General features: G+C 37.6%; 1 protein-coding gene across 1 annotated transcript; it reads right to left on the bottom strand.

Annotated features, from left to right (window-relative positions):
* Nucleotides 1-37179: 37179 nt before the first annotated feature.
* On the bottom strand, nt 37180-120750 carry COL21A1 (collagen type XXI alpha 1 chain). Its single transcript, XM_053460592.1, has 30 exons — nt 120627-120750; nt 97390-97498; nt 94115-94666; nt 90647-90815; nt 89531-89747; nt 87439-87612; nt 84272-84349; nt 83522-83530; nt 82061-82144; nt 80430-80492; nt 77958-78011; nt 76306-76359; nt 74969-75022; nt 70682-70735; nt 70044-70097; nt 68848-68901; nt 55043-55096; nt 54408-54452; nt 53489-53542; nt 48959-49012; nt 47981-48034; nt 47605-47676; nt 46333-46368; nt 45158-45202; nt 44591-44623; nt 40543-40689; nt 40389-40443; nt 39457-39657; nt 38492-38569; nt 37180-37886 (listed from the first exon to the last, which is right to left on the bottom strand). The coding sequence occupies exons 2-30, from the start codon at nt 97475-97477 to the stop codon at nt 37699-37701; spliced, it is 2874 nt and encodes a 957-aa protein (XP_053316567.1). The 5' UTR covers nt 97478-97498; nt 120627-120750; the 3' UTR covers nt 37180-37698.
* Between the last annotated feature and the right edge of the window lie 1610 nt (nt 120751-122360).

Genomic DNA, 122360 nt, shown 5'->3' with positions numbered 1-122360 from the left:
GCAACTGGATGAATACTGGATAAAACATAATATTCAGGGATAAACTTTTTAAATTATGGGGAAACAGCTTCTGGATCCAAGGAGAGATCTGATTGCCATTCTGGGGTATAGACAGATCCCCCCCCCAGGTTGTTGCAAAATTGGATAGAGCCATAACTGGCTTTTTTGCCTTCTTTTGGATCAACAGCAAGCAATTAACAGATATGGGAAAGGCTGAACTTGATGGACCAATGTCTTTTTTTTTAGCCTATATAACTATGTTACTAACTAAGTAACTAAGTAGTTATATTCTAAGAAAACATATATCATCTTTTCATTATTTTAATTACTCCACCAATCTTTAAAGAGTTTATAAATATAACTTCATAGAGTATCTATCTGACACTGTCTGGGTTTTATTTACTTCAAGTTTCCTGGTAAGTGTATATGTCTTTTACTACTATAGATTAGAATTTTACTAACTCATACATTCAATCCTATATTACGTCTTATCTTATTTAATTTGTATTTAAATATATTGATTATGTATGTATTCAAATGATGAACATTCTAGAAATATAACGGTTGTTTGTATTTTCCATCACTTGTTCAAGGCAACATTACTCAGAATATTATTCTTACAATTAAGTCTCTGTTTTCCAGGCTAGGCATGATAATTACTCAGCAACACTCCCAATTCTGCTAAAAAGGTAATTATTTATCAAAATAATCATTGTATCATTATATATGTTAAAGTGTCCCTAAGTGGTCAAGTGTTACTACTTCATTCATACCTTGGTATACCATTAGGTTTTACTGGATATCCATTATTTGGGCATAGTATAATTAGCATTGGCCTTAAGACCCTCACATTTAAGATAAATTTAAGGTAAGTAATAGAGATTGGAGTGAGATTCCTAGCATAATGTTCTATTATAGTCTGTGATGACTTGGCTGGGATTGCGAGAGAAGTTTGTTGTCCTACTGGGTCTAAATTTCCATCTACTCTGACTTCCAGAAGTCTACCTTGGAAATTAGGCGATAATTTGTTTTGGGGTTTTCTGAACCGGGCAGGGGCATACTATAGGTTCTGCATATTTGCTTGCTTGTTAGTGATTGCCGTAGAGGGATAAATTACATAATAATATTGGCCATATTGTACATTATTTAGCCGGATCCTAACTCAGATGATAAAGTAACCAAAGGCATTATTCAGTATAAACTCTCTTATTGAGATAAATAAATGCATAATTAAAATAAAGTTAATATTCAGATTAATTCCCATATTTAAATTCTCAGTGTGTACATTGTGTTTGTCATAGCAGTGTGTTTGCATTCTTTTGACTATTCATTTTAGCTTCCTTAATCAGTATCTATATTGCATGGTGATTTAATCATTTCATAAAAAATCATATTTTATTGTCAAAGGATGTGATTAATACAAATTTGATTATTTCTTGGTTACTTCTTTGATCATACAACTTATTATTGTCATTCATTTAGATTATTTTGATGGTTTTACAGTTTGCTTATCCAGATTTCTGTTGCTATTCTGTGTATTAGTAATCATTACAGCCTTGCGCGTAGCTAAAATATGCACAGATATGATCCCAATTAGGATTTAAATACTTCTCAGAAGAAAAGACAGATGTGACAACACTGCTTTGGAAGAAATATTAATTGAAATAGACTGTATGTAGCACGGAACTTGGTTGCTCTGATCCACACGTGACACATTTTGTACATGCACGCTATATTAAACAACCTCCAGAAAATATGGTTTCAAAAATAATTTTAAATGGATATATTAGCATGATTTATAAAAATATTGTTAACCCAGGTGCACCAGAATAAGTAATTACAAAATCATTTGAAGCAACAAATGTTATTGTCGTAGAACATTTTTAAATTCTTAAAACTATGGCCAGTTTCTACCAAACCCTGGAACGTTGGCAATATGAAACTAAAGTGTAGATTTAATATAACGGTACTTTTTTAATGCGGCCACCCTTTTATATTTTACGTCATTGGTAAAATTATTTATTTGATACTGTAGCATAAAAATGTTTATTGAAGATAAATACTAAAAATACCATCTCCCTTTGATGCAAACCATGCTTCAAGTTTCAAAAGTAAAACTTACATCATGGTAGAGGAAGAACAAGGTGAACTCATGCCAGCAACAGAAGCTCCTGCACTTTTGATAAGTGCTTTCTGCTGTTAAGGTAATTGCTACCACTCACAAATTCTGATGTACAATATACCTATTCTGCCTTCTGTTAGTATTTTAAAAATGTGCAAACATTACTGTACTGAAAAAAGGTCTGTAAATGTTTTGGAAGCAAATTTAGGCGAATGGGAATATAGTTAGCAAATTTAATGATTTGTCTTAAAAGGTCCCAACAGATGCAACATAAGATGCTCAGTTCTATTAACTATTGGTAAGCATTTACCCCTGTCACATTCAGGGAGTGTTATCTTTCCAATTTTAGCTGGGAATTCTATTTCTGACACCACATAAATCACATTTGAATGTAATGGCTTTGTCAGGTGATTAGACCCTAAGAGTGTTACAGCGCCAATGGCTATAATGTGTATAGGAACACCTTTGATCTATTGAGATCAAAGGGTATTTTATAAAACAAGCACTGTTGTCATGGTCATAGAAGAAAATCTAAGTTAGAACGTTACACTTCTATGTACCTATCCGTCTAGCCTCTTTAATACATTCCCGTGTGTTCTCATCATCAGCTCATGGAATGGGGCTGCCTTTTTTCAAACTAAAGAAAAAAGTGCCCAACTGGCAAAAATGATCACATAAAAAATAACTTAGTGCCACATTCCAGAGTAGCAGATAATAATGAGGCCGCTTGCACAGTGTGTAAGGTAAAGGTGGAAGTGAAAGGTGTGAGTGGTGATAGATGTGAGGGAGTGAGGTGTGACGGCAGTGAGGGAGTGATGTGTGATAGGTGTGATGGAGTGATGTGCGATAGGTGTGAGGGAGTGAGATGTTATGTGTGATGGAAGTGAGGTGTGATTGCAATGAAGTGTAATGCCGTCTGACAGTGGTGAGGATAAAGTGAGGATGTTTTAGTGTGAGTGTGTTAGTGTGAATGTGAGTGTCTGTTATAGTGAATCAGTGTGTAAGTGTGAAATAGTATACGCATATATTAGTTACCAAGGGTGGGGGCAAGGGGCCAGGGGGGCGTCCAGTTTAATCTGCCTTCCAGGACAGAAAATGCCAGCCCTTTCCTGGTTGCGTAAATTACAAAATGGCAACTAGTTGCGCAGGAGTGCTTACTTATAGTCCTGTGTAACCAGTGCCATCTAGTGACTGAAAATCAAAAGAGACATTTAATTATTATTTTTTTTTACTTTTTAACTTCTCTTTCTTAAGATAAAACTGTAATATTAACAACTTAAATAAGGAACAATAACAACATCCAAAAAGATGCACAGAGCGAACATCACCTCTTCTAAGCTCTCTGTTTCTCTTCTCTTGCAAAGAATTTCTAACCAACCTGTTTTGTCAAATAATACATTATTTTATAGTATTTCTACTTTGTTCTTTTGTTTTAATATTTACAGAGAGATGTTCTAGAAGTGGCCCTAATAGCAAGGTTTAAAAAAATGGCATATTCTGCACACTTATGCAAATTCCTCAATATAAGTGTAACAGCAATTGGATCATTGTGAACAGAGGTCTAAGCAACTCAATAACACTCATTGATGTTGAGCAGAAACCTGGATGCCCTGACACAGAAGCTCTGCCAGATATGACCCACAGCCTAAAATAAAGGCTCAATCAATTATGATTCTCCTAGGGTCATGAGTACAACATACTTTATTTTATTTGCTCTTCCACTTTAAATACATATCATTTTTAGAACCAGGTAATAAGGTTTTCAACCTTTCAGTTGAGTTTTCCAGTCTAGAAAAAAAACTACAACAAAGCTATTATGTACATTAGAAATCAAGAGTCTAACAGTAAATGCTCACATAAAAATATGCTAATGACATGACTCATCTCAAATTATGCTTCTAGACCCAAAAAAATCCTGTCTGACTATATTTTCCATAATGCATTTTAACCCAATTGCACATATACATTTACGCACTGATAACATTCATTTATGAATGTTAATACTACACTACTTCCTTTTTGTGTGTAGTAAAAAGCAGATGAAATGAGCAAATTGTCATTGCAAAAGACGAGGAGCTGTATAGAGATGCCTATGACAAACATCAGATACCGCACAGCTGACAGTTGTGCAATAAACATGTATCCTAATCACACTAAAGAAATGGAACAAGATAAAGATTAAACAGTTACAGGAACTGGATAGTCTCTCATCACTATGTGTGGTCTCATTAGCCCATTTTTAAGACATGTCAGGGTCAGAGTGGAAATGTGTTATTCTGACACAATTCAGACTAGTTCCAAAGTAGAATTACATTACAATATAAAATATAATTCTGATACGCACACAATAAAATTGGAAAAGGTTTTTATGTGATATAGCCAATAACATATTTTAGTTTCCAAATGAAATTCATAGAAACAAATAACTTGACAGCAGATAAGAAACATTCAGCCTTCCAAGTCTGCCTATATTTCCTGATGCAAAGATTCAGACCTTAATCACTCCTTGGTCTCATTTTAGATTAACGATCGCGTTACGGCAATCCCATGCAAGTTTAAATTCCCTCCGTGTTTTAGGCTCTACCACTTTTGCTGGGATGCCATTCCACTTATCTACCAAACTTACTTACATTGCATCTGAACCTCTGGGCCTCTACTTTTAGATCATGACCGCTTGCTCTAACATTTCTCCTCATTTGGAGTAAACTTACCTCCTGTACTTTGTTAATGAATTTAAATGAGTCCATCAAATCGCCTCTCTCCGTCTTCTTCAATCTTTGCCGCTGGTAAAAGTTGCAGTTGAACGTTATCACTGGCTTTCACTAACACTAATCTCCAGATTGCCAGGTGCTGAACTGCTGATCGGCATGGATGACACCTCACTGTTAGGTCACAGAGATCACCAACCTCTTTATGAATACTTGTAATCCATACCAATTAAAATGTGAAGTTTTCTAAAGCCTGCCATTGAAGGTCAGTTTATTTGAGAGACAAATATATAAAACTGAGAATAAAGCCACACAAACAAGTAATGTGATTTTAACCCCTTAATGACAAAGCACGTACATGTACAGGCTCAAAATGCATTGTTTTCAATGGGTTTAGGGACCACCCATTGTCCTTAAGGGGTTAAAAGGCCTTCTCTCCCTTGGGCTTTAGCAAAGAAACAAGACCATCAGTTTCAAGTTTCACGTATTACTATTTGTTATATCATACAAACCAATAGATGTAAAGAACCATTTCACTCTAAATGCTAGGAGCAAGGTGTGTCTCATCTCCTAGTATGTTCCCTAAGCTAAAAAAATCTTATTGGGGCATAGCCAGCGGAATTTGACCTTTAATTCATTTACCCAAATTGTATATTCTATGGAGAATTTTACTGCTTAAAAAAAGAGTTTCTTCTTGCATTAAGGTATTATTGCAGACAAGGGAGGAAGATTTAAGTAACAACATGAACGCTCAAAAATTATGAGGTCATAAAATGATGATTATCTGCAGTGCCTAAACATATACAGGAAGCTCATTCTTGGCAGGTTTATTGAGTTTAACTGGAAACCACCTTACATGGACACGGCGTGTGAGCTTCTCAGGTGCCCTGAACAGCAGGAATCAGGACATTTTCAAGACTCTACAAAAATAATTATTATTGTATTGGATTTATCATTACTCAAAGATTTAGCCTCACTCTGCTTTTTCACATAGGGCAATTATTTGGCAGAAGGAATGCTGATGAATTGGCTAGAATGTAAGACTATAGGTCAATGTAATTATACATTAAGAATGAGAGAGTGAGAGAGAAATATGTCTGCTGTTCTTTATATATATATATATATATATATATATATATATATATATATACTAGGCTAGCACATGCTTTCTTTATTAGTATTTGGTACATAGTGACATAAATTATTATACAGGTAAAAGTTTGCATTCCTTAAAAAAAAGATTTCATTTAGACATCCCATATATAACTCTAACCGTTATTATTTATCATTTATAAACGTACAAAGTGCTAATACATTCAAGAGCTCTGTACAATGGGCGAGTGGTACATAACAAGTAGTATATCACATAAAATTTGATTTTACAGAAACAGAAGTTAGGGCATAAATTAATTTACTGTGTGTCTGATAATTTCCTAGTATCTTCATACATGTGTAAAATGGGAGCACATTTGTATGTGCTGGAAAGGCACCCTTTTCTAGTATGAACTCAGGCATCCCATCTACCTAATAGATACATGTTACAGGGCCGACATCAGCAAAGGGAAGAGTTCACTTTACACTTTAGTTACAATATTTTATAGCATCTGTATGGAAAGAAACATAGGATTTGACAGCAGATAACCATTTTTCATGCTGTAAGAATCAGTCTTTGGTCTTGCCTTAGATTCTGGCCGTGAACTTATCCTATACTGTGTTAGATATTTACTATAAAATACAAATGTTTGTATCAGAACTTTGTATTAAATAACCTCTGCCTTTCTGAAACACTAAGTGTATACTGTATCAATATGTATCAAAAGTTAACTAGATGCTTTTTTATCAATTCAATGTGCAGCAAAAACACTGCTCTTTCTCTTCAAAAGACAACAAAAAAAACCATAAAAGTCAGTGAAAAAAAGGGTCGGCTCATCTAGTCTGCCCAATTTCTGAATACTTACCCAAGTCACTGGGCTTATCTTACTGTATTTACTAGCATTTCCTGCTGCCCTATTGCATTGTCTACCTACCCTTTAGTCCTTGGAAATAATTACCCCTAAATCCCTCAGATGTTGATGTTAGGACTGTATCAAATATTCTCAAAAAACCACTGGAGAGCCAGTAACCACCACCACCTCCATTGTGAAGATATCAGGATACCAGGCAAGGTCTGAAGGTGTCTAGGCTCTGCACAGTGAGAGCTGCTGTAATGATTGTTGGAAATGGAGAATCATGGTAAATTATCTGCAATATAGCTGCAGGTAATAAGCGCCAAACTTTTATTTTATGTTTGTCAGTCTTACAGTTCAGAACAAAATAGCACAGAGGAAACACACACTTTTAATAAGTTACACACAGAAAATACATTCAGAACATTTATTTATTTATGTTATGTTGCTTACTTATTTAAATGTGTGTCCTGGGGAGCATTTCTAATTACAACATAGCTACAAGATTACACATGTAAAACAAATATATACATATATATCACATTCTAAAAACATATATATGAAGTTGGCTGCCCATTTGCAGCTATAACAGCTTACACTATTCTAGGAGGGCTTTCCACGAGATTTTGGAGTGTATCTGTGAGAAATTTTGCCCATTCATCCAGTAGAACATTAGTGAGATCAGTCACTGATTTCGGACGAGAAGGCCTGGCTCGCAATCTCCGTTCCAGTTCCCCCCATTCCCAAAAGTATCAGAAGGCGTTGAGGTCAGGGTTCTGTGCAGGCCAGTCAAGTTCTTCCTCAACAAATTCATTCAACCATGTCATTATGGACCTTGCTTTTAGAATGCAATGTCAACAAAGTCCCAGTTGGTGTAATAGTCCCAATATTTTTGTTCATTTAGTGCATGAATATTAATTATTACAGTAGAATTTTGATGTTATATACAGAAAGGCAGACATTTTCAGATGCTTCACGGATTTTTAGTGGCCTTAAATGGGCAACCCCCCATATACTCTCGCAGTTATTTGCTATGCAGGAGATATGTCCAGTCAAACATGACAATATACTTGTAAGAAGTTGGGCCAATTTATAATTTGATTTTGCTGAGGGGTAGGTAACTTTGCCTTGTTTAAAAAATCATTGAGACTGTTTAATGAATATTTAAAAAAAAATTTTCCTAGCAATCCATCTTTCTGCTTTTATAGAGTAGAATATGGTGCCATCCGCATATACACAGGTTAGCCATCTAATATTGTGTAGGTCCCCCTTTTGCCACCAAAACAGCCCTGAACAATTGAGGCATGGACTCAACTAGAGCTCTGAAGGGATGCTGTGATATCTGGCACCAAAATATCCTTTAAGTCCTGTAAGTAGTGAGGTGGGGCCTCCATGGATGCATCCTAGTGCCATGTCTTCCCCAGCTAAGCAACGCACACGCACCTGGCGATGTAAAAGAAAATGTGATTCATCAGACCAGGCCACCTCTTCCATTGCTGCATAGTCCAGTTCTTATGCTCTCGTGCCCATTTTAAGCGCTTTCGGCAGTGGACAAGAGTTGGCATGGGCACCCATGACCAGTCTGCGGCAACGCAGCCCCAGACGCAATAGACTGCAATGCACTGTTTGTTCTGACACCTTTCTACCAGCATTAACTTTTTTCAGCAATTTGAGCTACAGTAGTTTATTGGATTTCGACCACACGTGCCAGCTATCACTCCCCACATGCATCAATGAGCCTTGACCGCTCATGACCCTGTTGCTGGTTGACTGCTTTTCCTTCCTTGGACCACTTTTGTTAGGTACTGACCACTGCAGAACAGGAACACACAGGAACTGTAGTTTTGGAGATGCATTTTCTCCAAAAAACTGGTCATTCTGCCTCCGTATTCTAAAGGGCCACATTTGGTTGGTGCATATATATATATATATATTTTTGACATCTGTCAGCCTACACACATGTCCTATTTGGGACATCTTTGATGCCAACTAATTCAATTTACCCCATCTAAGCATACATTTTAGAAAACTAGACACCCCAGGGTAGTTCAGATGCTGGTATTTTAACATATGCACACATTTTACCACCAGATTTCGTTTGCAGTAGCTTTCTTCACACATATTCTACTTTAGGTATGAATTTACAGCACCTGGTATGTGTCACTGTCAAACAACACTCCAATATGTGTTCAGCAACATCTGTTGAGTACAATGTCACTTATACATAGGTTTGTCAGGTTGCTTCAGGGATAACCGGCCACATTTGGAAGTTGCACATTTTTCAAATTTCCATATTTTTTTTTAACATGTGGTCATCCTGCACAATACGTGTTATTTGGGATATCCTTGAAAAAACCCATAGGTTTTTCAAATGCCAGTAATTTAACTCTTAAATATTTAATATGCCGCACGTTGTCACTCTGGGGGCCTCTGCTGCAGTTTTCGTTGTTGCTAAATGCCTCGCTATCGTGAGTGGTAGTTGAAGTAGTGCTTGGAAAGAGATAAAATACTAACACTACCCTGGGGTGTCTAGTTTTAAAACATATATGGTTTGATGAGGGTAAATTCAACTGACCTGCTTCAAATATGTTCCCCATAGCACACAAGGGCAGTAAACCCCCCCAAAACATGAAAACATTGGGTATTTCTAGACTCAGGACACATATTAGAGCCAATGTAGCAGGTTTTTCATTAGCTTTTGCAGATGAGTAAAATATTTTTCTAATAAAAGTCAGAAAAAGTCCTTTAAAAAACATTACCATATTTTATATTTATTTATATATGATTAAAATAATGGTATCTACAGAAAGCCCTTCTTCTCCTGAAAAAAAAACCCCCAATATACAATAATGCATTGTGTGAGTACAGTAAATGAGAAAATTACAGCTAAACATGAACACTGCAGGAATGTTGAAACAGCCATTGTCACGATGGGTACAAAACATAAAAAACAGCTCCATCCTTAAGGGATTAACCTTGAATAATTTTAACATTTCTATCACATCCACATTCTCTTATCTCCTCCAAGCTATACATATTGAGGTGTATTTTCTAATAATTGTTATCATGTAACCTATTCACAACTAGATGAATTAGGACCTGTCCAGGGGGACAGCCTGCCCATAAACATTAGCCTGTATGCCTCTCTCTTTCAGACTTAGAATTACTAGTTGTGCCACACCTTTAATTAACTCATACAATGTAAACTATTTTTATTACAATGACTTATTGTCAATAAATGCGAATAAATGTGATTTGTATGCATAATTAAACTTTATTCTTTTTTATGACATATTTAATAGTGCTTAAACTCATTCACATTCCTTAGTTTATAAGGTCATATTAATTTAATGGCTTAGTATTCCTTTAAGTCTCATAAAGAATGTATTTACAAGTAAATCAATGCTTTAATGCTTCCTTAGTATAGTACCGTGATTGAAAAACTAGTGCTAGAATAGTACCTTGATTTGGCATTTCGCTGTTTTCATGTAATATCACATAAATGCGAAATGTTCTCTTTCAGTGAAAATATAATTTTCTTAAGATCTAAAGGGAATACTTTGGGAATAAGTATTGTAAAATGGACAACCTTATTACTTCACAGATGTCATTTTAAAAAGTATACGTTATTCTCATCAAAAAGTACCTAAAGGTGTTACTCACCTGTCCCTGGTTCCTATGCTGCCGCATAGGAGAGGGAGACCCCCCTCCTCCGCATGGCCACCTCCGCAGAAGCCGCCACAAAGGAGAGGGAGACCCCCCTCCACCGCACGGCCACCTCCGCAACAGCAGCCAGGAAGGAGAGGGAGTACCCCCCTCCACCGCACGGTCACCTCCGCAGCAGCCGCCACGAAGGAGAGGGAGACCCCCCTCCACCGCACGGTCACTTCTGCTACCGTCTTCTGAAGAGCCGCGCTGGAGAGGCAGACCTCCAGCTGCACGGGGTTCTCCTTTAGTGGCGAACTCCCTAACTGCAGGTCTTAATGAAGGGAGATTACGCCACACTCAAAATGGTCGCGATTCCCGGACACCGGAAGTGACGTCATGATGGTTTGATGGGAAATTCGTACTTCCTCTGCAGTTCCCTATTTAAGCTCCTCAGACCAGCTATACCTTGCCTTCTGATGGTTGTCTATGCCTTGTGCTAGTGCCCAGATAGCGTTTTACATTCCTGTTTACCCGTGTTTTGACCTTGGCTTGCCTGACTACGTTGATCTCCTGAATCCTGACCTCGGCTACGTTTATTGTTTTATCCTGATCCTGAAAAAAAGTAAGCGAACCTCTTGGAATTACCTGGTTTTCTGCATTAATTGTTCACAAAATGTGATCTGATCTACATCAAAGTCACGCGTATAGACAAACACAATGTGCTTAAGCTAATAACACACTAACAATGATAATATTTCATGTCTATATTGAACACACCCATTAAACATTTACAGGGCGGTGTAAGTGAACCCTGGAATTTAGTAACTGATCGAACCGCCTTTGGCAGCAATATTTTTCTATAAGTAAGTAACCTTACCTATACTATAATGGCAACTTCAATCACAGTGGAGTTAGCGTAATCTGTGTGACCAGATTTGACAACAGCGGAGAGGAGAGTGGGGAGAGAGACAAGATTTTTTGTCATGCCATTTTAAGATGTAGATAAAAGTTTTATACTTCTATATACTGTGCATAATAAGCTTTGCACAGCTTGATTTATGCTAACAAAAAAAATGCATGGTTGATTTTAAATTGTCATCAGTAAACTATATAGGATTTTTATTTTCAATATTTATTCCCAGACCAATTAATATTATATGAAAGCAGTAATATTACTGATTGAAGTATATTCCTTACTGGACAAAATGAGGATCAAGAATTGTGATGAATGGACTGATGAGACAAGGTCCATAATGATGATCTACAACAATGAGATGAAGTTGATAATTGTAAAGAATTACTAAAATCATACTCTGATTACTAAAATCATAAATCTAAATCTACGAAAATTACCGATTTTGAAAATAATTTTAAAATAGTTTAAGTGTCCAAAATATAAAAAAATACGGTATAACAGGATTAAAAAAAATAATTTAGAACAGATGTTCTCTTTCCATGAGAAAACATTTGAAGAGGGTCAGGTTTAAAATTGTTCAGAAACAATAGAAGAATAAAATAATGTAATGACTCACCTACTAGTTGGTGACTATTATATTTATGAATTAAAAGGCATTTTCCACATTATTAGCAGGTGTGTCTAATTGATGCACACAACCTTTAATGCTCAGGAATGATTATGTTATTAGTGACAGGTGTGGAAATATGTTTCTTTGTATAAGGGATAAGGCATAATATTTTGCACAAACTGGCCCAGTCATTAAGATCTAATATGGAAATATATCAGGTAGGTTAGTTTTTTTAAGCACAAGTTAGATGGTTTTCCATAATTCAGACTTTAGTTCCAAAATATATTTGCACTGCACAATATAAATTTGAATAATCCTAATTGTGGTCATTGCGGTAAAATTTGATGCATCAACATTAATAAAACGTAATTATGAAAAAATATTAACATTCGTTTTAGAAATATAAAATGTAATTTTTATTGTGTCATTTCAACCATTAATCAATGTATGTAAAGTTTGATTTTGACATGTTTATTGCATCCGTCCTACTTTTGGGGTATTCAAATTTAATTGGATGTATGTAGTTTTTATTTTATAATTTTTTTCATTTATACAACTCCAATAGTATCTTAGTCCTGTTGTTGATCCAAAACCCCTATGGACTTTCTTGTACTTGGACAGCACTGAGTTAACATGTCATGTTAATAATGTATTTAATATATTGCAACGCATAGTTGAAATATTACAATATTCCCCTGTCTGCAACAGCTAATATAAAGTTTAATCAAGATAAGCCAAGTATATTTTTCTATGATTTAAAATTTCAAATATAACAACTCATCTGATTGGATATATCTCCCTCAGTCTATAGTTTCTATACTTAAGTGTACTTTGATAACTTAAACAAAAAACGTTCTACTAGTATAATTGTTGCCATGTGTTCTATTTAAATGCAAAACATTATTTAAGTCATGGTAACAAGTTAGAAAAACAAACTTGATGAGATGTATTCACTATGGTTACATATAAAACAGATTATTTTTCAGCCCATGAAGTTACTGTCCTCTGAGGGATGTTAAAACACTTGATTTATTTTTTACTTCATATTTTTGCAAAATAACCAACATATTCATTAGATATAAATGTATTATTTTAAGATTTGAGATTATTTAATCTTATACATGACAGCTCTTTCTCAGGGGTTCACCCAAACCTTTTAGAATTTTCTTGAACATGTTGGCATATGAAGCATATTGAGTTTTATTTCCATGTGAGTTATTTGAAATCTACACCAGCTATCATCAAATTGCCTTATTGAAACTATTTATATTAAATAAGGGTGGATAAAACAATAACACATTCAGAACCCACCCAAATCCTTGGAAGAAAAAATACATGGACACAAACCAATTAGCTTTAAGATGTAATGCCGAGAGAACATAGAATGCATTAGTTGTAATTAAGCTTTAATATAGTGGAGTTCCAAGAAAGCAGGTATCAAAAGCCATGTATATTGCTGTGCTAAGCTAATATCTTAGCTTCACAAGTCTGCAGTTTGTGAATCAAAATTAAGCAGAGCAATTCTTCTTCTAAAGAACAACTTGAGAAAGCACTACATTATGCACTACCTATTATAGTAGGGAAAACAGTAAATATAGTTGCACTTGCGGTTGTGATTGTGTATTATATAGAATTATTGATGTATGATAGAGAAATATTGCTAATCAGGATATACACGTAAAAACAAAAAACAGTTTTTAAATTATGGCTTCCTTTAACTGGGGAGAGGATTTGCACGGAAGCTCAGCTATTTTGCTGATGTTCACCTGTTGTCATATCCTGTTGTCCACATAGAAGCGGGTGAAGAACGAACACTTTTGGAGCAGCTGTTAAACAAAGACAGAAGAAATAAGACAGAAAACACAAAGATGAAAGATAGGAAGCAGAGCTGCATGGCACATAGACAGGGACGTGGAAGCAGTCGACAGAGAATGTAGGGGGACATTCAGAGAGAGTGTGAGAGATTGTGAATGGGAGCACAAGAGAATGTGAATGAAAGTGTGAGTGAGTGTGAAAAAGCATCAAAGAGTGAATGTGGGTAAGTGACAACAAATTTCAAGCTGGATTTAAAATGGCTGACGTACGCTGAGTTGATCAGGGCTGGATTAAGAGCATCACGGGCCTGGTGCTGAGGATTCTGGTGGCCATTTTATGGAATTAAAAAAAATAGAATCTTAACTCCTCAGCATCGATGTATTCTGCATAAAGATGACATCAGTGCTCGGCAGATAATATAACATAGAATCTTATGTGATAGGATTGGGAGTACATCAGTACACTAAAAACAAGTCATCATACACAGGATGCCTGAAGTCACAATTTACTGCCACTAATCCTTTTAAATAACATGCAGATTGAAACAGAGTAAATGACACAAAACCTTTACTTTTTTCTGAAGTGACTACAAATTCAGGAGGACGTTTTATCTCCCTATAAGTAAAAATTAAATAGTTCAATTTATTCATGCAGTAAGTAAAGTGTGAGGAAACAGACAACCAAGTACACACCAGGACAGGCTCTGACACACCAACACTCAAACACACACACACCAGGACAGGCTCTGCCACACTGACACCCAGACACACCCACCAGGACAGGTTCTGCCCCACCAACACCCTTCTTTGCAGGAAGATTTAGACGGAGTTGGGAACTGGGCGTGCAAGTGGCAGATGATGTTCAACATAGAGAAATGCAAAGTTATGCATTATGGTAAAAATAATAAAAATGAAACCTATTCTATAAATGGAATATCCTTGGGGAAAACTACCAATGAGAAGGACTTTTTGGCATGCATAAAAAGAGGTATTGATTCACGGGAGGAGGATATCATCTTGCCTCTTTACCGGTCAATGGTAAAACCTCACCTTGAATATGTGGTACAATTCTGGGCACCGGTCCTTAAAAAGGACATTATGGAAAAGGAAGGGCTACAAAATGAATAAGGGGATTGGGAGATACTAGTTATGAAGAGAGACTAAAACTATATACACTAGAAAAACGGGGTCTTATAGGGGATATGATAACATTATATAAATATATGCAGGGCCAATATAAAGAGCTCTTCAGTGACCTGTTCATTAACAGAAATGTACAAAGAACAAGAGGTCCCCCTCTGAGACTGGAAGAGCAGAGATTTCATAGATGGCAAAGAAAGGGGTTCTTTACAGTAAGGACAATAAAGGTATGGAATTCACATTAGATGCCTTCAAAAGGGGTCTGGATATTTTTTTAGAAAGGCATGACATACGAGGCTATAAATAGAATTAATATTTTAGAGCTTCTTGATCCAAGGAGAGATCCGGTTGCCTCTTGGAGTCAAGAAGGAATTTTTTTCCCCTGATGGCAGAATTCAAAGTGGCTAAATTGGTGGGGGTTGCCTTCTTTTGGATCAAGAATAGAAAGGTTAGGTAGAAGGGTTGAACTTTATCGACTTAGGTCTTTTTTCAACCTTATGTACTATGTAACTAAGTACATACCAGGATGGGCTCTGCCACACCGACACCCAGACACACACACCAGGACAGGCTTTGCCACACTGAAGCATAAAAAAATTATTTTCTACACTGCTTTTTCATTAACTGCCCCTTTTGTATTTTTGCCAATTGTGTATTAATGCCCCAGCCAGGCCCCCTTTACTATTGATTAATGCCCCCCCTCACAACCTTGTGTATTGCCCCCCTTTGTGGTTTGATGCCCTCACAACCTTGTGTATTGATTTATGTGATGCAGAACACACTGCTGAGGGAAAGGTAGGACGATGAAAACAGGAGACAGGAGATATGGACTGAGATCAAAAACTCTGTCAATAACAATGCCAGAATCAGAAATCACACAGCTTTCAGTACAGGCGATAGCACATAAAGTTGAGTCACAAACAAAACAAGGGACAGGACATTGCACTCTTACTAGCAGAAGTATTAGTAGGTAACACACAAAGCTGGGTGAGAGATGTAACCAAGGTTGAATCCAGACAAATGAAGTGCCACAGGTAAAATAGGAGTCAGTTAGGATTGGGTGAGCCAACAGAAATAGGTAGTGGGCTGTAAAACGAGCTGCAGCTAGCATAATGAAACAAATAACTGAGCGATTAGGCATGCTCATATCTCACTCCAGGGTTCATGATGGTCTGAAAATCCCTTGCATGTCATAAGCAGCAGAACTGCCAGGGACCCATTAAAGTAAGATTAAAAAAATGTAAATATGAAAATAGATAAAACAGGAGCCAATTTATTAAATAGATTGAAATGTTGCAAAGGACAACCATCTGTTCCAGTATGCCTTAACATGTGTTACTGTTATTGTCCTTTTTGTATATTGTCAATTTTAATGTTGTTCTTAGCCTTTACTTAACGTTTGAATTAACTCCACAGAACCTGCTGACATTTTATTAATTAAAAGTTAATGTAATAATTTAACTATAAATCGGTGAGGAACATGAAAAAACAACAACAACAATGTTTTGCATTATGCAGTAACATAACATTTACTATAATGCTTGCATGTTTATGTTGCTACTTTTTTAAACGTGTTATAAAAAATAATTGATACATCAAATAAACTGATAAAAAGTGATATTTAATGGTATTTGGCAATTTCATTTTGATATTTTGAAAAAATATATAAAATAAGTGAAATTTTCCTTTTTTTCCAAAGTATTTTCAATTATTACAAAAACATGTAGACAAAAAAGGGGGACAAATCTTAAAAATAAGCATTTCTGTTAACTGAACTGTGGTGATAGGAATTTATTATTGTATGAAAACCTTTCCCAACTAAGTTTATTATTGTTAAATCAATCACCCACCACATTTACAATTTTCACACTAGTCAAAAGCACTAAGGTACAGACAAAAGCAAAGTCAATTTGAATCCAGATGTTGTTAGTGCATACTGATATATTCACTTAGACATCAAAATGTCTAACACTTTAACCGTGAATTTAAAAGTCGGGTTCAGCTATATTTTGTCAAGATAATTATTTGGGAATGTTTTTTTTTTTGTCAGCAATAATGGTTTGAAAAACACAAAGGATGTATTTTGAACGATACAGGGAAAAAAAACATTGTGCCGAATACTCACAGTAATATGGGCTATTTTACACGCTCATTGCCACAGAAAGTTCAGCTTATTTTTGCACATATGTATTCAATCATTTTGATATAAGTTCACATATATAGCTTTAATTATTTAATCTAAACTTGTAAATGGTAGTCTACAACCCTGTTTAATTTACCTGTGAATTTGCAATTCATACCGAATCCCCATGCACAAGTCTAGAAAATAACACTTGCAATATTGAGTTAAAAGTATATTTTTTAAAAAATTTAATTGAGCCCAGTATTTTCTAATATAAGAAATTGTGTTTCTACTAGAAACCTATGACTCAGCAGTAAAATTATTTACAATGCACTGTAAAACATTGCTTATTTTGCAGCAGTTTATTGTTCAGTGAACTTAAAGTGACTTCTTAAAAAAACTACTTAGCAGTCTGCTTCATAAAAATAAAGTTGTGGGAAGGTACTTGTCAAATTTTGTAGGCCGTAAAACGTGAATAAACATATTTGAATTCAGAAAACTACAAGAATATGATATCATTTCGGAAATGCTAGCTGCAACAAGGTTGAGGCTGCATATGATATAATTTGAGCACAAACATAAAATAACCCTTAAAACCCGTAATTTCACAAAAATAAGAAATGATTCGAATCACCCAGTCAATACATCATGCTCAAGAAGACATATAACAAGACTGAAGACAAACTAGATACCTGGATATAAATGCTACCAGAATATTACTTGCTACTTTAATAACTATGTAAACTAGTCACCTTTTTGCATTTTTAATCATCAACATACAGACTTGCAAGAATGAGGTTGAACAGCACTGGAAATACTCTCAGCTTCCACATAATATGTATTCATACAAGTCACCATGAACCAAGGATTTAGAGACTGAACATTTCTTATGGGTTTCATCTTATTGACTGTAGGAGACAGCTGAGAGAGGAGATACCAGTAATCTCAAATATTAATTGCATCCTATTAATTAAATTAGCATCTTTTTACCTTCAGTCTTAAACAAGATAAGTAGTGTGAAACCAAGATGCAAAATTTAATCCATACATTATGATTCTTCTGTGCAACAAAAGTTATGCATACTTTTCAACTATGCAGTACCAAAACAGGAGTAAATTCAATTGAATCACAACTGTGTAGCTAAGTGAATTGGACTATTATTTCCTTGTGTACTTCTCCTGCCATCTAGTGGATGCCTTTTGTATTGATTCTTTTTTACTTTTTTTTACTAATTTTTCATTCTTCTATTTTCATTTACCGTATTTGCTCGATTATAAGACGAGGTTTTTTCCAGAGCAAATGCTCTGAAAAATACCCCTCGTCTTATAATCGGGGTCGTCTTCTCAGACCCCCCAAAAAATGTCTGCTGGGGCCATGCTGCTTACCGGTCGCGAGCAGCGTCTCTTCTGTTAGAAGCAGGAGGACAGGAAGCTTGCAGCGTCCTCACAGAGCTCTATCTCCCCCTCCCTCCTCTGGGGGCGGGGCCAGAGAAGTTGCTCTACAGCCGGTCCCCTGCAGAAGTCTTCGAGTGAGAGATCTGCAGTTCAGGTAAGGGGGTGGGGGAGGGTTTTTGGGTAAGTATGTGTGATTAATGTGTGTTTAATGTGTGAAGTATGTGTGATTAATGGAATGAATGAGTATTTAAATGTGTTTGTGTGTGATAGCATGGATGTGTAAGGGGGGTGGGGGTTGTAGCATGGCATAGGGAGGCTGTAATCCCACTACTATCATCCCCAGGTTCCAGCATGTACTGGCTGCCTTGGCTTGATAGGAGTGTGATTGCTGTTAGCAGTTTGATATAGATATATATATATATATATATATATATCTATATCAAACTGCTAACAGCAATCACACTCCTATCAAGCCAAGGCAGCCAGTACATGCTGGGTTAAAAGGCATATCATGGGGCTGAGTGGCATATAGGAGGTTAAAATGCATTTCTGGACCTCCAGAAATGCATTTTAACCCCCTATATGCCACTCAGCCCCATGATATGCCTATATACCTCCAGAAATGCATTTTAACCCCCTATATGCCACTCAGCCCCATGATATGCCTTTTAACCCCCTATATGCCAGAGTGGCATATAGGGGTATAAGGCATATCATGGGGCAGAGTGGCAAATAGGGGGGTATAAAGCATTTCTGGGGGCAGAGTGGCATAACTGGGGGGAGGCAGGTTGGCAAATAAAAGGAAATTTAAAAAATATATTTTTCTCAATCATAGCTTTTATTAAACATGAAAAAATAATTTACATGAATTAATATTTACTGGTAAAACTTTTTTCCTATAGGGTCATCTTATATTCAGGCTTTTTGTTTTTTTCCTAAATTAATATTTTGATTTTGGGGGGTCGTCTTATAATCGGGGTCGTCTTATAATCGAGCAAATACGGTGAGTGCCAGTAGTAATTTTAAATAGTATTGTCAAGAAGCGGGCTTGTACTATTTGGATTATATTTCAGATGACTGATTTGTGGAATTACTTCACAGCACTGCATGTTTTGTGGCAGCAGTTTATTTACTTATGATAATCCATCATATACAAAATGTTTGCATAAACATGTATTTTTTTTTTAAATATTTATGTGGGGCAACACTGAAAGCATAACAATAAATATATTGACTTTTAACAGGTAATGCTTAATAACATGCACTATGGCACTATGGTAAGTCCATAATTACTAGTGCAATTACAGAGTAAAATCTCCATCGGCAATACATACACTATATGGACAAAAATATTGAGGCACATTATCTTTATACCAACAGAGAATTTAATGAGGTCACATATTAAATACAAAGACATTAAAGTGTAGTTGATTGCCCCTTTGCAGCTATAACAACTGAATGGGGACATATCAATATATTTTGGACAATGCCATGCGTCCAACGCTCTCTGGAGCGGTCACAGAGCGCCCTAGGCATTTCAGCAACATTTTTTAAGCTTAGAAGGCAATCGTTGCTTGCCTCCTGAGCTCTTTTAAATCAGGCGTCATCCGCCCTATTATATATGATAGATGTTTACATCTGAAGAGGCTCTGCTGCAGATCTCGGTGCTAAGGTTAAACATGTACTCAAATATAGCCCCAGAAGACCTTCAGGCCTCAGACAGCTTCACCTATGGACTCTCCCCCTGTTTCCCAAGGGTAGGGGGCTTCTTGGTGCCAGGAGGGGGCAACGAGGAGCCAGAGAGTAGTCTGGATGCTGCATAAGCCTTGATACACCGTTCGCCAGAAAAAGCCCCACTTGTATTGGATTTTCTGATTCCCCAGGATCTGTGTAACCGGGCATAATGCTTTCCATTTGTTCAATGTAAATGCTGATAGATCTCAGAAGATGGATAAGTGTGCAAAATCCTTCAAGGTGGGTTGTTGTGCTCTGGCCCTTTAACAATGGCCTCTTTAACATGGTAAAAAAAAAGGGCCCTTTACGATCATGTCTCTGGTGGTTGAGATGGGTAGAGACTGTGGTTTACGAATTCGGTACACTCTGTCGGTGAGAAAATCCTGCTTTGCATAGGCTGGTAACAAAGCTGAGTAATCAGTAACAAAGTAGGGCAGTAAGTGTGATTGTATGTGTGACAGAATGACCTGTCATACAGGGCCCCAAGGTACTCAAAGATGGCTCCAGCCTGGCTGCCAAACAGGCAGGAACTCCATTGTGTAAACTAATCCCATTAACAGGATTGCTGCCAGAGGGGGATTCACTAGCTAAAGGGGATTAAAGGTTGGGTTGTCTACATGTACCTGTTTATCAATGTTGATTTATGTTAATAAAGTTCTGTGGATATATGAGTCTATGTTTTACAACAATAAACTTTTCATTCCTGCTGTACTCAGTTCAAGGTAGTTGTGTCTACTTATTGGGTACACATAGCAGGGTTCCAAGGTGTGCATGCTGGCTGGTGCTGGAAGTGATTCCGGGGACAACAGGAGGATACTGGGTGATCTCTGGGAGTTACTACAACTCTCTTGGTGAACCCGTTATAGTATGTTTTCCAGAATACAGTCCCCCAGATCTGACATTTTTAGCAAGGCAAAGTAAAATTATATGTCTGATGTTCTCTCCCCAATGTATGAAACTTCTTTATGGAGATCCACAATGAAAGTTTTCATATCAGCAAGAATGGTGGTGTGTTCCCCTTAATGGGGCAGGTGCAGATCCCCTCTGGATTCATACCTTGTGGCAAAATAGGCCTATGATCCTGCTCATCTGGCCCAGTAAGCCCTGCTCTGGTGGCATGTTCCACTCTGTTAAGTTCCCCTCTCCCCCAGCGTGTACTCGTCCATAGGCCGCTCGTTCCTTTCCTGAATCCGGTGAGGCACTTGCCTCCATCTTGTAGGTGGCCACGAGGACATCACTGTAGCTGTGGTTGGTAGGATCGTTGTCCCTTTTGATGCTTATTTCAGATCCTAAATCCAGAGTAGATGGGACAATATAGAACGGAAAAGGAACACCTTCACGAGTGGGTAGGTCTTAGAAAATGAAAAATAATTTACAGTACCCTACAAGTCTTGCTGCTCCCGCAGATCAACACTCCTCATAAGTGTTGTGACAAACGGTATATAAACAATGGTCGGGGCGCATAGATATGTGGGAAAAAAAGTAAAACAAAATATAGTGTAATAAGTTCGTACAAAAAATTAAAAATTTAGAGTATTGGTTGCACTCACAAGTGTATTAGAAAATGAAAGCTCGTCAGAAGTCCACGCTCTCTTTCGTCTTTGGAACTTCTGTATAAACAATAGAAAACGAAATAGTGCGATAAAACTAGATATGGTTTAATAAATATAGATTAAAAACTTACAAACGAGTAGGCATAACAACTGGGTTATGCGTAAAAGCAATGTCCTTCATAAAGGTAAATGGACGATCAGCAAGTCCTTGTAAAAGTCCAGGTTTCTCAAATAGTCTCAACGCGTTTCACCTTTAAAAAACCATGAAAACACAGACAGGACACAGATTGATTTTTGATTTTCTCCTGAGGAAGCCGAAAACAAAATCGGCGAAACGCGTTGAGACTATTTGAGAATTTTACAACTATCGAAACTATCGAAAAGGTGTATAAAATATACCTAATATATAGATATATTATAAATATATAAAAAATGAATTTATCCAATAGATATGGTTTGATCTGTAGAAAACATGCGCCTAGGAAAGGAACAAAGGGACAACTTGCCCCAACTGCTCTTATGTTTAAAGTCAGCCCTCATCAGGAGGCATTCTGAACTGGGAATGAATTTACATGAGAATATACTTATTCACACTTACATGTTAATTTTATAAAATGTGCCTTAGAGAATCTGGCAGGAGAATTCAACCTCTGTTGCTTTTTTGTGCTAGAACATTCTGAGTCTGCTTGTAATTGTTGTTATTTTTTTCTTTAGGCAATTACTGAAATAATCACTGACCTTATATGGAACATAATTTCTATATCTAGAGTAAGTAATATAAACTGTACTAGAATAATAACAATGTGTACTGCTGCACGAACAACTTGATAGCATACTAATAAAAATAATAATAGCATAAATTATGCTTATGTTTTCTAGGGATCAGTGAAACCATTTTTCATCCTACAGTATTCTTATACAAAGCTCATTTATTACAGACTTAACACAGAGACAATTTAATGTCATTAATAATTGTAGTATTATACTCTCTCAAGATGACTGTTTTATAGGAGTTTGGCTTTGTGATGTTATAGTATGAATAGTTGTGGATTATTCATATCCAGAAGACAGAGAATTCTAGTCTGTTTGAGGCGGCAGAGGAACTCTATATAATTCGGAAGACTGACAGGAAAATTGCTAGAGTTGTACAATGTGTTGTCTCCTGTGTGCTTGTTTTGGCACCCTGACAATCTGGTGGGCAGATTATTGGAAATTTGGAAGAGAATGACTCAGTGGCTTCTCTATAGTACTAAATAAACAGTGGGAAAGTACATAGATTTTGACTATTAAAATTACTTTTTAAACAGTATTTTGTAATAATTTCCTTCCAAAGGAAACTCCAGTGGAAACAATTATTTACATAGTCATTTGCATCACAAGAATCATGACATGCATGTCACATGACCACTCGTATCATTACAATGTACACAATGTTTTATGAAATGCTAATGTATGCTGGTTTAATCTGTCAGTTGGAAAAGACCAGTGTTTTTCTCCAAGTTTCACACTTGTTGATGTCCCCCGAAAAGCTACTGTAAACAATGAGGCTACAAAGTACTGCATACGTTACCCTTATATATTTATGCAATTAAATTGACAATAAAATAATCATATAAAATCACTGTGGGAGGGTTTGCAGTTGGCATTAAAGGGAATATCCAAATAATAGACTGGAATAACCAAGATATTAATCAGGGACTTCACCAGAGCATTAAATCACAGTATATCTCTACTTTATATAATACATTAAATATAGAAATAGGAATGGCTCCATACTAAGTTGAAAACGAATAATTTAATAAAAATATCACAGTTATGCAGCAGGCAGCAACTTCAATTCACACACACAGATGAAGTCCATTGGACACTGCCACAGATACTACTACACGTTATTGAAGGCACCTAATAGACTAAGCTTGCAGTCACAAGACATCACATGATGGCATTGCAGACAGAGGCAGATTCAGAGCCTCACCTGGGAAGGGGCACTCACACTAAAATATACACCCAAACACTCATACTCCCACGCACCTAAATACAATTACTATCACACAACCATGCATTCAGACTAACACACACCAAGACATTGACACACACTCACACAGAAAACCGCACTTACACAACCAAATACACTAACATACCCACACACAATAACATACCCATACAGACCTTAACATGCCCCCCCCCACTATATACCCACATAGTGGGCCCCACACACACTAAAATACCCAAACACATGTCCTCACTAACATACCAAAACACATGTTCAAGCCAACATACCCAGTCACACAAACATTCACGTACCTAGTCACATCCACGATAACATACACTGACACACACATGCCACTTACTTACCCTGTCTCAGCCTATTCTTCAATGTAGCCGTGCCACAACTGTGGGGTCAAGCAAAGTTACGTGATCTTGGTCAACCATGCCTAATTGTGGATTCAAGTTTGTTTTAGTAGCCTGCATTTTAGTGGCATCCAGGGCTGGTTTCAGACCTAGTGCCCCCCCCACCCCCTGGCAAGAATTTTGTCTTGCACCCCTATATTCTTTTACATATTTGTTATGCAGAGGCAGCTGACACAGGGACACAGGCTACATCATAGAGCAAGGCACAGGACATAAGGTTATGCTGACACACACAGTCTAATATTGTACACTGTCAAATACTGTACACAGCTTAACATGTACACTGTCACCCCCGCACACACGTATTCTAAATTTGTATATTGACACATGCACACACACATTAACCCTGTACACTGACACATACAATCCTTAACCAAGACATGGTTCATGGTGGACATTTTCACTGTTGCTGGACTCAGAGAAGGACACTATCTCTTTTATTAAAAACAATGCTAAATAGGTCCCCTGGGCTAAACATGTGCTAGAGTGATATTGCGATAAGAATACAGCGCTTAAGTTGTGAATAAAACACCCATCAAAAGTCTATTAATATATGTGAAAAATATTTTCAATCATAGTTACCAACCATATACAGGACAGGAATAGGGACTTTTAAAGATGGGTAACAACAAGTATGAAACAAAGCAGCTAATCCTGAATATAAGAGACTCCCTAAGGAATAGGGAGAATTTATAAAAGCAAAAACACACTCAAGAGACAGCGCTTGGACACATATAAAAATAAATATTTTAATAAATATATAAAAAAGACATACACAACACAATAATAATAATTACAAAGAAAAAATATTATAGACAGATTTTATACACAAAAAATTTATAATAAATCATCAGTACAAATATATAACAAAATACATATTCAAATATATATTCGGCTGGTGATGAGCTAGTGATGATTTGATGAATTTTGATTTTGATTTGGTGGAACTTTTCTATTTTGAGCATTCTACATTCATATGTTTACATTGATTAAAGATGTTCCCCTTTGATTCACATGTTGTACATGAGTGCTGTTGGGTGCACTTTACCAGCCAACATATGCATCTCTTTTTAAGGATCCTGATAGATGAAGACCTTATGTAAATTGATGATATATTAGTGTCAGGTAGAGCCCTGCGCGGGACTGCTTTTTGAAACCCGCTCCCGCTGTTTTGAATCCCGCTCCCGCCCGCTCCCACAATGTGGGTGTTCCTCTCCCACCACATTTGTGGCCAATCCCTCCTGCTCCCGCCACATTTGTGGCCAATCACGCACGCCTCCCTACCTGATTTCCCGCGGAGTCCCGCAAGGCTGCCCTCGAGTTGTTCCCTCACAGCGTCTCTTCTCTTGCTCCGCCCAGGAATACGGCAGAGTCACGGGAAGTGATGTCACATCACGTGACTCCGCCTTGTTCATGGGCGGTGCAAGATAGGAGACTGTAATGGAGCAGTGAGAAGGCATCCTTGCGGCACTGCGCGGGATTACCGGGACCCGCAGGTACAGTGCCTGACCGCCCGCTCCCGTCCGCAGCCCCAGAAAGACTGCCCACGGCCGCCAGTTTTTTGGCGGGTCCCGCGGGACCCTCGGGACACGCCTCCCAATGCAGTCCTCTAGTGTCAGGACCCGGGCAAGCAGATTGGGTAGGAGCCCAGGTACAGGGGATACTAGGGGTTCTGTCTGTACCCCTTGATGCATCCTGATGGGTAGGTAGGAACAGACAGACACACAACAGACAGAATAGCAGGACTGCAAACAGAATATAAGGGAGCTGTAGCGAGGACAAGGTAGCTGTAGCGAGGAGACACGGTTTTTAAGTCCCCAAGCAGATTGGACGGCAGGAAGCCCGCTGGCAGGGCAGACAGCAGGAAGCCCACTGGCAGGGCAGATGGCAGGAAGCCCACTGGCAGGGCAGACGGCAGGGCTGAACTGGTGGGGGCCCATTCTGTGTAGCTGAACTTAGAAATGCCAGTAACGGTAGGCAGAAGAGAGGCCGGGTCAGGAGCTAAAGGTCAGGAACAGGATACCAGGAACAATCCAGGACCCGGTGCAGAGCCACACCAACAAGCTGCTCACGCTGCAATGCAAAGGCCCTGTCTGAGGCGCAGAGCAGGTATGTAAAGGCAGGGCTCAACCCAGGAACAAGGTCTGGGTGTGAGAAGGGTTGCAGAGGAAGGTAAAACCTGAATACTTATGTTGTGGTCCAGGCTGAGTACGGTGGACCCTGACAATTAGACATGTGCAAATGGGCCAAAAATGATTCAGACCAAATTTTTGGTTTGTTTTTGGCACATTTGTTTTCAGGCCGAAAAGTTCCAGGCCAAGGTGAGAAGGAGTGGAAGAGGACGTCACCTCCAGGTCGCCATATTGCCCTCAGTTGGCAGCGCCACCATTTTGGTAGAAGTGGCTGGCTTGTGTCCAGAGATGCGGGTGAAAAAAGTAGATACCAGATTAATGGTGAAGATTGAAGAGAAGGGAGAAGATAGAAGATGAAGGCGAAGAAGATGCATAAGAAGACGTGAAAGAAGATGCGGAAATGGTCGTCAGAGAAGTAAGGGAGACATTTAGAGAGCGTGAAAGACAGAGTGAATGAGAGTGTGAGAAAGTGAGAGTGTGTGAGTGTGTATATATATCTAAGACGTGTTTAGCATTTCAATTGATTGTCACAACTTCATTCATACTATACTTTAGGGGTATGTTATTTATAAAATAATAGGTGTGATTTCCAAGTGTGTTAGACAATGTGCTATGGCTGGTTAATAAGATGGCTAGGGATACAACATTTTCGTTTGTTTTTTGTATAAAAGAAATGCTGTAATACAGAAGAGTGTATGGTGTAGTAATGCATGGCATACACAAGATGGCACCATGTACACAGTATTGATTTCAGGCCATTTTAAAACCTCAAACACCAAATTAGTATCGAACTCTTACAATATACACCCAACTATAAAGACACAATTACTGATTAAGATCTTACTAAATAGTTTTGCAAAATACTCTGACTATACAGCACTGACCACATAGTGAAGGACAACTGCCCTGCATGCTAGTCCAAATTCTTCAAGCATGGTAGTCTTACTTGGGAGTGGAGTGTGGTCAATTAACATCCCATTAAGTGACCACTCCATAAAAGTCAAGTAGCTTGCATCACATCTGTGGGGCATAAGACAGGCTTCAGGAAAGTGTCTGATGCCAGAGGAGGCCCCTGCCGGTGACCAACAGAGTCTCTCGTACAGACCTTTAACTCCTGGAGCCTCCCCAGGCCAAGTTTCGATGTAAGGAGTTAAAGGTGTCTATTGGTCGCCGGCAGAGAGCTTCTCTGGCATCAACTAATGATTGATTGCAGAGGAGGCCCCTGCGGGCAACCAACAAAGTTGCTCGTACAGACCATAAACTTCTGGAGCCCGGAGGCAAATGGTCTCCCCAGGTCAAGTTGCTCCGTGGTGTACCTTGCCTTGCCCTTTGCCACGGAGACTGAAATCCCCGTTCCTCCCAAGCCAAGTTGCTCAGAGCGGTTGTCTAAGTCTTAACAAATGGAGATTTTAGTCCCCCTAAGCGCAGAGCAAGGGGAGACTAATGGCTTTGTGCCAGTAGTTAAATGCCCAAAAGAGTGACTCTATTGGTCGCCAGCAGAGGGCTCGTCTGGCATAAATCAATGAAGAGCAGCTGCCCTTCATTGGTTGATGGCAGAGACGCCAATAGAGTTGCTCTTGCGGACCTTTCAAATCCTGGCGCCAAAGCTGCTGCGTATTGTTACCGTGTTAAAAAACGAAGAAAAAAAACAAACACGAAGAACGCCCGAAAAGAACACGGGAATGGGCGAATATTCATGGAATACAAAGGTTTTTTTTTCCATGAAGACGAACATGAAGACTTGGCCGGCGCCCAAGTTTACCCCAATCCTTGGTCCTGTCCCAACTTTATCATGTGTATGTTTCAATTCCCTCATTGTATTAGTCATCACCAGCTATGCTGGTATTGTTAAATGCATAAGCTATCAAAAAAGTACACAGTATGAGTGTGTATATATATCTATATATATATATATACACACATTTTACCCATACTTACTATAAAGAGGTATCTTGGTTGGGTGTTGCCCTAGCCATGATCCAGGCAGCTCCCCAACCACATAATACCACTTGAATCCATCGTGGTTGTCTACCATGCAATGCCCCTTAAGCTTTCTCAGATCAATATGTGGACATCCAGCCTTTTACATCTTGTTTCATGTCAAGCCTGCGGGACCTGAGCTGTCATGCTTCCAAATGCATGGAGAAGGATGAAACTTTGCTCAGCCAGTGACAAGCCTACTGGGAACCTTTGATCTGTACTGATTTACTTTTTTAATCTAGTTTCCGTCTTTAATATTGATTTGCTTGGGGGCTCCATGCGCCCCCTAGCAGCATGGATGGATTCACCAGGCTTGCTTGCTTGCTGGTGGTGGGTGACTGGTCAGCCAAGTGTTTGCCACTTGCCCAACCACATTTCTCAAGGCAAGTACACAATACAGACAAAAGTATTGGGACACCTGCCCATTACACCAACAGGGACTTTGATGACAAAGCATTCTAAATATATAGACATGGTTGGATGAGTTTGGTGTGGAAAAACTTGACAGTCTCGAAAAGAGCTCTGACCTCAACCCCATCGAGCACCTTTGGGATTACCTGGAACAAAAATTGTGAGCCAGGCCTTCTCATCCAACATCAGTGCCTGACCTCACATGAGGGAGCAGTGAAACATAGATCTCTATGAACTGACCTCACATTCCCTTTATTTTGGGCCGGTTAGAGGCCCTGCTCCTCCAACAGCAGGCAGTCTGGTAGGAGGGAGCTGGCATTGTGGCAGACACCACAAATTGTGGTAGCAGCCACCAAATTGGCCTCTTGTGTCTCGCAGCTCCACTTCTGGGTCTCGCATATCTGCTTCTGTGTCTCGCATCTTCTTGTTTTTGTCTTCATATTTTTGTTCTTTTTTTCATCCGCATCTCCGGTGACTACCTCCCAGGGATTTGAGAATCGGGGAGAGGTATATTCAGTTGATTACAATCTTTACTTAACAGTGACTCATTTTATGTCTGTATGCTTGGTAGGATCCTTATGCTACAAAGTATACTTTGACCAGAGCCTTTTTTTACAGCTGCACAGCTGTGCTAGCACCAACTGCTTTTTATGACCTCACTGCATCCCATCTCAAAGAATTTTGGTAATTGCCTCCTGCCAGCTGGGTCAGACCACCACCGACCAACTATTAGATTATTTTTTCAATATGGCTGTAAGGTGCTGCACCATGGCACCACTAGTAGCAAGTACTGTTTCGGTTGTCAGACAACACACATTGCATCCTCCATAGACTTGAATGGGTCCGAAAAACAATGAACCGGACACAAGACCTTGTACCAGGCACAAGACCTACTATGTTGAAATCACTTCATGACTCATATTAGTTTCACTGTGAAACTGAAGTTAGATGGCACCAATCTCTTGGGTAACAATACTGGAGCCCAGTGTGAGGTGAGATTATTCCCTTTTACATCTATCTGGGAACATATCTATTATATGGCAGTGCTTTTCTGTAGTTTTATTTTGTTACTGGGCTCTAAACCCTTTGGTATGTTCAATTGGTGTTGACCGTGCTCTATACACCTGTAGTGATAATCATTTTGTTCCTTGATGTAACCTGTTAAGTATATATAGGACTAACAAGAGGGACAATTCTAGGCTAATAAAAAAATCATGGCCTAGAGTGAGCGCTAAGAGAACATTAACCATTAACACTTACCATACAGTTCCCTATCTAAACAGCCTATGCCCACACCAAATATCCTGTACACAGGATAACTCGTTTTATATATACAGATACCCTTCATAGCAAGACCATCTGCAGCTAATTAAACTGTTTGTCCCTGTAAAACTCAGGTTTTAATACCTCCCAATAACTGATCTCCTTGACTCAAGGATTTTTTTTTTTTTTTTTAAAAAAGCTCATGGATCCAGTCTGTAACAGCAAGACTGGCAAAAGTGTTGAAAACTGGCAAGAATTTCAACTGATGTGAATTATCACCAATAATACTGCTGATAATGTTGTTGTTGATACTCTGTTTTTTATACACACCATATGGAGGTTACTAATTCTGTAAACATTAAAGAACATCTGGGATTTTGCATTCCATAGATTCATGGATCATGTGCTCCTATTCAAAATGATTCACAAATAAGAGTGCGTGTTAATGTATTGTTGGGTTTAATACGAATGCCAACCACATGATTTCCATCTCTGTCAGTTTGTATAACTCTGTACCAAAATGTTTTGTAAAATAAGGATCTTTTTGAAGTACAATTGAATATATGCCCATTGCAGTCTGTAGAAGAGATTTGACAATAAATACAATCTGTTGTAACCTGTCAGCAAATAGAGCAGGGTCTTGTAAAGTCTTTTATATTAATTATTGATACTCTATGTACCTTTCTAAAGGATCAGTAATACCTTAATTTAATCAGATATTCAAAACATCATATGGAACTTTAGTGCATATGAGGACTGAGTTTCCGTTGTTAATTATTGCTTTCTTCACCTTACACATACATGGAGCTATGCCCCTATGTGTTTACCTCAAACTCCACAAACTCCTAGGCCTATACTCCCCAGTTACCATTTTACAATTTAAAGTATTCACTTTAATATTTTAATCAATTCCAATTCGATTTCTATTATTTGAAGGTCATGTTATAAATGTTCTTTACTATTTTAAAATATTTACCGTATTGGCTCGAATATAGGCCGCACTTTTTTCCCCCACTTTAAGTCTTTAAGTGCGGCCTATATTCGGGGTCTAGCGCCGGGCAGGCAGCGGGGTTAGGATACAGATCCCCCGCAGCGGTGCAGGGGACCTGCATCCTACTCCCAGATACGCTCAGACAGCCTCCCCTGCCAGCACTTCCCACGGGGGACGGTCCGCACGATGCGTTTTACCTCTGCCCCCCCCGGACTTACCGGAGCAGACTCCCGGGTGTCTTGCGGGGCCGGCGGGGGACATTTACGCAATACGCGTATACAACTTCCGGTGCCGGCACATCCAGTGCCGGCACCGGAAGTTGTATTGCGTAGATGTCCCCCGCCGGCCCCGCAAGACACCCGGGAGTCTGCTCCGGTAAGTCGGGGGGGGCAGAGGAGGACAGTGGTAGCATATCTCGGGGAGGGAGGACAGTGGTAGCATATCTCGGGGAGGGAGGACAGTGGTAGCATATCTCGGGGAGGGAGGACAGTGGTAGCATATCTCGGGGAGGGAGGACAGTGGCAGCATATCTCGGGGGGGCACAGAGTGGCAGCATGTTTTTTTGGTGCTTTTTTAAAGAAAAAAACTTTTTCTTTAAAAAAGCACCAAACTTTTAGGGTGCGGCCTATATACGGGGGCGGCCTATATCCGAGCCAATACGGTATTTACAATTTCTGTTGATATCACTAAGTGCCCTTATGCTTTGTGGTATCAAGCTGACCAGAACTGTCCCTATTTTTTAACCAAAGGTAGCAATCCTAGTTGCTGGTCAGGAGCCCTGATAATTGCAAATAAGAATGCAATGTTGATTTGTCCCATGAATATCGGGTGATGAATTTCTGCCACTAGAATGAGATGTCCGTCGTTAATCGAGTTAGAGAGTCAAACAAAAAGGGTCTAATCTTTTTGTACTAAGATTATATGGAACTGAATTTATTTTTTAAAGTCCAACTTCTTTTGTTTGAAAATTCATTCAAGTATTTGTGCCGGGTTATTTTATGTGGCCATTGGAATTACAAGAAAATGCTAATAATACAATTCAAAACAAAACCTAACATATGAGGAAGGGCTTGGCTATTTTATTAAAATAAAAAAATATATATAAAATAATATAAAATTATTTTAGCAGTTTGTTGAACTCCCATGATTCACATCTATGCCTATTCACACCTTTTTTTAAGATGCTATATAAATTTTACATTAGGAGAAACTGGATCTGTGAAAGGTGGTTGACTCACAAGCTTCACTGGATAGTATAAAGGAAAATCTGGCTGATATTTTTTTACCCACTTTGTTGCATCTGTTTTATCATGATCATTTAACTACTAAACATTTTGCTGTGGTAAACAGTGATTACAAAAACTGCTTTTTAGCATGCATTATCACCAAATACAATGGATTCTTATCCCATACATTTTAAGGTTTGTTTAATTTGAAATCCAACAAATGTTTTTTTTCCTATTTAAACATATTTTGTTACAAGTGTTTAGTCCAAAATAAATAATGAAAGAGTACCGTACGAGAAAAAGAAGAAAATTACATCTAAAGTTTGAGTATCCTGTAATTTAAGAATTTACATGCTAATAATATTTTTATCAAGGCATATAATTAAATAATTTACTTTTTTAATCATACCCATCATGTCTGTCTAAAACTGCTGATATGCTTACATTTCCGTAGTTCAGAGATCCCACAACAAACTCGTAAAAAAAAAAAATCTGTAATTCAAAGAATATGTTCTGACAATGTCACCCAGATTAGAAGAAAAAATACTACACATGTTTCTAATACTCATTGCATATGTGGAAATTATATGTTTTGTCCATAAGAGGTCTGAACAGAAGCCAACTGAAATAATCAAGTAAACAGATTGTCAAAAGAAGGTTTTTCTGAGTCATTTCAAGGAGGGGTATCCCAGGTTCAGCAAAAAAATAATTATTTTACAAGATTTGTAACACTACTACAATAAATCAGGTTTTACAGAGTTCCAAAATTAGATTGAGAAGAACAGGCCAGGTCCATTGAAGCTGATTTTTAAAAGAAAAAGTTTGCTGATCTTAACCTGGAATCAGGTTCTGTAAATTACATTTTCCGTTTTGCCAAAAATATGATATACCGTATTTGCTCGATTATAAGACAAAGTTTTTTCCAGAGCACATGCTCTGAAAGATACCCCTCGTCTTATAATCGGGGTTGTCTTATAATCAGACCTCAACTAGGTCTGACTATGAGACTAAGATCCAGATCCCCCGCAGCGATGCAGGGGACCTGGATCCTCCTATCCCCCCCCCACCAACTTACCGTGCTTCTGAGTCCCCGGTGCTTAGTCCGGGCAGCGTGTAGAGCTCTACGCTATTCGCATAGAGGCATATCATGGGGCATATCATGGGGCAAAGTGGCAATAAGGCATTTCTGGGACACAGTGGCAAGCCAGGGGGCAGATGTGCATAACTGGGGGGGAGGGCAGGTTGAAAAAAGGAAATAAAAACAAAATATTTTTCTCAATCATAGCTTTTATTAAAAAAATTGTTCACATAGTTTACATGAATTAACATTTACTGGTAAAACTTTTTTCCTATAGGGTCGTCTTAGATTCAGGCTTTTTCTTTTTTTCCTAAATTACTATTCAGATTTTGGGGGGTCGTCATATAATCAGGGTCGTTTTATAATCGAGCAAATGCGGTAGTTTGTTGCACACCTGAATACTTTCTACAGAAATCAAGAGACAAAAAAGAACACTAGCCTAACTAGACTAACCTACTTTGTTTTTATATCTACCTATCACAATCTAGAATAATTATAATTAATACAGATTAAATGGGAGTTTTGGAGATCAATAATGGATAATTCAATTACATCCAGTTATTATAAAATACCTAATCTGAATCAATAGATGGTTAAACACCGCATTCCAATAGGGCCACGGCATAACATATGTAAAGCTGTATCAGTGTTTGATTGATATATATATATATATATATATATATGAAAAAGTTATATCATATTCCCATTGCAAGACTAGAGTGGTAGTGCCTGCATTCAGCATTGCTAGGCAGAAAATACAACAGTCATAAATAATATGTTAATAATTACTTTTAATAATATTTATATATTATGGCTTAGTGAAAACAATTGTAAATGTTTGGCACGTTGGCAATGCTTGTGGACAAAGCTGAACGTTATTTATCCAAAACAATATTTTAATTTATGGGGCCTCTCCAGAAAATACACAATCCATTACGCAATTACAAGTAATTCATTCGTTTCGGTCAATGGCATATTTACCTCTACTGATTGGACCCCTACTCTTGAGTCTTGAGAGAAAGGAGCAAAAGAGATATTAAAACATTTGAAATATATATAATTAAGTTGTTGTGCAGTTAGGATTTTACAAACTAAACAGACAATTTCTATTATAAAGTATAAAAGCCAAATGATTATAAGATAAATGTCAGTCAGCAATTCCAGGCTTCTGTGCTGTTTTATAAACAAACGTTTCTGCTCTACACACACACACACAATATTAATTTCCTGTTTTTCTTTTCATGGAATATATTTCTGATTTCTACTAAATTTCAAGAATTTAAAAAAAAAATTGTAACCTACTTTTGTGAGATTTGTTTTTGATGTATTGTAAACAATTCTATAATCCATAACCCAACATTGGATCTACTTTACAGAACTCCGTGTGTGCATTTTGTCGTATGTTGTATATCTTCTTTTTAAGCAGACAATGTAGTAGGTAATATTAATATGTATTCAAACCAATAAGAAATTGAGTTACTAAATCATTTTGCTTAAGTGCAAAGTGTTCTCAAAGCTAGAAAACTATTTAAATATTTAGTTACATTTACATTTCATACAAAGTAAACCAGAAAGTATTAATAGTTTGTCCATCTGGCTAAAGGTTATTTTTATGTGGCACGGAGGTGCATGCAAATATAATATTGCTTTATTATAAATCTGCAGGTAAAATTAAACAGATTATGGTCCTTTAGGGCTGATTATGATGAACCAGATTGTACACATTGATCAGGTACAGTTTAGGATGTAAAATGGACCATGGAACCTTAAGTTGATATCTACAAATACAATGTATACAAATTACACAATCAGTAGGTAACAGGTGTTATTGTGCCATGGCTGACTAGTACCTAGAATATTGACACCCCGTAATGCAAAGTCAATGATTAAAAGCTAGTGATTCCAAGTGCACCGTATATATTATTTCGATGGAAGGCAAAAACTGTATGGTTAAATGATTCCTTATTTTGATAATTACCTGTAGACTCTCAGGATGCAGAACCCTCTTCTTCTTAGGTACCAATATGATGTGTTTTCATGTTGATAATTCTGTATATTGTAAACTTTAATGCTTTTGATGTTTATGTATTCTCTCTGTTCACTAAAATAGTGCTACAGAATCTATTGGCGCTCTATAAATAAAATATGGTTTTCCAATCAGTAAACATTCCATACGTGTTCATTTACTGCTAAACAACTTACACATTAAATAATAAAGAAATATATTATTCTGCATGGATCAAAGCCCTTCAATAAAATAAATGCACATCTAAAAACTCATACTTTATTTTTAAATCTAAGATTTTACCATTCATATACAGATGTCTGGCATTTACAAGTTGGAACGGGGAAAGCACAGGAAATGCTCATAGACGTCAAACTTATTCTTCATGCGCCGCTGGATATTTCAGAAAACACGGAGCATCTTCTAAAATACATACCTTGTTTTCCACAGCAACATGGGCTAATGCACACCTTTCTTCGAAGTCCAAGCTGTTTAATCAAATGCATTGCGAAAATAATAGTGGCTTCTTTAAAGGAACACAAAGTTATATCTAAAGTTTAGTTTGGTAGGTTTAAGTGTCAGAAAATATAATGTTAAACCACATATAATTAACACGAGATTCCAAATCCCACACGTTTAAGGTATTTCAGGGTACAATTCATCCAAATGAAGGTATCTTACTTTACAACACCAGGATTGCATTACACTTTCTATGGGACAGGCTAGAGTTTTGATGGACCTGCCAGTGGTATTAAAAAATGCACAATTTAAGATTAGGGAAGATTATCTTCTGTATGCATTTTCCCTATTGTAACATAATAATTGGGAAGTCCTGTTGGTATGATGTTCTTTTACTTCTAACTAAAATTAGCGAATGATTTTTGTATAAATGCCTCACATTTTTTTTTAATATTTTTATACTTTGATTCCTGGTAGTTAAATATATAAAAAAAAAAACAAGAAGCAAATATTGCACATGAGAAAACCATCTGTGTCACATCTGGTGACTTACTCAGGGATACAAAACACATAATGCCACGGAGACCTTATTCCAGGTCTCTGGCAATGAAAAGACAGGTTCAGGGAAGTGTGTAGACAAGATTTCAAGGAAATGTAGTGACATAGTTCTACTTTCTTAAAGGTTGTTAAAAATTGCAAAATTTTCAGTAAAATGAAAATCACTACCGGGCAAGTTGCAGTACATTTAGTCCCGACAAAGAAATTCATCACCACACTGAAGTACGTTAATACATAATCAACATTGATTTTAATACAATATGATGACATTGATCACAATTTGTTATAGGGAAAATGAAGAACACTAAGCATATGAAAAGCAAAAAAAATGAGAATATACTGTCAGGACAATATCAATCATAACAATAATAACAAAACAAATGGGCAGTAGAGTACTTCAGGCAAAGCCATGCCCGACTTTGTAGATGCTTGGGGTCCATTCCACAGCAAAACCAAAAGTGCACCTGTGAAACTCCGGAGCTTTACATTTTGTCAAGACACTGGTGAGTACTACCAATCAGTGGGACATAGATTAGAACGGTCCCGAACAAGTTGTGCCAACTGGCTTGTAAACAAAACTTCAATTTTCCTTAGGAAAAAAAAGATACATGGCTGCCAGCCACTGTGAGCCGTACTGCAAATACAGATACATTTTAGGTTTTTGTTCCAATACAAAACTGTCTGAGCATAGAATTTATTTGCTGTATCTGTTCACACGTCTTAAGGAATTGTGTGATGCACCCTCCACATTCGGCTCTGGACAGATCCTTGAATAGAAACCCCACTTTCTGGAAGTATGGGCCCCCATTTGTGATGGACATGACAAATAACTGCTTTGATTTTCCCAGTGGCAAACTATTTTTTATTTGGTAGTACCATATGTATATCTATAAATCATTCTTCCATAAATATATCATTGCTTGCACGAGAGTCAAATAAAAAATCTAAATCACACAATTTGTCAGTAAAAAATATGTTTTAATTCTTTTCCAAAATATGATTGTTGTCTTTCATGTAAAATACATTCTTCAGGTTTGAAATCAATTGCAAAAAAATAGCTTAAATTTGTATCCCTGGAATGATATATTCTAGTAAAACACAATAGTTGTTGAAAACTGTATCAGCTATTCTTGTTTTATGAAATATGGATGCATGGCACATGCCTGCTCTCAAAGTCTCATTGAATCTGAGCTACAAGGTTTATGTGAAACCATTTCACAGTTATTTATATCTGTATAATTTACACATAGATGACAGATCAATAGTAGGACCTAATAACGTCAATAGCAGTTTATAAGACAACAATTCTTTAAACTTCTAATGGCTGTCAATGTTTGAACTAAAGCCAAAAATAATTAACTTAAAAATAAAAAGAGGTACTTGTGTTCCTAATAAGTTGACAAAAAGTAATCTTCCTGAGGCATGAAAGACGAGAACAGGTAAAAACCTTACCAATGCTTCTCCTATAATCCAATGCTAATAGTTAGGTCCTTTTCTAAATGGGTCTCTTCCAACAATTGCACTAAAACATAAAGATGGATCACAAATCCCTGGCTCTCCAGGTGGTCCCCGTGCACCAGGAGAGCCACGTTCGCCATCTCTACCCGGAGGCCCTGGTTGCCCAGTCCGTCCTTCCTTGCTTAATCCAGGTGGACCCATAGGTCCTAAAGTTGTGAAAAAAGAAGAGCATTAGTAGGATTCTACAGTCTAATTTGATTTGTTTATGTTTACTGTAAAGTGTAGGCCATAATTGAATACACAATCAGAAAATATGTCAAGCCAGATAACAGGGATCTGAAGTGGCTGATACAACCCCCTGCTACTTTAATGATCACATCAAGCATCTATGTGTGCTGGAGTTGAGGGGAGAAGGCTGACTGAAGGCAGCCTAGATACCCTTCTGTAAACTGGAGCTGGCATTGCAGGCTCCACACTGACAGATACATTATAACAGCCAGTATAACAGGAGGGATCGAGTAGAGTCCTCTAAGCAGGTCTCCCTTCCTTTCTTCACTTATAGTGTTATATAAAAAGTTGCTTACTGATTATTGTGTTTATTAAAACAATAATAATAATAATAATAATAATAATGTATTTAATAGTGAATACAACATAATAGTAATTAAAATGGATAAATAGTTAATGGGGACATTATTTGTTAGTACTAATATCAACAACCTATGGTTTACTATTTGCATTTTTGATCATGTTGCACAAAGGGCTCTCAATCTTTACTTGATACCCCAATGTCAGAAACATGAAGTCCTACCTGGGATTCCTGGTGGGCCTTGAAATCCAAGCTCTCTATCTCCTTTATCGCCTTTTACGCCAGGCCTCCCAGGAGGTCCTATTTAGATTGGAAATAAATATCTTAAGAGTTATTATAGTAACAATATTTTGCAGAATAAATAGTAACAATATTTTGCAGAATAAATAGTAACAATATTTTGCAGAATAAATGTAGCAATAAATTGTCTATGCGATTCATGAGTGAGCAATTTTACAATTCACTGCCATTAGGCGCCAATGAACTACAATTATTAATTTTGTTTGTATTTTCCTTTTGTGTTGGGCATATATATATATATATATTGGTTGACCCCTTTTCTTTGGCTCAAAATGAGAGCTAACACTCTCACACAGCATGCGGGAGGGAGTATGAATGAGTCTGTGTGATGAGAATGTATTTATGTTTGTATGTCTAAATGTGTGATAGCATGGATGTGAATGTGTAAATGGGGGCGAAGATGGCACAGAAAGGCTGTTTTGTGGCAAATATTTTGGCAGATGGCTATTTGTGTACAAGCTGTGTGCTGGGCAGGTCTGTGGATGTAATCTGGGCACTGGGGAAAATCCTATGTGTACAATCTGGGTGAGGGGGCCCCACAGGAGTGGAACACCTAATGCAGGCCATGATCACGACTCACACAACCGTTTGTGGGCACTCGCCGGACCCACATGGCTCATTTTCTTTGCGGTCGGCATAGTACTGTGCTCCTTCCTTGCCCTGTGTATGTGGTGTGAGGGCATCTTGTGCGGAGTCACCATAGGGTTAAAAGGAGGGAAGACCGCACTGACTCTGACAGTCTCCTTCTAATCTGCAAAGTCAGCGAGGAAAGTACTAAGGGTTTTTTTTGTTTTTTTGGTTGTTGGAGTGGAGGGTGTCCGATCCATACGAGAAAGAAAGAAAGACACACATATAGATATTGACTCATTCATGTTTTCTACACATACCTTTAGGACCAGGGACACCCGGGCTTCCTGGATGTCCCACAAGCCCAGGGAAACCATTTCTTCCTGGCGGCCCTGGTTGACCAGATGGACCTTCAGGACCTATTGGCCCAGGAGGTCCTGGTAGTCCAGGAGACCCCTTCTGAGCTTTACACTGATCACAATGCTGTAGTCTTTCACTATGCAGCAGAGATGGTAAGTGGGCTGAAGTAAGAAGCACAATAGAACCATTCATTAATATTTGTTTCCTACAACAGCACATAAGAGATATATGGCACTTTGTTGGTGGCATGTTATAAAAACACCAGTGTTGAGGTACATCAGTAATCAGAAACCTCTTTACATGCAAAGTAAATTCAGTAATGTTGCATTTGTTACATTTATATTGTTTCATCTGTGCTCACTTAAGATGCTAAAACATGACTGTTGCAAAACATCACAACAATGTCCATGATAATTATCATTAGTTATTAATTATATAGTATAGTCTGCAGCTCTGAACTATGGACACAGAGGACATAATAAGTAGTGCATCACATAACAATTTGGACTTAAATTGTTTACCGCTCAAATGAGTTTACAATCTAGGTTATCTAAAAATATTATATTATATAATATTATTAATGTGATATTATTAAACATATTAAATTTAATATCATGAAAATCTTATTCTGTGGGTATCTTCTTTTGGACATTAATACAACCTCTATGGTGATCTAGATGTCTATGTTATGTCTGTGTTATAGTGCCTATGTAAATTTTAGCCAATGTTTTGCCTTACTTAGACAAGTTGTTAGCCCTATAACAATGGAGAATACTGTAATCTGTTTTAAGTATTCCTTGAAGTCCCTGAGTGAGAATTTGGGGCTGTGTCTGATGAAAGGCTCCAGTCATAATTGGAGTTACACGAAAAATGAATATTTTTGTGTTCATACCTTTTACAACATCGAGGCAAATTTGTCGTACAAATTCCTCAGAGTGTTCTCTACCCTGTAACAAAATAATGTTAAAAACTTTTTTGTTATTATTTTAATTTTGCTATTGAGGTGAAATGGTAATAAAGTTATGCTTATCACAAAAGGTACACACAGGCCGTCCTTCAGGTCCTGGTGATCCAGGTGGTCCTCTTTCACCACTAATGCCTCTTGGGCCAGTAGGACCAACTAATCCAGGGCTTCCTGGTTCACCTCGTTGCCCATTAAAGCCTCGGGATCCTGGATCTCCAGTTTCTCCTTTCTGAAATAACATTATAGGTACAGAAATATATTATTTTCTAAAAAAAATCAGTTCCTCTGAACAAATAAAAAAAAAATAAGGATATGATCTAAAGAATTTGTTATTAATTTTATTTTAAAATCTTTGCACATATTAACATTTAAATAATGTAAAAATAACATACAACTCTCAATAGCACAATAAAAATACTCAGTAGTAGATTTTTTGGTAACTGTTCTAATGCAAATATATCATTACCTCTTCGCCTGAAACACACTGCTCTCTCTAATATGTATGCCTGTCTAACATCCACAGGTGATAGCTCAATCAAATCCTAAACACAGCATTTTGAGCATATCAAAATATACTCCTAATACCTGCAGACACACGCAACATTGTATATTGTACTGTCGGCTAGCGGCTGGTGGAGAAATGATCAAGCAGTTTATCAGTGAAATCAAGGAAATTTGACAATGGACTCACAACATACACACAAAAGACATGACATTTTCCTCTGAACATGTTCACTAAAAGGTATCATGATCTACTAGGGTTATTTCGTTCTCTGCAGTAACTACTAGTAGTAATATCCTTTATTCAACAAATGTAAAAATTGAAGCAGTGTTTTTAGGATACGATGGGGGTCTTCTGTAGTCATTGAAACAGAAATCTACAGCACTTCATTGAAAAATCTAATCAACCATCCTTTCTAAATCATATTTTTATGGTGAGAATATAATTAAACATTCAACTCTATGTTGTATTTTAATAAAGCTTGTAATATAAATAACTTTTGGAATGCAAAGATTATTAGGAAGTGGCACAAAGGCTTGGAGGCCACCAAAACCAATGCTATAAATACATTTTTCAAGCGAGTAAGTAATAAAACAATCAGACAGATATAAATCAGTTGGAATTGGCTTACAGTTTTGTCAACTACAGCAAAACAAAAAATGGCCTCATTTGTAAGAAGAAGCACATCTGTACCACAGAATATGCCAGCCAAGGACTTGGCTTAGAATCATTTGAAAGTACTGCATAAACACCAGAACTATGCGAAGCAAAGGATGATAGTTATTTTATCTAGATTAGACCATAAAATGTTTTTTTTTTAACAAACATTTAGCGTTATGAAATGTTTGTAAAGCAATTACTAGTCATTATTGGAAAACCAACATACATAATCACACATTACAATTTCACCAGTGGGTCTAGCAACAGACACAGAAAGCAGACAAAGGAAATTATCATAACAAGCTGCCACGTACTGTCATGGCCAGGTTTATCAGCATATTTTTGGGGGAAATGTGGTTAGTCTTACAGTCTCCTTTACAATTATCAGATATATTAGGGACAATGGGCGGTCCCTAAACCCATTGAAAACAATGCATTTTGAGCCCGTACATTAAGGGGTTAAACCACTGAAACCAATTAACAAGGGCTAGATTTTCCAAATACAAGAGATGTGTCAAGACACAATAAGTTATCTTTTTATATTAAAGTCTAAGGAAAACCAATGTCTTCATCCAATGTATTCATCAATACACTTATTGTGTTGTGCACAGGTTAAGCAAATATTTGGAAATTGGATATTTCTTCAATTATTTGAAGAATGATTTAATGCTACTTATGTATTGATAACCAGGTTTATAAAACAAAATGTAAAAAGGTTATTTAGCATGTCCATAAGTTTCACCTGGCATCAATGTATCTGCCCACCCTGTTATCTTTGAATTATTCAGAATTATGTATAAACATGACTGTTCCCATGCTATTTTTAAAATATCAATTGCAAAAAAAAGTTTACGGCATAAATTCTGAAACAATGACCAGGTTGTTTATATCAACAGAGGTTAAGAGTTGAACTTACTTCAGTATGCTCTGAAGAAGTTAAAACACAGCCGAATAAAATGGAATGCATTTTTGTAAACTAATTCATCATTATCCAGCCTTTTAACATTTATGTTGTTCATGACATGTAAAACAAATGTAATATTTAATTACCCATTGGGTACATTTTGATCATTATGATTTTTTTTTTGTTTAGTTTTTGGTCCATTTGTTTTTGGACAACAAATTTTTCTGCCCTTTCAATTTGGATGAAACTCTGAGGGCTTTTTCCATTCAGAACAAGAAAAGTCTTGAGTAGAAGCAGAGTTGTGTAATGAAACAGTTATACAATTAGTGGAGGAAGTAGGGCGACATTAAGAGCAAGTGTGATAGAGTGAGAGAGTATGACAGAGAATGCGTGTATGAGAGAGCATGGGTAAGAGGAAAAAACAACAAAATTCAAACAAAAATTCAGAGCTCTTTGCTTCATTTTTGTGTTTCGTTGGCGGTCCTTCCTCATTTTCCACCATTCGTACAAATTGACAAGTTTCATGAAAATTTAAATTTGTAGGAATCAGAATGCACACTTCTAAAAAAAAATAAGGGATTTATTTGCTTCTTTATTTCTTTCTCTGTATATCACTCACTAATGGAGCAGCAACTGCAGGCACATTAATGGATCATATAGGACCCTTTAGATCTCACTTGTTATAAATGGGTCTATCACCATCAGGAGTACCTGATTACAATGATTTTACTGCTTATGACAATCTCAATATCATAAGCTTTGTGTGAAGTACCAGACTTTTAGGGCTTTGACAAATCAGAATAACACATTTAGCAGGTCTGATTGGGTCTGACTGGATTAACCGAGATATCACCTAGAAATTGTCTCTTTTTCCTTAATTTTTTTGGACTTTTTTTTAGAATTGTGCTCTTAAAAGTTGAGGTTTAAGTATTCTTGAGGAAACACTGAATTACGTATCTGTTAACAATAGACTAGGTCTCCCGGCTCCAGGAGTTAAAAGTCTGTAAAAGCAACTCTATTGGTCGCCGGCAGTGGCCTCCTCTGGCATCACCCAGAAAAGGGCAGTGCTCTTCATTTGTTGATGTCAGAGGAGTTCCCTGCCAGCGCCCAATAGAGTCGCTCTTATGGACCTTTAACTCCTGGCACAATCCTACAGATTCCTGTTCCTGTTAATCCCTGCGATGCTACGAAGACTAAAGTTAGGCTAGAGGCAGTGAATTGTATGGGGAGGACCAAGGATATTACTTAGGAGATATTTACGAAGACGAAGAGTAACACGAAGATTCTTCATGTTGTGCTTCTTCATCTTTGTGTATGTTTACCCGCTGCCATATTAGTTTATTTGGTATTCACTTTGAACAAAATTCGTGTTCATTTTCATGTTCTCCCGAATACAAATGCACAAATCTAGTTAATAATCAAATCAACAAATCAGCTGAGCTTCAAACCTTGGAAACTATCAGCAATATTGTTAATAGTAGCATTACCATTTAATGGTAAAACAATGAGAAACAATTACACATAATCTACCAAGTCATGCCACCATATGACATTATACATTTGGAGTGTTGAAGATATTGGTGCAAGAGGTCCAAACACATTTTAAAGGTAAAGGAGGTGGTCACAAACAAGGCAAGGTTAAAGGTTTATCCAGATCTACACGTTGACTATGTTTGGTTGATTTTCAGAAGAGTCACACCAGGTTGAAAACTCAGTTCCTTTTTGACAATCTTATTCCTTTTACGAACAGCTTGACAGGGGCTTAATTTAAATTACATCAGTGTCTTTCGGTCCAAAACCAGCAAGACATATATGTATGCTATTGAACATGCACTGAGCCTCGTGGGACATCGGTGAGCAAGCAGGTAGCCTAAGCCAATGCAACACTAGGTAATAGGCAAAAAAAGAGTCACTGCCAAATACACACCATTTGCTTTCATTTTATTGGACTATCATACCCAATTCTCCTAACCTATTAAAATCAGAGTACTCTTACTGCTTTCTCTTGGTTTCAGTTCCCAACATGCACAAAATATGGATCCCTCTCATGTCTGTAATAAATACCTCTCCTTTGGAACCAGCCACTCCAGATTCTCCCTTAAAAAGTAAGAAATAAAAAATAGATTATTAAAAAATATCAGATAGTTTACTAAGTAATCATGATTTACATATGCTCAATTTGCACTGTTACATGGTTTAATCCACTGTAAAAATTAGGATTATTAGAGTTGGGAGTAGTTGATATGCAAATCGATAATTTTATCTCTGACAGCTTTATTTTATCTTTGTAAAAACACCTTGACAGCCCAGGAAAAATAGCAATGCTAAAGATATACAATATGTGAATGGAATACAGAACAGGCATAAAAAATTATGTGTAACTTAAAAACCAGCAGTAATATTTTAGATGTTAAGCCTAGAACCTTGCCTTCACAACCACTGAATTCTGTCAGTATCTAACATTTTCATCAATCAATAGTCTCAGTGCATATGTTAAATACCTTCTTTCCTAAAAATAATTTGAAACTTTTCTAAAAACTCTGAATTAATTTCACATTGTGTATGTTTTTCTGCTAACAGAAAGCCTCAACAAGCAAAACAAAACAAGCTAAACCACAAGAATAACAATACCTTGAGACCTGGAACACCCAAAGCACCACGTTCCCCCTTGTGACCCTACACATACCAAAGACACAGAATAATACATTACTCATTTAACCATTATATATAGACACCAAACTACCATTATACATATGTATGGTAATTAAATATGTGTATCTATCCTAAATAACTCCAGGGACAGTATATGGACAAAATGGGACACCTGACCATTACACCAATAGGGATTTTTATGACATTGCATGACATTCAGAATACATAGACATTAATATGTAGCTTGTCCCCCTTTACAGCTATAACAGCTTCCACTTTACTGGGAAGACTTTCCACAAGATTTTGGAGGGTTTCTGTGGGACATTTTGCCCATTCATCCAGTATAGCACTTGTGAGGTCAGGCACTTAATATTGGACGAGAAGGCCTGGCTCACAATCTCCATTCGAGTTTATTCCAAAGGTGTTCCATGGGGTTGAGGCCAGGGCTCTGTGCTGGTCAGTCAAGTTCTTCCACACAAACTCATCCAACCATGTCTTTATGGACCTTGTTTTGTGCACTGGGGTACAGTCATGCTAGATTAAAAGAGATGGGCCTTTCCCAAACTGTTCCCAAATGTTGGAAGCATAACATTGTCCAAAATGTCTTGGTATGTCGCCTTCAGCATAATAAGACATTTTGGACAAGGCTATGCTTCCAACTTTGTCGGAACAGTTTGAGGAAGGCTCAATTCTATTCCACAATTCCAGATCCTTTCCTTTCATTTTTTTAAACAAAACAGATCTTAGGAAAAATGAAGCATTTATTTTATACATATGTTGTGATGAACATTAGTCAAAAATATGTGTTTAGAAAAGTGAGGGTGAGTCATTTTATGTGATTGCATGGACATACATTTTCTAACTCCATAGAATACAACACCATAGATATATAGGGATAAAAAAACATTATTTTTAAAATCATTTTTAATATCACTGAAAAATAGTGACACCAAAACCAATTGTGTCAACTTTTCTCATTTCCCTGAAAATAAGGAAGCCCAAATAAGCCTAAAATGTGTACAGCAAGTGTGCAATGTTGGAAACATATTTAAAATAGAACATACATATTTAATTCATTTTATCAACAAGCAATGAATGCTAGGATCATCTGACATAGATCTGTTTTACCCAAAGGAAAAAAGGCAGAGTTGTACCTGATTGCCTCTTTCACCTGAACTTCCTTTATCACCCTGAAAAAAAGTATCATAATTAGTAATACAGTGTGATACACACACAGTAATACACACTGGTACACAGGTCCCAAGTCTCTGGAAATCCCTTTTCTCTTAAGGTCTCTCTACCCTCTCCACTGACCACTTCTGTGCCCCTGTCTGTCTACTTTCTTCCAGCTCTGCTTCTTGTCTTGCCTCTTCTTGTTCTTCTGCCTTCTTTTGCTTTTTATTGTTGTCTTCTTTCTTCATCTGCTTCTCCAGGAACCAGGCCTTCCGGAGCACTTCCACAAAAGGGCAGCAGTACTCTGAGAGAACAGAATAATGGAAACAGATTCTCTGAGAAAGAGAGAATCAGAAATGCTTCTCTTATTCTGCAAATTTATGTTTATTATTCTGGCCTCTCAGAGTACCAATCCGGGAGAGGGTGTGTCCTGGAAGTGCCTTGGGAGGCCAGGTTCATGGAGAAGCGGATGAAGGAAGAAGACAGAAAAAAAGGCAAGAGACGAAACAAAGATTTCCAGCGGGTCTGCATCCATTAGATTTCCAGCGGGTCTGATAGGAAGCACTGCACGCTTGCACAGAAGGTGTTCCCATTGATTTTTCATGCTAATGCTTGGCTAGTTTAAAAGCAGCCAAAAATGGCAAGAATCATATCAGTAATTTATACCCTATAACTGATCAATAATTCACTGTATTTTATGTCACGATATATTATGACATGCTTGTAAGATTATTTTTCTGTTTTATATTTTGCATAGCAGAGATCATATATATATATTGTAGATTGCGTTATAACAATAAATAATATCTTGATTGACCAATGATCATGGTGGTAGAATATCTAATTTGGAATTATACATTTGATGTGATCTGAAATAATTTAGGTTCAGGAATAAACTATAGGGTATCTCTTCATATTATTATTGTCGTGTGCTTCATGATAATTAATTGGGCCCAAATTTTGTATATCTAACAAAATAATGGTTTTGCATATTTTATCTCATAAATATCCCAAACAAACACCATCCTACCACACTTATCTACACAACTTTAAAGCTTATCAGCCAACAGGTTAAGTGGCAATACATAGCAGCCCATTGATCATTTTCCCACTAGAACATGCATGGGCCAGTCCACCTCAAACTTTTACCTCCCCTGTAACTATTGCCAATTTTCGTGTAGATTATAAACCAGGCCAGCTGTCTGAAAAAGTCTCTATTATACATTGAAAAATAAATTGTTAATAGGATTTACCTTTGGACCCATGATTCCTGGTATACCACTGTATCCTTGTTGACCAGGTGGACCTGTTTCACCCTTTTCACCCTGTCATATAAGAAGCATATTATTTGGATATAGTTGGACAGAATGTCTGAGTTCTTGAACAGCATAAAGAAATTGAAGAATCCTCATGGAAATATGAGTAATTTCAAGTCTGCTGATCATTATATTTACAGATGAGTGACTGCACTCAATTGATACCCTGTTTATAATTTTATTTGTAGATTTAGCATGGAATTTAAAATATTCTGTATATTATTCAGGTTAGAATGATGAGTCTACGTGCTTCAAAAAGTGATGTCCATATGAGAATCAAGAATCAAGATATTCAAAATCATTTATGTCAAACCTTTATGCCTTGAGATCCTGCTTTTCCTGGAAGCCCTGGATCACCTTTATTACCCTACAAAGAAACCTTTTTTGGATTAGATTATCAATATAAATCATTTCCAACAAACACGTTAAATACGTCATATATTTTTTCCCTTAGTAAAAATAATAATTAGACATGTGCATTCAGATTTGTACAAATTGCAAATTTACAGAATTTTGGCAAATTCTGCGTTTCATACAAAGCCACAAAAATGAGGCCACCCCCCCCATGAAGCTGAGGAAAATGAAGCAAAAAGCTCAGAATTTTCGTCCGAAATTCACAGGCCCTGTCACTCACACTCTCCTCACTGTTTCACACTCTCATTCTCTCTCTCACAAGTTCTAAATGCTTCCCTATCTTCTCTGCCAACCACGTCAATTTCGCGCCAGGTTCTGCCCGATCCTCAAACTGAATGAGAGGACTTCACTGAAAGTGCCGCTATTTTGCCATAAGGTGAACTTCCGCCAAAATTGTGGTGCTATCAGTGAAAGGTCGGGTGAGAGGACATCACTGGAAGCGCCTCCATTTTGGTGAAAGTTTGAACAAGATTATGTCCATGGAGATGCGGACCAAGATAGAAGATAAAAGACAAAAGAGAGAAGATGAAGAACAAGAAGATGCAAAAGTGAAAGCTGAAGCGGTCAGCAGAGAAGGTAGGGAAGGGAGTGAAAGAGAGTGTGAGAGACTGAGTGGAAATGATTGAAAGTCGGCTGTTCCCAAGTTAAAAATCCCCTCCGATTTTCGTTCGAACTGAATGAGCAGGGAATGTAATTTGTGGCCCTGAAAATGAATAGGCCAAAAACAAACCAAAACATTTGTCCAAATAGTTGTTAACCCATTTGCTCATGTCTAATAATAATGTGCCTTTATTTTCAAACAAATCTCATTTAAAGACCAGCATTGATACATATCTAAAATAAGCACTTAGAAAAAATAATATATTCAGATTTTTACCTTTGGTCCTGCTGCTCCTGTAGGACCAGGTAATCCCTCTGGTCCAGTTAAACCCTAAAATGAAATGAAAAGTGAAATCAATGTACACGTAATAAGTAAAACCTTGATTTGATACTTTTACTCAGAAATGCATGATGAAGAATCTAGGTTAATGGTATAGACAGTGACGTTAATAATTTGCTGTAGATGGTTTTTCACCAATGGCTTGTGTAAGGATCTGTATATCAATATATACAAATTTTATTACATAAAAAAAAACAGCACCTTAAGCAGACAAAGCAATTGTTGCTGTTACCACTTTACTCCATTTTTTTCACATGGTCCACCAATTTTCATTAAAGATTGCTTTTTTGTAATGTTGTAAAATCTTTGGAAATAATGTATATTTCTGTAGGTGTCCTAGATTTTATTTATTGTTTTTTTTATTGTATTTTTTTTATTTCTGATTAGTTATGCACATCTACAGCACACATTCTAGGAAGCTACAGATTGATGGGTCAATTAAGTATTTCCACACATTAGCAGCAGGGTTTATTGACGCCACGCTACCAACACATGTATAATTACTTGGCAACTAAATTCTGGAATGGTAAGGTATATTTGCACTTAAACAGTTTCAGATTTCATATTCTAAAAACTCACAATATTCTGTAGCTTTTATTATTCTAAAATTTGTCATTAATAAACATGAACAAACTAGAAAGTGAACTATTTATATACATTTTCAGTTCTAAATAAAATAACATATTTATATGCCTTTACATTTGATTACTAAATATCACTAAATATTAAAGAAAATGCATAATAAAGAAATTTAACACATTTTCTTTTCTCCATATTTCTTTTCTCTCTTTCTTTTCTTTTTTAATATTACATCCAAGAATAGCTTGGAATACACAAAGTTTAGTCCAAACTCACATTTTCCAAAAGGGAATTCCCAACTTTCTGCATCTGGACTTAATGTAGTTTTTCTTATTGCTATTCCCATCAGTAATGCACATCCAGCAACACCAAAATCAGCTAAACAAGTATTAACTATATGCAAAAAAAAGCTTTGCTTGAAGGAAGGCATATTGATGATATTGGTGATCTGATAACATAACATGTACCAGATTATTGAGCTTGATACCATTCCATATTTAGATGGGTTTAAAAATATATGAACTATTTGAATGTGGCCAGTTATACATTACCCCAAATGCCTGAAAATACATTTTATTTCATAAAATTATGTTAGTATGTAGACAATGAGGTCTATTCACAAAACAGGATGTGCTTGCAAGCAGAGGATGGATAGAGGGAAGATATACATGGAAACTACACCCTCCCTCCCAGGTTGATTAAATTACACAGAGTTACATAGTTACATAGGCTGAAAAAAGACATGCGTCCATCAAGTTCAGCCTTTCCTATATCTGTTAATTTGTTGTTGTTGATCCAAAAGAAGGCAAAAAAAAACCCCCGGTTTCGTTCTTTCCAATTTTGCACTAACCAGGGAAAAAAAATCCTTCTTGACCCCAAAATGGCAGTCAGATTTCTCCTTGGATCAATAAGCTGTTTCCCCATAATTAAAGATTATATCCCCGAATATTATGTTTTTCCAGGTATCCATCCAGTTGCAGTTTAAACGTCTGTACAGACTCCGATAAAACTACCTCTGCAGGCAGAGAATTCCACATCCTTATTGTCCTTACTGTAAAAAACCCTTTCCTCTGCTTTAGTCTAAATCTCCTTTCTTCCAGTCTAAACGTGTCCTATGCATAGTCCTGTTTATGAACAGATTTCCACACAATGGTTTGTATTATTAATGGATATTTGATCAAGACCATTAAGTTACAAAATGACTTTCTATACAACCAGTGGTAATTTTCCAAGACATTGCCATTCAGTGGAGACTGGACTAGCCCTTAGATCTGGAGGTTAGATATTTATATTATCATTATAAGTATTAATCATATGTTAAAACTTTCCATCCTAACACACTAGCATAAACTTTACTGCAACTTTTAAAATGTAAAGCCTTGAGCACTCACAGCAACTCAAGAGCAACTTGAGTGCATGAGAGCAGTTTGAAGTTTTGTGTGTCAAGTTAACTCAACTTTTAATAAATTAGCCAAATTAAATGAAGTCCTGAAGCAAGAAACATTGCATTTCTGGACATTTGAGTCATATAGCATTGCACTGGGACTTGAAAACAAAAGGTGCCAGCCCTTTTTAACTATTGGATGATTTTAGTATATATTAAGTACCATCATAGATGTTTTTATTAAATAACATTAAACACCCTGTAGTATATAAAAAGGAACAAGCAAAATGCTACCAATAATGCTTTAGGGATGGGATTGTATATTGCATACGCCTTAAACACAATCCAATAAATCAGCGTTATATGTATGAAATGTGTGATGCCCTCCCCTTTTTCCCTTTGGAGACTGAAATTAAATTGCAGAATGGAACCAATGTAATGACATTTTCAAAAGTTTCCAGCAAATTTACTTTTTGCACATCAATCGAAGCTGTTTGAAATTTTCTTCAGGAAAAAATGATTTTTTTTTTTTAATACAAAAATTGGACAAACATTTGCTAAAACATTGTAACGTGTTGTTTGTTTCTTTTAACAGGGTAGATACAATACACAGGAAGTGAAACTAGTTATGTTATAATTAAAAGCACCCTCAAGTTTTCCCATTATTAACTAAAATCCAGCTCACCATTTCTTCCACACAGAGTTTCTCTGGAAATAATAGAAACTATGTTTTCCTGTTTATATAATAACATTTCTTGACAAAAAATACGTGTATGCAACGATCATTTAACTCGTTTATTTTAAAGAGAGCATAAGAGAGGCTATCTCTACAGTAGAGAACTCTTCCTTGGCCACTGTGTTGAAAAGACTCTTTGCATCTCATGCCAAAGTGAATACATTTCACTTCCACAATAATGTCAAATGTCATATACTATCGTTGTCAATAACTCTAACACGCCATGTATCATATATCACACCCAGTATCTATTATGTTCTGTCCTCCCTTTGTGTTCCTAATCAGTATTTAGCAGAGGCATTATTACATACTAATCTACAACCACCAGACAAGCCAGACATTCTGTCCCCACAGAAATCTTGCATGTGTGCTTTATGTATTGCTCTACGCCTCAAGCCAGTATCCAACCTAATGCTGATGAGTCCCATTCAGTGGCGGAACTACCGGGGTCGCAGGGGTCGGGACTGCGACCGGGCCCTGGAGTTCTGCCACTCAGGGGGGCCCAAGGGGTGCCGAGCGGTTGCTAAAAACGACCGCTCGGCAACTCTTGGGCCCCCCTGACTGACAGAAATCCTCGATGCCTCCGCTCCCCGCCGCTGCTGCCGCCGTCGCCACTGCCGCTGCTGTCGCCGTCGCCACTGCTGCCGCAGCTGCCTGCCTCAGCGCTGCCCAGAGTGCAGTGTTGGGAGCGTGAGGCGTTTGTCTTGGGTGCCGGCGCTTCACGCTGAGCGCCGGCATATGAGGTCATATGCCGGCGTTCAGCAGTGAAGCGCCGGCACCCGAGACAAACGCCTCACGCTCCCAACACAGGAGTTGACGGTAAGTGACCTACAAAGGGGGGGTAGGGTGGGAGTTGGTAGATCATGAGAAGGGGGGGTAGGGAGGGAGTGGATAGATCGTGAGAAGGGGGGGTAGGGAGGGAGTGGGTAGATCGTGAGAAGGGGGGTAGGGAGGGAGTGGGTAGATCGTGAGAATGGGGGGTAGGGAGGGAGAGGGTAGATCATGAGAAGGGGGGTAGGGAGGGAGAGGGTAGATCGTGAGAAGGGGGGGTAGGGAGGGAGAGGGTAGATCGTGAGAAGGGGGGTAGGGAGGGAGAGGGTAGATCGTGAGAAAGGGATAGATGGGTTGGGGGTGGGGGGGCCTTAACAGATTCTCGCACCGGGGCCCTGAGGTCTCTAGTTACGCCCCTGGTCCCATTAAGTACGAAAAAGCTGTCCATGAGTGGTGATCTGGCTTTTGCACTTCTGTACCAAGTTCTGTTTAAAGGCTGTCTGGTATAGCATACATTTGCTCCAAGGGCTCCATGTATATAGTCAAAAAGGATATAAAGGCAAAAAAGTGATCATTGTTAGCCTAATTTGCACATCCCTACCCAGAATTATTTGCAGTGGTGGGAGCACTACAACTTTTCTGTGAGAACATCAAGTCCCTGGGCTTGTCTGGTGGTTGCAGATAAACTAATACATTTCTAGTCATGGTTGGTCCTAAGGTATCTGGCACCCTAGGCCTTAGGTGTGATTTTATTCACTCAGAAATTGGTTTCCTCTCCTGATCATTAATGTTCACTGCAAGGCCAGTCTCATCCCAGCTAATTGAGTCTGTCTCAGGTTTGTCACTAAGGTAATGTGTAAGGATGGACATCCCCCACACGGTGACACTACTTATTCAAATCTAACAAAGATATTGTACTTGCACTAACTCTTGTTCACAGACCTCAAAAGAGCACATTCATATTGTCATCATGTTACAGTTATGTATAAATACTTACAGGAATTCCAGGAGGTCCTCTTGAACCTGGTTCCCCGGGAGATCCTGTATTACCCTAAAATACAATTATTAGTATTATCTTTAATGAGGGCTCAGTAAATGACATCTTGATTGACTTGTAACCAAAATCTGGAACTTTAGTATTTCTGCTTCTCTAAAATGTGTGTCAATAAAATGTAGCTTTCTTTTGCAACAATTTTATAGTTAATAAAAATATAGTCCGTTTGTGCAAAATGATGTTCCATGCTATTATAGTATGTGTGTTTTCATACACTGGCCGTCTATGCTGTTCTCTTTCTCTCCCTGTCTCACATTGATAGTGAGGCAAGGAAATAGATTAACCACTGACTCAATGTGATAAAGTTACAGTGATAAAACAATTTTTACTTTTTTTTCCTTAAATTTTAGGTAGATTTAGGCATTTTCTGGTATTTTAGTGGTTTTTGTCATATTTGGGGATGAAGAATTACGAAAAATAATAAGTAGCGATATCAAAATGTAAAAAATACACTAAAATGAGAATTAGGAAAAATGTGGTTGAACAAACATTGTATAGATGCCAGAAAACCCCTGCTATTTTGGAGTCTGTGGGAATTTGAAGGGGATCATGTAATGTAATTCCCCTTAAATATAGCTTTGGTGTTTCATTTGAATTTCTAGATACATTTCTATGCCTAATTTATCAGGCACAGACAATTTTGTTTACGCAACTGTGTAATATGCAACATATTAATGTTTCTTTTTAATTTAACATTGCATGGCATGGCAGGATGTCATATGTTAATACAAATCAGATGTTAAAAAGAAAAATATGCATTTAAGAGCTCAAAACTTCACATACATAAGTCATGGATATGCCCTTGTTATTGGTAAGGTCATTATATGTAAACCTCACAGGACCATAAACCACAATTACACACCTTCATTCCACTTGTACCTTCATTTCCAGGAATTCCCGGTATTCCCTAAAACAAGTACATTATTAACATTTCTAAAAGTTTTGGATGTAGTAAACTAGTAAGCTTATTCTTACATAAGACAGGGTACCAATATGTATAAAAGAGCTGCAAAAATCTACCTAATTCATTTTTTCTCTTTTACAATTAATGAAAAGTATTAAATATAAAACCAATAATATATTGCTCAAATAAATAGAAAGTGGGTGGTGTACGATATTACATTAGTATATCTACCCTATATATATATATATATATATCATGTTTATGGTTCTGCAAGTCATCTGCCTCCAAATAGAATAAGACATCTAACAAGAATGATTCAATATTGTCATTAGTCAAACTTAAAAATATATTTAAAATAAAAGTCATCATTTTCTGGAAGTTAATTTAATTAGATTACAATTTCACATTGGAATTATCAATATTTCTGGATACCAAGATTCGTAATTTATCCCCATTTATCTAGATCAATGGCTTAGCTAACAGCTCTTGCACATCTGGGCTGAATTGGTTATCATAATGCTGAATAATTGCACCTCGCCATTTAAAAAGTAAACATATGAAGAAAGATATGCTAAAAAAGAAATATTATTTACTGGCAATCCTCTGCGACCTTCCATTCCTGGGGGACCTGGTTTTCCTTCTTCTCCCTGTAAAGAAATATTTGTATTTTCACTTTAATAATAGTATGAAAGGTACACATATTATCTTAAGAGTAAAAATAAATCATGTCAACAGTGACCAAGAAAGGGAAAGGGAGATGTCTCCTACCTAGTTTTAGCATTGTTGTTGGGGTCCACTACCTGAAGGTAGCATTAGTTTGTGCTAGTCTTGATGAATCTACCATATTAAAATTACCCTTGTGACTGCTAGGCTAGATACTTTAGGTATTAGTACTTCAAATCCCTAAAGCACGAGCTTTAAATCTGCTACTACAACAATGTTTATCTACTAAAGAATTTATAATATAACTATGCAGAAACAAATCCCATGTTCTAACATGTTTGCTTCTGTATTTCCCATAACTTTGTACTCATTCCCGAAAGACTTATTTGAATTACTACGGAAATACAGATTGCTTAAATGTAGTATTTTATTTTAAACTTTAAATTATTTAGACTGTAAATTCAGTATACCAGTCCAGTTGGGATCACACTACTTATGCGTAGTTGATTGACAAAAAAATAAAAGTATTTAACATAACTAAAAAAGGATCCTCAAGGAGGAAAAACATTCTGTTTTGGCACCCATCCAAACTATCCTTTTTTTTGTTTATTCTTCCCCAATCTTGTGAATATCAAAGAGAAGTCAAAGCCAGATTTGCACGTTGGGCCTCTGGAATAACATGGCAATGTGTTTTATGTTTTTAAGCATTTTTTAATAAAGTCACCTTTGTATTCCCCAGCATTCTGATTTATTGTTCAAATACATTTGTAAATCTTTGTTAAAATAGTTTGAGCTGGAAGATAGGTTAGTTAAGAGAGTTAGTTAAGAGCGATATGGATACCCTAAATGCTATATGAGCTTTATAGCATTGGTATTAATATTTTTTATACTCTGTGATTCCTAATAATTTCTAGAACCTAATTTTGTGTATTTTTTGCAGATTATCAATGTGGGAGTTATGGAAAAAGAACAATTCTGATTCAAAGTTTAACCCCTTAATGACAAAGCCCGTACATGTACGGGCTCAAAATGCATTGTTTTCAATGGGTTTAAGGACTGCCCATTGTCCTTAAGGGGTTAAGGAAATGTTAATACCATGGCAACCAATTAATATTTCTGCTGGGTAGCCCTTTCCATTGGTCGCTATGGCAGTAAACCTCATTTTAAGATATTGCACCATGCCTGCACTTATGCTCTTATACTTATAAACCCCAATGTAAATTAACACAATCCCATTATAGCAAACAATACACATTAATGTATTTGGTCAACAATTGTGAATCCACACATTTATTGCATAATTTTGCTAACATTTAGCTTATTAGCATAAATTATTATCTTGATTCAAACAAATGGAACAATAAGACCTATTTAAACTATATCAAATGATGGATAGTAAGTTTGAGTATAATATAGCATATATGGTTATAGAAGTTTATAATGTCCATAAATATCTTCATAATTCACTGCACAAGTGTCTAGTTGATAAATATTTTTTTTTCCGATGTATCTAAATTATATGCATTTACTTGTCTCCAGTATTTATTACCACCTTTAGTTCACAAATGTCTTCAACAAGAAACACATGTATTCGTTGAAATGCACACAGACATTTGGCAAGGGCATTTTGATGAAAAATGCATGCAAAAGCAAAATATATATAACGCAAAGCATGATATAATGAATCAGAGGGTAAATCAATGCCAGACTTGGTCATCCATACTTTCAATTCATTATACAGTACTATGCAAAGTTGTAGGCAGGTGTGAAAACATGCTGTAAGGTAAGAATGCTTTAAAAATAGACGTTAATAGTTTATTTTTAGGATTTAACAAAACGCAAACTGAGCGAACAAAAGAAAAATATTTATGAAATCAATATTTGGTGTGACCACCCTTTTTCTTCAAAAGAAAGCATCAATTCTTACAATTGATTTTTTTTAAGAACCCGGCAGGTAGGTTGTTCCAAACATCTTGGGGAACTAACCACAGTTCCTCTGTGGATTTAGTTGCTCTTTCTTCGTGTAATCTTTAGATCAGGGCTATATGGCTCATATGGCTTTCTGCGGGAACAGGCCCTTCATTCATCTTGTATCTGTATGTCAATTGCTGCATTGTACTTGTCGTTATCTGTAAAAATGTAATCTTGTACAGCGCTGCTGAATCTGTTGGAGCTTTTTAAACAAAGTATAATAACTCTTATTTACACATATTTTCACTCTTATTTTCATTGACAATAGTTCTTAATGATTTTGGCTGTATGTTTGGGGTCGTTGTCAAGCTGCAGAGTAAACATGGGACCAGTCAGATGCCTCCCTGATGGTATGATGGATTAGTATCTGCCTGTACTTCTCAGCATTGAGGAGACCATTAAATCTGACCAAATCCCCAACTCTATTTGCAGATATGTTTCACTTGCTTGGTCAGAAATGCTTTTGACTTGATAAAGGGAGGACTCCCGAAAGTTCGTCTATTATTTTAAATACTGTTAGTCTAAAAACATTCTGGTTTTTTTGCATTCTTATACACGACTAATACGGCTACTCCAAACTACAGAAATTTGCAGAAATACAGCCCCAAGCTTGCAAGGAACCCCCACCATGCTTTACTATTGCCTACAAACATTCATTCTTGTAGTGTTCCCCATACCTTCAGCCTAACTTTTTTTTTTTTTAATTCATTTGTCCAGAGCAGCTGTTCCTGTGTTTTTGTGAATAGTTGAGTCGCTTGGTCTTGTTTCCACAATGGTGATATGTGCCTGGGGGAATATAGGGCCCATATGCACAATCTCACCCCCCATCCCATGGACCCATGGATCTCAAGACCCATCCGATGAATCCTCTCCTTCTTCCATCCCTTCCCTAGTGACGGGATGAGACCCTTCAAGGTGTCTAGATGCACAAATATATGCTGCCACATTGTAACATACTGTTAACTTGTTACATAACGTAACCCTGCTGAGCACCTCCCTCCCAGCTACAGTACCCTGCAAAGTGCAGCTGATGCTATTCGGCAATGGGTGTAATAATCGGTACAGACCTCATTTAAGTCTAATAGCCCCATTCAAGTAAATGGCGAATTCCATGGCCTCTGAGACTTTCTAAGGGCAGTGAAGTATTAATGGAAGGCTTAAGTCATAATCCGTCCAGGACTCCCCACATACACACTTACCCTTCTCGAAGGTAGTCCATTGTGGCGACAGTGATATCGGTGCAACAATGAAGCTCTGCCTCTTTCATCATTGATATGAAATTATTTTGCACTGTTCAGCAGTATGAGTTGCCTCTGGGTTAGTAATACACTGTGTGCAAGCTGTCCTGAAGGCAGGTCCAGCCTCCACGCAGGGTGAATCAGAGAATGTGCCTGTTTGCTAGAATGTGGTTGTTGGTCTGTGTGTAAGTGCGCGTAACTGTCTGTGTGTGTTAAGGGTAAGCTGCTGCAAAAATACATATATCTTCTGCTAAATTTCTCCAATGGTATGTCATCATTTGGTCGTGAGAATTATGTTATACCATAAAGGGTAGCTATTTTAAAATATCTAATCCTCATGTGTTATTGGATTTGAGGTTCTAATAACATGAATCATTTCCCTCACTCTAGTTCCTGGAAGCCTTCACAGGTCATTTGTTTCGCTTCACCTTTTATGTTTCACATTTTTATTGTATGATTCATACTTAATATCCCGGTGCTTATGTTTAAGACTGTTATCCATGCATTTTATTTCTCTTTCTTGAATTATTATACTATAAGTAGTATATAGTAATGACACAGATGAGCATTCCCAATAGCTTATCAGGAACATTTCACAGATGCATGTAACACAGCCAACAAATGTACACAGTATATATATATATATATCCATACATAGTCTGTATATATGTATTAAATGTATATATGTATTATTATTTCCAAACAAAAAAGCCCACTCAGGGGACTTTTTATGAAAGTAGAAAATTGATCTTTTATTGGACGATCAAGTTAAAAATGTTGACGTTTCAGACTATACTGTAGTCTTATGTGAAGATAGGCCAGTCATATACAAACTTACTTAAATACCAAACTACTAATCACTCACTTTGATTAGCTTCACTGGTACATAGACCGGAAAATCCCACAGTGATGACAGCTAATCCATCAACAGTTACCATAAAGGCCAACTAGCACTGATGATACCGTAACTGATATCCAAATGACATATATAGAAACAAAATATCATCGTAATACACATGTAATAAGGTTAAAAAAAATCAATGTGGTACTATAAAAGATATATATGATAACTGTTCATTAAGTCCTCAAAGTGCTACTGCGTCCTAATCTAAAAATTAGGACACAAATTAGTTTGCAGTCACAAATCCATTGATTGCAAGCTGTGGTTTCAAGTCAAAACTGGCCCATGTTACAGAAAGAAGATGCTATTAAACTTAAATGCAGTGGCTCTTTTTCAGAATCTTCATGGTAATGCTTCCCATAAGAAGGCTCTGGACATAATAAGTTCTGGACAGAATATAAAAGCTTTCACCAGTGCTTGTGTAGTGCATGGAACACTGATATAAAAGGTGCTTAACACACTGACCAACAGGCGTTGAGCCATCCTGTGATTTATTTAGTCTCTATGAATCATCTTCAAATATGGTTGTTATTAGACGTGTAAATAGCCCAAAAATGAATTAGACACATTTTTAAGTTTGTTTTTGGTCCATTCATATTTGGGCAACAAATTTCATTCCCTGTCCATTTGGTTGGGCCTGAAATTCCGTTGCCCACATTCACTCTCATTCACTTTCTCAAACTCTCACACTCTTATTCTCTTGCACTCTCTCTCTCACGCTCTCTAAATGTTCCCCTACCTTCTTTGCTGACCACTTCTGCTTCTGCCGACCAATTCCACCTCCGCATCTTTTATCTTCTATCTTCAATCTGCTATTTGCGTGCACATCGCCTTGGATGGGAACTTCTGTCAAGATGGCGGTGCTTGTGGTGACATCCTCTCCCTGATACTTCAGTCAGAGGAGAGGACTTCAGTGCAAGCGTCTTCATTTTCGCCTAACTTGAACTCGGGGCAATATGGCGGCACTTGCGGTTGGAGGATGGGGAGAGGACACCATTTTGGCGGAAGTTCTTGCCACAATATGTCCAGATCACACATTGCAGAGAGAAGATGTGAAAGTGGATGGCAGAAGCAGTAGTCAGCAGAGGAGGTATGGAAACATTTACAGAGAGAGTGAACGAGAATGAGTGTGTGAGAGTATGGGTTCACAAATTTCGGAAGAAAATTCTGAGCTTTTTGCTCATTTTAGGAGCTTTGAATTTGGCAAATTTGCAATTTGTACGAATCCAAATACATAGTCTGCTTATTATTTATTTTTGGAGTGGATATATATATATATATATATATATATATATATATATATAGTTCAGATTTCTACTGTTTAGCTGTATACCTATTTTACAGTTTTTCTTGTTAATACAATGTTTATTGAAGGGAAAAAATCAAGTACATACATATCTGGTCACAGGAGCAACTTCTAATCGTAAAAGGCGTGTTCTACATTACAATAGATGCATCACATAGCATATTATTATAACAGACATATCTTTGTTTACAATCTCTAGCCCCTATTTTGACTCTTATATTGATCCTCATTAAAAGTTCCGTCCCAATTTTAATGACTATAACCTTCCCCTTATCATTCACTTAGTCATAACACCAGGAAGGGAAAATTGACCAAAATAGTTAAACATAAACAAAAACTATTAGAGCTTATGTATTTGATTATCTCTAACTTTAACAAAGTGGGGGGACTCAGGGTCTCCCTATACAGGGATTTATGTTTTTGCAGTATGTAGTTAATGTATTGCCAATTATTTTTTATAACTAGTCACTATATGCACCAGGACTCTCTCAGGGGAAAGTCTAAAACTTTCATTATCTGTCTTAATTTTAACCACTTTTTTTTTTTTGTTTAAATCTTTTTATTGGCAATGGTCACAGAGCATAAATAAATAACATGAAACTCAATAGTCGTACGAGCATTGAACATAGACAGGCCGCACCCAAGGTCAAAAAACATACAGGCATGTAGTGCATCAGAAAATACAGCGTACCAGTACAGAAAAGGCCCGCAACATGCAGACCGTGGACATGGCAGAACATGTCGGACTCACACTAATGGACCAAGAATGGCCAACCATAACAGAATACGAACGACCACGGGTACGGTGTTGTGACACCAAAGCAATTTTCCATTTTTATACAGAAGTGTCGAGAGACAACCTCTGATTGAGAGAAAGGAGACTATGAGGAGAAAGAGAGAGAGCATAGGGAGGGGGAGAAGGAAGAGAAGAAAGGGGGAAAGAAAGAAAAAAAAAAAAAAAAAAAAAAAAAAAAAAAAAAAAAAAAAAAAAAAAAAAAAGAGAGACACAAAAACAAAAACAAACATGTCCCCAGGGACCTAGAGGCGTAGAACAGAGTGAACTCCAGCAGGATCCATAAAGGTAGATATCCAGGGATCCCAGATCGCCTCGAATTTGGGCACTTCGTCTCGCAGGGTAGCAGTCATTTTTTCCATGGTAAAAATATGCCAGATGTTAGCGTTAATTTCCCCCTGAGAGGGGGGAGAGCCCTTCCAATGGCGGGCTATGGCTTGTTTCACCGCCGCACATATACGATGGATAAGGCAAAAAGCGGAGAGGGACAAAGAGGCAGTTGTGTCCATGAACAATAAGGCAAGCTCTGGGGACGGCGCAATGACAACTCCAAGCGCCCGGGACAGCATATCGAAACAGGAGGACCAGATCGGACGAAGGCGGTCACAAGTCCACCAGGCATGAAGGTAAGTACCAGGCTCCCCACAATCACGGAAACAGCTGCGGGTGCTCCCCTGAGTCATGCGCGAGAGTCTCACAGGTGACAGATACCAGTGGGCCACGATTTTATAAGACCTTTCACGGATGACCGTGTTAGCGGTGAGCTTGTGGACCTGTATCGCGGCCTCGTCCCAAGTGTCAGCAGGGATGTCCTCCCGGAGTTCTCTGTGCCACAGGGCTCTGTAAGTCGGCGGCTGAGGGTGGAGCACGGACACAAAGTGGGCATAATGTAGCGATATAGAGCCTCGGAGGCGTTTGCGGAGCAGGAAGCGCTGTTCAAAGACGGTGAGGGCCGAGAGATCGCCGGCACGAAGCAGTGATTGAGCAAAATGGCGCAACTGCAGGTAGCGAAACAGTTCCGAGTTGGGGACACCTTGAGCCTCCTGGAGTTCCTGAAAGGAGAGCACCTTATTGCCTTTGACCAATGCTCCTAGTCTGGTCAAATTCGCATCCCGCCACCACCTGAATCTGGCCGCTTGTGTACCGTCCTGGAAGAGGGGATTGTGCAACAGGGGCGACAGCTGGGATACAGCCCCCATGAGGGAAAGCTTACGCCTCCACTTGCGCCAGATGGTGAGAGTAGTGGTAATCGCCGATAAGGTAGGAGCCGCCGGGGGCCCCAAAGGATCCAGCCAGGGGACCACATGGATGTCAGAGCAATGTATAAATCCCCCTTCGATGTCGATCCAGGGAAGAGTACCCGGGGGGAGAGACCACGCCTCCAGTTGAGATATCCGGGCTGCCAGGTAGTATAGATAAAGATTGGGAACCGCCAGGCCTCCAGATTGTTTCGGCTTATACATAGTGGATCTGTTAATCCTCGCTCGCCTCGAACCCCAGATGTAGCGGAAAACAGAGGTTTGGAAAGAGTCAATCTCGTCCCGCTTGACAGGGGACGGTAAAGCCCGAAAAAGGTAGAGGAGTCGGGGCAAGAGGGTCATTTTGACAGCATAAATACGTCCCAGCCACGAGACAGGGTATTGGGACCATCGTCGAAGCTCCTTCCGAAGGGCTGTGAAAAGCGGAGGAAAATTAGTCCTGTACAAGGAGTGAAAGTCAGTGGTGAGGTAGATACCCAGATATTTTAACCTGGAGGCTTGCCATGTAAATTTGAAGGAAGACGCAATAGACGAACGGCCCGGGTCAGTCCAGTTGACATTCAGCGCCTCACACTTGGTTTCGTTAACTTTATAGCCGGAGACCCGTGAAAACTCTCGGAGGGTGCTATAGAGATTAGGAAGGGACACCACAGGGTTCGTAAGGGTAAGCAGGACGTCGTCCGCAAAAAGGCTTAACTTGTACTGAGTGTCCCGAACCACAATTCCCGTGATATCTGGGTGTTGTCGAATAGCTGCAGCCAGGGGCTCAATACAGAGTGCGAATAGGAGCGGGGATAGAGGGCACCCCTGTCGGGTACCATTCCTGATGTTGATAGGAGAGGATTCACAGCCCATCAGGGCAATTGCGGCGGACGGTTGGTCATAGAGCGTACGGACACTTCTCAGGAAGCCTTCATGAAAGCCAAACCTCCGCATGACCTCCCACATATACCTCCAGTCGACCCTGTCGAAGGCCTTCTCGGCGTCCAAAGCCAACAACAGAGACTCTTGGTTGGTAAGCTTGGCGACCTCAATCAAGTCCACTGTCCGGCGAATGTTATCCGGGGCCTCCCTATTGGGAACAAAGCCCACTTGATCCGGATGCACCAGGGAGGGCAGGACAGCTCCCAGGCGAGTCGCCAGCATCTTTGCATATAACTTGATATCCGCATTGATGAGGGATATGGGGCGGTAGCTACTACAACTGGCGGGGTCCCTCCCCTCCTTGTGTATAACGATAATTTTGGCCATCTGCATTTCTCGAGTCGGAGGTATCCCTGTGAGGAAGACATTGAACATGGAAAGCAGACGAGGCAGTAAGTGGCGTTGGAACTTCTTATAATAAGAGCCGGGAAGGCCATCAGGCCCTGGAGCTTTAGAAGCTTTGAGGGAGGCAATGGCGTCACGAAGTTCCTCCTCACTGAAGGGCTCGCCGAGGCGCTCCAGCTGGGGCACCGAGAGCCGGGGCAAGGACACCGAATCCAAAAAAGCATGAAGGCGAGATGGGTCCTGAGCTGTTAGGGGGGCCTTCTGGCCATCGTAGAGGCTTTGATAAAAAGACGCAAATTGGTCCGCTATATCGCGGGGGTGGAACCAGCTTTTATTGTTCGAATCTATAATCTTCGAGATATTTTGTGCCTTCCTCTGGGAACGCAACCTCCTAGCCAGCATCGAGTCCGGTTTATTGGCCTTCTCAAAGAACCTCTGTTTAGTGGCATTCAGCGAGTACACCACTTCCTTGCTAAGGAGGAGGTTCAATTCCCCTTTCAGCTGGATCAGTTCGCGCAGTGCAGCTGCATCCAAGGAGTGCTTGTGCGCCGCTTCCAAAGCGCTCACCCTGTTGGTAAGGGACGTTATGGCTTCTTGGCGTAACTTTTTGCGACGGGCCTTAATACGTATGAAGGAGCCTCTAATATAAGCTTTGTGTGTCTGCCAAATCAAAAGCGGGTCCATGTCAGGGGTGTCGTTAAACGCAAAAAATTCATCTAAGTCGCCCGAAATTTCCTCTAGCACCGACGGATCTGTAAGGAGAAACTCGTCCAGTCTCCATGGCCTGGGGCCCGGATGCCAGTCTGACAGGCGATAGATGCACTCAACAGCGCCGTGGTCTGACCAGATAATAGGGTGGATCTTCGAGGACCGGACAGCATTAGCCTGATGTTGGGCCACGAACAGATAGTCAATTCTCGAGTAGGATTGGTGTGGATGTGAAAAAAAAGTAAAATCCAACGTCTGCGGGTGAAGGAGACGCCACACGTCCACTAGAGCCGACGTCATTGCAAAGTCTCTGAGATGTTTAGAGTTGAGTGGAGGATGGACTGGCAAAGCAGGGCCCTTTCTGTCCAAGTGAAGATCCCAAAGCGTATTAAAGTCACCTCCAACAAATAATTGATGACCCCGCAGAGGCAACAAGGAGTCGGCGAGGGTGGAGTAAAAAGAAGCCGCCGAAGTGGAGGGGGCGTAAACGTTAAGAATCGCCGTTGGCTTATTGTGCAGGAGACCCGTGATAAGAAGAAATCGACCCCATTTATCCGTCTTGGTTGATTGATGCTGAAAGCCTAGTGACGTTTTGAGAAAAATGCTGACTCCGTTCTTCTTCTGTGAGGGGTGTGTGGCATGAAAGTGTGTACCAAAACACTTACCCCAGTACTGTGGGAGGTGGGAGGAGCGTAAGTGAGTTTCCTGCAGAAGAACAATGTCAGCATGAAGTTTATGATAATAGGTCATCGCCAGTCGCCGTTTTTGAGGAGTGTTGAGCCCCTTGACGTTGTGGGAAATAAGCTTCAGATCACCAGACATTTAACCCGGCAGGAGAAAGCTGAAGAAGGCTGCCTGGAGACACACACAACAAAAAAAAAAAAAAAAAAAAAAAAAAAAAAAAAAAAAAAAAAAAAAAAAGGAAGGGAAAGGGGAAGGGAAGGGGAAAAAGAGGAGAACAGAAGAAGCAGAAGGAAGGAAGATACAGAAGAACAGAGGTCATACAGCACACAACATGATGCGCAATAACATATAATGGGCTAGGCTGTATGCAACGGTTCAACCTGGCCAACAACCCCCTGCGCCGAAGTATCGGCGGTAGTAGAGGCATAGCGCCAGACTGAGAGTAGACCAACAGCGGTCTTAAAGGGGAATCGGCGGCACGAACTACCTCAATGGCCTCCGTGGCCCTGTGTAACTGATGTCTACCCCTAAGCAGTGAAGTGTAAGTGTGTGTGATAGAGGAAGACAAATGTGTATGCAAAAAACGTAGTCGGACGCCGAAAATAAATGCCGACAGCGGAAAATGGTATTAATAGAAAATAATAAAAACGCGACATCCCGAAAAAGAAACAAGAAAACATACAAAATTAAACTGGCTCAGGCCCCAAGAGCAAGGCCATCCCGATAGAGTCCTGCAAGCATAGCCCCACTATAGAGCCTGCCCGCTACATCGCGGTGGATGAAGTCCGCAGCAGTCTATGACCCCCCCATACCGCAAAGGATATCACGGGCGCATAGAGTCCCAAAACACTGCGGAGCGGCTGGGGACGGACGAAGTGCTGGAACGATGAGCCGGCCGAAGAAGGCGTCCACACCGAGTGCAGTCGAGGGGCCGTGCGATGTCAGGAACGTAGCTCACTTCGACAAGACGATCAGGGTGGCCGAACCCGGGGCGAGCAGGTATGCAAGAGAGCAGTAGCGATCCATAGCCTACGGGGCTGCGCGCGAGGAGCTCGGGACATCCGTCCAGTCGGCAGTCGCGATGGGCCCACGGTCTTGACGGCTGCGTTTGCGGCTGGATGTTAACGGGGGAAGGCCCAAAGAGTGGAGGAACTCCACGGCTTCCGAGGGGGCCTTGAGGATGTAACTGGCACCTTCCTTGATGACCTGGAGCGCGAAAGGGAACCTCCATCTATAGGGCACATCGTGAGAGCGTAGGTGAGCCGTGACAGGTTGAAGAGCTTTGCGCCGTTGGAGCGTTCTGGGCGAAAGGTCCGCGTAAAGTTGAAGGTCAAAATTATCGAGGCGCAATTGCACAGACCTGGCCGCCCGCATGATGTCCTCCTTAAGCGCGTAGTCACGCAGCTTGACAATAATGTCCCTGGGGTTGTCAGCCGTCTTGGGTTTAGGCCTCAATGCCCTGTGGATCCTATCCACGGCAACGTCCGACAGCGGAACATCAGGCAGGAGCTGGGGAAGAATCCGATGCAACACCTCATCGGCGTCCTGGTACGTTTCCGGGACACCCCGAATACGAAAATTGGCCCTACGGGACCTATTCTCCAGGTCTTCCTGGGCATCCTGTAGTGTGTCGATTTCGTGTCGTAGGGCAGCCACCTCAGTTTCCAGCAAGTGTTGCCCGCGTCTGAGGTCAGTATGGGTGCGCTCGAGTACGTCCGTGCGGGAACCAATATCCGAGATATCGCGCGTCAATTGGCGCAATTCAGCGTGGATGTGATCCATCAGGTCTTTCTTGACCGACAAGACCAAGTCTTTAAGTTCCTCCACGTCCCTTTTAGTGCAGGAAACCGAGGCCCCATCGTCAGATGGGCCCGACGCCGCCATCATGGGAAGCGCGGGAACTTCGGCCGCAGGTGATTTCTTCTGGAAGATGGCTGGTACTGTCTTCCTTTTCGGCAGCTTACGAGAGCCCCCAGTCATGCCGGGCGTCTCTGCGAACGGAGGCGACAGAGAAAAACGAGGTAGGTAGCCGTTATGAGTGCTAATTATAGGGCGTCATGGAGGAGCAGATTCACTGCACGTCCATCTTGGAGCTCGGCCGGCCACGCCCCCTTCAATTTTAACCACTTTTAACCAAAACTGTTGGATAACTGGGCACCTCCACCAGATGTGCTTACAGTCTTTCACTGGGTCCTGGCACCTCCAGACTCCCCCTGGCAGAGTAAGGAACACTTTGCTGACTGTCACCAACACCCTGTACAATCTTAACCCCTTAAGGACAATGGGCGGTCCCTAAACCCATTGAAAACAATGCATTTTGAGCCCGTACATGTACGGGCTTTGTCATTAAGGGGTTAAGAAGCCAGTATAAGATATTTTTTGCACCTTACTATTTAATGAACAATGGTGAGCAATTGTCACTGGCCTTGTGCCCCATGACAGTTGCATTAATATAGATTTCCTATATAATAATATATAACACATATATATAATATAGTATGATTTGCAAGCCGCCATAGACAAGAAACACAAATCATATTGGATGGGGTAAAACAAGTTGTCATCGGAGTTTCAAATTTTATCAGGCTATCCCTATAGGTTGCCATCAGAAATTTGGTGTTTACAAATGTGTTTCAACTGCTCATATTACTGCTGTATAATCAGGGGAGGAACCCTAACCCTCTAACGCTCTCATCCCACCAACCCCACAGTGTAGTCCTGACCCTCTCCAATAAAACAGCTAAAAGACCGAGCTGGTATACCCAGCATAATCTCTGTTTTCCCATTAAGAGGGTACATCAGAGGTAGAGCAGGAGCCAAAATGGCGTTGCCAAGCATCCACTTCTAGTAATATATTTTAATATCTGGCAATGCAAGGCCACCTATGTATTTGGGTCTAGCTTGAAACACTTAGCTTATTCAGGGCTTTTTATTGTTACATATAACCTTTTCTATCATCAGTTTACCCATCCAGAAGTATGGATAATATATAAGGCAGGACATGTACTGTATTTTTAATACAATGTGAGCCCGCCAAATCTGAGAGTTCTCACATGGTTCAAAAAGGGAGATGATTTTGTTTGTATAAATCTAAATTATCCAATGAGAACTAAATCCAGGGGGTCCTGACCCCCTCAAAAGTAAATATATGTTGAGGACCACTAAGTTCCCTGTATTCGCCAATTGCTGCATGGAGCACAGCCAGGGTAATCCTAGGATGTACAAATAATAAGTAATCCACATAAGCTAAAATCTTATGTTCCCAGCCTTCTATTTGCACTCTTCTTATATCTTTGTTGTGACTAACTCTACACAGCAATAGCTCTAAGGAGACAATGAAGAGCAAAGGCAACAGCCCTGTTGCATTCCATTTGACAGAATGAACGGGGGATCATGCACCCTTGGCACTAATACAAGCCAAGTTTTGTATCTGCTTTGCAAGAATCTACTTCAGGCAAATGCTGTTGCAATTCAACTTCTTTGAAAACCAATAAAGTACAGAAAATACCTGCGGAAACAACAGTATCAGAACAGGGGCATTGGGAGCTTTTTCCTGCCTGTGGTGCCAGGGCAAATATGCATCCATATTACTTCTTATGTGATTACCTTTTGCCCAGAATGTCCAGGTAAACCATCTTTCCCATGTGTTCCTGGTTCTCCCTGTTTTAACATAAGATACATTATTAATAAAAAAAAAATAATAAAAATGTTATTTCCTTTGCACATTGTGTTATGCGAATCAAATGCTGTTGGCATGCCACCTGATTACTTTATAAAAGGTATATACGGTAACAAATGACATACAAACTCATTAACTTCCCAAAGGTCCCAAAATGTCAATAGCTAGTATATTAATAATGCAATTATATATGAAATTATAAGTGTATATTCAAAGTACCAAAGCTCCCCTTTTGGAAAGGATGTTCTTTATGACTTTGGGGTTGGCCAAACCTTAAGAAGAGCAACATCTAGTGTTTAAGTGTTTCCCTACAGTATTCTTATACTTGATATACAATTGATATACAATTGAGTAGGTGGTAAACACAGGTTAGTGACATGTGTTAGTGACATATTTCATTCTGTCTCAAAAGTGCTTTGGAAAGTTTGATTTTTTTTGTTTATTCAGAGCAAGATTGTTTTCAGACATGCCTGAAAAAGTAATTGGGCTAACATTTAATAACATTACAAATACAATCTGTGCCAGACTGGCCTACTGGGAAACCAGGGCCCGGTCAAGCAGCACTGGGGCTGCACTGATGTTTATGAGGCCCAATGGCCTGTAGCTTATCTGTGGCCATTGCACACTTTGTGAGGAAACTCTCTTTTCCAGCCCAGGTTTCTGCTTCCCCACTGCAGTAAAAAAGAGTTTCTTCACCAAGTGTGCAAGCACCCTAACGGTAAGTTGTGGACCTGCATTAGGCAACCATTGAGCAGCATAGACATCAGCACAGCCCCAGTGCTGCTCAGCCAGCCCCTGGACCAGAGAAATCTGCAGATGAGGTGAAGAGATGCAGGAGGATAAATGAATGGACGAGTGAGTGAGTAAATAAATGAATGTATCATTGTTTGAGGGCAGAGGTGGCACAGGCAGGCTGTTTAGGAGGCAGAGGTGGTACAAGCAGGCTGTTTAGGAGGCAGAGGTGGCACAGGCAGGCTGTTTAGGAGGCAGAGGTGGCACAGGCAGGCTGTTTAAGGGGCGGGCTGCTTTTTCTTACCAGTCTGGCCCTGAATATATTACAAATTCACACTATAATTCTGTATTTTAAAGAAAAAAATTACAAAATACAGGCAGTTATACTCACAGGTTTCCCTGGTTTTCCAAATGCACCAGGATGTCCTTTATCACCCTTTGCACCCTATAGTGTAAAAAAAAAAATTATGTGGTTAATGTATTTAACTAATTGCATATAAATTAGGTGTAAATATTGATTATTAGTCAAATATTAAGAAGCTAATTAACAATTATATTAATTTGAGTAAAGGAGTTGAGGAAATGTGGAAAAATTTTAACATGGTTTAAAAAAAAAAGGTCGGGTTTGACTATTCAACAGTGACAATGAGTAAAGAGGTTTTGGAGCAGTATTTATAGTGCTAAACATGGTGGGATGCAAGCTTTCAATAAAGATACGTTTCAATTTATAAGAGCTCATCATTCTATACACCCTCATTTTGATTCTCTTGTAAGTTTGGGCTTCATGTCTGATGATGGCATTATGGGCTTGACTTGTCCACACAATTATTTAACAATGTATTAAGGCAGAATACATTATAATAATTTGGCTGAAATTACAGGGTTTAAGAAAGGGTGTGTATATTTTCACTACTAGTAATTTATGGAAAAACTTGCTTAATGCAAAATAAAAGAAATACATTTTTTTTTTTAAAAAAAAAGGTGTATAGTTTCAGGGGTTTTTTTAACCCTTTTAATGCTGCAAGTTACCTTCTTCCCATCAATTCCGGAAACACCTTTGTCTCCCTTAGATCCTCGGTCTCCCTACAATAATAAATGCTCTTTTGTTATATTATTTTTTTTAGATAAACAAACACTGGCAATATGAACATTAAAAATACATTATTCCCACACACAAATTATGTAGAACACACAAATTAAATACTATCACATATTTCAACAGGCCTAGTTGGTCATGAGACACACTGGGCAAATGCCCAGAGGCTGGTGACTAATGGAACTTCCCACTTACCTTTATTAACGTGTGTGTGGCCGATCCAGTGGTTTGATGCCACCTGCAGCATACAAGTAACTAGTGCTAACAGCTCAAACTCACATACACATTTAACAAGCGTAACTCTAAATCATCTCATATTATTGTATGGCTTGCTACCTTTTAACAATATTAAACAAAGATGTTTTTTAAAAAAACTTTGGCTGGACTTTATGCCAGAAACCTGTCAGTCATTACTAATGATCTCTTCATTGAAAATTGGTATAAAGTAGCAGGGATGCACAATAGACATGGTTGCTTAAAATTATAATCCCAGAAAACAATTAAGACCTGTGTTAATGATATGGGGGGTTAGCCGAATTGTGATCCTTGCTTTTTAAACCACTGCTAATGCCAAATAATATTTAGATGGGTCACTGAATCTAGCTCTTTATAATTATAAATAACACACTAATTGATGATTTATACTACATACCAATGACAAACTGACATGCGTAATAGTATAATCTGTAGGGTCCGTGAATCTTATTCCATAACTGTCAAGCAGAATAACACTAATTGAAACATCACATTATAAAGGTATCCCTGGAACACAGGAAAATATTTTAGGGATTAATAATTAATAATAAAGTGGCAATAATAAGATACAGATTATGGGAACAACTAATTAAGAATATGTTTTATTTCTTATCTGTCGGTTTACATTTCTGAAACACGCAAAAACTGCCCTTTTATCAGACATAAGGGGTTCTAGTGTCTCTGTTATTTATATATGTGAGGAGGAAACAGAAGTAGACACAAAGTTGGCTTACACTCAAAAGGGTCCTTTTTTCCCAAGAGGTTAAAATAAATACAAGGAGGGGGAACGTTTTGACCACCATGAGTTCAAATGGATTTTACTGCGAGCTTGTTAATTAAAGTACATGCATACGAAATATGTATAGATAATTCATAGGTTTGACTGTTTGAAAGTATCTGAAATTACTGGGGTGGTTACCAGGTTAACTGCTACTAAGGCAGTTCTTCGAATGTAAATGGTTAACAGATTACCTATGTTCTTTCCACTTCAACCCAGGATAATGGTTCCCCAAATGAGGGGCAGAACCAATTTTCTTCAGTACTGTATATAAACACCCAGGAATTAATGATACCTGGGGCAGCTGTGTTAATTAGACCTTTAGTTAACCCATAAGTCACAGGGATATAATGCCCTTTCCACTCTCCTACTAATGAAAAAGCTATATACTGTATATACAGTACTGTACAAAAAAGGCAGGTGTGAAAACATGCAGTAAAGTAAGAATGTTTTCAAAAACAGACATGTTAATAGTTTACACAAAATGCAAAGTGAGGGAACAGAAGAAAAATGTTAAATAATATATGTGGTCGCCCTTTGCCTGAAAAACAGCATTCACTTCTTCTAGGTACACTTGCACACAGCTTTTCACTCAGCAGGTAAGTTGTTCCAAATTCTTGGAGAACCAACCACAGTTATTCTGTGGATTTCTGGGACACTCAGTTTCCCTCGCTTTATGTCTCAGACAGACTCAATGATGTTGAGATCAGGACTCTATGGAGGGCATACCATTACTTCCAAGACTCCTTGTTCCTCTTTATGCTGAGGATAGTTCGTCTTCGTGTTTGTCTTGGGGGGAACCCATCGTATTCCACAAACATTTGTCTGTTCCCATGTTCGGTTCGGCAAATATTAACTACTGATGCCAAAGAGATTGTTCTCCCCAGGCCAAGTTGATTGGCACTGTACCTTGCCCTGCCCTTTGCCATGGGGATTAAAATCCCTGCTCCTCCCAGGCCAAGTTGCTCAGAGCGGTTGTCGACGTCTAAGAGCAACTCTATTAGTCACAGGCAGGGGGGTCCTCTGGCATCAAGCAATGAAGGGGAGGTACTAAAATCCCCGTTCCTCTGAGGCGAACTTGCTCAGAGTGGTTGTCTGAGAATATTTGCTTCTTCGTGTTCATTTACCCGGAGCCACATTCGTGTTCGTTTTCATGTTCTCCCGAATACGAATGCACAAGTCTAGTTTTTCATAATTTTGGTTGTGTGTTTGAGGTCATTTTCATGCTGCAAAATAGAGTTGGCACCAATCAGATGAGGTATATCATCATGGATAAGAATCTGCCTCTGCCATTGAGGTGACCATTCATTCCAACCAAATCTCTAACTCGATTTGCAGAAATAAAGCCCAAAACTTGCAAGGAATGTCCACCATCCTTCACTGTTGCCAGCAAACATTCCTTTACTGCTTTTCAGTGAACAACCTGCTTTCTGCTACAGCCAAAGATGTCATCAATCTCAAGTACCTGCTGCTATTTTTCTGCACCACGGCCTCGTGTTTTCGTGAATAGTTTAGTCGCTAGGCCTTATTACCACGTCAGAGAAATGGATTTTTTGCCATAAGTCTTACATGAAGATCACTTCTGACCAGATTGTACCATGGTCCTACTGTTTCATGCCAATGCTGAGCTGGTGGCACTCCTGGACATCTTCCAATTGCAAAGGTAATTGCTAAACTAATGTTTCTTTGGCCCACCACTTTGTCTCCTGTCTACAACATTGCCCCTTTCTTTGTGTTCTTCAAGAAAGCTTAGACAGAACACCTCAAAACTCCTGTCTGCCTTGAAATTTGTGCCTGAGGGAGACCTTGCTGATACAGTATACCTGGCTTGTGTTTTTGTTTCTGTGCTCAGTCTTGCCTGGTGTATGACTTTTGACATTAAACTGTCTTCAGCAACCTCACCTTGTTAGTGAGTTCGGTTGTTCCAGCTTATTCTTTCTGCACAGTGGTTTGTTTCAGCTAATGATTGTGTTTCAATATTAAATTGATGATCATTAGTACTTATTTGTTATAATTCATTAATCTACCTGTATGCCTACAAAATCCCTGCCTTTGTGCAAGTATACCTAAAGGAAATGATGTTTTTGGAGGCAAAGGGTTATCACACCAAATATTGATTTGGTGTCACTTACTTTGCATTTTGTTAAAATGTAAAAATAAACTACAAACATGTCTACAATCATTGTTTCTTTACCACATTGTTTCATACCTGTGTAAAAGCGTTTGCACAGTACCTTATATATATATCTATACATATATATATTTATAATTTTATTACAGAAGATGCTTTAAAAAATCCCACAAAGTAACACAAACCAATATGTATGACATTGAAATGCAGCACAAAACTACCCATCATTTTATTTTATGCCATGTTGAATGTTTCTTTTTACATTTTCTATACATATGTTTCATAATTCTATGACTTCCATTTATATTCTAAATTAAATAATCACCCTCCTGACACATTCCATTATCAATTTTTCTATACTAATCCAGTTTAATGTATAGTCTCTTGTGCACTGTGCTCCAGTTTCACTTCTCTATTCCCTTCGTTATTTTCCTACCTTGTTAAAATAATAATTGTAATATTTACATTGGTTTCTTATCTTCCTCATTGCCTAAAATCAAGGATGGCAGACACTAACTAAAACAGTTGCGAATTTACTCCAGTGTTTGTTAACCTTTTTTGGTTAAAAAAAAATACACTAATTAAACCAAGCAACATTTGCTTTTAGATTTAATTGGGTTCAAGGGTGCCCATTTGGTTCTGCCAGATGTACTTCATGGAGTTCATTCACCACACACTGAGAAACTCTGGCCTTGCCAACATCGGAGTTCTCTCATCTGGCTGATTTAAATATTGCATTATTACATATATTGTTCTCGCTGTAGCTTTAACATACAAAGCAATAGAGTAAGTCAGCTATGCTATGGCATTAAAAACAAAATCCTTAAGCATTTAATTGTGTCCGTATAGAAACACATGTATTCTTTATTTTTTACCCAATGCTAGCTTTGAGACTTTGAATAATACATTACTATCGCAATTTAAAAAATAGTTTAGAAAATATGTTGTGGCTGTCTTCATCAAAGTGTCAAGTATGGTTATATTTCATCACAAATTCCAGGAAGTAAAATGAGATCATGTTATGTTAATAGAAAATCGAGAGGAATTTTCTCGAACCTTTGAACCTGGTTGCCCATGTGGTCCAGTAAAACCAGGAATTCCACGCTCTCCCTGATGAAGATGATGAGATGAAACAAAGTTACTGTAAGTACATTCAGTTTTTTTCCTCAAATGTTGTATAAAAACAATGAATGTATATTAAATAATGTATTTATACATGAAATAAACATGCACATCTGTAATTCTATTACAAGGGTTTTACACCTGAGTTACTTGTTTGTATGCTATGTTTCTTTACATTGATTATGACTTGCTTATTTCTTATGGTATTTTTTATAGTATTGTTACGTTATTATAAAATAAAAAAATTGTTGCTTAGACTTTTTTTTATTTTAGAACAGAAATATGTACCTGCATTATGCTTATAGCATTCTCTCATTAGTTAAGACCACCAGGCTATTTTACTAGGCATTTGTTGGACTATACACATTTAATTAATTCATTAATTCATTTAATGTATTCTTTCTGTAAGAAAAATAATTGTGAATTGTAAATAAAGATATATTAAAAGTTGTAGCCTCAGGAAGTACCCCTGGCGGGGAGGCCCAGATAATTAGCTCAAATTTTAAAATAAATAAAATGGTGACACACATCATCCTGTTAAGTAACAGTGGAGTGTGTGCCAATTTAAGTATTAAAAATAGACTAGCACATGTAGCACACATTACTAAACAAGATAAACAGCCACCAGTGTGAAATGTTAAAGTGCTATATAGTTGACAGGACATGTTTTTTTCCCGAATGGTAAGCTTCAATGCGTATAATAATATGCTACATCTGTATCGATGTTTTGTCCTGGCAGAAGTGTATAATACAGCATCAAGTGTTCTTTGTAGAGGAAACACTTGAGGATATTCATCTTATTTTACAAGGACTGTACTGGAAAAAAATACTGTTTCCAAGGAAAGTGAGCACTCTAGTGATACAAACTAGAGGAAAGCTTGTGTTCTCACTTCATATTTCTAGATCAATTTGACATGTTTTCCCTCATTTAAAGCCATGAGAAATGTATGTTTTTCATTTAACTAAAAAAAAAACATAGCCTTCGAAAAATTGTGCACAAATCTGTCTGACATACAGATATACAGAATATAGCACTAAATAAAGAAATGTCATTCGTAGATTACCACATGTAGGCATCCAATCCAGTGCTGGCGTAAGGAAAGATTAACAGCTGGATGCTTGGATGACCACATTCAAATTGGTAAAGAGCCAGTCATGCAGTCAGCATGAAAGCCTATGAGATGGGCTGAGGTGCCAGTGTCAGTGAAGAATGAATTTATATATACTTTATATGTATTGTAATTATAGTATGTACAAATCTCGCTCTTTACCTTATCACCATTCCGGCCAGCATTACCCTTTAAGCCTGGAAGGCCACGTGGACCCTGTAATAAATGTTTTCCTTTTTTTTAGATAAATTAATTAACCCAATTTAATACAATTTTAACAGCACATATGTATTTGAGCTATATTTGTCAACCGGACATATACACATTTCCAACCATATTTATTTCTGTATGCAACAAATTATTTTCTTTTTCTCAAATTTTGCATCAGAAAATATTAAAATATAATATTTAAAATAAAATATTAAAAATCTAAACAGTCATTAAAAACTGAGAATATATTGTGAGAAACACTATTAGTCTGCAAATAATTTTACATAGTTGGCAATTAGGACAGTGGAACATTTTTTCCCAATTAACTTATACTTTGCCATGCTATGATCTAATTCAAATAACATTATGAACACTGAAAAAACTTTATCCACCCAAAATATGCAGCACTACATGACATAATTCATGTAATACACTGTGCAACATTTTCATAGAAAGAAGTAGATATTCACTTTTGAATGTATTTGTATGCCAAACATACAGTAGAAAGGCTTTGCAAATACTTGTTTGTAAAATCTGCCTTTAAAAATGAAGACGTAATCATTGTATAGTCTTTTTTGTCCTGCGTTGCTTTGTATACAAGTTTTAGTTTACAATGATCTACACCATCAAAAACACAATTGAACTAAATGCTACAAAATTGTACTTTACAATAAACAACTTGTTTAAAAAAAAACATTTGAAGATAGAAGTGATTAAAGATATAGTAATACGTATTTCTTTTTTTCGCTACTACTAGGCTACTGCCTATCCCCTTGCAGCCGTTACAGCTGTGTTTACTGTGCATGCAGGAGCCATTGTGAATTTAATGAATACATGCCAATGAGGATCAAGGTGTTAATCAGGTGATTTCACCATTGGTCCTGTATAACCAAACAATGGAAAGATTAAACTGCTATGTTAACCATGGCCCAGTAGATTATTTTACTGATTGGCCTAATCTAACTATTAACTATGGTGAATGGGTCCATCCCATTTTTGATCCTTGTTTATGGAGGGCAAGAGGATATGAAGTCATATCCCACACTCTGCATTAGGTGGCGCTGAGAAGCTTCTACAGAGGTTGGCACTATGACTTCACCAGTTTCAGGGAAAGTATTTAATTTCACCAACATGCTAAGTGAGAGATGTAGCATGCTCTGGGGCCAGTCACCCAGTAGTGTGATCAATGTCCAGTAGAGTGGCCGTTCCGCCAGTCTCGCTGCCTTAGCACCAGTCAGCCTAAGATGGAATATACCACTATCTCTGCAGATAATGATGTGCATTTTAGACATTGAATAAGTAACAAATAGGAAACTTAAAGAAATATTGATTTGTGAATTTGCATCTATCTATAGACTGCAATTTAATAGGGAAACAAAGTTATTTACAAAAATAAATATATTTGTCTCCAAGGTCACTTTGTACTCAAATCAATAGGACCTGTGAATTAAATAATAACGTTAGTAGACATTTTAAAATAACAAAACTAATAATAATAATAATATGCAATATGAACCACAAGACTATAGACAAAGATATGTTTTATTATTTTTGCTCTAACCAACATGCACATATATTACTGTGTGAAAAGTATTAAATATTACCTGCACTCCTGGTGTACCAGTAATTCCCAAATTTCCTGGCGATCCTGGTCTCCCCTGTTATTTAAAGATAAACATTTATATTGAATGATAGCAATTAAGTCCAATCTATTAATAATTATCACGCTTTAATCATCCCTAATTATATACTGGGCAAAAGGATTAGAGGTATAACCAAAGATTTATAATGGCGGTATTGTAACCTAAGTAATGTTCCCAAACTATCTTGTACTTTGTGCTCTTTTACAAAGAAGCAGGTCACCAGGAAGATTTACTGTATGTCATCAATGATTCAATTCTTTTTCTCTGATATCTCCAGTTCTGCAATCTATAAAATAGAAGCTGTTAAGTAACCTACTAACTTACTAAATATTGCAACTAGTGCCCGAAGGGACCTTTGGAACTGGGCAACAAAGAGATTGGTTGCATAGGTACTGAACTTCTTGTCCTTGCTATAATGGTCAACTTCTAATACCCACACATCCATGGATATGCATTGCAAAGTTAGCTTTGTGAATTGTGCTATTGATATTTGGGTGTATCCTATCATTACTTTTTCAGTTAGTAGGTTTTTTGAGTCATATGTAATACTACATAATCAGGGTGATCAGAGACAGTCAGTAATTATTATTATTAACTGAAAATAAAATGTTCTAGACTCCTATGCATAGTTGCTAATGTGTGACATGCATATAATAAATTGTATGAGGTGACATTTACAAATGCAAACATGTTTATGATGGTGTATGAAAAGGACTATCAGCATGCTAACAAGATATATGTTCATAAACCATGTACATATTTTTGTAAATGAGGGTGCATAGCATCTCCTCATATTTTGGCCCATCATCTCAGAAGGGCATGTCAGGAACAGATGCTTAGTGAGATTGTTTCGGTTAGATTCACGCCCCCAGCCAGCCCTCCCCTTAGCTTGAATGTGTGTAGTGTGTAAGCATGAATTTGTATGTGTAAGTGTGTATGAGTATGATTATGTATGTGCGTTTGTGTGTTAGAATGAATGTGCAGCTGTGCGTTTGTGTGAGCATGAATGTATGTGTGAGCTGTAGTATGTGTTAGTATGAGTGTCCATTTGGCTTTATCTGCTACCCGGGCCAGAAGGTGCTAGCTCTCCCCTGGGATTAGGCATGTGTATTACAGATTTCACTTTTTTGTACTATACCCCTTTGTCATGTTTGAACCCCTCCTTCAAAAACCTCTACTACCTTTCAAGTTATTTTCCCTCATCTGCTGTACCTCTAACTTAAAAAGAATATAAACCCGTAACCACTAATTTAAGCAATAAAATGCATGGAATTATCATTTTTTATCTTAAAAGAAATCCATGTGATTATGCCAAAAGTACTGTAGCTTAGTAACAATTTTTTTTTAGAAAAGAAAATTTCCTAAAGTGCAAAAGGGGGTTTCCTATTTGTACTTGGCAAAATCCTCAGTCCTAAAATTACAACTTATTTCCAGTCTGTAAAAAAACAAATACTCCGCTTTATAGTCCTTTTTCCACGTAGTTGTGCTTAACCATGACTGTCAGCACAAGCTAATGTTAAACATAAAACCAGAATGTTATAGTTTTTATGCAGAATTACCTCCCAGAAATTAGGAGTAGACCAGCAGACATGTGAACTGGCAAAGTCACTAACTAGGAGGGAACATGGAACATTCAAGGATACTGTGAGTCATATAGTTACACAGTTTACATGGTTGAAAATTATGCAACTGACAGGTCTATAATTTCCATCTTAAGATTCACTTTTATTATATGGTGCCATTATCTAGTCTTCTCAATTTGTAGTAATATTACTTGACTGCCACATTAGGTCTCCACCTCAGATCATATCCTAGTGTTCAAATTTTAACACATTCACTGTTAAAATCCACTTAGACAAAGGCAGCAAATGAGAATGTATAAGCAATGCATTAAACTACATTAATATAATCATGATTTCTAAATGTGTAGGCACTAGTCAGTACTTTTATTATACAGTAAACTGTACGGCGCCTTTGTACTGTACATCTGTTAGGAATAAAAAATGAGAAATATACATCTACTGTATATACATGTATCAGAAGTGTGAAATTATAGACCTGTCTGTTGTATAATTTTCAACCATGTTAACTGTGTAACTACATGACTCACAGTATCCTTGATGTTCCTTGTTCCATCCTAGTAAGTGACTTTGCCAGTACAGCCATGGTTTACATTTCCCAAACCCTGTACCATACACAAGTATACAAGGGTGACATCACACGGGTGGCAGTGATTGGCTAGAACAGATTCCTTCATAAGATTGTCTGTACTTGATAGTATATAATCTGACTCATGGGTCCAGGATATTACTTGTCTCTGTATGGCTATATGGTTTTATGAGCCGTATCATGATTTATGTAAATAAAAGAAATGCTGTGAATCTGTATGTCTGTTGTGTCTGTGAATATAAAACTAAATTTTGTAGTACTCACAGGCTTACCATCTGGACCAGGTTGTCCAGGGGTACCAGGATTACCAGGAATTCCAGGGTCTCCCTATGGAGAAAGTACACGTCTCATTAACTTTGAGCTAGATTCAAAATGAAACAATGAAAAAAGAAAACTGTTTGCAATCAGCATATAACCTTTTACCCTAATAAGGTTTGTAGAGCCCCCAGAGGAGCAGCCCTGGCTTGCAGCCCAGGTACGTTTTCTGGAAATTGAGTTTGATGCCATGTTTGACGCTTAAGCTATGCCCATAAATAAACATGCAGGAAGAGTACAAACAGTTATATGTTTAATGCATACCATTTGTATTTAACTGGGGACCCACATGAAAGTATGCAAGCTTATAACATTGTTTTGGACGTACGAATGCACCTTGTATTGGAAATCTGGTCCTCATATATACATTAAAATAGACATTAGACAATTGTTTGGTACATATCTTTGTAGCTCAATCGCTTTTTAACTTTGCAATGAAAACTGTGTACTATTCTTTGTTGGTATAATTTTGTAATATTGTTGCTGGGGTATGAACAAATCATTTCTGTTTTGTTACTTTTCCACTGAGTGATGCTTGGAAACTAACTGCAGTTTTCGGCTTTTCCAAATAGCTATTATTTACCCATTAGGACATATATTTCCAAAAAGGCACTCCTCTTGTTACGGTTTTAAAACAACCCAGTAACTATAATGGTAAAAACGTGGAATAAATTAAACTATTAATATTTTGATATAAATATTACTATATATCAACAGCTTATATTGTTTCAAAATAAATATTATTATATTTTCCTTTTATTGCTTTATTAGAGTCTATTACATTACGTTATACGCCGATAAATACGATATTACATTTATTGCCACAAACTTGAAATTAGTTTCATTTAATTAAATACATGTGCAGTATAACAAACACATAAAATACAGTATAGTATATTGATCTTCTGCATTGTATTTCTCACGTGATTCAGATGCTTTTATTTTAAAGTTAGAAAGTATTTAGGCTTGTTGTATTTTTTACATTTGACACATTTGAAATGTTAGTATTTTTTGTTTATACTCCATCTAAAATACTTCCTTTTTTATTTGCCCCAATAAAGGTATTTTATCTCATATTGATAGCTGTCTATATTGAAGAAGAACAATGTATTTTAGTCACACAATTGCATTTATGTATTATTATATAAAATTAATAAATGTTTGTTAAATGACACATTATCTGCGGTTCATGATGACCTTTAGAGCTGTGGAACAATGAGATACACTTATATTCAAGTGGGATTTTTAAAGGTTATAAGTCTGGATATTTTATGTTCTTTCAAATGATATCCTTTGGTTATATTTGCTGCTAAACGTGGCAGACACAGGTTTAAGAAAATTCCTTTAATGGTATATTAATTTCAGATATAAAGTTCACTCGAATGTAGTAAAATATTCTATAACTTTTGTTCCTTTTCACCACTCTCATTCATGTCCCAAACTCAGAAAGTCAATGCCAGATATTTTAATATACAATACATGGATTATTTTGAAAACTCTATATTATTAAATAATCTTTATGAGGTAACACAAAAACAGTATTTGAGACTGGAGTTGCTATATGAAGAAGACGCACTCACTTTTGGGCCAGCGGGACCTTTCTCCCCAGGAGGGCAAATGCATGGAGCAGGTGTGGATCCAACATCACTTGGACCATTTAAACACTGTGGAAAATAAGCGATGAAAATAGATTTTTCCAAATGGTGTTCTCAGCTTTTGGAGCTTATTTTCTTAACATGCTGTATTTAACACATTAATAACATTTTCACTTTATACATGAGTGTACTAAACTACATGTATAAATGTATAAATATTATAATTATTGTGGAACTTTCAAAATACAATATTGCTAGAATAATTGACAAAGACAAGGTCTAGTAGCCACCAGCAGATAATAAAGTATAGGCAATGTAGCCAGGTTACATTTATAATAATTACATTTTATTAGATTCAGTCGCCCTATTGCAAAAAGCAAGAACAATGACATTAAAATTAACAATGCAAAAAAAAAAAAATATTATAAAAACAACAAAGACATACTGGAACACAAGGAAAATAGGACGCTGCTTGGATGAGCTTATAGTCATTGCTAGTCACAGCCCCTTATTCCTTAAAGTTGTTCCTTAGTGGGACTTAGCTGCGTACTAATGCACAAGTTACTGAGGAAGGCAGATGCAGGAAACATGGAGTTATAGGAAAGTGAGACATCTGTAAATGTGTGAATCAAGTTTTTCCATCATTATATTTAATTGGAAACCACAGGGTTCTGATACCAAAATCGTCCTGGGGCCCACCAAATTCACCAGGCAACATGTCCCACAGTGTCACCTTTGCTCTAAACAACTTGTTAATGCCACTTTTGCCTCTAACAAAATGTGAGTGTCTTTGCCTTCTTTGCCCCTTGCCCCCCTTCCAACAGACATGGTGGAACACATATGTACACACCCTTACACAAATTACACACACTTACTCATACTCACTGACACAAATGTACACATTCATTCTAACACACACATTCCCTCTCACACCACTTATGCTAACACACATTCTCCCTCACACCACTTATGCTAACACACATTCTCTCTCACACCACTTACACATCCATGTTCACACACACAATTACAAATCCATGTTCACTTACACACACTTACACATCTATGCTCACACACACAGTTAGACATCCTTGCTCACACAATTATACATAGACGTTCATCATCACACTCTTATGCATGCACATTCAGGCTCACATACATATATATATATATACACACCTAAGTTTCTCCTCTCCAGCAGATTTCTTGTTGGGCTGCTTGCAAGCTGTGCAAGTAGCCTTGATTTTACCTTGGGTCATGTGACATAATGTGACCCTGATACGTTCCTGTATCCCTGCGCTGGTTCAAAATATTTTAGAAAGGATCTTAGCACTTGTAACATGACCATACATGTTCATTTTCCTTTTTTCATATTTTCAAAAATGTTAGAGTTTACCTGCGGACACGTTACCATATTGTTTGCTAAAGAAAAAAAATCCTTCCACATACCTCTCCATTCTGAAATAGAACAAAAAAGAATACATATTTAATCCATTAGTATATTATACATTATTTAAGGCATTTTCAAATAACATCTTAAGTGCCTTATTGATGTGGCATTCACTCACCAAGTTTAGCATGTTAGCTAGCTAACTTGGCATGTAGAGAGTTTCACTCTGTTCAAGCACAGCTTGGGTGGTTCAACCTCTACAAACCTAATTAATGAGCTGCTCCCATCTTTCCTGATAGGGCTCCACAGCTAAGTATTAACTGGGGCAGTTTTGTAGGTTCCTAAATTTGTGGAATCCTACAGAATTTCGCTGGAGCTAATTGGTCCTGAGTTAATTATCAGATTATTAGTTCAACTAAAAATAATCTCATCTCTCATCCATTTGGCATACACTGAAGGTGTATTACCACTATTCTTAGTGCACATATTTAGGTGAGATATAAAGGACTCTTACTGAGAACAATGATAAATGAACAGTTAACTATAAAATGAATGTCACAATTTTATAAACTTTCTACAATTTGTTTTAATAAGTTTGTGAAAGAAAACCATCTGCCACAAAGTCTAAACATTTATTTCAAACTATAATCTGTATATATAACCTAAAATCTATATAAATTGTTATACATAAAATAGAGCACGTGAAACAAAAAAACTACATTATATTGTAAGCAGGGAATCCAGAAGGTTTGCTCACTTAACTTTTTACTCAAACATTTCAAGAAAACTCTTAATACAGTATAGTTTACCATTCCAGGAATTTCACAGGCTGTCTCTCGTTTATTCTGATCTGGATCACAATAAATTCTTAATTTTTGAAGACTGAACTGAAAAAAAAAACTCAGAATCACTACTAATGAACATCTTCCTTACTTGAATTTGTTATGTCAAATCAACTAAAAAATAAAAATCTAACCATTATTATTAGTGACATTAGGTATTGTTTCTTAAGTACTGATATATTTTGTACAGTTACAACAAACTGATATGTAATAAATGAAATAACATTAGATATACTGTATTAATAATATACTTCAGACAAATGAAAGATAATTATTACAACATAATAAGTGTTACAAATCTAAGGTATAACATTAAAGCATTTAAAGGTAAAGAACTGGGAAAATTGTAATTCAATGAAAAAAAATCTTTGCACTATATGTCTGTTATTGAGTTAAAAAAATAGTTTCAATAAAATCTAGCACATTACTTTCATTGCCGCGTATTTACTAGACAGTATTTGAACAAATTTTTCAGTTAGTTTTTGACCCATTTGTTTTCAGGCAACAAATTAAGTTCCCTGCCCATTTGGTTCAGATGAAAATATTTTTAATTCGGAAACAAAATTTGTTGCCTGGTGCCCACATTCACTCGCACGCACGCACGCACGCACGCTCTCTAAATGTTTCTGCCGACAACTGTTCTTCATCTTTTATCTCCACTCTTTCATCTTCCCTCTTTTATTTTCTCTCTTCTATCGTCTGCATCTCCGCTGACATGACCTGAATCAAACATTACAAAATTACGGCGCTTCCAGTGATGTCCTCTCGCCCGTTTGGAGGATCAGACATAATTTAGCACAAATTTCCTACAGAGCTTTCGGTGACTTCCTCTGCCCCGTTTGGAGGATTGGGGAAGAGGACCTCACCGGAATCTCAGTCATTTTGGCAAGTTTGTACCAGGTTATGCCCGATCCTCCAATTGCATGAGAGGAAGTCACTGAAAGCGCTGCCATTTTGCCCCAAATCTTGCCACTTTTGGTGACATCCTGGATTAGGTGAGAGGACTTCACTGTAAGCGCCATCATTTTTAGGAGGTTATGCCTGCGGAGATGCGCAACTTATGATTGGTCATTAATGTAGGCCTAATATCAGAACTGATTACTATACTTTATTTGACACAGATCCCAGCTTTTATATTAACGAAAATTATGAGAGCTACTTTTTCTTTATTGTAGAATGATGATAGCTAAAAATAAAAGCAGAAGTAATATTCCCTAAAGTTGGTCTGCCTGGCATCCAGGCAGCCAGCATCAGCCACCCAAAAGCTGATTGCTGCGGGAGCACAGAGCTGTAGGAGATTTAAACCTAGGATGTACTATTACGTCATGCTTCCTCAAAAGGTAGCTGATAGTACATTCTGTTGTGAAGGGGTTAAAGCCTCAAACCTTAATCAGTCCTCGGTCTCACCTTGGATTCGGGATAGCATTATGCCTATTCCTGTATTGTGATAACCTCTAGAACTTTTGCTGGGAGGCTGTTTCCCTTACTACACCATTGTGCTTTAGTTGACATAGGCAGTTAACTTGAATTGTACCAGAACACTTTTAACATGGCATTAAATAGTATAATAAAATAAAAGTATACACTTTTTATCTGAAGATGATGGGAATTGTTTATGTCTGGCATTATTTAATCAAATTGTTTCTCCAATAAAAAAATGTATTTCTCTAACAGTTGCTAGCTATCTAGTTATCACTGGAATATCATTGCTTTCATTTTTATAGGACTGGCGAAACACACATAAACAGCACAATGACTGCATATGGTAGTGTGCCAAGTCTATTTCCCTAAGCTATGCAGGGGCCTCTTCATTTTACTTGATGATAAGAGCAAACTACAGTATTCTTACAAGAACATAAAAATAGTTTGCAAATGTCTGTACTAAACAATGTGAAGTAAATACAGCTGACATTTAATAAGAGGAATATATATATATATATATATATATACACAGTATATTTGTACACACTAAGTATATATATATATATATATATATATATATATATATATATATATATATATATATATACCGGTATATATATATATATATATATATATATATATATATATATATATATACATATATATAAATATAAGCTATTTAGATGAGTTATCTCTAGGCAATTATAGAATGGCTCTGTGGAAAGTATTCTGTTAAACACTCCATTGAAATAGCTGAATTAAGCAGTCAGAATGAACATTACTTTATGCTCTAAGAATATATCAGAACATGATAACCCCTTAAGGACTGATGATGTAATATTATATCCCAGAAAACTGGCACTTAAAGCCAGGGATGTAATATTACACTCTGATTAAGCATGAATTCATGTTTAAAGCGCTACCTTGGACACCAGAGTGTCTGTTTAATAGTGAGAAGCATGGATTGGAATTAATATATTAATCCTGAAAAAATAGTGTCTTTTTTGTCAAAATCAATACGTAACACCACTCTCTAAAGCAGATGTAAACGTAACATTGTGCTAAAATACACAATTCTCTTTTTTTCAACGTGTACATTAAATAACTTGCTAATGTTCTAAATGCAACCCACAAGATATCACACACAGTACTGTGATATCTTCAGGGCACACTAAAGCATTCACACATGTTTAAAAATGTTATGGTTGAGATTGTTTCTAATATTCCTTAGGCTACCTACAACAGAAATCAGGATATTTCTGAAAACTGTTCAGGGACAACTGAAGCTAATTTATCATCTGGCTGCTAACATGAAAGTATCCACTAAGCTGCCATGTGCTAGAGGAGAGGGTTTAACAAAATATGCAGGGTTTAAACTGCTTCCTATATTAAATCAGAATATCCACAAGGATATCATGGTCTCAGTATTTAAGACAGCATAGAATGCAGGGGTCTAAACAAAGCTGTCATACTAGTGACAATGAAGGTATAAACTGTATATTGAATTCCTGTATCTCTATCTCCTTTTGGATAAATAAAATGAATGGTATTACAAATGAAATAAATTAAAAATACATCTTGAAGAAAATATATATTTAACAAATGAAGCTGTAAACATGATGGGCTATGCAAATGCCTGGTTATACCTATTTCGGGTCAGTTCACATAATTATTGACACATTTAAACATTACATTTGTGTTTGTGTCCTTACCTGAACAGTTTCCTCTCGGCTTGTATACTTCCCAATTTGTGTTTTTCCACTAATGTAAATGCCTATAACAGGCTGCAACTTTCTTATCTCAATTTCTTCATCATCTACAAACAAAGTTGCATCTTGTTCCGTAACTAAGATCCGTATTTGGTGCCATGCTTCATCAAATAATTTCTATTTTAGAGAAGAGAGTAATAAATTATTATGTTTTATCAGTACAGGTATTGTGTATATACCGTATTTGCTCGATTATAAGACGACCCTGATTATAAGACGACCCCCCAAAATCTGAATATTAACTTAGAAAAAAAAGAAAAAGCCTGAATATAAGACGACCCCAAAGGAAAAAAGTTTTACCAGTAAATGTTAATTCATGTAAACTATTTTTTTTAATAAAAGCTATGATTGAGAAAAATATTTTTTTTCTTTTTATTTCTTGTATTTTCCAACCTGTCCCCCAGTTACGCACATCTGCCCCCAGGCTTGCCACTCCAATATGGCACTGTGGCCCATGATATGCCTTTTAACCCTCTATATGCCACTGTACCCCATGGTATGCCTTTTGACCCCCTATGTGCCACTCTGCCCCCAGAAATGCCTTATACCCCTATATCCCATTCTGGCATTTAGGGGGTTAAAATGCATATTATGGGGCAGAGTGGCATATAGGGAGGTATAAGGCATTTCAGGAGGCAGAGTGGCATTAAGGGAGTTAAAAGGCATTGCATAGAGCACTCTGCCTCCAGAAATGCCTTATACCCCTATATGCCACTCTGCCATTTAGGGGGTTAAAAGGCATATTATGGGGCAGAGTGGCATATAGGGAGGTATAAGGCATTTCAGGAGGCAGAGTGCTCTATTAAATGCCCCCTTAACGCCACTCCAGAAATGCCCTATGCCCCCATTTAACACACACACACACACACCCTATACCCCCATTTAACTAACACACACACACACACACACACTCTCTCTCCCCCCCCCCTCTCTCACCCCCCTTCCCCCAGTCTCCCCCCCCCTCTCTTACCGGTGCTTCCAGCCGGGGCAGCAGGTTGACGTCGCCTTCTGCTGCAGCCGGAAGGAGGTGTGGCTAGCAGCGGGGGTTTGTATGCGTCCGTCGCGTATACTTTCCCCGGCTGTCAGAGATCAGAGTTCCCCGCACCGGTGCGGCACCGGTGCGGGGAACTCTGATCTCTGACAGTCGGGGAAGGTCTATGCGACGGACGCAGACAACCCCTGCTGCTAGCCACACCTCCTTCCGGCTGCAGCGGACGTTGTCTACGCGGATCGCGTAGACGTCAACCCGCTGCCCCGGCAACACAGCAGGAAGCACCGGTAAGTGTGTGTATGATGGGGGGGGGGTCGGGTGAGACAGGAGGATCCAGGTCCCCTGCAGCGGTGCGGGGGATCTGGATCTTAGTCTCCTAATCAGACCTCTATTTGAGGTCTGATTAGAAGACGACCCCGATTAGAAGACGAGGGGTATTTTTCAGAGCATTTGCTCTGAAAAAAACCTTGTCTTATAATCGAGCAAATACGGTATATGCAGAATATGATACATGGATCAATAGCTTTTTATCTTTGTTGATTTGTTTAATTCTGGTGTACAAAGTCTATCTATCTATCTATCTATCTGTCTGTCTGTCTATCTATCTATCTATCTATCTATCTATCTGTCTGTCTATCTATCTGTCTATCTATCTATCTATCTATCTATCTATGGTGCCTTATTTTCTGTACTAATTAGACTATAATTCAACTAGTTACCCTGGTGCTATAGTGTTACATATAAAGCATAGAAAAGAAATTAGCACTCATGGGATTTTTGAAAATTCATGTCTAGTGGTTTATTCACAAATTCATCAACTTTTCAGTTTCAAGACCTTGATAAACATTGATGACTTTGAGAATAAACCACTGGATGTGAATTTTCAAACAATCCCATGAGTGCTTATTTCTGTCCTATCTATCTATCTATCTATCTATCTATCTATTCCATAACATGGAATTTACATATTAAATATTAAGCCCCAAGTCAAACAATGCATTTCATTATATTTTTCCTAGAAAAGTGTACATACGAACATATTACCTTAACACCAGGTGTGGTAAATGTGACAACCTGAGTATCATTGCTTTGACTGGTCGTAGTGAATGATAATGTTCTGTCTTCTCCATTTAATGAAACAGCTGTTTGAATGGTGCCATCAAGTGCTACTATTCTAAATAAATCCCACTTTTTCTTCACTTTGAATCTCTGAGTAGAAACAAAGACATAAGAAGGAGGCAGACCTTCTGGAAAAATATTCCTAAAAGATAAAAGCATTATAGTATAATCCATTCTATGTAGATTAGACATAACATATATACTTTGTATGGGGGGCAGTGGGAGATTAAGGTGTTATTGATAGCACCATCCATTCCAAATGGCCTTTTTTGACTATTTATCTTTATGTTTCTATAATCCACAGAATTCACATCTAGCTTCACAAATAATGCCTTTTCTTGCTTTATTTAGGTTCATATGGAAGCCTGGAATAAAAACCGGGCCGTAGACTTATTATTTATAATTTTTATTATTTTTGCTTCCAGATTTGTTAAGGCAGAGAACCTGAAGTCAGTGTACGTATGTAACTTATACTGTATTTACCAACATATTTCTATTAGATAACGCCACAACCAAATAACTTCTCGGGTAACATCACCATAGCTCTAAAAAAGTTAAAATGAGTGTAAGAAGTAAGACCTTTAAAATAATACAGCTGTTTTTGTTAGAGGTGCTAATTACAGTAGTGCTATAAAACATTAATGTGGAGTTCTAATATTGTAGCCTTGTAATGCCCCATTCAGGTGACTTTTAATGTGTTTCTTGTTTCCCATTTTCTTTTCTAAGGTCTCGCCCTTGCGTTTATACACTTTTTTTTACTGTCCTGCCTTATTAGTTTTTACGTCTTTGTACTTCTTTTCTTTTTTCCTTCTTTTAATTAATCCCAATTTCTTCTGTTCTATTTTCTACACATCTACTTAGCGTTTACTGTTACTACAGAGAACGTTTGGTGTAAAGAAGAGACAGGGTGGGTGTTATGGTAGTCATGAAACATGACCAGTCTCTGGCATTTGCTGATGTTGCAGCCACTGTATGGACCAGAAGGGAAATATTACAACATCTGAATTAATATATTGCGCGCAAATCTATGAACATAATTACCTTGTGAGTTCAGTTAGATCAATTTGAGACGTTACTTCAAAAGCTTTAGTTCTGGGTTTTGAGCCCTCAACTCTCTTGGCCTTTTTCTTATTCATACCCAACCCTAAAAGTATATCAAATCCCTTTTCATCTCGAGCTGCCACTGGGATTCTTGTTGGACAAACAGATTCTGCAAGGCAAATAAAATCATGGTTTTAATTTCATAGTAATATCTAAGGTATTCTATACCAACATATAAAAATAACATATTTATATTTTTTTACAGTTTAAAAGGCAATACTGAGGTCCAGACCTTGATAGTCTTGAAAGCTTGCAATCTATTATACTTCAGCCAGTATAGGTACCATATTTACCAAATTTAGTGATATATAGAGGATGAATGCTGATGTGCAGTAATGTTGCTTTTGCAACTAGTTTTTATCATAAGTCCTTTAATTTATCTTTACAAGCTAAGGCATCAAGCATTGTAATACAGTATAATATTGCATTAAACATATGCACTATTCATGTCCTTTTCGGTGACCTTTGATGTATATTAACTTTAAGTGGTCTGTCCAGCTCTTCTTGTTATTGACTTGCTGTTGGATGTCTGCTACTGTGATGGTGACTGGTTCCTGTTCTGGGAGATTGCTATATATATATTTTACTGTATCCGGTTGTATGAGTTTGTACCCAGGTCAGTTTTTCTTTTTATTTACTTGTTGATTAAGGATCATTTCTACTTTTTTATATATACAGTCATGTGAAAAAGAAAGTACACCCCTTTAGAATTCTATATTTTTACATATCAGCACATAATAACAATCATCTGTTCCTTAGCACATCTAAAAATGATGTAAATACAATCTCAGAGGAAAAACAACACCTGACATATTACACTGTGTCATGGTTTATTCCTAAAAAATAAAGCAAAAAATGGAGAAGCCATGTGTGAAAAACAAAATACATTATTACTGCGTCCATAGGAATTAAGATGCTAAGCAGCAGACAGGTGCTGCTAATCAAATGCTCTTAATTAATTGATCATCAGAAACTGTGATGACCTCTATAAAAGCCAAAGTCCTAGCAGTTTGCTGGTCTGGAGCCTCCAGGTGTGTGTAAACACAATGCCAAGGAGGAAATACATCACTAATGATCTTAGAGAAACGATTATTGCTGTCCATCAATCTGGGAAGGGTTATGAGGCCGTTTCCAAACAATTTAAAGTCCATCATTGTACAGTGAGAAATGTTATTTAAAAGTGGAAAACATTCAAGACAGTTTCCAATCTTCCCAGGAGTGGACTTCCCAGCAACTTTACCCCAAGGTCAGACCGTGCAATACTCAAGAGTTACATCTCAGACTCTACAGGCCTCTTAAATGTTAAATGTTAAAGTTCATGACAGCACAATTAGTAAAGACTAAACAAGTATGGTTTGTTTGGAAGGGTTGCCAGGAGAAAGTCTCTTCTCTCTAAAAAGAACATGGCAGCATGGCTTAGGTTGGCAAAGTTGCAACTGAATAAACTACAAGTCTTCTGGAACAATGTCCTTTGCACAGACAAGACCAAAGTCGAGATGTTGGGCCATAATGCACAGCATTACATTTGGCAACGACCCAACACAGCATATCAGCACAAACACCTCATACCAACTGTCAAGCACACTCACCTGTACACCAAAGTATTCTAAAACATGAGGCCATCTGTCCAAAAGCTAAAGCTTGGCCGAAATTGGGTCATGCAACAGGACTTTGATACCAAGCACACCAGTAAATTTACAACAGAATTACTAAAAAATGGACTCAACCCGATTGAAATTCTGAAACAAATGCCTGCAAAACTCAACAAACTGAAGCAACATTGTAAAGACAGTGAGACAAAATTATGCAATTGATAAAGTCATATAGAAAACAATTCAAGTTATTGCTACTAAAGGTGGTTCTCACACAATGGCTTCTCCATTTTGGCTTTATTTTTGGTGAATAAATCATGACACAGTGTAATATGTCATGTGTTGTTGTTCTTCTGAAGTTGTATTTACCTATTTTTCAGATCTGCTAATGAGTAGATGATTGTTTCTTATGTCCTGATATGTAAAACCATAGAATTCAAAGATGGTGTGACTTAATCACCATCAAGTTGGATACTGATAACTTCTTGTTAAAACCATGGCCATCCAGCCATTTTAGATATATATATATATATATATATATATATATATATATATATATATATATATATATATATATATATATATATATTTCTCTTTTCCTCTCCTCTTTACTTTTCAAGGATTCTTAATGCAGCCATGTCACTACTGCAGAGTCAGGTAATGTGTTATTTGACCCTGCTGGTGCAGGACAGGTGGGCATGTCAGATGGTGTGCATTTGGGGCTGCACACCAAAACACCTAATGAGCCACCTTACCAGGTAAGGGCAGGCAAGTACATCTGAGTCCCTCGCAACATACACACTTATATCAACACATACACATTTACTCTAACACATGCACTTACTCTCACACACTAACATGAACACACATACACGCTCTCTCTAAACACACTTACCATAAAACTTTTTCACTCACATACACCAAACCCCACACATGACACTTCAGCACATTTCAAACCATTTTCCTATAGCACACTTCTTTTCAAAATTTTCTTATTCAGGATTTTCCATAGCAATGTATGACCAATTTAAATATTTTAATAAATGTGTCTAGAAATGTATATAAATAAAAGCAAACATCTCAGAGTTTCTACTCCAATCTCATGCCATTTGAAGTGTATTATTAAAGAAATTCTGGTAATGGAATAGTAAATTTTTAAGATAACATTGGAATACCTGGTGCTCCATTTTTCCTTCTCCCATTTTAAAACACTAAAATTGTTACATACTGTAATTGTTCTATCCCTAATTTCCATAATGTTCTGAGGAACACATAAGTGTAGACAAACTTATAACCATGTCCATCTTTTTGGAATTTTTAATTAATTCTTTTTAATTTGACAACTAAAAAGAACCACCTTTGATTGTTACCATTGCTTCCAGTGACTGCAACACAAAGGATATATCTTGGATAATTACCAAACTAAATATCTTGGCTAAACATTTCTCTAGTGGATGAAAAGCCAGCCAACCAAACAATCAGTTATTGGTCAGGATCATTGTGCTCCTCGTTGACCCTCTGTGAAACAATGTGTACAAGCTGTATGTCCATTAGAGACCAGAATTAGGTATTATACATGTTAGAGTCACTGGAGAAGAATGCAGAAGACCATGGTGAACAATTTCTACTTTGTTAACTCATTAATCCTGTCTTCCTATCTTGTCTATTTGTATATATTTGTTGATTTGTTAACTTTATATATTTTTAAGGACCAATGGTGAGTCTGGTAATAATGGAGTTCTACAGATCTATACATGCAGATTAAGCAAAAAATAATGTATGAGAAAAACATCAAACTAGTAAAATGTTAAAATACCTTCACAAAGTTTCTGCTTTATAACTTCCCGTATTCTTGATATAGCAATGTAGTCTTCAACATAAAACACATACGTAGAAGAAGGCTTGTTGGCAATTGCTCTGAGTTCACTTTCTTCAATTTCTGAGCCCACTCCAATAGCGAAAAGGGTAATTTGATTTCTCCTTGCTTCTTCTGCAGCATCATTTACTTCATCTTGTGATTTGCCATCCGTAAGAACGATTGCAATTTTGGTTAAAGGACGCAATGACCTTGAAAAGAGATTATCCACAGCAAACTGAATGGCATTCCCAGTCCTTGTATTCCCACCCAAATACTGAATGGATTGCATTTTTTCAAGGAGACTCTGACTGGAATCATGCCTTCCAAGTGGAATTTCAAGGACAGGATAGTCACTGTATTGGACCACTCCAACTTGAGTAAATTTTGGTCCTATATCAAAGTTGCTTGTAATATTAACTACCCATTTTTTAAGTATTTCAAAGTTTTCTGGCCCCACACTCCATGAGCCATCTAAGATGAAAACTAAGTCATTTGGAGCAGTTCTGCAACCTAAAAAAAACAAGGGTCAATGGATTGATGACAATTCAGTAAATGACTCACTAAAAAGATGACGTCCATTAAAAAAGACAATGCAAGCCAGTCATTACACTCTTGAATTTAATCACGCCATCTATACTTAAGAAGCCTTACCAGCAATCCTGTCGGGAAATTTAGATGCACATGCAACATATTGGGCAGAATAAATGCTTAATTTTTTTTAATAACTGGTGAAACGTAAAAGGGTGGAATGTTCAGAGTTTTAATATCTCACTGTCCCAATAATTGGTGCTTTTCTCACCAGTATACCACAGTGGAAAGCTGTGTTTGAATATAGGTGAGAAGTCATTGTTTTGGGACGATACAATCATCTGTCTACCTCTGCTAATCACACAGAATCATTGTGGTAGAAGATCAACTCATTTAAAAAGTTACTAGACAATTAAAGTATTTTGTATCAGTTGTACTATATATCAAAGTTTAATTGAAAATGCTGTTTACTGATAGCTGTTAAGGCTCCCTAAAAGTTATACTTGATAAATGTATGTAATATAGTCTGCATTGGTAACCCTCCTAACAGTACTCAAATCCATACACTGCCTTAGTCTTTAGGTACTATTTTAGAACCTGAGTGTTCCCATCATCGATTATCCCACTTTTGATATAGTTTGTATGATTAATGTAGAAAGGTGCCAAAATGTCATCTCACTGAATTAACTAAAATTTCCCGGGCCTGGCTCTTTAAAATACACAGTAAAGCCAGTAAATTAAAATGTCTTATTTTATCAGAAATCCTGGTTGATTTGCTGCTCCATGCAGATCAGATACCACATGCTATGGAGGCAGTGTACCAGTAAGGTTGTTTACCCCATAAGGTGACCCTCAATTTTGCAGCAGAGAAGCTGCAACCCCATAGACCTGCCACTTTGGCTTAGTTGGCCCAGGCCAGTACACACAACTGCCTGGAAAAGGCTATGTCCATGGAGTCTTATGCAGCTACCAAAATCAGGGGTCTATGCATTGCACAGCATCATCTTCTAATTTAGACAAAGCAAAGCAGTTTGTAATAACTAGAAAAAAATGTCTGCATCTGCAAGCAATTTAACTTGGGTAGTGTATAAATCAAAATAATATATTAGTAAAAAACCTCCTCAGTTTGATGACATTTAGCATGATGATTTATGTTCACAGTCTAATAAGTTCTGCCCATTGTGTCTATTTGTCATATCAAAACTTGAGATGGACCTTCATACGGCATAGGAGCTAAAACACAGCTAAAACATTAGATTTTATTAAATTGTAATTTTATTTATTTGCAAATGTTTAATAACTACCCAACTAAGAACATAATAAGCTCAAAGTCTGTGTTTCAGTTAAATCTCATATTTTTAAGATTTCATGTATGATTGAACCAATGTTGGCAGACATAAATTTTAGCCCTTGGTTGCTGTCTATTGAACATGGCATAATGGTAGCTCACACCATTATTGACAGGGCTATAAGAAATATTAACTGCAATGCCAATGTTCCACTACAGGCGGCGCTGGTGCTACTTATATCATCAAAAAGAAAGCTGGAACAATGGGGATTTAATGTAATTAGATTATTTATGGCAATGCTAATAATGTCCATTTAGCCACAGACTTTCATTAACAGGGTCCAGTAATTAAGACTTAAATATTCTATTACCCCAATCAGTATGATTCCGGAGTCAGTGTGTTTCTCTAGTGGGCTAACTAAGCTAGGATACATACAAATGGCTAGTATGTGGCTGTCTGTAAATATTATATAAAGGCTACTGAAAAAAGCTCAGTATTTTTGAAAGATTATTTTTAATCATACTAGTATTAACAGAAATGGAGAAATGGAGTTCCTCTTTAAGCAGACAGTAACTGAAATATAGAATCAACTGTCATTCCCTACTCTTTCATGCATTTGCTGAAAGGTTCTGTACTGTTTTATTCAATTACTGAGTAGATAGTTTAAATTGGTTGATTAAAAATCCCTTATTATATTATATGAGCAGAAGATGTTTATCTCTCTGGTATCTCTATGGACATATACCTCCCTTAGTTGATCAGCCCAAGTACATAATGAGAACCATTGATGATCACTTTCTCTTTCACTCCACTAATAGCTGGGATCTAAGTGGAATAAACATTTTTGGTATCATCAAGCAGATACAGTATTTGTTCAACAATACAAATTCCTAGAAGTGCAGACTGAGGTTAGACTGGAAAATAAAGAAATTTGAAACATCAGGAACAATTGCCAATGTCTTTCGGCCAGATAAAGGCGATGCCCTAAAGCAAAACCATAGCACACCCTCTAGATTCAGGAGGTGTTCAATTCACAAGGCACATTTAAAAATATCACCTCTTTAATACTTTACCAACATCTGTAAATGCAATTTTGATATTTATGCAGAAATTACTGGCAAACTTTATACATCAGCCTTTGTAATCGGTCTTCAGAGTAAAAAGAGTAATCTACATTGTATCTGTAGTTAAAGTAGAAGTGACACAATTATGTTGGATAAACTAACTAGTTTTTGTTACTTGGTAGAAACTTTACTTTACTTTACTTTACTGCAAAGTCCTATTAAGGTTGGTGGTTTCATATACTACAACCAAACATGAAATGGGAATATTGAAGCTTAATTGAAAATCACTGCAACATCTTAGCATCTGCTTCCAACATCAGTGTTTACAGTGGGTCATAAAGTTATAGCTTACTTGATCTTGTTTCACCATCTTGTAGTGACACTTGATACGGGAATACTAGCATCAAGACCATATAAAGTTTGCAGTTTATCCATGCCATCTATGGACAAAAATGTGAGACCTAAAGACAAGAAATGAGAAAGACCAATTACTGTATTAGCTCTTTAACACATTTTCAAATGTCCTGTTTTTCTCCGCTCCTAATAAAAAAGAAAACAAGCTATAAAATAGACCGTTTACTTTGAGAATGATGTCAACATTCCTGTAGAACAAAATGTAATATATAATTGAGGTAATACATATCTGGCCTTTAAAATAAACAACACATCCCTCCATGTGAGAAATGAATATCTCTTTTTTAGAGATCTCTGCACAACTAATTTTAATATATGACAAAGACAACATGAGTAAACACAAAATGCAGCTTTTAAATGGTCATTTTGTTTAATGAAGGTGAAAAGCGAATTAACACCTAGATCACCCTTTTGAAAAATCTTCTTTCCCCCAAATCTAATAACTGGTTGTGCCACTCTTGGCGGCAACAATTGCAATCTAGTGTTTGCAATAACTGTCTTTTACATTGCTGTGGAGCATGAACTGCCGTTTTAAGGTCATGCCACAGTATTTCATTGAATTGAAGCCCAGACTTTGACTAGGCCACTCAAAACCTTTTTTTTGTTTATCCAGAGAGGGGCTTGCTTATGTGCTTTGGATCATTGTCCTGCTGCAAATCTCAACTGCGCTTGGGCTTTAGGCCACAAAATGGTAGCCAGATTCTCCTTCAGGATTTTCTGGTAAAGAGCATGAATCATGGCTCCATCAGTTATGGTAAGTGGCCTAGGTCCTGAAGCATCCCCATACCACCAGAGTGGTTGACTGTTGGTATGATTTTCCTATTGTGGAATGCTGTGTTAGCTTTACGCCCGATGTAAACATGGTAAGTGGCAAATTATATAAGAATGTACAAGAGTGTTGCTGCTGCGGTTTAATGTTCATAAATGTGAAATAATGCGTTTGAGACATATAAATCCCAAGGTAGCATTTAGCATTGGGGACAATAGAAGAGAGTGATTTAGGAATAATTATCTCTGATGACTTAAAGGTAAGATATGTATAGCATAGAGCAGGGGCGTCCAACATGCGGCCCGCGGGCCAAATGCGGCCCGCGAGACCTCGAGGTGCGGCCCGCGTAAGATCGGCAGCCAGGGCAACCGATCTTACGCGAGCCGCACCTCAAGCCCTGCTACTTACTTGTGGGAGGGTCTTCTGGACTGCACACAGAGGAAGCGGAGTTCACGTGACATCCTACTTCCTCTGTGCGTTAGCAGAGAAGGCAGAGGGAGGCCGCGCCCCCTGCTGAAGTCTGTAAGCCGCATCGAGGAGCTGCAGTACAGGTAAGGGGGTGGGGAGGGTGTTTCAATGAGTGTGTGTGATTGAGGGAATGAATCTGCGAATGAATGATTATATGAATAAATGAGTGTGTGTGTGTGTGTGTGTGATAGCATGGATGTGTAAGTGCTGGAACCTAGGCATGATGGGACTGTGATTGCTGTTAGCAATCACACTCCTATCATGCCAAGTCAGCCAGTACATGCTGAAACCTGGCCAGCTGCCCCCCTTGTGTATTGATGCTGCCAGCAGTATGGGGTCTGCACTTACAGCCACCCTGTACCAGCATGAACTGGCTGACTTGGCATGATAGGAGTGTGATTGCTAACAGCAATCACAGTCCCATAATGCCTAGGCTCCAGTATTTACTGGATGGATGTGTAAGTGCTGGAACCTAGGCATGATGGGACTGTGATTGCTGTTAGCAATCACACTCCTATCATGCCAAGTCAGCCAGAACATGCTGAAACCTGGCTAGCTGCCCCCCTTGTGTATTGATGCTGCCAGCAGTATGGGGTCTGCACATCACTTACAGCCACCCTGTACCAGCGTGTATTGGCTGACTTGGCATGATAGGAGTGTGATTGCTAACAACAATCACAGTCCCATCATGCCTAGGTTCCAGCATTTACTGGATGGATGTGTAAGTGCTGGAACCTAGGCATGATGGGACTGTGACTACTGTTAGCAATCACACTCCTATCATGCCAAGTCAGCCAGTACATGCTGAAACCTAGCTAGCTGTCCCCCTTGTGTAGTGATGCTGCCAGCAGTATGGGGTCTGCACATCACTTACAGCCACCCTGTACCAGCATGTACTGGCTGACTTGGCATGATAGGAGTGTGATTGCTAACAGCAATCACAGCGAGCACAGTCCCATCATGCCTAGGTACCATTATTTACTGGTTGCCTGGGTTGCCAGCATTTACTGGTTGCCAAGTCATATTGCTAATTTTGTCCAGTTGTGTGTTACCTACTTTTATTAAAAATGTGAGTTTTTATTATTATTTTTAAAGGTGGGGGTCATTTTCGGTTTTGGCTAAGTGAACCCTGAATGTTTTGGTCCAGAATTTTCATTTTAGTTCATCCCTAGAATAAATCTAGGGAATCCTGAATTTGTAGTCGCAAAACTTTCTAGGCCCAGAAATCAGTGAGAGGAAGAGTAAAGGTTTTGTGTCATTTCACTTTATTTTAATCTGCATATTCTATTAAAGGCCATATTTTTTGTCACAGTGAAAAATGAGTGCGGCCCGCGCACGTATACAATTCTGATGAAGTGGCCCACTGCAGAAAAAACTTGGACACCCCTGGCATAGAGGAAAGACGAGACATGGCAGATGTACTAGAAACATTTAAATACCGTATTTGCTCAATTATAAGACCCTGATTATAAGACGACCCCCCAAAATGTGAATAGTAATTTAGGGAAAAAAAAAAGCCTGAATATAAGACTATCCTATAAGAAAAAAAGTGTTACTAGAAGATATTGACATGTAAACTATTTTTTCATATTTAATAAAAACTATGATTGAGAAAAATGTATTGTTTTTTATTTCCTTTTATTTGCCACTCTGCTCCAGTTATATGCCACCCAGATATGCCTTCTACCCCCTATTTGCCACTGTGTCTCCCAGATATGCCTTATACACCCACATATGCCACTCTGCTTCCCTGATATGCCTTTTAACTCCCCATTTTCCCCTCCCCAGATATGTTTTATACGCCTATATGCCACTCTGCCTCCCTAATATGGCTTTTAATGCCCTATATGCCACTCTGCCTCCAGAAAACCATTGAACCACCCCACTCCCCGACTTACCAGTGCATCTCTTTACTTGTGACCTGTGCTTCAGACTTCCTGATGTCTAGTGGGGCAGCCGGTGGAGGTCTGTGCGATGCAGACCTCCACTGCTGCTGGCCAGTACTTCAGCCGTGGCTTCTATGACGGAGCGCCAGCATCACATGACCTTCCAGTGCTCTACCATAGAAGCCCTGGAAGCAGTGGAGGTTGTCTGTGCGCATCCCGCAAATGTTCACCGGCTGCAGGATGCGCACAGACACCCTCCACTGCTGCCGGCACTTCTATGGTGGAGCACCAGAAGGTCATGTGATGCCGGCACTCCGTCATAGAAGCCCCCAGAGGAAGTGCCAGCAGAGGCTGCCAGAGAGGAGGATGCGGGTCCCCTGCAGCGCTGCGGGGGATCTGGATCTTAGTCTTATAGTCAGGCCTCTATTTGAGGTCTGATTAGAAGACAACCTCGAATATAAGACGAGGGGTATTTTTCAAACATGTTGTCTTATAATCGAGCAAATACGGTACATAAAGGGATTTACTAAAGCACAGGAGGCAAGCTTATTTTAAAGCAGGGGCAATGTTAGAACAAGAGGTCATATTCAAATGCTTAGATGTAAAGTAAGGACATTTTACTTTACTGAAAGAATAGTAGATAAATGGAACAAGCAGAAGTGGTGGAGGCTAATACAGTACGGGAATTTAAACATGCATGTGAAAGACATAAATCTATCCTCACTATGGGACCAGACCAAGGATAGGGGTTGAAATTTCTTCCATCAAATTCGATGTTTCTATGAGGCAAACAAGGCCTGCAGTTCTGCATTTTAGTCTGGGCTCTTGTGACCTTCTGGATGAGTCTTCAATACACTCTTTTATGAATTTCGGTAGGCTGGTCACTCCTGGGATGGTTCACCACTGTTGCAAGCCTTCTCCTTTTGTAGATAAAGGTTCTCACCATGGTTCGCTGGAGTCCCAGAGTCTTTGAAATGCATTTGTAACCAATTCCCAGACTCATAGATGTCAGTGACTTTGTTTCTCATCTTTTCTTGGATTTCTTCAGATTGCAGCATCATTAGAGACCTTTTAGCCTAGTTCACTTTGCAAGACAGGTTCAAATTAATCGATGTTTAGAGCTGTGTCTAGTGAAATTGAATCAAATTATCAGTTCAATTTGCTTAATAGGTTGATTTTGAAACTAAGGGGACAATTACTTTTTGCATATGGTCAGGTAGGGTTTAAAAGGTTTTTTCCTTCTATACAAAAAATAATTTACAACCTGTATTTTGCGTTTACTCGGGTTATCTTTGTCTAATATTAAAATTTGTTGAAACATTTAAGTGACAAATATGCAAAAATAATAATAATTTCCCTATGCTGTGAATGCAGAGTCAGACTGTGACCACAAAAATCGACTGCTCTCTCAACCCAGTGTGGCAATATTAATTGGAGCACAAAGCTGGGCTTTCACAAGAGTTTCTTTAGGTCTTTGACTATTTCTTGTATATATCTATTTGTTTTGTTCCTTTTTTCCTGCCTCGGAGGTTCTAGGCCGTTTGACTCAACTTTCTATTAATGCTAATCTTTATAGATTCTTTATAGATATTACCCACCTTTCTCCTTCTCTAGACTTGTTGCTTTTCCTTGTTGCTAAGTACAGTCCCTTGTTTCATCTCCTCTTGTATTCTGTATCCCCTTTACACTATTTATTCTCTCATCTCACCCCAAAAATTAGAAGCACTTATGTCGACAACATTGAGTCTTCAACTCAAGTGAACATTTAAACAAAAATAAGCATATTCATTTTAACACACTACTGTGAAATTTGTACCCACTAAATAAATGTATAATAATAATAATATGCATTTAATATACAGTTCTCTGCATTTTTTCTCACTAAGCCACTAAATGTCTGAACACATTATGCTTTTTTTCTTTTTTTGATGAATGTTTCACTGACATTATGGTCATGAATATGATTTGCTTTTTTGGTTATTAAATAAATTACATCCAAAATACACATTTGCGTCATGAATTTAGCAAAGAAACTTAACTCATCAGTCTAACTGCTTCCAATAACAGAAATGTGTCAGACCAGTTTTACTCAGAGTCATTAATAATAAAACTCATATCATTACAAGAAATCTTCAGACATAGTCTGAAATGAACCAGCTTACTCCAGTAAAAACAGTATTAGATGAAGTTCAGCTAGACGTCCATTTCTTTATTCTCTGTATTATTCCACATTTTCAAATCCTCACAAAATATTATTTGAGAAATTACTATATTTTTTTCTAACTGAATCATAAAGTTGCATTTATTCAGTAATGTATTCTCGGTCAGTATCATTCCTTCTTACATTAACAGCTGGTGCACCTGCAAAGCCTGTGAGAAACAAATTATTATTTGTTTGTAATAATAGATAATTATCTATTATTATAGAATTTGCCAATTTTATATGGCAGTGTATGATAACAGAAATATAAAAGCAATGCTTATCAAGTTATTAGCCATGTTGGTTACAATTAAGTTGTTGAGGGAACCTTGTGCAGGTTGAAGGTACAAGAGCATTATTGTAGTGAAGTCGAGCAACTCTTTGAATGCCTATCACTTCCAAATATGGTCAAGATATCCGTACTGTATATACTTGCAGGTCACATTTTAATTCAGATGGATTTCGACAATAGTAGCCCCGAGATTTACAGCAAAGTGAATGTGGTTTCATGAGCTATGTGATTTCAGAAATATGTGTCTTAATAAAGCCAAATATGAGAAAAGCAGCTCTTCATAATGTATATTTATTGCAGAGTGTTTTCTTGAAAGGAAAGCTGATTTAATTAAGCATCTTATATAACCCCAAATATTTCAAATGGCCCAAGAAAGCTCCCTCCTAGTTGCAGCAGAAGCTTGATGGGGTTCATAATGTATAATGCGCCCATAATCTATGGCCATATTAGAGTGTTGAAATATTCAGCTCAAAATCCCTGTTTAATAAGTAGCGAAACTAAGAGTCAGTATTTTAAACTCACACACCACTATTCCTACATATCCTGTGTTAGCATGCCTAACAGTGCGTTTCCACCCACAGATCAATCCTACCACTGTTAGTCAAAGAAAGACATTAGGTATATGATTATCTGAATGAATATCTAAAACATCAAACCATTTGGCTGGTTAAGGTGCAGAAAATATAAATAGTAATATTGCACACGGTGAAGAAAATCACAGTAAGTGAAGAAATGTGAAGTTGCTCATTGGGAAGTAAAGTAATACAGGGGGTAGATATAGGAGTGTAGGCCATTTTATCAGCTGTCAGCATTATACGGTATTGTTATTAAGATGGTTTCAACTGTTAACATTGATGCTTGAACATAGTTCATTAAATAGAAAGGGGATATTTGTAAATATAATATCTGCTGGTCAGATGCCATTGACATTGTAATTTCCTTAAATTACCTCTGCAAGCTATTGAAATAACTAATGATTGTTTTCTTATGACATTTCAAGTTCAATATTTACTTTAAAAAAATGCAATACTTTTGAAACTCATGCCCACATTTTTCTGGAACAGAGCAGCAAAAGAAATGAAGTTAGCAAATCAACTGAAGCTAGTAAAAAAAACCTCTGATTTCTTAACCATGTTTTAGGCTTGACGCCCACATTAAAAATGCCATATTTTCTTTTCTTCTCCTTCACCTGCAAATATTAACATACAGTCACATTTCTCGCCAAGAGGACATTTTTCTATTACAATGTAATGTTTACAATAGCTTGTACTTTTGTTTCTTACAGCTATTATAAAAGTACTTTTGAATATTTTGCATACCTTTGGGAAAATTTATAATTCAGGACTCTTAAACCCTTCAAGTACATATTTTGTATTTTATTGTATTGCACTATGTTTATTTGTTGCAGAAATGTTGATGAAATGTCAGTCTTTTACTCAGCTATAAATACTACGAAATATTTTATTTCCCAGAATTGTGTCTGCTCCTTAGCAGGTCTAAAAATTAGGTAAATACAACCTCAGATAAAAAACAACACCTGTATAACATGCAGGTAGGGTTTCAGCCTCGTAGTTTAGTTATAAAAGTGCGTGTTATACGCCGATAAATATGGTATATATTTAACAGCAATCTCAGGCATACCTAGATTCCAGCATGTACTGCTAGGCAACCATGGGCATGATAGGAGTGTGACTGCTGTTAACAATCATATATAAATTATTATTGTTGTATTTTTTTGTCCAATTTTGGTGTGTTACTTTTAATAAAGGTGTGGTTAACACACCAAAATTGAACAAAAAATTCAATAACAATAATATATATATATATATATATATATATATATATATATAAAATTAACAGCAATCACACTCCTATCATGCCAAGTCAGCCAGTCCATGCTGAAACCTGGCTAGCTGCCCCCCTTGTGTATTGATGCTGCCAGCAGTATGGGGTCTGCACATCACTTACAGCCACTCTGTGCCATGCACCCCCACTTACTCATGCATGCACGTACACGCACATTCATATACTCATTCATTCACAGATTCATTCCCTCAATCACGCATACTCATTCATACACCCTCCCCCTTACCTGCATTGCAGCTCTCTAGATGCCGCTCACAGACTTCCGCAGGGGCCGCGACCTCCCACTGGGTTTTTCGTATTCTGTGCAAGCAACTTCTCTTGTACTGCACAGAGAAAGCAGGAATGGAGCAGAGTCATGTGATGTGACATAAATCAACGTGACTCTGCTGGGCTTTGCTTTCCCTGTTCAGTACAAAAGACCCTCCCACAGATAAGCAGCAGGGCCCTTGCGATCCCGGTTGCCCTGGCTGCAGATCTCACATGGGCCGCACCTCGAGGTTAGGTGGGCTGCATTTGGCCTGCGGGCCGCATGTTGGACGCCCCTGGACTAGATCATCCATTAAAGTAACAGTAAAGTCATGCCACTTAATACAGTGATGCTCAATATGCAGCCCAAGTAACTGGTGCTAAAGAATATACTAACAAAAAGGAATGCCAAATATTTCTAGTAATCCAACCAATATAATTAATGTGAAAGCTACAATAACTAGAACTTGCAAGCCTTCAAAAAACTAAACTAAATAGCACAATCACCTATAAGAGTATTTCTCTCTATAAAATGACATCATTCTAAATAAAAACAATGTATTGGCTTACCCTCTGGGAAGTATTTGTCAAAATAAAATGTATTATGGAATTTAAAGCTTTTTGAGTAAAACACTAAAAGAATAATAGTAAGTAGTCTAAAAGCAAACTGCTTTCCCCATTAATGCACCGTAGACTTTTTATCCAATGCCAGTTCCTAATCAAATGTGTCAAAGGAGACACTCTTATCAATCTTATCAGTAAACTACCACATGAGAGGAGGAAAAGCCTGCTGACCCCTTCTATTTATCTTAATGATCTAGACGTGGTGATAGATTTCTTCTTAATGGTTTTAAAAACTTCTCAATTTCTCTAAAATACAGTATGTATGTAACTCTTCTTTTTCTTTCTCTTCCTTTGTCCTGCTTCATTTTGGTACCTTTTTTTTCTTTTGCAGGACCTTGCAAAGTAATAGTTGCAACCTTTAAGCTGTTGCACAGACACTTGATGCCTCCAGACTTAAAGAAAACTGTAAAAACCAGGCATGGGGCAACCCTGATGACATATGTTGGGCCGACTGCTGGTTATACAAGGTCACACTAGCTTTTATGCTGATGTTACATGCAGCCACTCTTCATTCTTCACGTTCACTAAATCACTTACCAAAGAGATGTGTGCTACATTTTGCTCTCTGAAACCAATCACTGTATATATTGGATTTTTAAACACTGTGTCCATTTACACTGTGTCTATTTACAAAATCACTATCTAGAAATCTAGTTTTATTATCTATGGATTGCATGATGATTATATTTTAATTTGTTTTTTTATATATATATGTCTGTATGCAAGATGTTCAATGGTCAGTTTTGTTTTGCAAGATCCAGAGCTGTCTGAGCACTGCATGTTAAACTTAAGGCCAAATTAAAATACATTTAAAATGTTTTCCACTTTTTAGTGAAAATGCACAGCATTTGAAACATCTGCTGGTATGGCTATTGCCATAGTCCCAGTGAATGACATGGTCAGTATAATCAGACATATTGGGTGACTGAAATGGAACCACTAAAGTAGTCCTTATGTCCTTGAACATATACATTGGCGAATGTTGGGCCATTTGACAGATTAGCTCAATGAAACAATAGAGTACACTTGTCTACAGATTAATTTCAACTAAGCCAATGTGCTAATTGATAGAACTAAAAAAGTATTGTTTTTGTTGCGGACATTTCATATTCTGTTATACAGTTTTCTTTTCAGCGGTATTTGAGATCCCTCAAATCATAGGTGAACTTGAACGGATCAGAATAAGAAAATTGAAAACTAGTTACAACTTATTTCATAAAACATACTGGACAAAAAAGGGTTCCTGGCAAACTTCAACCAAGAAGGTATTTTAGTGAACTCATGCTTAAATCAACTGTTTTCTTATAACATTAGTTGCCCAGTGCATGTGTACCTAACGACTGGGTGTTACATGAATAGAGTTTTTGGGATAGCACAAATAACGTAGGCTCTAAGATTTTATGCTCTGCTAATGTGACAAATGCTAAGTGAGAGCAAATTTTAGTGAACTGGTCAAGAAAGAAAGTACACTAATCTGCAACGACTATGGAGTTCCAGGGAATTAACCCCTTAAGGACAGCTTTTTTCTTTCTGTACCCTTTGTGACCGAGGCTGTTTTAACCTTTCTGGTGTCCTCATGTTTAGCTGTAATTCTTTCCTCCCTTTGATTTACTGTACGCACACTGCTACAAATTACAAGTTATATGCTGTTTATTTCAGGACATGACAGGCTTTCTTTAGATACTATTATATCATCTAATTTACCATAAAAAATATGAAAAAAGCATTTTTCTGACTTTTATTTTAAAAAAAAACCTTTTACTCATCTACAAAAGGTAATGAAAAATACTGCTAAATAGATTCTATTTGTCCTGAGTTTAGAAATACAAAATGTTTTTTATGTTTTTTTTCTCTTTGTTTTTTGCAAGTTATGGGGCAATAAGTACAAGTAGCATTTTTTTCAAACCTTGTAATCCTGCCCCCATGTTCTATTTGGGACATCTTTAAAGCAGATCAATTCAAATTATCCCTGCCAAACCATATATTTTGAAAACTAGGGACCCCAGGGTATTTCAAATGCTAGTATTTTAACACTTTCCATGCACTAATTCTACTATCAGCCTTTGCCAATGTTTGTGATAGAATCTTTTGTGTGTTTTTTATACATTGTACTTCAGTTATGAATTTACATCTACTGGTATATGTCACTTAAAAACAATAACCACATTTGTGTTCAGCAACATCTCCTGAGTATGGTGATGATGCCACCCATGCATAAGTTTGTCAGGTTGTTTGGGGCAAATAAGTTTTTCAACTTGGAATTTTGAAATCTGGTCAGCCGGCCACATGTCCTATTTGGGACATCATTGAAGCCAATTTAATTTACCCCGTCAAACCATATATTTTTAAAAACTAGACACCCCAGGGTATTTATGGTGGTATTTTTCTTCTTTCCATGTACTCATTTTACCACCAGCCATTGCCAAAGTCTGTGGTAGTAATTTCTTTCTGTTTTTTTTAATACACATTGTATTTCAGGTATAAATTTACTGCTCCTAGTATATGTCACTTCCAAACAACACCCCAATATGTGTTCAGCAACATTTTCCAAGTACAGTGATGTCACCCATGCATGTATTTCTTGGGTGGATTGTGGGCTAAAAAGCCACATTTGGGACATAAGAAAGTTAAAATGTTTGACATCTGGAATTTGGGATTTTGACATCTGGTAATCCTGCCCCTATTTCCTGTTTGGGACATCTTCAAATCCAGCCTATTCAATTTGCCATGTCAAACCATATATTTTTGAAAACTAGACAACCGAGGGTATGTTGAATGCTGGTATTTCAACTCTTTCCATGTGCTAAATCTACTACTAGCCTTTCTCAAAGTGTGTGGTAGTATTTTTTTGTGTTTTGTTTTCATCTCAAGTACTTTAGGTATGAATTTACAGCTTCTGGTATATGTCACTCCCAAACACACCAATATGTGCATTTCTATTTTTATTTTTTTATTTTGACATCTGTTCAGTCTGTGCCCATGTCCTATTTACACCATCACACCATACATTTTTGAAAATCAAGTACTGATGTTGGCCGAGAAGACCTGGTTTGCAATCATAGCAACTTTTTTTGAACAATACTGTAAAAGTTAATCATTCATACCAATTTTGCTAACAGGTACATATATTCTTGATAAAGACTGCAATAATATTTTGTATGCAGTTTGCATCATTTTTGCATTGCCCAAGATTATATGTAATTACAAATTTTGTTGTAGTACAATGTTTTATTTTGATCAAAGCTGGGGTTAGTGTGTGTCACACATGCTGTCTTAAAATGCATTTATGCTGGTTTAGACATGGATTTCTAATATATTCTCTAAAAACCATTCATATCCTGTAAGTATGGCAGATGTTGAATTGGAAGATGTTCAGTTTTGTAATTGATGCAATGTGTAGGCAAACATAGTAAACGAGAAATCTAAATTTAGTTCAGAAAAAAAATATTAATAAGAGGGGTGATCTGTAGTATATAGCCAAGCAGGGTTACTGAAAACAAGCTGAAAATATTTGGTATGTTAATAGTATGGGAATAATATAATAGTATGGGGATAATAGTATGGGAATTAAAATAGGAATTTTTCACCATACATGGGAGGGCAGGTTAGCCTTTTTTCCCAAAAATGTCATCTTATATACTTAATGCTTATTTGAGCCTCAATTTCTGATTGTTAATTTACATTAAAAACTGTGAATGCAAAAGCAAATCAAACTAAACCAATGTGTTTTATGTTGGACATTACTATTCATATTTGAGATGATGTTTCTATAACCTTATTAGTTTGAATTTGGAGTTAATTGTTTATTACATGAACCCAAATCTGTATTTTAGCAATCACATATACCATTCACATAAAACACTGATTTTATTGTAGGAAGGGCTTTGTACTTTTGAATTTTAGCATTTGCAAGTGATGTTTTATGTAATATAAAAAAGAGCATTGAATTAGCCAAGAAACATTGAAATAAAATGTTGTTGAACAACAATAAGGACAAAATACCAATAACCAAAATAAATAAGTAACTTTTTTAATATCTTAATAGGGGCCATGTGCGAACTGTTATTAGCAGGCACAATAAATTTTGCATCCTGTCCATTTGTTTTGGACAAAATTAGGGGGCAAATCTGGAAAAACATCAGAGCTTTCAGGCACACCCTCTCCCCTGATTGGAGGAACGGGGAGAGAGAAGCTTAATTCTTTTGCCAAAGTTCACCGGGAAGCTAGAATAATGAAGACAGATTCACTGAGAAAGAGAAGCATTACTGCATCTTTCTTTCTCAGAAAATCTACCTGCATTATTCTGGTGTCTCTTGGGCTTCCGTAAAAAGGATGGAGCCGCTGGAACAACCTCTTTCCCATTCCTTCAATCAGCGGACTGGGTGTGCATGGAGGATCCGCCTTTGAAGAAGTTCTTTGAAGAAGACGTTTTGGAGCAGCAGACGAAGAAAGCAGAGGGAAGACAGAAGAAAGAAGAACAAGAATAAGTTGTTAAAATTGCAATTTGTACGAAGCAGAGTGCACAAGTCAAATGAAACCTAATCTGTATTTTAAAAATTACACAAACAATTACACCATTTACATGAAATACTTCCTTTATAGAGGAGAGGAGCTATGTACTTTATTGTTAGCTTTTGGCAGTGACATTTAGAAAAAAGGTGTTTTATAAAATAGTATTATACAAATACATTCAGGGTCACTACAAAATGCTCCCCATTTGCCTATTCATTAATAGGGCTGTGCAAAGAACAAGAGGTCACAAATTCAACTTTTCGCTTGAAGAAGTGTGGCATTCACTACCAACAGACATGGTGTTATCCAGTTTGATAAATGCCTTTAAATATGGGCAACATGATTTTTGCATCAAAGAACAATATTCAATGATATAAACAGTTCAAAAGACACATGTTGTCATAGCTTTTTGAGCTATTGAAAAATCTGATTTTTTTCCCCCTTTTTGAGGCACAATTAGCAATTGCTTCATTGGTGAGGAAGGTTGCTTTCTTCTGGATGAACAGCAAGGTTGAACTTGATGGACTTGTGTCTTTTTTAAACCTAAATTACTATGTTACAATGTTAAGCCACTTGTCATTTAAAAAAACTTTCCTAGTTGTGAAGTTTTTGACATACAATAGTCCTGTTTTTAATTTGATCTTTAGAGCACACTGCGCCAACCAGTTTCAATTAATTTGGGCAAGCACATCTGCTAAATTTAACTTTTACATTTATGGGATGTTATTTGTAGCTTGTATGCAATGGAAAAAGTCACATTGAAACAATTATTTGAATTGAAGGCATGTGTAGGTTAGAATACATTATATTAATATATATATATATATATATATACAGTTGTGTGAAAAAAGAAAGAACAACCTATGGATTTAAATATCATGACATAATAACAATCATCTGTTCCTTACCAGGTCTAAAAATGAGGTAAAAATAATCTCAGAGAATGTAAGGCACCGTGGGGTACCTGAGGTGCGTAAGGAGGAGGAGCCCAATATGCAGGTGTGCCTGGAAATGTCCAACAACACTAGGTCAACTGAGGTCAGTTGCAGGCAGAGATACAGAAGACTTGGTCAAAGGCAATCCGAGGTCAGAGCCAGGCAGCAATCCACTAAGCAAGGTCAGTAGGCATTCCGAGGTCAAGTTCAGGCAGCAAATAGGCAATGTCAGTAGGCAATCCGAGGTCAAGTTCAGGCAGCAATAGAGAAGGTAGAAATAAGGTAACTAGGTCACAACAGGGATAGGAGCACTGAACTGGGAATACATTGTAGTGCACTGAGCATCTCAGAATATCCTCTGTCATGCCTGCAGATCCGCCCACTGTACAACCCCTATTAATGTTAAGTGAGGGAGCTGGTGCTGGAAGCACCCCCCCTCCTGTAAGAATCCTCTCTGCCCCGCCCACTCTGCCTCCCCCCCCACAGTCTGCTGAGGGAGGCGACGTAGGAGCAGTAGTTCCTACTACCCCGACGCCTAGGAGCCCCGCAAGGACACGAGGAAGGGAGCTCCGGGAGGTACGCGCCTGACAGATAAACAACAACACGTGACATAATACACCATGTCATGATTTATTTAAATGAAAAACGATGTACACCCTTACTGCTTCCATAGAAATTAAGATTCTACGCAGAAGACAGGTGCTGTTAATTAAATGATTAGTTGATAATCAGCAAGTGTGATCACACTATAAAAGCCGAAGTCCTAGCAGTTTGCTGGTCTGAAGCATTCAGGTGTGTGTTAACACAATTCCAAGAAGGAAAGACATCAGCCATGATCTTAGGGAAGCAGTTGTTGCTGGCCATCAATCTGGGAAGGGTTATAAGACCATTTCCAAACAATTTAAAGTCCATCATTCAACAGTGAGAAAGATTATTCAAAAGTGGAAAACATCCTAGACAGTTGCCTATCTTCCCAGGAGTGGACTTCCAGCAATATCACCCCAAGGTCCGAGCGCAATGCTCAGAGAAATCGCAACAAACCCAAGAGCTATATATGAGACTCTACAAGCCTCAGTTAGTGTGTTAAATGTTAACGTTCATGACAATACAAGTATAAAAAAGATTGGTTTGTTTGGAGGGGGTGCCAGGAGAAAGCCTCATCTCTCTCTAAAAAGAAAATGGCAGCACTGCTTAGTTTTGCAAAGTAGCATTTGAACAAACCACAAGACTTCTGGAACAATGTCCTTTGGACAGATGAGACCAAAGTGGAGATGTCTGACAATAATACACAGAGCCACATTTGGCAAAACCCAAATACAGCATATCAGCACAAACACCTCATCCCAACTGTCAAGCCAAGTGTTGGAGAGGTGATGATTTGGGCTTGTTTTGCCTGCAGCCACATGACCTGGGAACCTTGCAGTCATTGAGTCGCCTATGAACTCCCCTGTATACCAAAGTATACCAAATGTCAAATGTGAGGCCATCTGTCCGACAGCTAAGGCTTGCCTGAAAATAGGTCATGTGACAAGGCAATAATCCCAAGCACACCAACAAATCTACAACAGAATGGCTGAAAAAGAAAAAAATCAAGGTGTTGCAGTGTCTTAGTCAAAGTTCAGACCTCAACCCAATTGAAATGCTGTGGCGGGAGGGCTGTGCATAAACTCTACTCTATCCTTCCTGTGCTATTTTTATGGAGACTATTTTGGCAAATATGTATTGGTCAATACCGAATTGAGTACTATTGCCCTTCCCATTGTTAGTCAAATACTTTGGAATACCACGTTACTGGGCCCCTAGCTAAGGCTTGCCAGTTGAGCTGAATGGTGTTAGCTCTTCTCTGAGATGTGTCCATGAAAAATAAATGTTACTGGTAAAATGATTGATTTTCCATTCTGACATGTGATAATTGGGTTGATAGGATAAATATTTTACTGTGCAGTGGATGATGTATACTATAAGAAAACCTGCTGTTTCACTACATATCCCTTATGTTCAGTGACAGTCATTATCTGCACCATTATCCATTTCCTTTCTAGATCTTTTTCAAGCCTTGGACATAGGCCATTTTCTTTTGTCTACTAGTATGATGGCCGGATTGTCAACAAGCTGTTCAAAGACACATTCCAGAAGCAAGTGCTGATGAACACATTGCTCCTTAAAATGTTTTGTTCCGTTTATAAATCAGGACATAATTTGCAACAGACTGTCCTTTGTACACAATTCAAAATATTTCATGTACATAACTTTAAATTTAAGTCCAAATGGACATTATATTTTCCTTACCCAAATTTTGTTAATGCCAGTAATTAATTTCAAATTGTAATTTGAGTTTGATATCATACTCTTCAAGAAGCAACATGTGTTGTATATTATGTATTTACTAAATGAAAATTAATATTGTAGTTATGCTTTTGAAAATACTAGTATGGTGATTGCATAATAAATGGACCCATGGACAAAGGGTTAAATATAATGGCACAATTTAGTTGGGCTAGCTGTCATCCACAATAAGATCTTGTATTTTCAGCATTGATATTAAAGATTCACTTTTATCCTCTAGATTGTAAATAAGTGCGCACGGCATTCTTTAGCTAATGTATCGGTTTGTTTTAGTCTGTCAATTCTAGTTTTGTCATAGCCCTTAAATATATATATTGTAAGAAGTGCTGCTTAAATTGTTGATGCTATATAAATGAGGGATATTATTATCCGTCCAAGTAATCTAGGTAGAATACATTTGGGCATTATGAGGTTCTCTGAATATATAAAAAGATACACAAAGATGATTTGAATTTTTGAACATCTTGTATTGTTCCAATTGTTGCAAATTGTTGCAGAAGCTATTCTGGCAGACATTTTCTATGTAGCGCAAGTAAACTTCAACACTAAAAAAATAATGTAAAAAAATGAGATCAAGCACATGTTTTCTATTTTAATGTCAAATTTCATTTTTTTATCTTCATGTATTTTTATCTACACAAAGAAAACATAATGTAAAATAAAACAAAAAAAAAGACTACTGCAGATTCCTGTACATTTCTCCATGATGTCACACTGTGTTCATATTAAGAATTGGCATCACATTATATCCCTTCTGATGTAAGGCATGGCCACTCCACACGCTCAAACAATGTTTTATTGTAAAATAGACACTGTGCATGTGCAGCCAATGATATGTATTCTGATATTGCACAGAACCGTTGGTGTGTGGCAGATACCTCCTCGTTAAGACTGTCACATTCATATCAAGACAACTGACAAAAAAAATAATGTAGAGCACAGCATAATATTATGTATACCACACAACACAGTGGTTGAAAAACTAGGCACTTAACTTCCCTAGAGTTGCATACTATCAGACATTGCATTTCCTTGTTGTCTCACCAGCAAGGTGCAAGCTCCTGTACAGCCTGTGACAGGGGACACATGCCTATCTTACATGGAGGGAAAGGAAATGGGAGAGGCATTGAAGCAAGAGAAGAAGGGGACTAAACAGCCAATAACAGCCCATTCTGTGCCCCAAAGCCCTCTTACTCTTTCTGTCACGGTGCTGATTGACTCTGGGACAGGCGCTGGCTCCTCTTTGGTAATGTCTGAAAGTCCCTGATATTAATCCAGAACTCACAGGCAGCACAGTTTATGACAGCAGAGGAACAGCTCAGGCTACTAAAAATCAAGTAAGTCTTCTACAGAATGGGGGCTCAGGGCCACCTACCACTCTAGGGCACTGTAGCAATTACTCCATGTGCTCTTTGGTTAATCCAATCCTGCCTCTAACACCATGTTCTAACACTCACTCAGTCTAACATCATGTACTAACACGCACACAAACACACACTTACCTTTCAATAAGCCTATTTTCAGAAGCAGCTCACACTGTGTGCAGGCCGCAGCGCTACTACTGCATGGTAACAAGAATATGTCACCATGGAGCTTTGTTGTTAAAAAAATATATATATATTGTCTCTTCCCTATTTCAGAAATCCTGAAAATGATCACATGACCAGATAGCCCACTGGCATTTTCATTTGTTATGGTCTGGTATCTGTGCTGTATTTTATAGTCTTTTTACTAATCTGGTCTTATTCGTTTTTTTAGTTATAGTCTGTTCTTAGAACAGAACAGTAACTAAAATATGCCTTTGAGACATAAAAAGAGTCTCAATATTCAAATATGTTGTTAAAATTAAAAACAGGAAGAAGACATGTAAATTTGTACAATTAATGAATTCATCAATTTATTTCCAAAAAAAAATTCTCTGTTTTCCATAATTAGGCTCAAAATATTATAGAAATAATAGACATATGTTAATGGTTAATTTTAGACTTTCAGCTCTTTGTAAATAAGCATATAATAGAACCCAAATTAACACTGGCTTAAGTATAGTAATCATTCAGCGCAGAGTACAGAAGGTCCTTCTTTGTTTAAATTTGTTAAGCTATTGCATAAAAACAGTAAAACACACTTCAAATAGGTTTAATATAAGGCATATGTCATGCCAGAATTCAAAATTTTACTAATAACTTATGATATAAATATGCTTTACAATATTTTATGACATTTTAAACGCAAACCCATCTTATAGTTTCTCATTAAACAGACAACCATACTTGGCCATATTTATATCAGCATTTCAGCAAATCTAGAAACACTTTGGATTTTGCCCAGTGGCTCCTATATTCAGATATGATTATGAAGCCTCAGGGTAAGGGAGTTCAATTTGTGGTATGAGAGGAGCAGCATATGGTTCTACTCAATCCTGCGCCATGCCCTTTCCTGCCACCTATTAGAAACAGAAGAGGGGCAGTTCCAGGCCATAACGCTGAGAGTGTTTCCCTTTATGTATTTCAGTGAAATTAAAATAAACAGACGTGTATTTTGACCTAGCCCTACACAATCTAGGCTTAAGATAGGCAGACAACCCACTGGTGCCATTCACATGGGCAAAGATGTCTTCCAACACATCTCCATCTTTTCTTTGTTTCCAATGTTTAATATTGCTCTGAGAAATAGCATATGTTTTCCAGCAGTAGTAGGCTTTCAGTACAAAAAAACCAAGGATAAGTGTAAGCCAAACCTACAGGATTGGTATTCAGGCCTAGGCCGATGGTACAGGTGCCGAAGGGAAGGACGGGGATACAGGCAAGCATATAACAAAACAAATATACTAAAGAAACATACCGGCTAGCTCTTGTGCCTACCACTAACGCAAAGCATGTAAAGAGTTAATCCTATGACCATAAGACGGACGTTTGCCATTACTTCAATGTGCTTTATTAGTTCTAACGCTAGCCCTAAACTAAAAACAACACCAAAACTAAAACAAGGGAAAACAGAGTGTACCTGTAGCAGATAGGAAACAGAAGTACAGAGCAGGGCAGATTGAATACAAGAAACTGAGATACCAAGAACCAGCATATTGCTGTGAGAGCAAACAAAACATGGAGCCTGACAACTGTAGTCATACTAACGGGTCAAAATGAGATCTTGGCCAGAAGAATCCTGCTGTCACTCAACTCTACCATAGAGAAGAGCCATTTAATTTCCAGGAAGAACTCCCAATATTGTCCCCAGAATTGTGTTTTTTCAAGGAGCTACAAAGTACTTTATTAGTGGGGGAAAAAGTTTTTTTTAGGTTTCTTATTTTTTTTCTCCACATAATATCCTTTCATCAAAAGGAATAATGTTTTGAAATTGTCTTAGCCTCTTTTCCTTTGATTAAGCCCAAATAGGATGAAACGTATCACGATTTGTTTGTACGTTTTAGTGATATTCATTTGAGGAGGTTTTGATTTAGTGTGTTTAAGCTGTTTAGGAGCAAAGGTGGCACTCACAAGCTGTTTGGTGTCAAAGTTGGCACTGTGGGACATGTTGCTTGTTGAAGTTAGGGGACCAAGTAAAAATAAGAAATACAATTTCAAAATAATTATTAATAAAACATATGCCAGTGATGTCACCATAGCATCTTAAGGGGTGCCATTTAGTTTCAAGAGAGATCCCTCAAAGGTATCTCCAAAAAATAATCTAGCTTCCATATATTTTTAAAAAAAAAAAAAAAACGAGCAAATGGGGTGTTATTGTACTCAGAGGGTGTTGACTCTAAACCACTGGGGGGGGGTTATCCGTGAGACCTAATTTGTGGAATTTAAGCAGTCAGCTAGATATTAATTCACATTTATATAACTCCCTTAATTTGTCTTTAGTTTAATTATCCCTGGTATATGTTTTCTTCTTTCACTTATAAAAAAAATCTAATAATGTGTTTTGCCTGTCTAAGCTTAGCGTTATATTTGCTTCCATCTTCCCTTGTTTTGGGTCCGTTTATAGCATCTAAAACCTACCTTCTGCTACTGCAATATGTTTGCCTTACTAACATTTTGAATGCAGTGTTCTGCTGCCTTTAGAAGAACATCTCTTTAATAGTTTCTCCATTTCTCCCAGACTCCTAAAGATGTCCAGAACATCAAAGACTCATCTACAATTTTAGCCGATATAGCCGTATTAGTCCATGGAATCATAATTTCAAGGTCCTAAAAACATTACATCTTTTTCTGCATTGGCTTACTTAATGAAGTCAATGTCAACAAAGACTCCAACAACTGTAATTAAAACACTGATGTAAAAGTTCAGTATTCCCTATAGAGAGTTTCTCCGCTCAGAGAGAAATAAGACATTGCAGTGAAATTCCTATTGGTGACATCACTATTCTAGGGTTCAGAGTTATCCTACTCTGGCTATAAAATCACTACTGTTAGTAAGTACAGGCAATTATACATCTGTATTACAGTTTACTCACTTATGTATTTACTATATCCAATTTCCATTACACTATATAATTCAGGAAGATCAACAAATGTTATACCAGTTAATTCAGATTAAATTGGAAATTGTTTGATACAGGGTGTTGATTTTTTGAATTGGACAGGCTGAAAGCATACCCCAAAAGGTAAATGTAAAACTGTTGTAACTAAATGCAGCGTTCAATCTGGATAATATGTCTAGTCTATTAATAATTAGATTAGATATATTATCTAATATATACCTGATCTAATAATAATTAGATTAAATACACCATTAGCTATGGAAAATATGTCAAAGAACCATTTAAATTAAATGCTGTAGCCCACGTGCAATCAAATATATCTGCTTATTTACTTATGAACCTGAACATAAGTAATGGTCCCTACAGAACAAATGCATTATTAGGCCATCAGTCACCCAGCTGTAAAAAGTAAGTGCCTCAAGGAAAATGAATGTGAGGAAGCTAAATTATCTCTAAATTGTTTTTATCTGTGTTTCAGTTGTTTAACGTTCACATTTCTGGAAAATCCCATCTCTTGAATTATGCAGAGCAATTAAGAAGCTTAGCAGATAAATATACTAAAGCTTTAGGATCCTTACTTATGATTACTAGCTAGCATACTTCAACTTTGAAGAATTAGATATTTTCCAAATCCCCCACACTATTCCATATACAACTCATTCAAACAAAATCATTCCACATATGTTTTCATCATAAGGGTTCCATAATACACCTCGTTCACCATCCTCAATACCCTCAGTGTCCAGCTTAATGAGGAGGACAATCTGCAGATTTCTTTCAAAACTATCAGTGTCAGGTAATGAAGCAACATTTTCCAGTATCCTCCATATTATTGATATATTGCAGCTTGACCCAACATAAATTATACCAATATCATAAGTTACAACATTGACATATTATTTCCACACCACACTGGTACATATAAATATATGTACATGGTACATCATGAGGTTTTGAAAAAGCGCATGGTCACAAGGTCAAATGAAAAGTATACAAAAAAATACCCAAGGGCAAGAAGGAACATAGAAGGGCCTTCTCCATATATCTAATTTTAATACCCACTAATATAAGGCAGATACATTCTAAATAGACCATTTTAGATGCTAATGTCACATAATTGCTAACCTGTGGACTTATGCTTATAAATATATACACTCAGCTTCTATAGTAGGAGGATACAAAGATTTTGAAAATGCAGCTGAGACTGTATTATGGTCATCTGGGCAAACCTTAGGTTTAAGACTTGACATAATATGTATGTCTTAGACTTGAACTAGTTATTGATTAATTTGAGATGTCCACTGATGGAAATGTTGCACACAGAGCTTAATTCAGGTTAAATAGATTCCAAGACTTCTAAATATGTTTCTAGACAGAAGACCAAGCGGCTGTTGGAAGGCAGTTTGTGGTTCCACCAGTTTATTTGTTGATTTGACTTTTGACATTTTAGCATTATTTCAAAGTTCTTGTAATGATTCTGGATGTGATTTCAGGGTGGGATGCAGATCCAGCTAACAATTACCAGTCTTCATACTGGATTTTGTTGTTATGGAGTTAATTGCTTGCATCATCCCAGTTGCTAAAATCATATATCAATTGTTTCCTTGGGTCTACTACTCTGTTATTATTTGCCTTCGGTTAAGGCTCTTTTAAGATTTTTAAAGTCCTATCTATTTCTGGGTCAGTTATCTGTCTTGTTTGCCTAGTAGTGTTAAGCTGTATACTATTTACACGAGCCACTCTCTTTTTGAGAACTCCCCAAGTTGCCTCCTTCTGATGTCATGGGTTTAACTTATGAGTCTGATCAGTGCTAAGATACACACTAGTGTTCCCAAGACATGTGTGTGGCAATGAACCTGGCTTGAACCTCTCCTTTTTGATAGGATGGAAGACTACACCAGTAAAATGTGGGGTGCTAGGTTATCTATACTATGAATAACTCAAAATCTATCACAATTAATCATTATCATTCCATTAAACAATATTGATATATTACAGTACTGGTTTAATTAGAAATAAATGTATTTTAAATTAATCATTGTTTAGGCAAAAAACACTCTTTAGATTCTCTCTTGCCATGTTTCATCAAATAAAACTTAACATGCCTTGACATGTGATGCTGCATTGATTCTGACATTATTTCATTCCTGAGCATCAGCATCTCAAAGAATATATATATATATATATATATATATATAGATAGATAGATAGATAGATAGATAGATAGATAGATAGATAGATAGATAGATAGATATAGATATAGATATACACACATATTGAAAAGCAATAATCACCATAAAGCTAGCACCTGCCAGTGAGAACAGCCACTGTTGGAATGTTTTGCTAGAGATCTGAATATTGAATATTCTATAGTTTGGGGAAGACTATTAACATTCCACAGACCAAATAATAATCATTCATATTTGAATCAAGCATTGCAGAAAAAATACATTTAGCAGAGGCACTGTTAAAACACACATCAGCATCTTTTTTGCCATTTAAAATCTATACAGTGATTAAAATGTATATTAAAAATAGTATTACTTACTTGATTTATGAAAGGAGTTAGGTTGGGTTATTTCTCAGCCAGACTGCCAGCTGTTTTCCTTGAAAGTAAAGAAGTTTTATACCCTCTGAATGTCAAGAGCTTGTCTTTCACTGGTTTAAGTCAGTCTGCACTGCACATTGGTCTCTTCCTCTTCTTGTTAAAACAGCCTTCATTTCCATTTATACATATAACTCATGTAACTCACGTGCACCCCCTGCTGGATTTAGAAAATAATTCACTCTTTGTGTCAATTACAGTCTTTGCTAAAGTTTCACTGTAAGTTACTGTATAATATATGTAACCATATGTGTTATCACTATTAATGTTATTTTTAACATTATTTTCTTGAAAAAAACATAAAATTAGATTTTGCAGTAATGTGCACTGGGGATGCAACAGATGAGTAAGTGCAGTGTTTTTAAGATGCCTTGGGACAGAAGCAGATGGGAAGCTTGCTCAGAGACCTGATAGGTAATAACGGAGCAGCACTGGCACTTTAAGGCCAATGGCCGTCTAATGACATAAGGACAGCCTATGGCTGGACATGACAGGCAGCACGTTACATTTTTATGCTCATGTAGCAAGCGGCCAGGCATATCCAGCTGGTGATTAACACAACAGGTGTGCTGAAAGAAGAGAGTTCGGGATAACCCGTATTGTTAAACCAAAAAGCACAAAGAGAACACCAATTCTAGACAGGAGCGCCAAAGGTGTGCACTAGTTGGGGCTCACCTGTAGCTGATGAAGCAGTAGGCAATGCTTGAAAGACGATCAGCCTGATGCAGCGGAGAATAGCCATTGTTATGACAGCTAGGAGAGCTGATGGATCCACTGCTGTTTATTCTCACGAAATAAACATTAAAACTGAGCAGGATGTGTCCCGGGCTTCCTGTACCCTAGAAGACTGCGGTTACTAACAAGATCCTCGGGAGAAACTCCTGATGTAAAAGGGAAATTGGTCGCAATTGTTTATTAAGTAGTTTAACAATTTATGATTTATACGTAGTTTGATATCCAACTAGTTTCTTGGTAGTAATATAGCATTCTTGTTCTACACTACAATCAGTTCTCTGGATTGTAAGCTTGTTTGAGCAGGGCCCTCTTTACCTGTTGTTATGCCATAAACTACTTGTTATGTCCTGCTGTCTACCCATTGTACAGTGCTATGGAATATGATGTGCTATATAAAACAATAAATAATAATAATAATAATATGTGGGAGATACTATTTTTATATTATATTGTTCTTTTTTTTAAAATTTGATTGATATACTGTCCGCTGTGGTCAGAATGTGAATATCATATATAGTCACACTGGGTAAAGCTTATTCATATTTGGACCTAGATCTCTTCCCCAATAAACATGCCACAATTATTGAAGACAAAAACAGAAATATTGCCATAGCAGTACTAGAGAGATCAGGAGGTCTAATACCTGAAATGCTAATTTGCAGAAGAAAGGAGTGAATTCAGTATTAGTCTACTAATTATAGGATGTCATGAAAGGTTCTTTAATGGAATTTAATTTTGGATTTGCAGGGCTCAATAAGAAGTGGGTTAGATTTCTTAAGGCTATTGTTAAATTGTTATATTTTTTTTGAGGAACACTTTGTCTCGATCCAAAGGTAATAATTCAGCAATGGAACTTATTTTTTGTGCCCGTACTCCTATAGTCATGCGGCTCCATGCTCTATCACGCTTAGCTGTGGGTCTTTGTGTTAATTTCCCAGAAAG

Source organism: Spea bombifrons, chromosome 3 (genome assembly GCF_027358695.1).
Source record: "Spea bombifrons isolate aSpeBom1 chromosome 3, aSpeBom1.2.pri, whole genome shotgun sequence".
Taxonomy (NCBI): Eukaryota; Metazoa; Chordata; class Amphibia; order Anura; family Pelobatidae; genus Spea; species Spea bombifrons.
Note: the sequence above shows the minus strand (reverse complement) of the source record. Positions and strands in the feature narration are given on the sequence as shown.

Coding starts and splice junctions, on each gene's coding strand:
- COL21A1 (XM_053460592.1), bottom strand. CDS start 97,477: ATGGCATGGATAAACTGCAAACTTTATATGGTCTTGATGCTAGTATTC. Junction 90,816..94,114: donor AAAGCAGAAACTTTGTGAAG/GTATTTTAACAT, acceptor TTTGCCTTGCAG/AATCTGTTTGTCCAACAAGA. Junction 75,023..76,305: donor CTGGCCGGAATGGTGATAAG/GTAAAGAGCGAG, acceptor CATCTTCATCAG/GGAGAGCGTGGAATTCCTGG.